We start from the raw sequence: 144,179 nt of genomic DNA on the forward strand, positions 1-144,179 counted from the left end.
CTCTAGGGATCTTAGATTGGATGCAACTTATTTCACGGCTACATTTAAAGCTCAAGGGCAAAAACAAACTAGAAGACTCCTCCAAACATTCATCATGAAGAGGAAGGACCAATTTCTCATAAAGCAAATAATCAATCTGCAACCCAAATTCCAGGAGGATTTTCATCGTCTACATGTCCTTCTATCATAGAGGCAATTGATTTGGATGAAACCTTAACCCACCTAGTCCTTCACTTGCTTGGTGAAATTTTAGTTTTTCACCCACAGGCTCCCCAACTTGTGAAGGTCACTTTGTTGTTGTGAAGCAACTCAGAGTGATGCATCCATAATTCAGGGATACAGTGTACGCGGCCAAGATATACAAGGTCGTGTTACATGGAAAATCCCCCATACAGATGGTACTAGAAAAAGGTATTGCCATGATCATTCAGTACCGAGGCATGATCCTTGCCAAAGGTCTTGTATACCATAGTGTTAAGCCAATGCTTATCTTCAAAATGTGGAGCAATGGCAAACCTAAAGCAGTGGATACAAGCCTTGCCACCATGATAGGAGCAAACCAGCTATAAGAGAGTTCCAATATATCTTTGGAACTTTGGAGCAATTGATTGAGAGCGTCTTGCCAATCACGAATGCCCTCTTACAAACGTTGAAGTTTTTTGCACAGCCACAACCTTCTACACAATGATATACATGCTTCCAATACATTGATATACTTTGGCACACAAGGTGCATATATCTGCATCACTAATTGGGGATCAACAAGCACTATCGCAAACATCAAGGAGACATTCCCTTGCTTGTTACAGCTATCCCCAGAAGCAAGAGGACAACAAGAGAGAGATTATCCATGGATAGCTCCTCAAAACATTACAAGCGTTCCTCATTTCACTAAAGCTTCTATTGTACATATCTCGTGTTGGACATTTAAACGCTTGATTTTGTGTATCCCATAGCCTTTTGAACGTGAGAAACAAGTTTTTTTTTGTGCAATGTGTTGCACCATATCACCAAAGGAAAAGAAAGCAATCCCTTACGTAGGCCACCATGGAATTATCGCTTTGTATGAAGAAAGTTCACAATGTTGGCTACAATATTGTAACTTACTCTAGCCTACAGTAATTCGATGATTGACTGATCAACGAATCATAAGTTTTGTGCCATTGTTTCAATTGTGTAATGTCTTTTCAAGCTGGTCTTCAAAAAAGTTCAAAGCGTAAGCTTTAAATTATTTCAAGTTCAGTTTTAAAAACATTTTTGGACCAGTTTTTGAAAAATTTAAAGATTTAAAGGGCATGCGTATTTTATGTCGCTAACATGTGTCTCTTGCTATGTACATATATGAATCATAAGTTTTGTGCCATTGTTTCAATTGTGTAATGTCTTTTCAAGTTGGTCTTTAAAAAAGTTAAAAGCGTAAGCTTTAAATTATTTCAAGTTCAGTTTTAAAAACATTTTTGGACCAGTTTTTGAAAAATTTAAAGATTTAAAGGGCATGCGTATTTTATGTCACTAACATGTGTCTCTTGCTATGTACATATAGAAAACGTATCTCAATATGATGACAGATCACCTCAGGACGATGACATACCACCTGAGCATGATGACACACCACCTCAACACGATCAAAATGCAAATAAGGATCCGTATCTCAACCATGAATTAGCATCAGAAATCTACAAAGAGGAGGAGATTTCTGTTGCTAAGGCGACTTAAGAGGTTTGGCAAGGTCCCAATAGGATAGACCACGATGGACAATTGTTGAGCTACAAGGAATGCAAAAAGTTGCATCGAAACCATTTCGTGCGGCACACTCTTCAGAGCCACTAGCAGCACAAAGGGACCCCCTCTTTTAAAGATATCTAACCTACAACACATGATATTGGCGAAGCATATGGACGCGAGATTCTTACAAGTATACATGCAAAATCCAAACAACGACCAGATAGCTACTTACTTTGTGCAGCAATTCTTCTGTTATTACATTTTGGGGCTTGAAGTAGATTGGAATAATCGACCTAGCACGAGAGGGGTTAGCAAGGGGCACCCAGCAGAATGAGTTCATGCTTAGAAGGCAAATCAAGGAGAGCCTCCATGCGAATGCTGGATTAGCAAAAACTAGCAAGATATAAGGCAAAGTTTGATCCCTTGGAAGAGGATATATTGGAAGCAAGGACAAGCGAGTCCAAAGGAACATACAAGTTTCGCCTATCACAGATCATGGGAGATTACAACCAGGACCTAAGCTAGATCTTTTTGATGCAAAGACCTTTTTTGTAACTGCTCTTTGTTGTAAAGGCCCGCTCTTTGTGGAGATGTCTGACACCCAAGGGCTTTACCTGATTAAAGGTATGTTGTATTTCTCACCCACAAATAGCTCTGCAATCATTACAAAAATGGCAATGGGGCTCTTAACCATCATACACAAAAGTGTTAGTCATTACAAAGAAATACAGTGCTTATACATCATCTAGAGCATCAATCACATGTACCATATCATCCACTTCCTCCACATTTGAATAGTTTGGATCCACGTCTTATAAATCTCACTCAATTTCATAATCAGAGTGGGCTTCACCTGCAATTGCTTCATGGGTCTGAAAACATTCAAAGCTTTGCTCTATAGCTTGTGCAATTATCTTTGCTACACACTTGCTAGCTTGTGCATTAGTCGCATATTGCAAAAGAAGTACACTAAGTCTGCAACCCATTCAAGAGTCAATCGATTTCTTTTTTTAGTGTGCACAAAAGCAAAGATGACCAATTTCGCTCATAGCTTCCACTAGAGGCGGCCACCGACAAAACCGTGATAGCCACGTGCTGTAGCTTCACTTTCTCCCCTCCATATTGCTTCAACCAAACATGTGCACTCAATGTCTTAATCACATCTATGTGCCATGGATCCCCAAACATTCCTTCTATGTTGGTGTAGGTTGTCTTCTGCGTGTAAACTACCTTGCCATCTGTATCACACTTCCTTGAACTATTGATGACCTCATTATTAGAAGATTGATTGGGAATTTGAAACTTTGGATTCAACACAAAGCCTACCCCATGTAAATGATAGCGTAATTGATCCAATGTTTCTCAACATAGGACACCATTCAAAAGATTGAGCAAAGATAAGATCAGCCAGAGAGTAGGTATACAAGACACATCACTAGCATAGGTATATTGAGTGATCAACCAATAGAGCTTCGTTGCCTCTTTAGATAGGGTTTTGGGCCCCTATCTAGAGTTATGAGATACCAAGATCAGAGATGTCTTGGCCTCTATCCATTGGAGATTCAACAATATCAAGCAAGGTTATTGAGAGAGGCTCACACACAGAAAGACACAACTACACACACATCACAATGTTCTTTCATCCAAAAAGATTAGGCAGAGATAAGATACACAACACATTACTAGCAAAGGTATACTGAGTGATCAACCAACAAAGCTCAAGAGATCTAGGAGACCCAGGATGAGGCGATGCTCCCATCAACAGAGGAGATTGCAATGGAGGATAGATCTCTATTGGCGAGACATTGGAGACCCTGTGCAGACTCTCACCATGGAGGATATCAACACGATCATGCAACGACCGATGCGAGCCATCTCCGGCTTTTGATACACGTATCCATCATTCTGTATTTGTTCTCTAAGATAAACATCCACTTTTTGTATTTGTGTTTCAAGGTCTTGATACCCACTTTTACAACTCTAGAGGTGTTTTTGTTTAATTAGTTTTTTCCTTTCTTTTATTCAGACCTTGTATCAAATTCACCGTGATGTAACTCTTTGGTCTCATAGGTCAATATGGCTTTCAAAAGACGTTAATATAACATTTCATTTCATTTCCTCCCAAACACAACTCACATACTTTCTTAAGAGGACCATGGCAACACCACCACCTCCGACCATTCAAAGAGAAGTGACTCTACAGCAGGTTGAGGGGGTCCGAACTCGCAAACGTCCATGTACTCATGGACGTAGGACATCTCGCTTACACCAGAGAGAGAGATCCAAGAGCATTACTATAAATCTATGGAGGAGAGACGCATCCGAGCTTTTGCATCCAACCGTCATCCTCCACAAATTATTCACCCTACCCGCCCATGCATTATGTATTATACCCTGATTATGGAATTGGATGCAACTAGAGATAGGATGCACTTCTTCTCATGATTGGACGTACCCCAACATATAGGACTGCATCTTTTCCTCAGCTTTGGAGCACAACCCCCACCCTTGTATCACTTCCCTCCTCCCCCAATCTGTACACAAGATAGGTACTTTACTTTTGTACCTTTGATCCTTTACGGATACACAGAGGACACCCACCTCATGTACTTTGATTTATCTTATAAGCAGATTTTGACCTTTTTATAAACATTAAAAATCTCTCTCTCTCTCTCTCTCTCTCTCTCTCTCTCTCTCTCTCTCTCTCTCTGTGCGCGCGCGCACATATGCAAGGCATGTAACATTGAAGATGCAAATATACAATAGTGGTTTTGAGATTTTTAAACTCACGCTCTCTCACTTGTAATGTGTAGCTTGAAAGCTTCACTCACACCAAAAGTGAAGCTCACAAAGTGATTGCTACTTTAAATCTCTCCTCACGCATAGAGTATTAGAGTGCTATCTGAAATTTGGAGGTGATCACAAGAAGGGGAGGGGCTTATTTATAGGCTGGAGACCTCTCATTAAGATTATTGAAAATCCTAATTTACAAGCTAATAAATCAGGATTATGATTTTTTCTGAATATCAAAACACTACGGGACTTCTTTGTTTGCTTGAGTCATGGATGTGGACGCAAAAGAGAGCATTATTGATGGTAGATAAGGTGAAAGTAGAGTTTTAAGGAAGGAGAGACAGAGAGAGAACCAGAGCATTAATAGAGTAAGATGTGTAGAATCAAAGCTTACTTTGCAATCCCCCAAAAAAAAATTCATAGTTCCAATCCCCTCCCGCCCCTCCCTCCTCCCCCAAAACAAGAAAGATTGCTTATAAATTGAGACTGCCATTTTGAGTGAAAGACTAGATAAGAATCAAGCGCACTGCCCAAGAGGGAGGTCAAGAGGCACTTAAATACAACCAACTCAACTCTACAGCCATATTTTATGTTTTATTTAACCATATTCCTCAAGCAACTTAACACAATTGTAAAGAACCATTCACAATTGTAAAGAACCATTCAGCTTCTACTTTGAAGTTACTGCAAACTTTACAACCAATTAGCAGGCAATAAATACATTGCCTTTTGCAACTGCGAACTTCGAAAGGACGCAAGCATGTACTCTAACTTTAAAGTAATACAAAATTGTAAAACCAAGGCCCCAAACTCGAGACTTACTGGGTATTCTCAGTAATTTTGTACTCTCCTGTTTGTCTCGGAAGTATACTCAATGCCTTTTGAACTACATAAACACCCCTCACCTGCCCTTTATGTGCTCAATCAAAAAGGACACAGCTTAGCCAACTTTCCCATGCTGCCCACTCGATGTGAAGAGTTGGAGAGTCCATCCACATTACTTACCAAATTCTGATAAATCAACAAATGGAAGAGCCTTACCCTGAATCCGGAACTATCTGCTGCATAGCGGATGTGCGTCGCACTTGCTCATGAAGATATTTACCTCATAAATGCCTCCGCACACTCTTTAGTCCAATAAAGATCAAAATTGAGGGTGCTCCATCAGCCAAAACAGGAAAATGGAAAAACCTAGTTGGATCATCTACACACTGCTCTTCACATTACCACCTTTTACTGCAATTCTCTTCCTTTGATGGTGTTCAGCAACTTTATATTTGATTACCTCCATAAACAATTCAGCATCTAGCTCTGCTTTCTTGCTTCCATAAACTGCCCCCTGAACACTCGCCATTGTTTTCGCTATCTCCCGCCCTGAAAATCCTTCCATTTTGGCGGCAGCTTCCTGTATAATGTCGTCAGTAATGCCCACAAGCTCAATCCTATCCGGCTCACCCCAAATGCGTGATGTCCAGTCCTTCTCTGTCCCAGCTTGCACTATGTACTTATCCAAATAAAGTTTTAATAGCTTCACCCGCTCCTCTTCTCCAGGGAGAGGAAACTCAATCACTTCATCAATTCTGTCTGTGACCGCCACATCCAGGTCACTTGGACGATTGGTTGCTAGCACTAGAACAACATCCCTTGATTGATCCCCTGTTCGATAGAGAAGAGCATTCAATGCACTCCGCTGAGCCTCACTTGTTGACTTATTACTTCGCCTGTAAAATGCAAACAGACAGCCTCATCAGAGGGGCATACAAATGTTTAAAAAAACACATGCAAGGACCACGCAGAACACTCGTCTGCTCCCATGTGCAACCCAAGAACATACGGCCCATCCTAAGAAGCTCCTGTTCTGTCTTCTAGTCACCCCTTGCAGAAATTAGCTCATATCCCCAACATTCAGCTTTTCTCTTGCAAAAAGTCCGGGCTGACTCAAGCCCCACATTGTCAAGGCTTTACTTTGATGCAACACAATTCAATATATCATCTACACACGTGATGTGACTTACTTGCAAAGAAAAGCATCTGCTTCATCAATAAAGAGAAGCAGCCCTTTCTTCGACCTGCCTGCCCAAGTGAAAAGCTCATGAATCTTAGTCACAGCCTGAGATCCGAGGGGTGCGACATCACCACCAGTCATAAGAGCATATTCCAAACCCTGAAAAAGTGAGAAAACAAAAACATCAAAGACAAATCAAACTTTCAACAGCAAAACACTCCAAGTCTATCTACAGGCACATACCGATTTCCTAGCAAGTTCTTTTGCTGCCATGGTTTTCCCAGTACCAGGTGGACCATAGAAGAGCATGTTGCGGAAAGGAGCTTCATGTAGTTTGGTGTTCGCAGTAGCCATAGCCAGTTGCTGGATTCTCTTGTGCAAAGGTGGATGCAATACCACACCCCCAAAGCCATCTCCCTCTTTCATTTTTTGTGCACCCTCACTTGCACTCGTCCTCTTGAATAAAGAAGCAATGCTGCTTTGAGAAAGCCAGCGTGACCAAGGATACTTTCCTCTTGATGATTCTCTAATTAATGAAGGCTGCCCAAGAATTCGCTCGACATAACCCCACATCACGCGGGAACCTTCCCTATCCACAAACAAGTTCAGAAAATTGAACATTGGCACTAAAAGGATGTACAGACAAGCAAAAAGAAGAAAAACTGTGATTCATTACTGTTACAAGACTAACCTAGTCATGTATACACCCCCAGCCAAAGCAGTTACGGCACCTACAGAAATGAGCAATTTGTCCCGGTCTGTAATAAGATCCTTCAGTCCACCTGCACCAACCCATCAATCAGGCCTGTAATCACAGACTCATGTTTTTGCCTTTGTTACACCACACACAAAACGGCAATGCATTACAGATTCAGTTGCACTTTAAATTCATAGTGCTGGTTCTTTGTGACTAAGCGTACGTTGTATTAAACAGACAACTCATAAGAGCAGCTTCAGCTATCCGTGCTCTTGTGAATATATAATAGACTTGGCATAATGTAGAATGACAGTTTTTTTCCATTTTATTTGCAAGTAGGATTCATACAACTAATTCTCAATACTTGAAACTCTCCATTCCCCACTTTCCTTTTCGTCTCAAGGCCACACTGGTTACTCCAACACGTAAGTGCAGAAGGTGGCATGTGATCCTGTGAGTTGGTTTCCAAGCGTCCCCTTCTCCCTAGGCACCCTCTCTAACCCACTTTTACTAGCATCCTCTCCAAACCCCCCCCCCCCCCCCCCCCCCCCCCCCCCCGGCACTCCTTTCCCATAGCTCATTAGTGCCTTACTGTGCACTTCACCTCACAAGCACCCCTGCACGCACATGCCATGATGCCTGTCTGCAAACTTCTAGGGCATCCATTAAGTATGCAGAGGGCTGGTTTTCTCTGAATCAAGGGAAGAAAGAAAAATTTTATTAAAGACCGAGCTCGGCCCATGATGAGACGAATCAATGTACATACGTGTCATCCCAAGAAAGGAAAAGGTGAACTGGAAGTAAAGACTATAGCTAAATCTAACTGATAAACTGGTAATCTGGGGTGTACAATGAGAGGTGCCCATGATGCTGGATGGAGGGAGGATGGAACTCTACTGCTAGGGCCTCAGAATGCAGGACTAAATGCAAAGGGTATACAAGTATGATATGTTCTCTAGTGCCATCCTGTACTATACTGGGGGTGTAGTATGGTATACATAAGAGATAGGGGTGTCAGCAGCTCCCTGAAGACTATGTTTGGGTCTGGTCTAAGCTGAGCCAGGTGCTCTGCAGTCTCCTGCTAGACTGTTCTCTAATCTATGTCATCTCTCGCTGGTAGAGACGCAGTGCCTGAAATCAAGGTGCTCTCTGTCTCTGCCCTCTAGAGGGTAACTCCTTGTGTGGGTGTCCCCACCCAGTATTATCTGGGCATGTAAAGAGATCTCTTTATGCCGCTGAATCTTCAGTATAAACCTCCCTAGCATTCACTAGTCTGCCAACTTTGATGGAGGGTGCTACTCTCTAAAGAAGATGGGAAATCTCTCTGAACTTTGAAGGCCCTACAGCTACATACATAGTGCTACTCATCCTTCATGTCATGTGCTCATCTAACCCTATGTACATGTGGACAAGCTAACTCCTATTTTGGGGTTTAGGACAGCCTAGGAAGGGTTCTGGTACCCTCATGAGTCTGTATGAAGGACGTGCATGTCCAAGATTTTAGAGTAGTTGCATGCCCTCTAATTGCACATAAGCACAGCCAGTGTCTGCTAGGTGTAGGCACTAGGGAGTGTTCTCATAGTCTAGCATTAGTACCTGGCCTAGGTAGTTTAGCAGCATGTGAAGCACCTCTTATTAATAGTGCCAATTACTAATAAATGACCTCAACATTATTATTTAAACCAAGTCCTGGGTTTTCCTTGCCCTACCTCACCTGCATACCCCATAAAGGTGAACCCCAAGGTCACCATTGCCACATCAGGCAATACCATGCATGGGGTACTATGCCCTTAGGACCTCAGTAACCTATCCCTAGCATTTCCATCTCCTCTGTCTCTTGATGTTTTTCCATCAAGCAACCAGCCCTAGCGTTTTCAGCCAAGTACAGCAGATCAGCCAGCAACAGCAGATCTCAGCCCTGGCATAGCAGGTCAGCCAGTATTTTTAGATCCCAGCCTATACACAGCAGATCAACCAGTGTTTTTTAGTTTTCAGTCATCCTCATCGTCCACCATCAGCACCCTCGGCATCGGCATTAGCAGATCAGCCCATAGCCTCGTCAGTTTGCATTTTCAGCCCTTAGCCTCACAGATCAGGCATCTACTGCAAGATCCTATCAGCATCTCAACATCTAGCAATAGAGAGGGGGGCCCTTGGAGGGGGATTTAGGACCCCATCTAGTGTTAGTCTTCTTTCCCCCTCTATCACTCACATAACTTTCACTCACAATATCTCTCTCTTCTCTCTCTACTCTATTGCACAATCCCTCATGAACTTTATAAAAGGAACCTTGCGTACGCATTGAGCACTCATCCTGAGTTATCACCTTAAATCACTTCCGCTTAACATTACAATTCACCTCCCCCCGCTGCTCACCAATCACCTCCTTTTTGCATTGTTTGCATACTCTCTCGTCTCTAGAAATCTGAAATGCTTTGCCAATCTCTATCTCAAGGCGATGTGACGAAACCTTGAGCTGGCCAATCACCACCCTAGGCCCACGTAGTAAGAAGACCTCCATGTATCGGGGTCTCTCTATGAATCCATCCTCCGAAATACTCATGAAGCCAAATCAGCTTCACGTCCTTCATCAATTGGATGTGACTAATAATATATGGTGTGCTATCGAGGATAATGAAAGATCAGATTCGAGCATTGATACGCTTCCGTAACTTGGCTCCCACAGGATCCTATGGCTTTTGGAAGTTGCCCGCAACAAGGCCTCCAAGCTCGTAAGAGTTAAAGACTACCATCATGGTCGCTTTCCAAATGGCATAGTTCTTGCCATTTAATTGCCGATCCGAGGGAAAGGTAGGGAGGGTAGGTATCTTGATTGGTTCTTCACCTACGCCGGAGTAGAAATGTGACCAATCTACCCACTCCCTGCCGACGGGTCTCCAACACCAGGTGCTACCTCAGGTCGTACTTCTTCATCACAAATCGACCATGTCAGAATCATCACTCCTCTCCATCATGTGAGAGAACTTGGGCATGTGACAAGGCTAGGTCGAGGTAGAGGAAGGGAAACCGTCAAATCTGCCCGCTACAACCAAAATCAGCAAAAACGCAAAAAAAAACAGCAAACCGTCTCTTTTCGTTGCGAAAAATCAACACCAAAACTCGCACAGATCACCGATGTGATTCCAAAGCATGCCGTGGCTATGATACCATGTCAAAGGTGCAATGGGTGAATCGGAAGGCAATCTTGTTTGCAACCGCGAGCAAACCTTGTCTTGGGACCGGGCAACGAATGGATCTCGGATCTATTATGATAGATCTCCTCGTAGACGAACTCCTACCGCCTACCACCCACCGAACACGGGTGCACACACCGCAAGGGAACCCGCCCTATAAAAAGGGGAGCGCCAAAGAGAGGAAGAGAGATCAATGCCAAAATGTGTGTGTGTGTGTGTGTGTGTGTGTGAGAGAGAGAGAGAGAGAGCAAGAGAGAGCGAGAGAGAGAGAGAGAGAGAGAGAGAGAGATAAAATGAAATGTTATATTGACGTCTTCAAAAGGCCAAAGTGACCTCTGAGACCAAAAAGTTACAATGTGGTGGATCTGATACAAAGTCAGAGTGACAAAATGACAAAATAAAATACTATGGAATCCTAGACTGTTGGGTGTGGACTAAGCAGCTAAAACAGCTAGCTCGGATAGCTAGATCACAGGAGATCCAGCATTGGTCGCTGGCGGATCTCATCAATCTCCTCCATGGTCAGTAGTCTAACCGGGCATCGTGCATGTCGAGCCAAAGTGACCCGGATCTGTCAAATCTGCTCGCTACAACCAAAATCAGCAAAAACGCAGAAAAAACAGCAAACCATCTCTTTTCGTCGCGCCAAAACTCGCACAGATCACCGATGTGATTCCAAAGCATGCCATGGCTATAATACCATGTCAAAGGTGCAATGGGTGAATCGGAAGGCAATCTCCTTTGCAACCGCGAGCAAACCTTGTCTTGGGACCGGGCAACGAATGGATCTCGGATCTATTATGATAGATCTCCTCGTAGACGAACTCCTTACCGCCTACCACCCACCGAACACGGATGCACACACCCAAGGGAACCCGCCCTGTAAACAGGGGAGCGCCAAAGAGAGGAAGAGAGATCAATGCCAAAATGTGTGTGTGTGTGTGTGTGTGTGTGTGTGTGAGAGAGAGAGAGAGAGAGAGAGAGAGAGAGAGAGAGAGAGAGAGAAAATGAAATGAAATGTTATATTAACGTCTTCAAAAGGCCAAAGTGACTTATGAGACCAGAAAGTTACAATGTGGTGGATCTGATACAAAGTCAGAGTAACAAGATGACAAAATGACAAAATAAAATACTATGGAATCCTAGACTACTGGGTGTGGACTAAGCAACTAAAACACCTAGCTGGGATAGCTAGATCACACGAGATCCAGCATCGGTTCACAGGCGGATCTCATCAATCTCCTCCATGGTCAGTAGTCTGACCGAGCATCGTGCATGTCGAGCCAAAGTGACCCGTATCCTCTGATGCAGCCTCTGTCGATGTTGGGTAGTCCTCCGCAGTCGTGGGCGTCTGGATCTCCCCAGCTCAGTCGCTCGGTCGATCAGTATGCCTCTGGTGTAAAGCGACGAGCTCTGCTGTGGTATTAGCTTCTCCGGGTGTCCAGTGGCAGCTCTAAAGAAGTCTGTGATCTCTCTCTGAGACTGGCTAGTCTTTCCTCTCATCCAGCTCTCTCTGTGTCTGCGCAGCTCGAGCAAAAACAAACCCAAGGATCTCTGATCCTCGTACCGCATGACTCTAGAGAATGGTCCAAAGCCCTCTCTGAACAAGCAATGGAAGCGGCCTCGTATCTCGTAGTTAGATGGGGTAGTGGCATGTGTAGTGCAGCTCTGTCTCAGGCTCGATGTCACAAGGGGGCATGTCCTGGCCTCTGCTGGTACTCCGCTGTATCTCCCAGTCTCGATTGACAGCTCGTGTGAAGATGTGCTTATCTGGCCAATAGCACATCGTATCCCATGAGACAGGTGAGTGTCCATGTATCTGGGCCTCGTCACAAAACCATCCTCCGTAAGCTGGAGGAGATGCTCTCTGTAGAAAGGCATCTTCGTGCCTAGCTCCTGTACTGGCTGTATCCATGTCCTCTTGGTGTCTAGCTAAGTCAAGTCCTGGCGAATGAGCCTGGTGACCTCGGATTGTGTAAGAGTCAAAGAGGGCGCATCCAATGAGTACTGGAAAGGAGGCAATCTGTCTATGCTGAACCCATGCGCCTGAAACCATGACGTCATCTCCCCGTACCAGCATGCTGTATCTCCCTGCATGGCTAACTGTCGAGAGGACTCAAGTGCAAGGCGTGCATATCTGTCTCTGGGAGGTTCCCACATGCGGTGTATGAAGGAGACAGATCTGGTGAGCGCCTCAACCACCAGTGGGGAGGCAGCTAGCTCTGCTCGTATAATAGCACGTGGTACTGAAGTCTTGGCCCTAATGAGCCGTGAGATCATCGAGACGAGAGGCTTCTCCATGTCCCCCCATCCATCACTGCGGCCTGTCCTCCCGTGATGGTCTAGTGAAGGTCCCTAAATCTCAGCTCCATAGAGCAATACAGAAGCCACCGAAGTGTCAAAGAGCCAGAGCTTCGTCCGAGGCTCCTGAAACTGAACCTGTGAACACTCCTTTCCAATTTACCCAATGCTGCATGGGCTCTGGTCAATCTAGTCTCTGCTGCCCTCCTCAATGAAAATGCTGGCCCACTAAAAACCACTCCAAGGTAAGTGTAAGCATCTGTAGACTCCACCTTCTCCTGGCTGTATGTGAAGGCGGGCGCTGACCTCCTGATCCACTGTGGGGTGGTATTAAATACCATGACCTTGGTTTTATGAAGGTTTACGGACAAACCACTTTCTTGGGCAAACCTATGCAAAGCATCCAGGTGACGTTGCATCCCCTCCAGAAAGTCAGAGATCAAAACAATATCATCAGCATATAACAATAGTGGAATCCATGTCCCTGCCAGTTGTGCACCTCTATCACCATCTCTCTCAATGTAGTCAGAAACCTCATCTACATAAATACCAAATAGAGTAGGAGAGAGCGGGCAGCCCTGCTTCACCCCAATAGTGGAGTAAACCGGTGTGGATAGACCCTCTGGGGTGCGTACATGCCCCACTACTGACCTGTATAATGCCATGACCCCCCAAATGAGCTTTGTGGGTACTCCCATCTGCTGAAATCTGCGCATCAATCTAGCTTTGAGCACTGCGTCAAACGCTTTACGAAAATCCACAAAGCTGCAATAGATCCGTCTCCCACGCAATCTGCCCTCCTCAATGATGGCTCTGAGTGTCAAGATATGGTCAAGAGTAGAAAAACCCCTCCTGAAACCTGCCTGCCCGCCGGCTGCGCGCATCCCCTCCCTCTCTGCCCATCTACTCAGCTGCTGCTCAAGAATAGATGCGTACAACCGTGCCAATGTGTGTCCAATCATGATAGTGCGATAGTTCCCAGGCTCCATAGGGTCTCCCGACTTGAAGATAGGTACAATAGTAGATAGGCTCCAGGTATCACGAAAGCCCTCACACATGGCACGGTTAAACATAATTGCTAGAAGCTCTGCTAGTAAATCTCTAGCATGCATGAAATGCTCAGCCACTAAGCCATCATGATCATATGCTCTCCCAGTCCTCATCCTGTCAATGGCCTTCCTCACCATCTCAACGGTGAAAAAAACACATGTATGTGGGCATGGATCGGGGGGGTTAGGAAGGGGGGGCTGCTCAGGAACTGTGTACAAAGATGATGCATACTGGCCCCAGGCCTCTGTAGAGGTGATGGCGGGGGGGGGGAGTGCTCATGAAAGAGCATCCACGCCTCACGTGAGTCTTGACTCAAGAATAGCTGGTATAGATCCTGCTCTAGGCGAGCCAAAAATGCCCTCTTCTTCCGCCGCACTAGGCGTCGGAAGTCAATCTGTGACTGCCTATGAGTGATGCCCCCCAAAAGCACCTCCCTCTGAAGTCTAGCTCTAGTGTCCCGGCATTCCTCATCATACCAACTGTTTTGGGGCATTCTCCCCGAACGGCATCTCTACCCAGGCTGGGTATGTGGGTATGCCTCTGTTGCTGCATCATGTAGTGTCTGTGTCAGTATAGTAGTAAGCTCCTCCAGAGGTCTCCCTGGCTCCTTTGTGCACAGGCGTCTGTAGATCCCATCTATGTATACAAAGTCCATCTCCCACGTGAAGGTGTAGCGAGTAGGGGCTGCTGTCCGTAGCCTGTGTGCTACACTAAACTGAAAAGAAATGGTCAACGATACAAGAGCATGATTAACTGCCACACCAATAGGTCTCGGTCCAACCGTGAGGTTCTGGATACTAGAGATGAGGCTCGGTTGTGCCATGACATAGTCCACTGTGCTGGCTCCATGTCTGTGTGGGAAGCATGTGAAGCCTCCCGAAGCAGGAAACCTCTATAGGCCATTCAAGATGGCCAGTCCATGTGCGGTGCCCTTGTCTATCAGGTGTCGTCCATACTCAGTATATTCCGCATCGTGTGATAGTCTAGACAGGCCCGTCTCTACAACATCTAGCTCTCTCAGCATCTCCTTTGAAGTATCATAAAACACTGTCTGGTGATGGGCAGTCCTAGCATTGAAGTCCCCTAGAATGATAATGTCACCATCTCTAGAGAACTCCCATATGTCATCATCCAAAATAGAAAAGGGGGACTGTCCTCTGGGTGATGCATAGACAGACGTACTCGGGGGAAAGTAGCAAATAGCAATGTAGAGATATCTGTCTGTCTCTGCTTTCAATCTCACCCACATGTACCTAGCCTGCTCATCCCTACGGGCTATATGTATCAATGGCTGCAAATCCTCTCTAAATAACATTGCCACTCCCCCCGAGCCCCGTCCTCTGTGCTCTGAGCGTGTCTCCTCTCTGTAAGCTGTCTCCCATTTGTATCCACTGATGTGAGGCATGGATTGCCCAGGGGCCTGGTGTCTCTCAGAGTAAAAGATGATGTCTCTTCCAGTAAAGCTATCCTCAAAAGCACCCACATCAAGACGCATGGATCCATTACAGTTCCAAGCCGCTACTTTGAGTGTGGTCCCATAAGTCTCGCACCGTCATGTGGAGCGTCGCTCCAGTATTACTACTCTTCCATCTCGGTAAAAGGCAATTTTGCCTTTTCCCCTTGCCGCTCTAATCTCCGGCAGTACTTCCTGCATATGAGCAATCTGCGAGAGGGTAAGATCATCCCCGAGAAAAATGCTCGTCTCTTTAAGAGTTGGCCTTTTCTTCAAGAACGACTTCTTCGCTTCCATGGAGGGAAAGCAAAGGATGAGTGCCTTTTCTTTTGAGGTTTCCCCACTGCTTCAATTTTTCTTTATGTTGCCCACTCTCCAAGCTCTTGTGTGCATCGGCTCATGAACCCCCATCAAGGCCATGAGTTCTTTTACCTCTTCGTCCACATTGCCTTTGTCTTTAAGACCGCAAATTCTCACACGTAAAGCGCGCACACGTCTTCTTTACTCCTCCTCTAGTGTCTGATTAACGATAGTGGGTGTGGGCGTGGACATTATCTCCTTGCCTTTCCCTTTCTTGGCCACCTCGATCCATTTCTCGGCTTCATCTGCCTTTTGCCGAGTTTTTGTAAGAACATCCACCCAAGAAGTCGTCATCTCTTTGTGTTGCTCTTCTCCCTCTTTGATGGCCCGTACTTGCTCCTTGATCGTGTTGATTTCTTCGATTACTGAGGGTTGCAATTCGCCCTTTTCCGATGTGTTGCTTGATTGTGCTTCGGCGAGATCTTTCTTGAGTGACGCAATCTCTTCGTCCTGAGTCGTCACTCGGTCTTCCAGACCGTTTATCTTGCTTTCTTGGATCAGGACGCGTCCTTCGAGCATTTTTATTGTGCCCAATAGATTGCGGTTCATCTTGGTAATAGTCTCCGTAATTTCCTCTTTGCACTTTTGAATGGCATCCTCTAGGGGGTCGGTTTTATCGCTCAGCTTCCTCATGCTTAATCGCCGTCCGGAAAAGAGCCACTAAGCGCACATATGCATCCACACTATGCATACATTGTCTCCCGCATCAAGCATACATCCGCATCAAATATTCCACGGCGGGTAAAGGTACAACCACAGCCCATTGCGGGCGTCTGCCTTAAAGCCAAAATAATGGAGGGGCCTTGCGCCCACTGTCCTGAACCCAAACCTGTCTAACGCTGCATTGCATACACCACAAATCCGAACCTGTCCAAGCTGTCCCACACAACCAACGCAACCCTGGGTCTGCTCCTGTTCTAGCACCTGTAGGAGAATGGAACTTTCTGATTTTTCTTTTTGCTTTTCGGTGGGTAGTGCTTTTCGCAGTGAAAACTAAAGCATTTTAATTTGTGCTTTAGCGTTTGCTTTAGGCGGTGGAAGCCACGGGCGAGGGTAGGTTCAAGGGTGAGGGGCGAGGAGATAGGGCGAGGGCGAGGGCCAAGACATAGGGGCATGGGCGAGAGGGGGGGGAGAGAGAGAGAGAGAGAGCATATTGAGCTCCAAGAGACCCTAACCCCGCGCCTTTGAAACCCTGCGCCTGGCTGTCGAATCCCTAGGGAGTCCACTCCACCCCTGTTGCTCTTGCCCCGTCTCGCTATTGCCCCGTCTCGCTAAAGCCCGCCCCTGTCGCTCTTTGTGCCACCGCCCCCACCTCGCTGAAGCCCTTCTATGTTGTGCCCCACCCCTTTCACCTCTTCGCGTTGCTTTCCCCGCCTCCCTGTTGCATGCTTGTTGCATTCACTCTTACTCCCGTCTACACTAACCGCACTTGCCCACTTGCCTGCCGCCCAACCTATCCTTGCTAACCTACCTGACTTGTCCACCTTGCCCTAGAACCTGCCCACCTAACGCATCCTTCTTCCACACTGCCCTACCTCGTGCCAACACCCTGCTCCCTGCTCCCTGCCCGATGGCCCACCTGTCCGCCATTGCCTAACTGCCGCCTCCTTGCCGAGGCTTGCCAACCCCCACTTTCTTGCACACCCCACCTACCTGGCGACCTCTCTTTCCACCCCCTTCCCACTCCGCCATTTGGGTTTAAGTTCGGTATTAGCTCCTTCGACTCTCTCTCTCTCTCTCTCTCTCTCTCTCTCTCTCTCTCTCTCTCTCTCTCTCTCTCTCTCTCTCTTTTTTGAAAAAATCAGGGCTGTATATTACCGAGTACAAGATAATCCCCAACAAATGCCAAAATAGCCTATCACGTGGGGTGTACAAGCTGAATGTAAGGTTGAGAGCCACTATAGTGACAACTCGACTAGAATAATCTCATGGTGGTCTATATGATGAGTGGAGGAGAAACCACTGAGGAGGCGCATAATGCCATGTAATCTGTCCACCTGTAAGTGTGAAGAAGAGTGGAGATCGTGCCCAACGCCGAAGGAAATCAAATCGACGAGCCTTAGCTGCTCTAGATGTACCTGAGGAAGAATCCCACTGCCAAATGAGGGTGTGAATGATGTCCAGCCAAATGGCAGTGAGGATATCCGGAAGGAGTTGGGGTGCCGCACTGAGAATATGAAGACAACGAGCTCTCCAAACATTCCAGAGTGCAATGCTAGTGATGACTGAGAAGATTTCATCACATGTCTGAGGATCCCCCTGCCAAGCAATCTGTGGTAACATAGCCAAAGTCCCTCGTCGGTAACCAGTCGTGGTAAGCATAAGAGTTGGATCTGTGTCTGAGCCCTCGTAGAAAAGATGCGGTCCAGGCATCGGCATCAACCAGGAAATAGATCCCCAAGTGAGAAATCCATGCTGAACATCAGCTCTACTAAGTAAAAAGCAAATTGCTAGCCAAACTGCATGAGAAGACGAGCATGACCAAAGGCAGTGCGCAGGTGACTCAGGTAGGCACAAAGAACAGCGAGTACATAACAGATCGTGACCCATAGAAGCTAACCAAGTCCCAACTGGAAGTCCTGTATGTGCAATCATCCACAGGAAAAAGGAAATACGACGAGCCACATGTAAATCCCAGATAGCTGACCAAAACTGCTGTAGATAGGCATGGGAGAGACCTGAATGTAACCAGAAACACATACGAGTGGGCTGCTCTGGGTGCTGTCTCATCAATGCAAATCGTGCAATTCTGACTGTGTACTCAAAGAATGATACATGTGCACCGGTGGGGTTAGAGTGAGGCCAATGCCACTCTCCTGGGTCCCAATAAACCTGAGATAGGGCACGACCCTCCCACACCCAAAGCCTCCAAAGTGCAGCATCAGCGGAAGCGAAACGGGGGTCAACACAACGACGCTTCCCATGGGAGCCAACTACTCGTATGGCCTCCCAGCGAGCATCGGGGTAGACAAGACGCGGAGAGGTAGTAGCATATGTCAGCCTAGCATGCATCCCCGAAGAGTAGTCATTATCAACTGTGAACAGCATGGTGTCGAAACGAACTAATAAGAGAGTGCTCTGAGTAAAGAGGCCTTCCCAGCCACAATGTGGAGGCATCTGAACTGTGCCTCGCATGACTGCGTCCCAGTGTGAAGGAATGGCGGAGCCAATCTCAAGCAGTCTGTCTGTTACCCCGCGACCAATGTCATAATGTTCTACCACAAAATCTGCATCCAGCATACGTGTCTCATGAAACAACCGCATAGAGGCAGCAGGGCCAGTGTCCCAAGCAGCCCAGTCAATGTGAGTCCTCTCTCCAAGCTGACGGGGTGGATTAACCGAAGAATAAAGAACTGCATCATTCCAAATGAGAGGCTGGCGCTCAATCTCCTCACGGCATGAGGGAGGTGAGCGTTGGATAGCGCATCGCATGGATACCCAAATCTGAAGGAGCGATCGGATGAAGGGTGAGAGAGTGCTGGTGCACAAGGGGGCATCCGTAAAGAGAAAACGATACCCTGTTTGCCAAGTATGGCCATCTCTAGTGCCGAGGCGCGGAGTCACTGTGGAAAGAGCGGCCTAAAGAAGCATCTTCCAAGGTTCTTGGCCGGGAAAAAGACCCCGAACAATAAGCTTGGTAAGAAGGGCGCGGCTCTGTAATTTCTCATCAATAATGCCAAGGCCACCCTCTGATCTAGGACGAATAATCGTGGACCAGCGAACTCGAGCACGAGTATCAGTAGTGCCATCTGTGCCACTCCATAAAAAGTTCCACACGAGTCTGCGGAGCTGAGCTATCACACCAGAATGTAGCATCCAACAGGAGGCCGTATACCATACTGTAGCCAGAATGACCTGGTTGGCGACCAATGCACGGCCAGCCAACGACAGATGACGTGAAGACCAATGACAAAGCTTCCTGCGAATAGACTATAGCACAGGTGCAAACTGCTGCTGTGAGGAAACGTCAAATCCAACCTGAAAGCCCAGATATTTGCATGTCTGACCTGGCTGTAGCCATGTGAAACCATCAGTTACCCCCCAAGTAGGTATGTCATCACTGCCAACCAATAACCCATAGGATTTATGCCAGTTAATGCGTGCACCACTGGCAATGCAAAAAACCTCCAGGGCTCCCTGCATGGCATCAAGAGCTGCTAGCAAATAGCGCAACATCAGCATAGTGTCATCAGCAAACTCCTGATCGATAAGGTCCGGAGCTGAAGGTACTGTCATGGTCAAGCCACGAAATGCATGACTCTGAGCACGAAGAAAGTCTGACATAGTCTCTCCCACAAACAGATACAAATATGCTGCTAAAGGGCATCCCTGACGGACAGATCGAGAGAGCTCAAAACTGCGACTGACCCGACCACCAATAGTAATAGCACTGCTGGCAGTTCTGAAGAGAGCGGAAATGCCTCAGATCCATCTCGAAGGGAAACCCATCCTGGCTAATGATCCTTCGAGAAACTCCCACTCAACACGATCGTATGCTTTCTCGAAGTCAAGGATGAAAAAAGCGAGAGGTTCAGAAGATGATCTGGCCCACTCTACTGCCGCATAAAAAGTGAAGATATTATCCAGTATGCATCGATCCATAACAAAGCCTGTCTGAGAAGTGTGAATAATATATGGTAAGAACGGTCGCAAGCGATGGCTGATCAGTAACGCTAATATTTTATAGACCGAGGGGAGGAGAGTAATAGGTCTCCACTGGCGAAGCTGAGTGGTATCACCCCCTTTCGCAATAAGAGATATGAGACCTGAACAAAGATCTAGATGCATATAGCCTGATGCAAAGATATCCTGACAACCATGAAGCAGTGGTATATGCAATACATCCCAATCGGTTAAAAAGAAAGCTCTAGTGAGGCCGTCCTCGCCTGGACAGGAAGATGGATATAGACTCTCGATAGCATCATGAAGCTCTGCAAGTGTGAATGGGGCGAACAAGATCTCTGCCATAGTGTCTGTACAACGATGGCGAGTGTGATGCCAGATCTACTCACGGGCAAGTAAAACCTCAGTAGTGCATACATCAGCAGTGAACAATGCCGCAAAATAATCTGCAAACATATCAAGAATAATATCAGGATGCATATGAAGTGTTCCTTGAGCATCGCACAAAGTCCTGAGGGTGGTGCCAGGAGGGCGCTCTTTATGCGCAGTGAAGAAGTCCTTATTCATTCGATCAGCTTTGGCTATCCAATGAGATACTGAAGCATGATGAGTGAACTCAGACCTAGCCTCCTGTACACTACGAATTTCCTGTGTGAGTTCTGTCTATCTAGCAGCGAGATAAGCATCCTGAGGCCACTCCTCAAGCAAGCGCTGTGTGGAACCAAGAGGAATGTGGAGGTCAGACTCACGTACTCTCAACTGACGATGAATACTAGCAATCTGATCACGGCAGTAAATACTAGACTGAGTAATGCAATGGGCAAGGAACTCTACAGGGGGACCACAATAAGAAGCACCCGTGGACCACAAGTCGCGAATCTGCTGCTGCAAAACTTCAGTGGTGAGAACACTGTCAGGGATGCGGCAGCCGCGTCTCTGTGCAGTGGATCTAGTGAAAGAGATAAACAATGAGATGGGAAAATGATCTGAGAGGCTGGTCCCTCGCCAAATAGTAGTAAATCCACCTAGAGCTGCTGCCCAAGGGCCAATGTAAAAACGATCAAGTCGCTCTAACAGTCTTCCCTGTTGTCTCAAACCCTCACGAGTAATGAAGTGTAGCAGGGTGGTGACCAAAAGAGGGTATGTGCCAGGCGTCAACACCTTGAATAGCTAGAAGAAATCGATCCCAAGCAGGCTGCTCATCTGGAGAAATGGATGATAGAAGCGATCGCCGATCAGAGTCGCTCTCGACGTTGTTGAAATCGCCTCCAACAACCCAAGAGTCCACAGCAGGTAGAGCAACAACCAAGGACGACCAAAAAGTAGCTCTCTCCCGAGGAGTAGTGGGTGCATATACTGACATAAAGCCAATGGTAGAGTCCCGAATCCGGATAGAAACATAGACTGCTCTGCCAGCGACAAGGGTGCCATGCTGCTGAACTGATGCCAAGTATCGTGGCCCCACTGAAATGCATAAACCGCAACTCTGTCCATGAATGCCTAGAGCAGGCTCCCAAAAAGTGTGAGCGCCCGAGGGCATGAGATTACCAAAGAGAGTGGCAATCTTATGCTCCTGTACTAGTAATATATCCACAGTGCCTACTACATGAGCATGTAAATCTCTGCGAAGTAAAAGCTTGCGTGAACCTCTTACCCGAGAAGTCTGTAAACCATTAGTATTCCAAGAAACTACATGTAAGTCCATAGTCTGCATGGAAGAATTGGTAAAGCATCTGACTAACTGCGCATCTTCTTGGAGGCAGCTGGGCCATCCAAGGGATGAGCTTCTGGCGGGAGGAAAGCAACCCGCAAGCCCTCTCTAAAATATGGCATCTCATTGCACCAACTGCGGACCTCAGCTTGTTTACATTGCATGACCGATGTTGCACCTTTTAACACCCCAAATGCGCATAGACATAGGAAGCACCACATCTGAGGATACATGAATGATCATAGGCAATGAATAGCAAGCATAAACATCACTCCATTCCATTGCACCAATACAGGAAGGGAAGTGTGGAGACAATACATCTGGAGCGGAAGTAGACAACCATAAATTAAGCTGAGCCATAGTTTGTGCATGCACAAAATGCAGAATCTGATCCTCGGTCCATTCCTGAGCTGCATGGAATGGAAGGAAAAAAGAATGGGTAGGCTGAGAGCGACTGCCTATTAAAGTGGGAACACAACCTGGCTTGTGGTGCATAAGGTAGAGCTGCACCTGCAATGGTCCTTCTGAGTCACCGCACATTTCAGCTCGATGAGTGCCCCACGAAAGAGGGCAAGAGTTGAGAAAACTGCGTGGGACGTAAGTATGGGCGGCTGAGGGAGGGGGTGGACTAGAAGGTGGAGGGGGGGGAGTAAGGGCGAGAGGGAGAGGAGGAAAAGGAAGAGGTAGCAACAGTGAATGATCCATCTGCATGGGAATAGGGACCTCAGGAATAGGGGAAGGAGCAGGCAGGGGAATGGCAAGTGAAGGAGGAGCTGGTAGCAGAGGTAAGTAATCCTAGGCTGAAGAAGAAGAATGGCGAGGAGAAGCTCGGGGTAAGGGAGTGGCAAAAACTTGAGAGGGAGCAGGAGAGGTACCACTAGGGGTTGCTTGCCAGGTGGGTTGCTGACGAGGACGGAAGGAATGGTTATGACCTACTGTCTGCCACGCAGTCTCACTAGGAACTGAAGAAGAGGGAGGAACATGGACGGTTGAAGCTGAGGTGCTCGAGTAGTAGTAGTAGGAACCGGCTGTGGCTGCTGACCCACGTGGCTGAGTGTGGGTGCCACGAGCTGTCTGGTGTTATCGCCGATGGCGTGGCTGAGTGGGGCAATCGCGTGCCAAGTGTCCCATCTCGTGACAACGTAAACATTGTCCTGGGCGGCCAGTGACTACCATTCGGCAAGAGTAGTCTCGATCATGCACAGCCACAGTAATTGTATCTGGTAATGAAGTATCCCCAAACACCAAGACCTGAATGCGAGGTGGACCAGATGAGAAGATGCACGATCCTGGAACTACTGTGCCAAAATGAGCAGCAATCATCTGAAGGAGATTTTCATCAATAAAATGGAGAGGCATATCCGGGAAGGAAAGAGTCAGAGGGAATCGGGGAATAAGATGCCGACTGTCAAACCCCTCAGTAGTGAACTCTGGATACCACCTCGTCAAGTATATCATTCTGCGATCAGAGAGTATCGGAGAGCGAGCCAGGAGAGCTGAGGCAGTGGCGGGATCTGAAAGACGTACCATGAATATGCCTCTGCCAAGTAATGTAAGTTCCAAGACCCGTCCTTGAGTAGTGCCCAGTGCAGTCTGACACCAATCACGTATAGAAGAGCGAGGTGGAGACTGTCCAATCATTCGGCCAACCAAGGCATGCTGTGCCAAGTGTTGAATTTTGGAGTCAATGCGTGTCAACAGGTCGCCAGTACAATCCACGTGACAGGCAAGTGGTGATGGAGCGCCGTGTGTGGCACTCAAGACCGGCAAAGCCGCCATGAAGAATGGGCGAGACTGGCGAACGGGAAAAGCAAGACCCAAAGCAAAGCTTGAACTCTTTCACTCTCTCTCTCGTTCTCTCCTTCCCTTGCAGATATTAGAACGATGCACACGGTGAAGGTTTGAAACCGGTGGGGTTGGCAGACTGTTAGGGTTTCGGAGAATTAGGGTTTTTAGGGAATTAGGGTTTCAGGAAATTAGGGTTTGCAGAGATCAGGGTTTTCGAGAAATTAGGGGTTTAGGAAGGGGCTGCAGGTACTCAGAGGCCGGGACGCGTGGGGCTGCAGGCAGTAGGGCGCGAGCAAGAACTTGAGGTGACGGGTTGCAGGCAGGAGCCGCTGCGGCAGCAGGCCGCAAGGATGCGATATGCGGCAGCAGCAGGGTTCGCGCGCAGGGTTGCAGTAGCAGGGTTCGCGCGCGCAGGGTTGCTCCCTGTGGGTCACGCGCAGGGTTTGCCTCTCTCTCTCTCTCTCTCTCTCTCTCTCTCTCTCTCTCTCTCTCTCTCTCTCTCGCGTATTATGGTACCTTCTATAGTTATATCAAAAGACCCACAACGCAAGATAGGTGACTGAATCGAGGTTCTCTCTCAAAGAGGGGCTGTCAGCCGCCTTGTAGGTTGCTCCTATGCTCGTGTCAACATTCGAGAGTGGCTCTCGTGCAATCTAACTAGTCCGGATGAAGGCAAATTAGAGGAAATCATCTTGCTCAGCAGAGATACTTTCATTGCTATCAAAAGAACTTGCCTCAAGGGTCATCGGCCACACTCCTCTCGACTTCGGGGGATAGATTGATATTTCTGCGCTCATGGTAAGAGGATTTTTCATTAGCTTCTTTTGAGGATAGAAGTCAGTCTGCGAAGTTTTTCGTAAAAGAGCTGCCTGCACAGTTTTGGTTGCCAGTGGCAAATGGGTTCTATCTTCGGCATACCTTTTATACGCTCAGTGCAGCTTCAGACATATGTGCCATTCATTAAGGTGGCAGCCACCCCTTCCACGAGGTTTCCAGATTCCATCAATTTTGAGTGGAAAGGAGTGTTGCACTCGCACAAGATTGTGGTTACAGGCAGACCAAACTAGTGCCTTAGATGTCATGAGATGGGGCACTTGGTGAGGGATTGCCCTAGAGGGCGACAACAGAGACACATTGGTCGAAAGAGGAGACAACCCTCACAGCCACATCAAAGCTCTGTACAGCATTAGAACCCCGCACAGAGACAGCAACAGCAGAGTGTTGAGCAACACCAGAGTGTAGACCAAACACAGAGACAGAGACAAGCAGGTAGATAGGGTCAGACACAACCTATCCTTGTTTACAGAAGAGTAGTGAGATAGAGGTTGGCAGAGGCAGAGCAGTCCCCTAGACAGACCTCCAGAGAAGAGGTTACCACACCTGGATCGAGAGGAGGTTCCAGGACATTTGGACAGAGGGATAGAGGAGGATCAACAATCGACGACAGTTTATGAGCAGCCTGAGTTGCCCATGGACAGACATGTCTAGTAGGCTTTGGATCACTTGGAGCTTCAGTTGCAAGTGCCTCTCACAATAGGCCCTGCTCAAGGGGAGCAGGAGGGTAGTGGATCTTTGTAGTTTGTTGAAGATTTTGACCATCAGCAGGCTTCCAGAGAAGAGGTTACCAGACCTGGATCGAGAGGAGGTTCCAGGACATTTGAACAGAGGGATAGAGGAGGATCAACAATCGACGACAGTTTATGAGCAGCCTGAGTTGCCCATGGACAGACATGTCTAGTAGGCTTTGGATCACTTGGAGCTTCAGTTGCAAGTGCCTCTCACAGTAGGCCCTGCTCAAGGGGAGCAGGAGGGTAGTGGATCTTTGTAGTTTGTTGAAGATTTTGACCATCAGCAGGCTTCGCACCTCTAGCTAATGTCCCACTTTCTCAGATCCTCCCAGCTCAGTTCTCTGCTTTTGGCCCTTGGAGATCCCCAGATGTTTCTTTGAGGAGTGGGCCACTATGTCTTGATATGCTTTTCCTACAGTTATCTCAAAGACGTTACATTCTTCTCGGTCCAGAGAGAACACCCATGATGAGATTCAGAGTACAGGGTTTACATGATGATTCCTTTTGGACGAGAGAAACTGTCTACAATACCATACAATAGCAGACAATGGAAGAGCCCAATTACTTTATGGGTATTAGAAACTTTGCAGATTTATTTGAGAGCCAGTTTAGAGAGGCCTTCTTAGGGAAGCTGGTTTGGTCAGAGGATTGTGCATCTTGGTACCTTCCCTTGGCTTTTGAGGTGGACAGGGAGTGGGTCCCCCCTACCTCTCTTACAATTTGGTTGTGTTGTGGGTCTGCATTGGAATGAGCTGAATACTTATGACAACTATTCTAGGTTGGTAGTTAGAGTTAGTTCAGATAACCTTAGAACTTAAGATCATACAAGATTGGAATTGTATTGTAAAACTAGAACTGAATTATAGACGAAACTGGAAATGAGACTCAACATGGAAACAATGAATTTATATATTGGCCCATACTAAGGCAACCACTAGGACACCTTGAGCTCCCCTCTTTCTTTTCTTGGTCGCCTCAGCATCTTCTTTCAAATGTCTGCTAACCTCTTCCGCTGAGCAAGTTGACATTGTATGGCATTTTGAGCACATGAACCAGAGCTACTGTTGTAGCTTGGACTTCCCTGATATTAATCTCTGTTGAACTACTCTCTCGGTCAAATGTGTCCACGACCTACCGAATGATCCCTGCATCAAATTCCATTCGAGTGGCCTCTAACACCACTTCTAGATCCCACACTTTCAAGAGTGCCCTTCGTTTTGGTGAAAGACATATTTCCCAATGTTGTTGTGAGGCACTGAGCAAACCTGCTGCGTCTGCTCCATTTGTTGCTCTATGCATGCCGTAACTTGGTCGAGAGTCTCGTGCATCTGCTCAGAAACCTTCTTGGTCTTTGCCATGGCTGTGTCCTCTAAATAGTCCTGCGAAGATGATGATGCGCCTGTGGTGGTGGAGAAAAAAAAGCACGAAAGCCTTGGAGTGTCAAGCTTTGTAGCAACAGAGGGCGAGGGTATGTCACTTTGTGTAGGCTATGTAGGTGGTGAAGGCACAAAGAGCTCTATAGGAGGAGAAGTGAGTTGCACGATTGGTTGAGAAAGAAGTGCAGCATCTTGAAACCTTCGCATAGTTATCTTTATACGCGCCATGAATTCTCCACGCTCCTGCTCTCTTGGTTTTAGGGCCGCCGTCTGCCAAGTGGAAGCCATGCATTGGTCAAAGCTCACTCATTACCTAGAAGATTCTGCTCTTGATTGTTGATTGCCTGTGACCGTTGACATTGTCAGACTATACTGGGTCTGGCTTCATCTGAGTCTGAACTGGACTTAACTTATCAACTGCTTTCAACAACTCCTAGCATCTCTTCTTAACTGGTCTGATGTGGAACAAGTCAAGTGGTTCACTTTCTGAGTCTGAGTGGTTTTCTGGTGTTGGTGCTACTAGGATTTCCTTTGACCTGGTATAATACAGTTTAATCTTGGCCCCATTATAGACTCCGGGCAACAGTAATCCAGATAAATCTCTTAATCTTACTGTTCCATTAGAGGATACCCAGTCAACCTCATAGGGTCCAGACCATGCTATCTTCAAATTAGGTTTCTTTGGTCCCAGGTTTGACTGATATAGTAGTACAGATCACCTTTCTTGAACTCTCTAACCTTGATTTTTCAATCATGCCGGTGTTTCCTCCTTTGCTGGACAACCTCTTGTTCCAGCATCGCTCGTTGTCTAACTTCATCCAGTTGTAATAACTCATCCAACCTCTACTTCAGATTCTTGTTAAATTCCATTCCATGTTCAACTGCCAGTCTTAGACTTGGGATTGCAAATTGGATCGGAACCACTAGTCCACTGCCTCTATCCCACACATTATTCTGAAGGGTGTCATACCAATAGTGACCTTGTAGGCAGTCATATAAGCCCATAATGTTGTCTGGAGTTTGGCATCCTCCTGATGCAGCTCTTTCTGGACTATTTTGGTTAAAATGGTTTCTATAGTCTTGTTGTTGTTTTTTGCCTGACCATTGCACCTGGGATAATAGAGCGTAGATTTCCGGTGCTTAACTGAAAATATCTCAATCAGTATCTGAATTGTTTTGTTTATGAAGTGCGTACCCTGATCAGAGACAATCTCAATCGGACATCCATATCTGCAAATGATCTCAGATAAGAACACGGCTATGATATGGCAGTATTATCTGGTAGGGCCTTAGCTTCCACCCACTTGCTCACATAGCAGGTAGCCATTATGATATACCTATTCTTTTTAGGAGTAACCTTCTAAAATGGCCCCATAAAGTCTAACCCCCATTTCATAAATACTCCTAGTGCATAAACCTGGAGTCAGAGGTGTCATGTCAGCTGCTGTTGGCCTGCCCATACGCTGACATATGTCACAAGTCTTACAAAATGCTCTGACATCCGCCATCGTAGTCTGGCAACAGAGGCCTGCTTGTAGAATTCTCTAATAAGTGATGTCTTTAACCGGCCTGTACACAGTAGAGGGCGATACTAATTCAATTACTTGTTAACTTTACACAGAGCGCTGAGAAGAAAAGAGAACACAGATGCGTCCAACAACTAGATCGTCACTGTGCACACGAAGACTGACATCGTGTAGGCCCAAAGACTTTTCCCCTTTCGGTATTTCTTTGTTCAATTGAAAATGGACGATCCGAACACTTAGATAAAACTCTCACCAAGCTGTTCAAACCTCTCAAGGGCTGAAATCGTAGGTTTCCGACCTGATTTCGGTAGCATAATGACGCCAAAACCCCTGTAGTACACCTCTAGGACACTTTCCCTTGCATATTGGAAGCTTTCCGGTGAGCTGTAGGTCAATTTCAACGTGCTATAATTCTCTATTTTGCCATTGTCGGGTGCCCAAAACCCTCTACATGCATCCCAAGGCTCCCCTGGTGCTAATTTGCAGTTTAGGTGCGAAACCCTAAACCTGCAGAAAAACACAGCAGGCTGTAATTTGCTGTTTTGGATTGTTTTGAGTGGAGCGAACACGTCTACGCGTGTCCCACGAGCTCCTGCACGTAATGGGACAGTTCCCCGGTAATTTGGACGAGTTTTCACGTGAGAAACTCTCCAAATTCACAATCTTTCGTGATGGAACTGTGCGTACTTGTGGGGGATTAGCAATTAGCTAATCATCCGGTACCTGTTCAGAAGGCTTCTTGCCTTGGCAAACGCGCATAAAACCCCCACAACTATACATGATCATCTTAGTAGCCCAACTAGAGGGACATTACCATATGTGCAAAGGGGGGGGGAGAGAGACGCACGAGAGAAAATCATCGCGCTACATGAGACAAAGGAGAAGGCAAGCTTTCCATTAAAGCTGTGAACCTGCACCCACCACTCACACACAGTCTGTAAATGCACACACTGATCCAAAAATCAGCCTCCCTCTCATTAGGGTGCCCCCTCTTGCTCAGGTGTCCTACAGGTTTCTCTCCTACTGCCAAGTGTCCAGTTTGCCCCTTGGGTTTATTTTCCTAGTTCCCACCAACTTATAAAGTTGTGACTTGTTGAGTGGCCCAAATTCCATTTGACGCACACACGCTTTCATACTCATCGGTATTCAATGCTAACTGGCCCGACCAGTCCCAGACTGCTGACCAACCTAGATTCACGATGTGAGAAACTTGTTCGGCCGCAACCGTTTCGTGCTGGCAATGCAATGTCCACTTGCATCTTTTCAAGGGTTTCGGTGAAAACAAGTAAAAATAAAATAAATAAAAATATGTAGTACATATTTAAAGAAGGCAACATGAAAAATACACCTCCTGGTGACATAACCCACACTTGAAATACTGCAAGCGACCTCGCTTGCATGCCAATAATACATGCTAATGTCTCCTGATAATAGATATATTCTATGATGGGAATCAAAGATATACATGCTTCCAAAAATGTAGCGTTGCACGATTACACAATCCCACCAACCTGGCTACCACACATATATCAAGCATAGAAGTTGAAACCAGCCCGTAGGGCGGTAGGCGTTGGCTTTCACCCGAAATTCTTTACTTTAGACACACACACAAAGCACTTTGCAAAGAAAACCTGCGACGAGAGTTAACACTTGAATACACACACGGCTCGAGAGCTAGAATGCTCCGAGCAGACGCCGACAACCAGTAGGCCCCAAAATTGGCGCCCCTTTCGGTATTTCTTTATTCTTTAGGAGGGTAAATTACAAGGTAAGGTCCCGAAAATCCTTCACGTGTATCCACCTAGATACCATTTGATTTGGCCAAATTTCGGCAACATAACAGCCCCAAAACTTGCGCGAAACCAATTCCCCTGCTGGAACTCGCTTGCACTGTTGTATACCCTCTGATTCCTGTCCAAAAACAGTAAATTCAGCACGCTGTATTTACTGGTTTTTGCCCTGTTTTCAGCCCCAAATAGTCCCCTAACTGTCCTTTGCCAGTGGGGCACGATTCCCAATGGTCCTGGCGTCCGTATGGCTGAAAAACAGTGAATTTACAGCGCATACACAGCGCTGATTTTGCACCTGTACGGTGAGGTTATGACCCTCACCAGTGCCTGCTTTGGAGCAGCAGTTAGCTACCCCTGTTCCTGCTCAAGGAGGCTCTTGCCTCAGCACAAAAGCATGAACCCACACAACTGTACATCAGTCAAATGAGTAGCCCTCTTGTGGGGCATCACATAACTGCACGTAGGGGAGAGAGAGAGCAGTGTGTAGTGTGCAGGGCATCACTCCTAGCACCACACTGTACATGAGAGGGAAAGGAAGCACTCCATAGCTCTTAACCTGTGACAGGCTCTCAATGAAGCATCCCCCCAGCATAAATCGAGCGCCCTCTCTTCTGCCCTTGACCTGTAATGCATCTGTGAACAAATAGATGTAAAAAGGAGAAGATTTCCATGGCTTCCAAAACCTGCGTATCGCTGAAAACGCAGCAAAACAGCCCTGTAAACACGCATCTGATGCCTTCCAATGCTGAAAATGAGCTCCTTGGACCTAGGCAAAGTCATGGGAAGCTCAAAAATGGAGAGAAATGGCTGAAAATCCAAGTTAACAGCCTCCAAAACTGCTCTCAAAAGTCAGTTACGGGTTCTGTTCTCCCAGACTTGGTAAATTGACCACAAAGTGCCACTTGGCCCTCATATATGCAATTTCCCCGCATTGGGCTTCCCGCTTAAAAATCTCTGAACTTGTGCATCAGTTGACTTTGCAGCAGAGTACTAAAATGTTCCCTTGGTCATACCGAAGGTAATGACGCGAACACATTTCACGGCCCAGAATAGCAGTTCCCTAATTTTTAGGAGATGCTTCCGTCGGGCTCCCGCTGGTCTTCTGACCATCTATCCTCATTGGGACCGCATCCAAAAGTGCAATGTGGCCCAACTGTCGGATACTTTCTGTTGGTGATCCCACCTTGACTTTATGCCTTTATTGAGTTCACTTCCTAGTATCCACCAACTTGCTAAGTGCGACGGGGGGGACCTGTATGATCTTGCTCTGAGCCTAGACATCCTCTTACTGTACGAATTCCAGTGCCGACCAACTTCCCGTCTGCGGGTGAAACTACCGTTCACATTGGCCATACAATGTCTGACCATTTGCAACTTCAAAAAGAGGGTCTCAAAAATAAAACAAAAATCATTGGAAGAAACCAACAACTAAGGTTAGCAATTGCCACATCCTCGTGACATACCCCCCTCTTGAAATCGCAAACATCCTCGATTGCATACCATAAATACATGCCACTGATGATCTTGTGTTGTTAGCACTCTTTTATCATCGCATGTATCCGCAAGGAAGACTGTCAAAACATATGTACAAATGACTTAATGAGACTTCATACTTTTGTCAAACTGTACACTGCTGTTGCACTGAATCCATGAGTACATTTGATGTGCTAGCTCTATCATTACCCCTCCTTTGCAAACATTGGGTTGGGGCATACGTAGGCTGTAACCCAAAGGCCTCAAGGTAAAGCTGTAATACATTTGGTGACTCTGACAGTTCATGCTCTTCCATCCACTTTGCATCCATAGGTGGATAGTTCTTGAACTTCACCATAGCATCTTGCAACCTGTCCCTTAACTTTTACGTGTTGCAAAAGGCTCTTGCCTCTGCAAACAAACATAATTCCACAACCTGACGTACCACCCACGACCAAGCAAGCTCAAATTTCAAGATGATTTACCAATGCGTCATAGAATCCAAGCAATCGCCTCAGAGAATCGGCAACCAACATGTCACCTGGCAGACCCACATCACTCCCGCAGGAGATCTAGTGGCCAATCTACCACCGTGAGACCTCTCTCTATCTCATCTTGGTTCATACTTGCAAACCCTAAAACGCAGCAGAAAATCAGCCCTAATTTGACCACTTTTTAGCAGGGCCTACATGCGGAATTTCCTGTTTGTCCTGTGAAGAGGAACCCTCTCCCATAATTCCCTTCCCCTTGTCGGCCATAGTGTAATCCCCGTGTTCTTGCACTGTGTGTCTTTACCCTGAACAATCCAGGCTCACTCTGTGAGGAAAAAGTGATTCAAATCCCGGCAATGGAACCATGAAACCGGCCCGTAGTAGGGGCGGTAGGCGTTGGCTTTCACCCGAAATTCTTTACTTTAGACACACACACAGAGCACTTTGCAAAGAAAACCTGCGACGGGAGTTAACACTTGAATACACACACGGCTCGGAAGCTAGAATGCTCCGAGCAGAGGCCGACAACCAGTAGGCCTCAAAATTGGCGCCCCTTTCGGTATTTCTTTATTCTTTAGGAGGGTAAATTACAAGGTAAGGTCCCGGGAATCCTTCACGTGTATCCACCTAGATACCATTTGATTTGGCCAAATTTCGGCAACATAACAACCTCAAAACTTGCGCGAAACCAATTCCCCTGCTGGAACTCGCTTGCACTGTTGTATACCCTCTGATTCCTGTCCAAAAACAGTAAATTCAGCACGCTGTATTTACTGGTTTTTGCCCTGTTTTCAGCCCCAAACAGTCCCCTAACTGTCCTTTGCCAATGGGGCACGATTCCCAATGGTCCTGGCGTCCGTATGGCTGAAAAACAGTGAATTTACAGCGCATACACAGCGCTGATTTTGCACCTGTACGGTGAGGTTATGACCCTCACCAGTGCCTGCTTTGGAGCAGCAGTTAGCTACCCCTGTTCCTGCTCAAGGAGGCTCTTGCCTCAGCACAAAAGCATGAACCCACACAACTGTACATCAGTCAAATGAGTAGCCCTCTTGTGGGGCATCACATAACTGCACGTAGGGGAGAGAGAGAGCAGTGTGTAGTGTGCAGGGCATCACTCCTAGCACCACATTGTACATGAGAGGGAAAGGAAGCACTCCATAGCTCTTAACCTGTGACAGGCTCTCAATGAAGCATCCCCCCAGCATAAATCGAGCGCCCTCTCTTCTGCCCTTGACCTGTAATGCATCTGTGAACAAATAGATGCAAAAAGGAGAAGATTTCCATGGCTGCCAAAACCTGCGTATCGCTGAAAACGCACCAAAACAGCCCTGTAAACACGCATCTGATACCTTCCAATGCTGAAAATGAGCTCCTTGGACCTAAGCAAAGTCATGGGAAGCTCAAAAATGGAGAGAAATGGCTGAAAATCCAAGTTAACAGCCTCCAAAACTGCTCTCAAAAGTCAGTTACGGGTTCTGTTCTCCCAGACTTGGTAAATTGACCACAAAGTGCCACTTGGCACTCATACATGCAATTTCCCCGCATTGGGCTTCCTGCTTAAAAATCTCTCAACTTGTGCATCAATTGACTTTGCAGCAGAGTACTAAAATGTTCCCTTGGTCATACCGAAGGTAATGACGCGAACACATTTCACGGCCCAGAATAGCAGTTCCCTAATTTTTAGGAGATGCTTCCGTCGGGCTCCCGCTGGTCTTCTGACCATCTATCCTCATTGGGACCGCATCCAAAAGTGCAATGTGGCCCAACTGTCGGATACTTTCTGTTGGTGATCCCACCTTGACTTTATGCCTTTATTGAGTTCACTTCCTAGTATCCACCAACTTGCTAAGTGCGACGGGGGGGACCTGTATGATCTTGCTCTGAGCCTAGACATCCTCTTATTGTACGAATTCCAGTGCCGACCAACTTCCCGTCTGCGGGTGAAACTACCGTTCACATTGGCCATACAATGTCTGACCATTTGCAACTTCAAAAAGAGGGTCTCAAAAATAAAACAAAAATCATTGGAAGAAACCAACAACTAAGGTTAGCAATTGCCACGTCCTCGTGACAGAAGTCTTCTGGTGCACTCTCAAGCACAAACTTCTCTAGCCAAATTCTGTATGGAAAGAGTAGATACAACTGCTTAACTACTCCTTTGAGCATCATGAACCATGCTCTCACCTTGCTCCAAAGAGCTACATCAAGTCATTGTGGGTTCTATCTAAAAGGCTTCAAGATATAGTTGCAATAGCTGAGGTGAATCAACCAATTCAGACTCTTCCACCCATTTAGCATCCAAAAATGGATAGTTCTTGAACTTCACCAAATAGCGTCTTGCAACCCTTCCTCTAACCTTCCTTCCTTATGTACCAATATCTGTTCAAGAACAAGAATATCATCCAATTCTTCCGCTTCGGAAAATTTTTCATCAAGAATATTCTCTGGCACATCACCAACAAAGGACCTTAGAAGGCTGACATGAAAAGCATTATGTATTTTCCAACCTTCTGGTAGCTTCAATCTGTAAGCTACATCACTGATTTTTTCGGAAATCTGAAAAGGACCATAATATCGCATACTGAGCTTTGGAAACAAAAGTTCCTTGCCTTTCCTTTTCCTTAATCTGGCCTTTTTAAAGCGCAAAATGCCCAATCATTAAGTGAAAATACAAGTTCAAGCCGGTGACGATCAGCAACTTTCTTTTGCTTAGCCTGAGTAGCAATCTCTATTTATCTACATGTTTCATCCACGTCTTGCACATACTAGTCTACCTCAAATATCTTGTCCTTCGTTTGCAAAATGGGTGGGACTTTCTTCCCTCTTGTTCCGTGCCCAGCGAGATTGGCCCCAAAGACTGGAGCCCTGTATTTATTTTATATTAATGCTTGAGCAAAGTTACAAGGCCCGAGGGTCCTCTCTACTCTGCTACTCGTCAGCCAGACTGAGCCAGAGAGTAGCCCTAGGTTTCAATTTAAAGGCCCTTAGGGGCTTCTCAAAAGGCAATACATGAAAAGCTTTAAACTCAAAAGCTTCAAGGTCCAAAAGCTAGCACTAATGGCTGCGAGCGTAAATCACGGAATTCGTACAGCTGTCAGCGCAAAATGCAGAGCGTCTATATAGTTGCCACGTCAACGCGAAATCCGCGATCTCTCTCTCTCTTTTTAATTTCTTAGTGTCCCTAGGACACCATCGGACGGGACCCTATAAGTTGGAACAACTTGTAACTAATGTGTCCCTAGGCAGACATGCCACGCCATAATTTTGTTACATCAAACCTATGAGGATTCAAATTTGTCAGAGTTATTTAAGTGAGAGGGGCTAGCGATGGGTGCAGAAGAGCACACGAGCAGAGACAGAGAGAGTGTGAGCGCTGTTGCAAAGAGAGAGAGAGAGCGTACCATTTCTTATTGTGTTTCTTGGGCACACAACTAAAAGCCCTATGTTTTATTATTATGTAAGGGTACAAACTTATGACCATTTAAATGGCCTTTGGGTGTGAACACACCCAAGTATAAAAGAATGAATAAATGAGTAAGAGAGGCTATAAGAGGGCCTTTAGACCCAACAACCTCCCACTTAAAGGTCCGATGTGGTACCATTAAGTAACTCCCACTAAGTGTAAGCAATGCTGATGTTGTGTCTTAGCAAGACACTTAGTGAGAACATCTGCAGGGTTATCCTGTGTCTTGACCTTTGTCAGTGTGACAAGGCCATCATCCAATACCTGTCGTATAAAATGGTACCGCACATCAATGTGTTTGGTACGAGCATGGAACATGGCATTCTTAGCCAAGCATACAGCACTCTGACTATCACAACCAAGCACTGGAGCATATGCAGAAAGACCAAAGTCTCTGACCAACCTGCCAAGCCAAATAGCTTCCTTAGAAGCCTCTGTGGCTGAAATATATTCAACCTCTGTAGTGCTCACTGCCACAATCTTCTGTAACCTTGAACACCATGAAATAGCACCTCCAGCAAGTGTGAATACATACCCACTGGTAGACTTTCTAGTGTCAAGGTCACTTGCCATGTCCGAATCACAGAATCCCCGCAATGATAGTGTACCCTTGCCATAACATATACATGTGTCCAGTGTACCTTTTAAGTACCTGAATATGCTCTTCACTGCCTCCCAATGTGGTTTAACAGGATTAGACATGAACCTGCTAACAACTCCCACTGCATAAGCAATGTCTGGTCGTGTAGCAACCATGGCATACATCAATGAACCACAAGCTGAAGCATAAGGAATGCCTTTCATAGCATGAGCAGCTCTATCATCTTTTGGGTAATCAAGCTTGCTAAGCTTTGTGTGCGTAGGTAAGGGCACACCAAGAGGCTTAGCATCAGCCATATTAAATCTCTCAAGTACTTTCTTGATGTACTTGTCTTGAGAGAGGAATAAAAGACGCTTCTTTCTATCCCTCCTAATACGCATACCCAAAATATGTTCAGTTGCACCCAAATCTTTCATCGAGAAAGCTGAATTCAGCTCCTTTTTCAAAGCATTCAAAGTCTCCTTATGCTTGCCAGCAATCAACATGTCATCCACATATAGGATTAGCACAATAAGACTACCATCAAGAGCCTTTTTAGTGTAAAGACAGTGATCTACTTGATTGCGTTTGAAACCATGATTGAGCATACAAGTATCAAACTTTTTGTACCACTGTCTAGGAGCTTGTTTCAGCCCATACATTGTACAAGGTGCGTTTTAGTTTTCATACCAAATGCTCTTTCCCTAGAATGATAAAGCCCTCAGGCTGCAGCATATACAGCTCCTCATCCAAGTCACCATGTAAGAAAGCAGTGATCACATCCATTTGATCAAGCTCCAAATCCAAGATAGCACATAGAGCAAACAACACACGGAGAGTAGACATCTTCACTACAGGTGAGAAGATTTCCTGGAAGTCAATGCCTTCCTTCTGTGCATAACCCTTGGCAACTAAACGCGCTTTGTATTTGGGTTTGTCATCAACACATTTGATCTTATAAACCCACTTGTTGGGAATAGCTTTCCTACCTTTGGGCAAATGCACAAGCTCCCATGTATTATTTGCATACAGTGATTGCATCTCAGATTTCATAGCAAGCTCCCACTTACTTTTGTCGTCACAAGACTGGTCCTCTTTGTATGTAAGAGGCTCTCCCTCATCAGTCAACAAAACACAATCCAAAGATGGCTAAAACCTCTCTGGTTGACGTCTCTGACGTGTAGATCTCCTCACCCAATGATCTACATTTGCCGGTAAAGGGTCTACATCCTCAGGAATGATTCCGTTATCATTTAGCGGCTGATTCTCAACATTTATACCCTGCTGTAAATCATTTTCAGCCTGTTGGTAATTGTGTTCTACCCCATTTTGTGCATCTATTTGTTGTCCATTCTCTTTTGGCTGTTGCACAAATGGTTGCTGCTCATTTTCAGCATCAATAGGTGAAACCAGCCCGTAGGGCGGTAGGCATTGGCTTTCACCCGAAATTCTTTAATTCAGACACACACACACAAAGCACTTTGCAAAGAGAACCTGCGACGGCTTGAATACACACAGCTCGAAAGCTAGAATGCTCCGAGCAGACACCGACAACCTGTACGCCCCAAAACTGGCGCCCCTTTCAGTATTTCTTTATTCCTTAGGAGGGTAAAGTACAAAGAAGAGTCCTAGGAATCCTTTGACTGTATCCCACTAGATACCGCCTGTTTGGCCAAATTTCGGCAACATAACAGCCCCTAAACTTGAGCGAAGCCAATTCCCCTGTTGGAACTCGCTTCTACTGGAGTATACCCTCTGATTCCTGTCCAAAAACAGTAAATTCAGCACGCTGTATTTACTGGTTTTTGCCCTGTTTTCAGCCCCAAACAGTCCCCTAACTGTCCACTGCCACTGGGGCACGATTCCCAAGTGTCCTGGCGTCCGTATGGCTGAAAGACAGTCAAATTACAGCGCATACACAGCGCTGATTTTGCACCTGTATGGTGAGGTTATGACCCTCACCAGTGTCTGCTTTGGAGTAACAGCTAGCTACCCCTGTTCTTGCTCAAGGAGGCTCTTGCCTCAGCACAAAAGCATGAACCCACACAGCTGTACATCAGTCAAATGAGGAGCCCTCTTGTGGGGCATCACATAGCTGCACGTAGGGGAGAGAGAGAGCAGTGTGTAGTGTGCAGGGCATCACTCCTAGCACCACACTGTACATAATAGGGAAAGGAAGCACTCCATAGCTCTCAACCTGTGACCAATGCTGAAATGAGACCTCTCTCTATCTGCTCTGTCAGTGGCACAAATCTGTAGGAGGTCACTGAGAGTAATGCTTTACAAAACCTCCTATTATACTCCAACAAGCTCTTGCACGAGGCTGAAGTAAGCTGGTGCCAATCTGTCATGACGTCGGCTTCAAATTCATTTGACAGCCAAGCAGATGCAAACATTTGCTTGAAGTAAACCCAAGTGGCGGGTGCCTGTCCTTGCATTAACAATGTCGTCCACCATGTAAGCCCATTGTCCTTTAAGAAAGTGGCAGCTTTCCTGACCTTCGAGGCCTCTGTAAAATTCCCTCCCGCATAAGCTGTATCAAACTGCTGGAGGAAAGTGAGGGCCTTTGTCTTATCCTCGAAACCACTGAAGGTACTGAACTTTACCGTTGCACCACCTTCTTTGTACGCCTTCGGCTTCTCTAGTGCCCCCAAGTTGTCATACGGAATGGTCTACAACATGGGCACTGTAGTAGGCATGATCGGCACGTTTTGGCCATTCCCATTTTGCGTCAAAGGTGCGATATCTGGCTGCTGTCCAGAAAAACCAGCCATGCCAAAATGACCCTGTGGCACCCCAAACTGGCCCTGGTTGCAGTGGAAACCTTGCTGCATGCCAATACTACCATACATGGGGTTTGGCATAATGCCTTACATACCCCCGAACACTGTTCCTAGCATGTACGGCTGACTTCCAGGCGCATAACCAGCCATACTTTGGAACACTGATCCACCCCCGAAATACCCAGGATGTACCGTGGGTGGTGGAAAAACTGAGTGCATTGCCTGGTATCCAGCTCCCTGTCCATTCAAGACAGCATGCTGGCTCTAAAAGGTGGCGGGCTGAACTGGCATAACCTATGGAATAGGCGTTCTAGCCACCTGTTCAAGCACGGGAGGAACCTGCTTTGGAGCCCCCGACTCCGCAACATGCGAGTGTTCCCTTTCCTCCTACGCCACATGAAGTACCTGGGCTTGAGCATCAACAAGCTCCGTACGCGGCGTAGGTTGCCTATTTTACTGTTGCACTGTTGGCGCTTGCAAGAATTCCATAAACCTCGGATTCTGCACCAGCTGCGAAAAGACATTCACCGCGGCAACTAACTGAGTCTTGAACGCATCATCCTCAAGTTGCCCTGTCATAAAGCCCTGTACTACTGGAGGGACATTCACGTTGACAGGAGGTACAGACTAACGTGGCTGTGAGCTCTCGCCAATCTCAAAAACCATAGGATCTCTTGCCTGTCCTTTGAAGAGGAACCCTCTTCCATAATTCCCTTCCCCTTGTCGGCCATAGTGTAATCCCCGCGTTCCCGCACTCTGTGTCTTTACCCTAAACAATCCAGGCTCACTCTTTAAGGAAAAAGTGATTGATATCCCGGTGATGGAACCATGAAACCGGCCCGTAGGGCGGTAGGCGTTGGCTTTCACCCGAAATTTTTTACTTCAGACACACACACAGAGCACTTTGCAAAGAGAAACTGCGACGGGAATTAACACTTGAATACACACAGCTCGAAAGCTAGAATGCTCCGAGCAGACACCGACAACCTGTAGGCCCCAAAATTGGCGCCCCTTTCGGTATTTCTTTATTCCTTAGGAGGGTAAAGTACAAAGAAGAGTCCTAGGAATCCTTTGACTGTATCCCACTAGATACCGCCTGTTTGGCCAAATTTTGGCAACATAACAGCCCCTAAACTTGCGCGAAACCAATTCCCCTGCTGGAACTCGCTTCTATTGGCGTATACCCTCTGATTCTCGTCCAAAAACAGTAAATTCAGCACGCTGTATTTACTGGTTTTTGCCCTGTTTTCAGCCCCAAACAGTCCCCTAACTGTCCACTGCCAGTGGGGCACGATTCCCAAGTGTCCTGGCGTCCGTATGGCTGAAAAACAGTCAAATTACAGCGCATACGCAGCGCTGGTTTTGCACCTGTATAGTGAGGTTATGACCCTCACCAGTGCCTGCTTTGGAGTAGCAGCTAGCTACCCCTGTTCCTGCTCAAGGAGGCTCTTGCCTCAGCACAAAAGTATGAACCCACACAGCTATACATCAGTCAAATAAGGAGCCCTCTTGTGGGGCATTACATAACTGCACGTAGGGGAGAGAGAGAGAGCAGTGTGTAGTGTGTAGGGCATCACTCCTAGCACCACATTGTACATAAGAGGGAAAGGAAGCACTCCGTAGCTCTCAACCTGTGACCAATGCTGAAATGAGGCCTCTCCCAGCTTAAAAATCAGCGCCCCTTTTTCTGCAAGAGGCAAGTGCATGAGAATTTGCCACTTGGCGCATTTTCAAGCATTTTCCCGTTTCGGGTTCGCCGCTTAAAAATATCCTGACCGGTTGCCCAGTTGACTTCGCGGCAGAGTTGTAAAATGTTCCCCTTGTCATACCGGAGGTAATGACGCGAACACATTTCACGGCCCAAAATAGCAGTTCCCTAAATTTTAGGAGATGCTTCTGTTGGGCTCCCATTGGTCTTCTGACCATCTATCCTCATTGGGACCGCATCCAAAAGTGCAATGTGGCCCAAGTATTGGATACTTTCAGTTGGTAGTCACACCTTGATTTAGGCCTTTATTGAGTTCACTTCCTAGTATCCACCAACTTACTAAGTGCGACGGGGGGACCTATATGATCTTGCTCTGAGCCTAAACATCCTCTTACCATACGAATTCCAGTGCCGACCACTTTCCGTCTGCGGGTGAATCTACCGTTCACATTGGCCATACAATGTCCGACCGTTTGCTACTTCAAAAAGAGGGTCTCAAAACAAATAAAATAAACCCCATTGGAAAGAAACAAACAACCAAGGTTAGCATTTGCCACATCTTTGTGACATGGTTAATAACTACCACATCTTCGTGACAATAGGCACCATATTTTCAGCCAAGGAAGGCTTTATGGCTGGCTAGTCATTATGAAATTTGACCCTCTTTTTATCATGGTCTACATGTGTAGCATTTTGGAGCAATTTAGCCTCATTAAATACTACATCTCGGCTGCGTACAACCTTCTTGTAATCAGGTAGCCATACTCTGTAACCCATCTCACCCTCATCTCCATAACCCATGAAGATGCCTCTGATGGATTTCATGTCTAGCTTAGTCCTCTGATCTACAGGCACATGCACAAATGCCTCGCAGCCAAAAACACGCAAATGGTCATATGAAGCAGGTTTGCCAGACCAAACCTCTTCGGGGATGCCATTGTCCAAAGCACGATTTGGACTCCCCAAAATTCTTGCGGAAGATTGGCTGTGGACAACATGCAACGTATCCTCTCACAAATTGTGCGGTTATATCTCTTAGCCACGCCATTAGATGATGGATTATAAGGGGCTGTTAACTCCCTTTTAACACCATGCATCTCACAAAAAACATTAAATTCACGTGATACATACTCTCCCCCATTATCTGTTCTTATGGCCTTTAACTTGAGACCCTTTTATGTGGTCACAAAAGCATGAAATCTTTTAAAAGCGTCAAAAACATCACTCTTGTTTTTAAGTACATACACCCAAGTCTTTCTACTGAAGTTATCAATGAAAGATACAAAATAGCGTGCACCACCATGTGAGCTCACAGGCATAGTGCAAACATCTGAATGTACTAAATCAAGAGCATGCAACTTTTTAGAGACACCATACGAATAAGAGAACTTCACTTGTTTACCATAGATACAATCTTTACAAAATTCAAGGCAAGGACCTTTTACATCAAATCTCCCAAGAAAGGAGAGAACCTGTAGTCCTTTCTCACTCATATGGCCAAGTCTCTGATGCCAAAGAATGAACTTCAGCCATAGCAACAAGCTTGCCAGGTAAGGCCTTGCAATGCAAATAGTATGAACTTCCCCTGTTGTTGCCCTTCAAAATCAACATAGAACCCTTTTGTATTTTCCAAGAGCCACCACCAAAAGTAGTGAAGTAGCCCTTTACATCAAGCTGCCCAACTGATAGCAAACTCTTCTTAATGCCAGGCACATACCTAACATCATGCAAAACAAGTTCTTGGCCATTTTCCAAAGCCAAGTGAATGGTGCCAACACCCTCAATGTCACATGCATAGTTATTACCCAAGTAAACTTTACCCAGGTTACCTGCAGTGTATGTGGCAAAAGACTCCAAAGAAGGAGTTACATGAAATGAGGCACCACTGTCTACTATCCAAGACTGGGACAGCCCATCATGTGTTGAAAGCAAAGCGTCAATAAGATCTGGCTTCGTGATATACATATCACTTGCCATAGCCACAACATCATCAAAGACACTCGAAGCTACGACAAGTGCTTCGTCCACATCAACAATTTCCTCTATGACCACACTAGAGGCCACATTTGCCTTGCCAACATCCTTGGAAGAAGAGGAGGTGTCATCATCACCTTTAGCATCTTTTGCATCCTTCTTCTTCTTACCCTGCTGCTGCTTCTTCCTCTCAAGCTCTTGCTTGTAAAATCTGCAATCAGTCTTTTTATGCCCTTTGCGTCCACATTGATAGCAAGAGATTTTCCCTTGCTCTTACTTCTACTCTTGCCCCTGTTAGCTACATTGTTCCTTTTCTCTGACCTGCCCCTTACATGATAAGTTGTGCCATTGCCTTCACCACTGGCTTTCCTCCTAATCTTCTCATTGAGAATGGAGCCTCTTACACCATCATAGGTTAAAGCAGCATTGTTTTACAATGACACAACAAGCGCTTCCCAATTGTCGGGCAAAGTCATCAAAATGGTTGCAGCCCTGAATCCTGAAGTTGACTCAAAACACCTGTAAACGCATTCAAATGCTCAGATGCAGGCTTTGCCTCATCCAATTCCATGTTTACAAGTTTCCGCATGAGACAAACTTGATTCACACGAGTTTTATTCTCATACGAACTAGTCAACTTCTGTCACATAGCATGTGCAGTGTCAAGACGCTTAATATCAATAAGCACATCATCTGACACAGCCATTTTGATATAAGCAATAGCCTTTTTGTTCAACTGTGCCCAATCTACATCTGACAAGTTTTCAGGTTTTGCTGCGAGCAATGCATCTTCACAATCTTTAAGGAATAGAATGCCTTGCATTCTTTCCTTCCACAAATCAAAGCCAGTGCCATCAAATCTTTTGATTTCCATCAAAGACTTTGACTCACTGCTACTTGTAGATGCATTGGAAGCCATTTCGATGCAAAATAGACCAAAAATTCACTGCTGTAATTTTATAACAGCAAGCTGCAAGTTGCAATTTTAGCCTCTTACAGGCTCCGAGAACACTATAGAAGTGCGAGGAAACGTAGCACTGGGTTACAAACACTTTATCCAAAGTGTACAGCAATAAAAGAGATAAATTTCAGTAGTAAATACTGAAATTTCAGCACATACATGGAGCATACATTCTGTGCATGAATGCTCCCACTTCAACAGTAAAACCAAAGTGCATTTGCAACAACCTCAAACCTGCAAAACTGAGGTAAAAGCTGCTGCAAAATGTATTTTCAGCAATACATAGACTCAATGGGAAGCGTCCACAAGTAAATACATATGTTTATTGTCACATAAACCTCCTGTATATGTGAGAGAGGTCTCAAACTCTGCTCAATTGTACCACAAATTGCAATACATGACACAAAATGTTCAGAATTGCATCACATTTGCAAAAGCCCCAAAAGTTACTGCACAATTTGCTGAAATTTCTGAAAAATCAGCAAAAACCCTCAATTTCTCAACTCGAATCCCCGAGAATTTCTCCTGTAATTACACCTGTAGGCGTAGACTTGAATAATCTTGCACCCCCAAGTTTAAAGTGACAATTTGCTTAAATTTACTAAAATTTCAGCAAATAGGGCAAAACCCTCAATTCTCCGGGTGGATTGGTGTTGCCCAAAGTGTCCCAAATGTACCTGTAACACTTGTGCTTGCTGTAATTAACAGGAAAAACCTGTTTTTGAAGAGAAACAGCCCGAAATGACCTGTTTTCAACCTGTTTTCAGCATATAAGCACTTGTGGGTTGAGGTATTGTCTTCCCTTAGTCCGGGGAGGAGAGAGAAAACACCTGTGCTTGCTGTTTTTAGAGAGAGAAAACTGCACAGGAGAGAGAAAATGAAGATTTCTCGCGAAGGAATGCGCGCGAGAGTAGGGAACTTGGCTCTAATACCAGTTTTAAGTGATAGAGGGGCTAGCGATGGGTGTAGAAGAGCACACGAGCAGAGAGAGAGAGAGTGCGAGCGCTATTGCAGAGAGAGGGAGAGAGCGTACCATTTCTTATTGTGTTTCTTGGGCACACAACTAAAAGCCCTATGTTTTATTATTATGTAAGGGTACAAACTTATGACCATTTAAATGGCCTTTGGGTGTGAACACACCCAAGTATAAAAGAATGAATAAATGAGTAAGAGAGGCTTTAAGAGGGCCCTTAGACCCAACAAGTTAGAGGTCAAAGCGCCTCAATTTCCTTCAGACTCATGCCGATTGTTTCTCACATGACTTACCTGGCGAATTCCCTCTAGAGCGGGGCTAGAGGATCACACCATTGAGTTGATACCGAGGAGTACCCCTCTGAACCGACCACCTTACAAAATTGTTTGCTTGGGCTACTTGTGTAGAAGAAACACGGATCTTGGAGGATGTTTATAGACTTCAGGGCTCTTAATAAGATTACCACCAAGAACAGGCTTCCAATACCTAGGATCAATGATAGACTTTATAAATTACAAAGTTTTGCCTGTTTCAATAGAATCGATATTAAAAGTGGCTATCATCACATCAAGATCACTCCTGGAGATGTATACAAGACGGCATTCACGTTGTCCTTTGGATTGTACGAGTTCTTGGTGATACTGTTTGGCCTCTCAAGCACTCCTCCAATGTTCAATAGGATGGTGGAAAGGATCTTTCAAGAACATAGAGAGTATGTGGACACAACCTTTCAAGAACATAGAGAGTATGTGGGCACATTCTTTGATGACATCTATGTTTTCTCGACGTCCAAAGAAGAGCATGAAGAGAATGGAAAGCATCTGACACAAGTGTTCAGAGCAACTACGAGCTTGTTATTGCGTAAAGGGAATGTTTAACAAATGAGATTCTCTGTGCATTGGCTGGCTTCAACACCAGAGAGCTAACCACCACAAAAACTCAACAAGATGAAGCACCTCTAGGGCTGATTTGATGCATCGAACTGAATCTACTCGATGTGGGAGGCGTATAGCAACCACAGAGAAGATATGGGGCTGATTTGCACACCCAATGTGAAAGGATTCAAGGGCTGAAAGCAGGCTGCAAAAACGCAGATCTGATGTAGTAATCCAACTTGAAAGTGGGCAGCATGAGGCCACCATGGGAGAGATCTAGGGCTGATTTGCACACCCATTGTGAGCCGGAACTATGGCTGGATGCTGGCTGCAAAAACGCAGATCTGGTTTCAAGTTCAAGGGCTGAAAAGGTAGCAGATCTGAGTTTTCATGGCTGCAAGGATGCGACTAACAATGCACAGCAGATGCAGCAGCAAAAGGAGCGTCTTCTTGAGCCAAGAGATGGGCTGAGAAGAGGTTGGTGATGGCTGCGAGGATGTGACTAACAATGCACAGCAGATGCGGCAGCAAAAGGAGCGTCTTCTTGAGCCGAGAGATGCGCTGAGAAGAGGTTGGCGATGGCTGCTCAAGCACCACAGGTATGGCTGCAATGCAGCAAGGGAAAATGCTAGGACTGATGCAGAGATGCTGGAGATGCCCTGTTTTTCTAAATATTGCATTATGAGCAACAACCCATTTCTGTTAGTAAGCTGAGATGGTGAGCTGGTAGATTCTGAACTATTTTTCATGCGCAATTCCACTCATAGCATCAAAGCCATGACAAAGGATCTTCCTAAAGTAAACAATTCTAATAATCTGACAATATTGCTTTTGCTGTGTTGAAATCTTGTGTCATACCAAAAATGAAAAACGTTGCAAGACGACTACTTAGTTTGGTAAACTAATAGAATCTGCACGCTAAAGAGCAAAAACACACACACACACACACATAAGCTTTTCCATACACCTTTGCGTTTGAAGTAAACAAACCAGAGGCAAGCATTAAAAATTGCATTCGAAGTGTACCTCCTATGTGTGCAAAGGTGGTGTTAATGGCTGCCAGCCACTTGTCTTTTTCTAAATTTGCCCGTTCCATGAGCAACCTTTTGTTCACACTTTCGGCAAGCTTGGCTTCATGAGCTCGCCCTTCTGCCTCGGCCATGGCTCGAACTCTAATGGTTTCTCGTTCAATTTCAGCCCTCTCCTTCTCTGTTCGCCGCTGCTGGGCTTGAATTTGTTCTTCGGTTTGGCGCCGCAACTGCTCTTGACGTGCAGCAGCCTCTTCTTGCATTTTTACCAGCTCCCTGTTCCTTCCTCTTTGGCCCTCATGCTCGGTCTGGCACCAAATTTAATATCAAACTTATCCACGTGTGGAGGCACTTTCATTACAAACTGATTAGAAATTACATAAATTAACCATACCTGCATTCGCTTCCTTGCCAAATCATCTTCATAACGGGCCATTTGAGCTTTTGTTTGTGCTTGTTGTTCAATAAGCTTTCTTTGATCTTCATACATTTCTTGTTGCTTTTTCTATAGGGGAAAGCAGTGACCTTGATAAGTGGGAAATCGACAAGATGAGACACCTTTCCAATGAATAGTTATGGGTGGTTGACATGCAGTGTATCAAGTTCATAGTTGATCGACAAAACAACTTAAAACAGACTTCTAAAGACAACGACCAACTGTCAAAGTTACAGAGAATTAACTCAGCTGATGTCCTGCAGCTTTAAAGGTAGTTACAAAAACGATAATGAGCTACTTTGTATTTGTGTTCAGAACTATATCTATACATCTTATTCCTAGATGAATCCAGGATAAGACCATATTTGAGAAACCATGTGCTATTCAGTCAAAACACTAATCATTACATTGGCATCAAGTTATATCATTAACTTATTAAAGCAAGCAACCACATTTGATCCATCAAATCTGGCAACGTCGACTGTCCTTATCCATATCTAAGTTGTTTAACCTGATCTGAAAGAAAAGATCTCACATAGCCATTCCAAGAGTCACTTACGATTTCATTCTGAATTTGATAGGCTGTTAACTCTGCTCTACGTGTTGCTTCCTCTGCCAGACGAGTCTCCTCTTGTTTACGCATCAAGTCAAAAACCTGTTATGTTTGTATTGAGAGAGAAAATTCTGAATTAAATAGTTCACAAAAATGGAAAATTCTTTATTGCACAATGGAATGAAACAGCTCAAATGTTCTTATGTTAGAAATATCTTCAACACTAGAAATATTGCTTGATTCAACCAGATTTTAAATTTGTTGGCAGATCACAGTACAAAAGAATTGCTAAACAGCAAAATGAAGCCCTTAGGTGTGCCATATCTGTTTGAACTATTGCTCTTGCAGTAAAATGAGATTAGAGTAGCCTCTCACATATTCTCTTTTCTTTAGAGGACATATAAGCACCTAAACGACTCACACAACAATTTCACTACTAGCAGTGGCAGCTAAACAGCCGAAGCTCATCACGGCATGCTTCCTCAAGATACAAACCAAAAAAAAGCAGTTGGCAGCAACTGTGGATCAATCACTAAACTTTCTCCACAGCAAGCATTCAAACAGGAGCATGTGATCAAGTAGACAATGGAGTGAAAACACACTCATTTGATCATCATTAAACCAGCAACAGACCGGAAGCGAGCGTGAAGAACTAAGGCCAAGAAGCACCGGAAAAGAGGACCTATCAATGGCAGTTTCACAAATCGCGGTGCAATTTGCAGTGTGAAACGTTGTGCAAAGCGTGGAGCAGTACAGGCTGTTCGTGTGGTAGAGCTTTTGGGCGCCACTTTTAAAGCAATTGAGTTTCGGAGCTTTTGGAGGCCCCAAGTATGTGCTCTCGATTCTAAAAAATACCTTCATTAAGGAGAATCTAAGTGAGATCCTCTCTGCCAGCGACGAAATAACACCTAAAGGAGTGGGCTGTCGTGAGATAACTGACAGGGGCACCCAGTTGTCGGCGAAGAAGGAGGCCTCACGAGCAGTGCAACGCGAAGGCCACAAACGCGGGATTGTGCAGCAAGAAGTATATGATTATTTTTCTATATCATAACTTAAGCACCGTCAACAAGCTGGAGCTGCAGCTTGTTCGTTACGCGAGCAGTGATGAGAATTGTTCTTCAATGGCCTTGGGGGAGTCATTCTCATGTGTGTGTGCATTTGCAAAGTTTGGACGAGTGCTCCTCGTGGAAATTATAGCAAAGAAGATCAATGATAAAGAAATACCACAAGGGACGCCTAGTTAGAAGCACATGCATTTGGGAGTGAGACTTGGCCACTGTGTGTCTCATCTCAAGTGTGAATGTTCAATTGATTTAAGGGCTTGCAATTGTTTTAGTTGTACTAAAGTCAGTTCCAATTGTTATTTTCCATTGGCAATTGTGCCCCCATGACTATAGTGGTATCAAAACATCAGCTTTTTGCTATTCTGACAAGCAACTTCAGTCCTACATCAATCACAATTGGAGCTATAGACTTTGAAGAGGCAGCTTTCTATGCAATCAAAGAGAGGGAGCAATGGAAAAATCAAAAGATTTTTGCAGAAGAATTTATATATGATAGCAGATAAAGAGAAGCAAAGAGACTATGTGAATCGTTTTTTACAGGTTTGGCTAGCTTTGACCAAGGGTTGACCGGTCGTTGATCGACCCGGAAATGAATGGAGAAGCATATGTAAGTGTTGCTAGATTAGCTTTATCTAAAAGAAATATAATTCTAAATGAATTATTGGAATATAAGTGAGAGGGTTTTCTTGCTTAAGGCATCCGAGTACGGAGATTTTTAGTGCGTCATTGTAACAAACTACTGACGTGTCAAAGCCTAAAGAATGGAGCCAACTTACAGATGCCGGCCGAGGGGCGTAAACCCTAAGAAGAACAAGTAACAGAAGAAGTGTCACAAAGTGATGACGTGGTTGCCCGAGAGCAGAAAACCCTAACCCTAATTTCTGCCAAAAACCCTAATTCTGGAAACCCTAACCCTAAAACCTGCAAACCCTAATTCTGGAAACCCTTACCCTAAAACTGCAGAAACCCTAACCCTAACCCTAAGGGCAGCATGACAGATTTCCGAAAATTGCGCTAGCATGATGACGTGGCAAGCTGTACGGATTTCCGTAAATTATGTTGGCAGCTTTTTGGCTTTGCTTTTGGACCAGAAGCTTTTGAGTTTTAAAGGCTTGTTACTATAACTGCTTTTCAGGCCAAGGGCCTTTAAATATGAGACTAGGGCTCATTCTCTAGCATGCTTCCTAGAGAAGGTGTAGAGTCTCGAGTACCGGCTTGTACTGTGTTGATGCAATATAAAGAAATACCGAAAGGGGCGCCAAGGTTTGGGGCCAATACTCTTTGGGGTGGAATTCCGCCACTCCGTGTCGCGTGTCGTCTCTCTCTCTCAATTCAATTGTTATTGAAGTGCTAAAAGTCTGTTCAGTCTGTTCTTTTCTATTGGCACGTGGTGCCCGCCTTGTGACAGTGGTATCAGAGCATCAGGCGTGTGCTTTTCTGAAAGCAATACCGGTCCTACAAAAGAGCAGACAGATCACAGCATCAGGCGTGTGCTTCTCTGAAAGCATACCGGTCCCACAAAAGAGCAGACAGAGCTTTATTCGAGGCATCTTCGCCCTCCAACCCGGACTTACTAGCCACTCCCACCCTTACTTCATCGCGCCCGAACTTCACCGCTCATGTCTTACAGGGCATAAGCCATTAAGATCAATTGCAAAAGAAGGATCCAAGATTTGTTTCGAGTCACTGTTTTTCTCAAAGGCAGTGCCATGCAGATAGATGTTGATAGCTACCAAGCAGCATACTCCAAGTACTTGGCAAGCTTTTCAAGAAAATTTTTGCCCGAAGTTGTATGGTTTCTGACATCTTCCTTCGGAGTGCAACTTCTGGCAGAGTGGGGTATCCTAAAATGCTTGCCATGAAACCCTAGCAGATTACAACTTGAAATTTCTCGATATCTCCCGGTAGATGTCTCTTCACGAGCAGATGACCTTGGAGTTTTAGTGCGACTGCTATCTTGGGACTACCATCGCCGCCAAAACAACACTGTTTGTCTAAGAGCTGACAGACCATGCTGTGCTCGGCTACGACCTCATGGAAGGAACCTAACCCTAATTTTTGGTGCAGGTTTCAAGATGGAAAGTCAGTCGACTTTTCGAGCTCAACTGATGTCGAGATTGCTTTTTAAGTTTGAGTTCTGTTTGATCTTGTTTGGTGATCCTGTTTGGAATTTGTTTGAAATGGATGGTATCTGTTTTGAACCTATTTTGGTGCCGATTTGAATATTGTTCGACTCTGGTTTGATACTGGTTTCAAATGATTGGTGATTTTACTCCCGGGTGGAGAAGTGAGAAATGATGTTTGAGAATGCTTGTTCATACTCATGGCCCGGACCCTTGTGGTTATTTGCGAGGGAGTATTGAATGATTGAAAAGTGTTGTTTTTACTCATGGCCCGGACCCTTGTGGTTATTTGCAGGGGGAGTATTAAATGTTTGAAAAGTGCTATTTTTACTCATGGCCCGGACCCTTGTGGTTATTTGCGGGGAGAGTATTGAATGATTGAAAAGTGCTGTTTTTTTTTACTCATGGCCCGGACCCTTGTGGTTCTTTAAGGGGGGAGTATTGTTGTTGTTACTCATGGCCCGGACCTGGATGGTTATACAAGAGGAGTACTAAGAAGTCTGAGCAGTAGTTACCCTCAGCACCTCCAAACGGCCCGAACCTTTTTAGGTTATGCGGGAGGAGTGATGAGGGAGTCGTTGAATATCTCCCGGCCCGAACCTTGTTAGGTTATGCGGGAGGAGTGTTCATCGGCAACTTTATGTTTCTATGTCTTGTAACATGCATATGTGAGCATTTGTGTTGCATTGTGATGTGCCAACCACTGAATATTCCTAATTGGATGAGATTGCCTGGGTATGTAATTTTAGAGCATCAAGACATCCGTGGAAGATCAATATGGTCTGGGTGTGATGGCTAATTTTACTACGCCGGAATATCAAGAGTTCCGATATGGACGAAATGGAGAAGCTAACTCCTTGATCAAAACAGCCGAAAGGAGAAGCTAACTCCTTGATCAAAAGAGCAAAAAGGAGAAGCTAACTCCTTGATCAAAACAGCCGAAAGGAGAAGCTAACTCCTTAATAAAAAGAGCAAATTGATTGTCCCTCGGAATGACCCTCGGAAATTTTTGAGCTAACTTGAGTTGTTTTGTAGATATGCTGTAATTGCGGACGATTACTCTCTTTCAAGAAGGGAAGTTGTAACAAACTGCTGATGTGTCAAAGCCTAAAGAAATACTGAAAGGGGCGCCAAGGTTTGGGGCCAATACTCTTTGGGGTGGAATTCCGCCACTCCGTATCGCGTGTCGTCTCTCTCAATTCAATTGTTATTGAAGTGCTAAAAGTCTGTTCACTTTGTTCTTTTCTATTGGCACGTGGTGCCCGCCTTGTGACAGTCATTCAGAGAAATGATGGGGGCACTGTGAACTAGAATATCTATAAGCAACCAAGAACGGGTACTTCTGATGTCACACTGGATGGGTGACAGAGAGCATCGAGAAGAAGTATTCGACCATCCGAAACAAACATCTCTAATGCATCATGGGAGGGGTGACAGAGAGCATCGCGAAGGAGTTGTTCCGTAAGTTCGGTGAGTAAGGACTAAGTGATGGGTATTCCTCATGCGTCACATGGTGGGTGACTGGAGTGGAGCAATCGAAAAAATGGAATGTTCCATAATAGGTATTCCGAACGGAGATAGAACTGTGCACAAGAGATGAGACAAGCACTTGAATGAAGATGGGTTAAGAATGAGCTTTGAGGAAACGCAATTGCTTTTTGAAAAAGCGACTTGCTTTTCGGGAAAGCAGACACTTTCCCCTAAAATAGTCCATGTTCACATTGCATTTGTGCATGAGACTGCATCCACAGATGTGTGGGTTGTGATTGTGTAGCATTGTTTTCAGCTTATAAGTTTTTAGTGAGTTTTTAGCACGTTCATACCATTTTTTGAAGTGCCCGGCCACCCACTTATTATTAGATTAAAAAGCAACAAAAACCAAGGTGCCCCTGGGGCAGTCTCTCTCTCTTTTAAGCAAAAAAAAAGTGATCTCTCTCTCTCTCTCTCTCTCTCTCTCTCTCTCTCTCTCTCTCTCTCTCTCTCTCTCTCTCTCTCTGCCCTAATTATACTAGGCAAACCCACTCTATTCCTACCGGTTGCAAGAGACTATAAAAGCACCCTCTCTCTCACTCTCGGGCATCAAAAAGCCAATGCCAATGTTCAGCCCATGCTGCTCCAAAATTCAGTCAAGTATTGGATGCCCTCCTGGTACTTGTTCTAATCTGTTGCCCCAAGCTCTCATATGTTGGATTTTGAGAGTGGATAGGGCAGTACTAAAACTCCATGACTCCACATTAAAGAGATTTTTATGTAATAAAATTAACCTAAGTGACTATTCACATGCTAAGTGACTTTATGAATGTCACAAAGTGATGGCATGGCTGCCCAAAACCCTAATTCTGCTGAAATCCTAACCCTAAAATCCGAAATCCTAATTCTGCTGAATCCCTAACAGTAAAATCAGAAACCCTAATTCTGAATGAAACCCTAACCCTAAAATCAGAAACCCTAACTCTGCCCTAACCCTAACCCTAACCCTGATTTGCTGACGTGGCGGGCTCACAGGTGGCCTACTGTACGGACACTAGCATGATTTACGGAAAGCTGGGCAGATTTTGGCTTTTGCTTTTACTCAGCGCAAGAGATGTGAGAGAGAGAGAGAGAGAGAGAGAGAGAGAGAGAGAAGCTTTTGCTTTTATTTTATAAAAGCATAGAAGAATGAGAGAGAGAAAAAGCTTCTGCTTTATGTTTTGATTGGACAGCTTTTTGGAACTTGCTTTATTTTATAAGCAAGAGAGAGAAAGAGCCTTTGCTTTATTTATGGGCTTTTGATTTTCAGCTTTTGGGGCTCTGCTTCCGGCATCCCTTGTAACTTTAAATATGTGAGCAAGCCTCTCACAACTCAGAGCATCTGGACGCAGAGTCTGAGTGTGAGCACCTGCCCGCACTATTGTACTTTGAACTCAGATTAATATAAAAAGAAATACCGAAAGGGGCGCCAGTCTTTGGGGCCAATATCTCTAGGCACGGAACTCCGCCGGGCCAGTGTCGAATAAATTGTGAACTTTGAACTGTTTTGAAGTGGTTATTTGGTGATGTCGTGGTAGATTCTTGACTTGGAGTGTCCAAGTTTGTTACAGTGGTATCAGAGCACGGCCGATTTCTCTTCTAGGGGAAATCCGATCCCAATTTATTTTTTTCTGCGGCACCTATGGCTTCAGGCAAAGATCAGTCGACTCCCTCTGCATCCGGAGATGCGGGAAGGGATCGCAGCGAAGAATCCTGCAAGGAGTATGGCCCACCTCGGCCTACTCAGGCGGAGCGTCGAGAGATGGAGATTGATCGGCGATGCAAGAAAGATGATGCTCAATTTTGCCAAGGACACGAAAATGGCAAAATAGATGAGCAAGACCTCTTTGGAGGAAGTGCACGCGTAGTGGCGGCAGACCACAGAACCACCCAAGAAACCTCCTACTCCCAAGATGTACACAGAGCAAGAATTAGAAGAGGTGGTTGATGACGCGCAAAACAAAGCTAAAAAGCACGGCAAAAAGCAGAAGAAAGGCACTGACTTCCCGGGCTATTTGGGTCGTCAATCGACATTTGAAAAGGTAAAGAAACCGAAGAAGCGTGTTCGATTTGAAGAAGTACCCAGTTCTTCTTCTTCTTCTTCTTCTGATAGTTCTTCTAGCTCATCTGACTCGAGCGAATAAGACCGAAAAGGCAAGAAAAGCGAAGCAAAAAGCAACGCTTCGGAAAGGGCAAGAAAAAGGCAAAGAAGTCTAAATTTCGCCCCGCGAGTGACAGTTCTACAAAGGACCCATCTACAGACAGTTCAGACTCTGACGACAACAACTTTTATGCAAAGAAGAAGAATTTTTACAAAGCCAACCAGTATGACTTTCTGGAAGACAAAAGCAAGAAAGTCCGAGAGTGTAAGGAAGGTGGACAGTCAATTAAATTTGATACGTTTTTTGGTTATAGAGATGCTTCGAATGCTTTTGTCTTTTGTACAGCAGTTTGACATCGCTTTCGCGGGAGGGCGTTACTCAGAGCACTCTAAGATTCGAAGAGCTGACTCTTACTTTAAGGGGAATGCTCGAACTTGGTGGTCCACGCTTCTATTAAGCAAGACTGCGCTAGTTGAATGGCTGAAATTCAAGAGGCTTTTTATTTCTTCTTGATTGACTCGAGAGTATGAACGTGATATAAGAACTGCTTGGAACCATTTTTGAATGACCAAGAAGGATACAGTGGACGCTTATTGCGAGAGATTTTGGAGCTCTTTTCTATCCGCCTCTTCTTTTAAGAAGATCTCGTTCAAGGAACACATTGAGCGGTTTACCTTGGGTCTTCCTACAGAGATCCGAGATCACTGCTTGGAACAGAAGTCAGCTTCCATTCAGGAGTTGAGGAGTCATGCGAAACGGGGTTTTGTCATTCACTCTAGCAGTCGTGACCTACCCCACAGATGAGATCATGACACAAAGAGTCGAACAGACTTCGAAAAAACTGAAAGTAGAAAGAGAAAGAGCAACCCAGAACAAAAAGATAAGGATGCACGACCCAAGCTTACTCCTCAAGAGAGGGCTCTCTACATAAAGGAGGGGAATTGCTTTGAATACGGGGAAACTGGGCATATCTCCGCGAAGTGCCCTAGCAAGGCACCGAATGAACAGAATGAAGAAAGGCCAGAAAGTTCTAGAGCAGCTGAGAGACATGGCAGAAAAGGCAGATAAAAAGCAGAACTGGTACCACATTGTGTGGGGCTTGAACCGAATCAAATGAATGGAAGTACAAACTTTGCCGCTTTTGGGGGAAAGTGAAAGATCAGGAAGCTCTTTTGAAGGAGCCAAGGCCAACTTCTTTTCACTTGGAATTGGCGGCTCGATTTGGAATTACGTCCGATAGGCTGAGGCCACAGGCGGAGGTAGTTCGAGTGGCACCCGGACAGGATGTTGCCATTACACCGAGCATTGGCAAACTTCGTTTGCAATGACAGGAGTGTTTAGGGGACGAGGAGTTTTACGTGTTTGTCTTGGAAGGTTGTGACGTTCTACTCGAAATCCCTTGGTACCACAACAACAACGCCGTGATTGACTACCGAGCCAAGAAAGCGACTTTGACAAATGAAGGGCTCAGAGATTGTACTTGATGAACTTCACTTTCTTTACTCACTTTTTTTTGGGAGAGAACTGCACGATGGATAAAGGTCGAATATGTTAAAAGAACGCCAAGATTTTCTCCAAACTCATGCCGATTGCTTTTCAGAGGGCCTGTCAGGCGAGTTACCACCCGCTCGTCCTGAGGATTATACTATTGATATGATACCGGCCACCTTACCGTGTGAGCCGAGCCCAGAACGAAGAGATTATGAACCAAGTGAAAGACCTCTTGGAAAAGGGTCTTGTCCAGCCTAGTACTTCACAATATTGCTCTCCAGTGTTGTTGGTTTTGAAGAAAGACGGATCTTGGAGAATGTGCATCGATTATAGAGCTCTCAACAAAATCACCATCAAGAACAGATTTCCGATCGATGATATACTCGAGATTACAGGGATCCTCGTGTTTTAGTAGGATTGATCTGAAGAGTGGATATCATCAAATCCGAATCACGCCGGGAGACGTCTACAAGACAGCCTTTCGGACGACTTTTGGGTTATTTGAGTTTTTGGTGATGCCTTTTGGCTTAACCAATGCTCCTGCAACATTTAACCGGATGATGGACAAGATTTTTCGAGAGTACAGGCTATTTGTTGGCACTTTCTTTGACGATATCATTGTTTTCTCCAAGAACGAGGCAGAATATACAGATCATCTGCTTCAAGTCTTTCGGGCATTACGAGATCACAAGTTAGTGATTAATGCAAAGAAAAGTGAATTTTTCCTACCAGAGATAGACTTTTTGGGACACATTGTCTCAGCAGCAGGAGTGCAGATGGATCCGGCCAAGACAGAGACTATCCGTGATTGGCCCAATTTGAAGAATGTCCAGGAAGTTAGAAGCTTCTTGGGGCTGTGTTCGTACTACAGGCGGTTCATTCAAAAGTTTGCAGAGGTTGCTTCCCCTTTGCATATCTTGACACAGAAAGGAGTCCCTTTCTCGTGGGGACCCACAGAGGTGACTGCCTTTCAGACTTTGAAAAAGAAATTGACTACGGGACCAGTTTTGACTTTGCCGGACTTGCAGAAGTCGTTTGTAGTATATTGTGATACTTGTGGTCGTAGTCTGGATGCTGTCTTAATGCAAGAAGGCCAATGTCATTGCCTACGAGAGCGGATTGTTCTCAAGGCAGCATTGACAGCACAGATTTGTGAGAAAGAGCTTTTAGCGGCTATCCATGCTCTTATTCAATGGCGACATTACCTACTCGGAGCCGATTTTACGGTTTTCAGAGATGATACGAGTTTACGCTACTTCTTGTCATGGACGCAGCTATCGGAAAAAGCAAATGCGGTGGGCAAACTTCTTGTCACGATTTACTTCCGAATTGTCCATGTGCAGGTACAGAAGAAATTGGTGGCAAATACTTTGTTCCGAAAGCCGTTGGTTCTGGCTATTTCCGCGATACATCATAGGAACTTCGAGGATATGGTCGGTCAGTACGCCACATAACAGATTTTGCAGATGTATTCAGTTGAATATAGAAAGGGGAGATAGTAGCGGATTATTCCATTCGGCATGGCTACTTGATGAAGAAAACCATGTTGTGCGTTACACAGCCGTTGAAGGAAAAAGGTTCTAACCGAATGCCACTGTCCGCCTTTTACGGGTTGCCGATGCATTGCTACCACCTTGAAAGAGGTAGAGAGATACTTTTTTTTTTTTTTTTTGGCCGAGACTCAAGAAGGATATGGACGAGTTTGTGCGCAGTTGCTTGGTATGCTCGAAGGTCAAGTTTGACAGGCATAAAGCACAAGGATTGTTACAGCCTTTTACCCATACCCACCCGCCCTGGGAAAGTATTGCAATGGATTTCATCTCCCAAGAACACAGCGTGGGCACGATTGTTTATTGCCCAGGTCTTCAGATTACATGGCATGCCTGAGACGATTGTCTCCGACAAGACCCCAGGTTCACGAGTTTGTTTTGGACGGCTATTTGGGAAAACATAGGCATGCGGTTGCAGTTCCCGTTCCACCCGTAGACTGACAGGCAATCAGAGATTGCTAATTCAGTGAAACACGTTTGACTCTTTGATGGGGAAGATGCCATTTGAGATTTTTGAATTTGCTACGAAGGTTCTACCCTTCCTTAGCACAAAAGATAATATTTTTCTTTGAAGCCGACCACTTCACGAGAGACTTAGTCCGGAAGGCTTTGCAAATTTTTGGGAAAGACAGAAAAAGGCAGCAGATCGCCATTGTTGCGATTTGAAATTAAAGGAGAAGAATTGGGTGCTCTTACATAATGGGAAGGCATGAACGAGAAAGAAAACAAAAGGGAAAGGAGCGGCTTCTTTGTAAGCTTAGCATGACATAGTGTGGACCTTTCCAGGTTTTCCGAAAAGATAAACAATATCTCCTTTGGACTGAAGCTGCCAGAATACTTGGAGGATTCACAATGTTTTTTTTTAATGTGAGTCTCTTAAAGCCTTTTGAAGGCGATGTGACCGATGATGGGAAGCTAGAGGTGCAACCGGAATTGGACAAAAACGAACAGATACTCGTTCCAGAGCAAAAATTAGCACAGAAAGAAAGAAAGAAGGTAAAGCGAATTGACGGTTCTTGGTTAAATTCAAGACCTACTTTGCATTGGATGTGAAGCGAATGGAGGAGGAAGACCTAGCAGATATTCCTCGGAATGTGAATCTTCACCTTGAAGCTTTTGGTTTAGCATAGTCTACTCCAAATGGAACCCAGAATTCAGCTTGGCCCCAGATATGGTGCAGTGGGTTTGCACAAGAGGGGAGTTACTCCGCTCCTTTGTCAACACATGCCTCGAATTTTTGAATACTAGAGTCACTGATGTCTCTTTGAGCTTCAGGGATACTGAGAGCTGACAGTATTCTGTTGGATGACTTTATGAAATGGAATTCCGAAAAATATGAAACTGACGTGTTCTTGACTTGTTTAAGTGCAGGAACTGACAGACAAAATGATTGCAGCATTTTGGTCTAAATGATCTCGATTAGACATGGTTGCAATAGGGGTTAGTCACTTGGGCATCTATGAGGTCCCGACTGGATCTAGATGCGATTGCTAACTACATTGCCGATAATCATGGTCTAAGATCCGAATGAATGTTGAATGTCATGTGATGTCCTGTGATGTCTAGTGATGTCCAGTGATGTGTGATGTGACTGCCGATTGGTACATGTACTAGATGTGTGTTCCTAGTACGTAGGTACTAACAGTCAATGTCTGCTAAGACGGTTTATGGCCTCTGTCTGTTTTGCAAGCATATTTGAGGGCGATTACAATGCTTTCAAGAGGGGGGTATGTCACAAAGTGATGACGTGGCTGCCCAAAACCCTAATTTTGATGAAACCCTAACCCTAAAATCCGAAACCCTAATTTTGTTGAACCCCTAACCCTAAAATCAAAAACCCTAATTTTGCCTGGAACCCTAACCCTAAAATCAAAAACCCTAATTATGTCCTAACCCTAACCCTGATTTGCTGACGTGGCGGGCTCACAGGTGGCCTGCTGTACGGACACCAGCGTGATTTACGGAAAGCTGGGCAGATTTTGGCTTTTGCTTTTACTCAACGCAAGAGATGAGAGAGAGAGAGAGAGAGAGAGAGAGAGAGAGAGAGAGAGAGAGAGAGAGAGAGAGAGAGAGAGAGAGAGAAGCTTTTGCTTTTATTTTATAAAAGCATAGAAGAATGAGAGAAAAAGCTTTTGCTTTATGTTAAAAGCTTTTGATTGGACAGCTTTTTGGAACTTGCTTTATTTTATAAGCAAGAGAGAGAAAGAGCCTTTGCTTTATTTATGGGCTTTTGATTTTCAGCTTTTGGGACTCTGCTTCTGGCATCCCTTGTAACTCTTAATATGTGAGCAGGCCTCTCACAACTTAGAGCATCTGGACGCAGAGTCTGGTGTGAGCACCTGCCCACACTCTTGTACTTTGAACTCGGATTAATATAAAAAGAAATACCGAAAGGGGCGCCAATCTTTGGGGCCAATATCTCTAGGCACGAAACTCCGTCGGGCCAGTGTCGAATAAATTGTGAACTGTGAACTGTTTTGAAGTGGTTATTTGGAGTTGTCGTGATAGATTCTTGACTTGGAGTGTCCAAGTCTGTTACAATGAATGCCTATATGACTTTATGATTGTACTATGCAAGTGAGGGTCTACAACCATTGACCTGCCAAATAATGCATGTCCTTCTAGAGGCTCATAGCAATGCGCACGTGACATCCCCCCTGTTAAAGGTGAGACACAACTGCCGAACTTCTTCTTGTGGATGTTTTCTATACTTCTAACCTTCAATGCTTCTGATGCTTGTGGATGCATAAACGGATAAGAACTCCAAACTTACGGATACTACGAATATAGACACTACTACGATGTAAAACCGACAAGCCAAGTTAATAAGCAGCCTTACTACTGTCGCAAAACATCAGCATTGATACTACCTCTTCCTTGCTAGCAAGTACTACCACTCGAAAAGTCCCGTCATGAAAACACTGCCGGAGAAGATGAAAGATAAGGGTGCTTGGAGGTATTTCCAATGGTTCCATGTTGATGGATGCGAATGCAGAAGAGGGTCACGGATGATTTCCCCAAAACCTTTCATATCCGCATACGAGGCAAGCGGATCCTGTTACTCAAGATCTGGATCTTCGTGTATTCGATGTTGATTTTCGTTCATGATGAGGTTATGCCTTAAGGGTATCCGAGACATAGCGATGAAGACGGAAGCGCACTCGATACGCGATAGACTAAGGGTGGGAGTGGCTAATATCTGTAGACAACAGCTGTTAGTCCGGGGCAGGCCCACAAGGATGCAACATTTCTTTGATATAGAGAGAGAGAGAGAAAAAAAATCCGGGCTAGGATCCTTGGGTTCTTGGTTCTTCTTGGATTCTTGATTCTTTCCTCGAGTTTGTGAAGTCGAAGCACGTCCAGAGCTCTGATACCAATTTTAGATGCAACAGAAAGGTTTAAGGATTTTAGCTGAAACCTAATCCTCCGCACAAACACAAGGTTACTTTTACTTCACTTGAGAGAAACTGAACAAAACAAAATGAGAGAGAGAGAGAGAGAGAGAGAGAGAGAGAGAGAGAGAGAGAGCATGTCAGGTCCCAACCACCCTCAAGGGCCTCCTTGCTCTGTTGCCAGAGCAAGTACTTGCTTTAGATTACTTGCACAAATGCTACAATGTTGAATGTTAAATGCTTCATGCTGATGGGGATCTCGAACTGAACGTTGACGCTAAGAAACTGCAAAATGCTAGGCTATATCTAATGCTCATGCTGAGGAACTACAAACGCTAGGGTTGAATATTGAGATCTGCAAACGCAAGCTCATGCAAAATGCTAGAGGGAAACTGAAAACGCTAGGGATGCTAGGTTACTGTGGGCGCTGTTGGTACTAATTCTGATATGTTGCCAGGGAGAGCCCCATTGTTACGTCCCCAGACATCAGGATGGGCGATTGCAGTATGTCCGGCCAGTGTGTCACGGGGGACGGGCACCATGTGCCAACAAAAAAGAACAGACTAAACAGACTTTTAGCACTTCAATAACAATTGAACTCAAAGAGAGAGAGCACACGCGACACGGAGTGGCGGAATTCCATCCCAGAGAGTACTAGCCCCAAACCGTGGCGCCCCTTTCATTATTTCTTTATATTGCTTGAACAAGGCCCGCGGTAGAATGCAAGAGTGAGAGCCCACAATTCATATTTAAAGGCCCTTGGCCATTCAAAAGCAATTACATGAAAAGCTTCAAGTTCTAAAAGCATTTGTTGTTCAAAAGCCAGAAATCCGTACAAGCTGCCACGTGGCAGTTATCAGCGCAATTCGCGAAAAACTACCACATCAGCATGTCACCGCAAATTGTGGAAATCCGTACTGCTCTGCCACGTCATCAACTGGCTATGCGTTCAGTTTTTTGTGTGTGTGTGTGTGGATGTGGGTTGCTTTACTTTAGGCCCCATTGGACGGGAACCATAAGTTGGTTGGAACTTCTTCAGCTGTTGCTTCTCTTAGGGTTTAGGCTCCTCGGCCAGGAACTGCAGGTTGGCTCCATTCTTCAATGGCTTGACACGTCATGTAAGGTGCAGCGGAATGAATATTCAACTTTGCTCAAGATGAGTGCTCCGAACTGTGCTCAAGGTTCCTTTTACTTAAGGAAGGGAGAGCCTTCAGTTCTTTAATGAGAGAGTGCAATGGACACAAACAAAATGAATGGACACTGTGCATGAAGGTGCATGAGACTGAGAGATAGAGAAGAGAATACGACACCAGAGACGTTGTAAACCCTCCTCTGAAGGCCCCACTCTCTATGGCGAGAGCAGTCTACTTATGATTGCACAAATCTCTACAATGCTTGGACTTGCCAACGATGAGGACGACGACAAGACGGGCTGAAAACTGAAATCACTAAGAGCTGAAATCTGCAAATCTTTATTGCTGAATTCTGACTCTGTGTCGGTGACGATGCGACGACGACGCGCTGAAAACGCAGATGCTGAAATCTGCGTTTTTCGGGCTGAATCTGTAAACCTTGCGGAATCTGACCGTGCGGCGAGGATCTACGGCGGGAAGGTGAGATTTGCGAGGTTCGGGACTTGTTGTGCGATGTCTAAGTGCTGAAAACTGAAAACGCTGGTGCTTGTGTTGGTTCCGTCGCGGTAGATCTTCAAAACGCTGAAATGCTTGGCAGATGCAAAAACGCTAGGGCTGAAAATGGTCCTGCTCCAGTGAATCTGCTATCGCTGGGGCTTCTGCTTCTTGCCATCGCCAAGAATCTGCAAGATCCAAAAACGCTGGCTGATCTGGTCCAAAACGCTAGGTTTATGCTGTAGAGGAAAAACGCTAGGCCTCTTGGGGGTCCTGTTGAGAAGTTGCCTGTTGAGCAAGGTGCTCCTGCTGCCTCTTCTCCAAAAAGTGGTAGCTCTGGTTTGCTTATATATTATCTTAGCAAAATTGCCCTACCTACTTTCCAACAAAAGTCATTAAAAAATAATATGTGAAAAATGTCAAAAATAGGTCTATGCACTGTAAAAATGCTACTGATGGGATATGATTGAAATCTGATGATCATGTTGTGTGCAACCGGAGGATATGCATCTACTCTAAGTGTCTGGTCATGCACGGTCTGCGAATAGACTCACAAAAGTGCCAGATCACTTCCTATTCTAGACTGACTTGACTGAACTGAACCCTGGTCATGCTATAGCTTGTCCACGGACACATAGGGTTGGATGTGTCACGTGACACGTCAACAATTTGTGACATCCCCCCTTCTTGAAAGAAAGTAATCATCCGCGATTACAGCATATCTACAAAACAACTCAAGTTAGCTCAAAAATTTCCGAGGGTCATTTCGAGGGACATTCTCAGGGACAATCCAAGGGACAATCGTTTTTCTCATTCCACATTGGAGCTCTTGATATCCTGGGTCGTTGGCTTCGCACAAAAATTTCATCCAATAAGGAATCTCATTCTAGATTGGAGCTCTTGATATCTTAGGTCGTTGGCTTCCCAGAAAAACTTCATCAGATAAGGAATATTTTCAATGATTGGCACATCACAATGCAACACAAATGGTCACATATGCATGTTACAAGACACAACAAACCACGCCGCTAAGCACTCCCCCGAGACAGACAGTCTGCGGTATGAAGCTACTCAACGACTACCTCGTCACTCCCCCCACAAATAACCTAAAAAGGTCCGAGCCATGAGTTCAGAGGACTGGTACAACCAAACACTCCCCAGACCGCAATCTGCGTCACTTGGAGGTTCAAGCATACAACCAAACGCTCCCCAGACATCCCGTCTGCGTCGTTCCGAGGTTTTCCGGCATATAACGAAGTGCTCCCCAGACATCCCATCTACATCGTTCCGAGGTTTTCGAGCATACAATGAAATGCTCCCTAGACATCCCATCTACGTTGTTCCAAGATTCAAGACAATACCAAAACAGCATTTCCCACTACAGAGTAAAATCACCGATCAATGAAACCCAAGGCCTCAATTCAAATCGGCACCAAGACAGTTTAGAACAGATACCATCCATTTCAAACAATACTTTCTCAAACAAAGTTCAAAAGTATCTAACTACAAAACAACTAGAAATTCATTCAGGTTTTTGTTCGGACAGCCGAACTTTGAGGACGATTGGCTTGTGCTTCTGCATCATCTGAATCAGGGTAATGGTTTGGTTCCGAAGTGGAGAGTCGCATCATTCTCGTCATGCCAAGGCATGCCCAAGAGATTGTCGCAATTGCCCAACTTCATAATGTGGAAGTCGTTTTTTCCATGATAATCTCGGAAGTCACTGGAAGAGCACCAATGAGCGGTACCACTTTTTGAGTTTGCTTCGTGGCTAGCTGGGCTTCAATTTCTCCACCCTCTGCATCATAATCAAAGTGCATCTACTTCAAGAATTCTCATGCAAGAGTTTGATTTCGAGATACGCTACCGTAAGGGTGATGCCAATATGGTAGCCGATGTCCTTAGTAGGATCTATGAGGTAAATACTCTTTCGTTCGCCAAGATTTTGACTAACTTCTCTCTTTCTCTCAAAGGGCATTGCCAAAACGATCGTCACTTTGGTGCAATCTGGCAACGAGTCCAAGACGGAATACGTAGCCCGAAAAGCTATGGCGGTCCGAACACCCCTAAGCTGGCTATGGAGAGAAAGGTAGGGGAGAAGTATTCCATTCATAATAGATTACTTTTCAAGCAAGGCAAAGTGTGTGCTTGTTGATGAGGATATCCACAAGCAAATTTTGTTGGAGTGTCATGATGCACCAAGTGCAGGACATCCTTGCATACACCGTACTTTGACCTTGGTTGGCCCGTATTTTTATTGGCCACACATGAAAGCTTTTGCTGAAAGTATGTGCGGGACTGCGCGCAATGTCAGCTCAGCTAAACGACAAAAACGCGTTGGGTTATTACATCCTTTGCAAATTCCCGATACCAAATGGACAAGCATTTTTATGGATTTTGTAGTTGGATTGCCCCGAACCGAACGTGGGCACGATGCCATTATCGATCGACTCACAAAGATGGCACGATTTATTCCTACACGTTCCACCATAAAGAGCCATGAGTTAGCCCAGCTCTTTGTGAAACATTTATACAAACTAAATGGTTTGCCAGAAATCAAAAACCTGTCTGTGTATGTCGTCCTCAGATCACTCTGAAACTGATGGACAAACCGAACGCACAAATCAAACCATGGAGGACATGCTACGAGCATAGTCTCTCTCGACGTCAATCTGATTGAGAACCTTATCTCCCACAAATTGAGTTTGCTTATAAGCACTCAGCTATTGGCTATAGCCTGTTTATGCTTATGTATGGCTATGAGCCGAAACCACCAAATGCCACCGGATTCAAGGGGATCAAGGTGCGATCGGTAGCCGATTTCTTACACGATATGCAAGAAATGCTCCAAATCACAAAAGAAAGCACAAAGATGGCACAAGATCGTGCCACTTTTTACATTAACCAACATCGACAACCCCGCAAACTCTAGGAGGGCATGTGGGTGTACCTTAGGGTACTAAAGGATTCCAAAATGATCCAAATTGGTTCATGCTCGAAATTGTCTTCTCGTTATTGTGGTCTGTTTCATATCAAAAAGAAGATAAGTGGGGTTTCGTATAAGTTGGACCTGCCTCAAGGCATTGTTGTACATCTCGTGTTCTACCTAAGCCGTCTAAAAGAACCGCTAGGGCAGGATGACTTAGTGATTCCTCCTGAGCAAGTCCCGAACTTCGAACACACCACCCGTTATGTTCCACTTGAACACGAATCGGTTCTCAATCAAAGGGTCCACAGGTCTCGCAAGACTTCGTACCCTCAATATTTGATCAAGTGGAAGCATCGTCATGAATCCCAAGCCACTTCGGAATCAGTTAGATCGTTAAGAAATCGCTTTCCCGGTTTCATTACCGAGGATATTCCTGAGGACAACAATAAAAAACAAGAGGGGAAGTGTTACGTCTCCAGACATCAGGATGGGCGTCTGCAGTATGTCCGGCCAGTGTGAACTTGGCCCATAGGTTATGACGTCCTATAAATAGGACTTGGGTCTCATTTGTGAGACATCTTGTGTAATCACCACACTTGGACTCTAGGCCCTTGGTGTAAGGTGTAGCGGAAGTGAATGTTGAACTTTGCTCAAGATGAGTGCTCCGAACTGTGCTCAAGGTTCCTTTTACTTACGGAAGGGAGAGCCTTCCGTTCCTTTAGTGAGAGAGTGCAATGGACACAAACAAAGTGGTGAACATTGTGAATGAAGGTACTGAGACTGAGAGATAGAGAGAGAAGAATACGACACTAGAATGTTGTCAAAACCCTCCTCCAAAGGCCCCACTCTCTATGGCGAGAGCGGTCTACTATTGATTGCACAAATCTCTACAATGCTTTGGACTTGCCGACGATGTCGACGACGATGAGGACGACGACGAGAAGGGCTGAAATCTGAAAACGCTAATGGCTGAAATCTGCAAATCTTGTATCTGCTGAATTCTGACTCTATGTCGGTGATGACAGCGATGACATCAATGCAACGACGACGTGCTGAAAACGCAGATGCTGAAATCTGCATCAGCATCTGCGTTTTCCGGGCTGAAACTGCAAACTGCGCTGGATTTGACCGAACGCGAGGATCTGCTGCGGGATGGTGAGATTTGCGAGGTTTGGAACTTCTTCTGCGATGTCTAACTGCTGAAAACTGAAAACGCTGATGCTTCTTGGTGTTCCGTCGCAGTGAATCTGCAAAAAGCTATGCTGATGCAAAAACACTAGGGCTGGAAACTGTCTTGCTATGGAAATCTGCTAGCACTAGGACTGATCTGCTGTATTGTTGTGGAATCTGCTAACGCTAGGGCTGATTTGCTATCTTGCTGTCGCCGGGGCTGATCTGCTATGCAAAAACGCCAAGCTGCTATAGGGGAAAACGTTAGGCTTCTGCTGTAGTAAAAATGCTAGGTTTGTTGATCGGGGTCTTGCTGAGAAGTTGCTTGTTGAACAGAGTGTTCCTGCTGCCTCTTCTGCCAGAAATGCTAGCGCTAGGGTTTCTTTATGTACTTGCTTTCTAAAATTGCCCTACCCAGTTTCCAACAAAAGTCACTTAACAATAATACGTGAAAAATGTCAAAAATAGGGAAAATAGGTCTATGCACTGTAAAAATGCTCCTGATGGGTTCTGACTGAAAAAATCTGATGATCACTGTGTGCAACCAGAGGATATGCATCTAATCGAAGTGCCTGGACATGCACAGTCTGCGAACAGACTCACAAAAGTGCCAGAACACTTCCTAATCTAGGCTGATTGAACTGAACTGAACCCATGTCATGAAGTAGCTTGTCCACGTACACATAGGGTTAGATGTGTACGTGACACTTGGCAACTCTACCTGCACACCCACATTGGTGTGGGCTTGGTAGTATGAGACACCGGCCCTTGTGGCAGAGGCTTGCCCACTTGGCTACAGGCTCCCAGGCTCAGAGGTGCGCCCGTATTAGCTCTATGGCTGGGAGGTGAGCATGTCTGCTTCCTACGTGTGTCTAGGTGTGAGTTTGGCTTGTGTCATGTCATGTGTGCAGGATGGATCCGGCTAATGACTAACACCCAGGCTCTTATATGTAGGATTTTGAGAGTGGATCAAGCAGTATTGAAACTCCATGACTCCACATGATAGAGGCTTTTCTGTAATAAACTATCCTAAGTGGCTCTTCACATGCTAAGTGACTTTATAAATGCCTATATGACTTTATGATTGTACTATGCAAGTGAGGGCCTGCAACTATTGACCTGCCTAACCATGCATGTCCTAGAGGCTCACAAAGTGCCAGGCTAGATCCTAAGCTACACTAACTACGATCGATGCTCACTTGTAGCAGTGGCTTGTCCACGCGGCTCAAGTGCAATGCGCACATGACAAAATTGTCATGGTTGTGACGTGTTCTTTGTCTTTGTATTACCTTCTTTACTTGATTCTTTTGCAAATACAAAGACGTACCAGATAAGAGACCCCTATTCTCGAACGGATGTGTCTCTTCGCCCAATAGTCGCACCTATTCAGCAAATAGCCATGCCTCTTCAACAAATGGCTACATCTTTACGCCGAAGGGTCACGACTCTACAGCAGAAGGACATGACTATTGGCCTAGAGTCATGTCTCTTGACCTATGGTCGTGTCTTTTCATCGTGTCTCCTCAGTTTCTATATAAGAACACCCTTATAGCACATTTCAATCAATCAACACACATTCAATCTCTTGAGTCTTTGTCTCTAGTTCTAGTTCAGTTTCAGTTTTTATCTAAGTTCACTTATAAATAAACACACACAGTAAGCGTGTTCTTCACATAGTTATGAATAAACACACACAATAAGCTTGTTCTTCACAGTGGTATCAGAGCAAATTTTTTTCCAAGGACCCTAAGGTTGAGCCTCTCACCCTCACCGCTACCCTCTTCCCACTCTCTCTGAGTTGTATGGAAGCGAACATTCGATGGTACGCAGGCAGACAAATTGTTAGATGAGGTAATTCTACTTCTGCTATTTGTTACATATACATAAAACAGATATCAGAAGGCATGGCGTACCCGCATAGTGTGTTGCCATTTCCTGTTGGTGCCTCCGTGCGTACCCCATCCTCCAGTGGTAACTCTCCAAATCTGCCCTCGCAGCCCTTCCCGCGAACGGGCATATAACTGGTAGCATGCCCTTGCTCGCACCTCTCCCCAAAATTGACGCGCTGCTAGTGTAATAAACTTGGACACTCCAAGTCAAGATTCTACCGCGACACAGCAAAGATTCACTTCAAAACAGTTCACAATTCACACTTGATTCGACACGGCCCGGTGTAGTTCCGTGCCTAGAGATATTGGCCCCAAAGACTGGCACCCCTTTCGATACTTCTTTTTGTATTAATCTGTGTTCAAAGTACAAGAGAGTGAGAGGGTGCTCACTCTCAGATTCTGCGTCCAAATGCTCTGAGAAGTGAGGCCCTGCCCACTTATTTATAGGTTACAAGGGATGCCCAAAAGCAGTACGTGAAAAGCCTTCAAAAATAAAAGCTGCCAATTTTCTCAACCAGCGCAAAATCAAGAATTCCGTACGTTTTGCCACATCATCAGCTCCGCAAAAAGCGGGATTTTCGTACACTGTGCCACGTCACCCTGTCAGCGCGTTTTACAGCGGAAATTCCGAAAGTCCATACGATAGCATGTCAGCTCTTTTTGTGGGTGTGTGTGCCGAGGTCTGTTGCCACTCTATCCAAGGCCATGCCACATCACCCATTTGTGACATACCCCCCTCTTGAGAGCATTGTAATCGCCCTCTATTACGCCTGCAAAACAGACAAAGGCCATAAACTGTCTTAGTAGACACTGATTGTCAGTACCGACACACTAGGAACAACACATTTAGCACATGTACCAATCGACAGTCACATCACATGACAAATCACATTCAAAAATCATTCCAAATCTCAGACCATGATTAATCGGCAACGTATTTAGCAATCGCATCTAGATCCAGTCGGAACCTCACAGATAAGGATTAACTAATCCATATTGCAATCATGTCTATAGATTTTTATGAGACCGAAATGTTGCAGTCATTTCGTCTATCAGTTCCTGCACTCAAACAAGTCAAGTACAAATAACTCAGTATCATTTTCATTTTCGGGAATTCCAATTCATAAAGTCATACAGCAGAATACTATCAGCTCAGCAGTATCCCTGAAACCCAAAGGGACATCAGTGACTCTATATCAAATCAAAGTATCGGGGCAATCTATCAACAAAGGAGTGGAGTGACTCCCCTCTTGTGCATACCCGCTGCACTAGATTCGCCCATGCTGAAATCCGGGTTCTATCGGAGTAGACTATGCTAAACCGAATGCTTCAAGGTAAAGTTCCACAATCTGAGGAGTATCTACTAGGTCCTCCTCCTCCATCCACTTCGCATCCAATGCAGGATAGTTCTTGAATTTAACCAAGAACCGCCTCATCACTTTACCTTTAATCTTTTTATCTTTATGTGCCGATATCTGTTCTGGAACGAGTGTCTCCTCACTTTTTTCCACTTCGGGTTGCTCATCTAGCTCCCCATCATCGAGCACATCGCCTTTTAAAGGCTTCAAGAGACTCACATGAAAAGCATTGTGAATTCTCCAAGTATCGGGCAGCTTCAGTCTAAAGGAGACATCGTTTATCTTTTCTTTTATCTGGAAAGGTCCATACTATCTCATGCTAAGCTTTGGAAAAAGCCGCTCCTTTCCCTTTTTCTTTCTCAAGCGTGCCTTCTCAAAACGTAAGAGCACCCAATTGTTCCCCTTTAATTTCAAATTGCGACGGTGTCGATCTGCTGCCTTTTTGTGTCTTTCCTGAGATTTCTCTAAAGTCTCCCGGACCTTGGCAAAAGCAGTGTCCCAAGTCCCTCGTGTACTGGTTAGCTTCAAAAATCTTGTCTTTCGTGCTTAAGAAAGGTGGAACCTTTGGAGCACCTTCAATAATCTCAAATGGCGCCTTGCCCATCGAAGAGTGAATCGTGTTATTGTAGGCAAATTCCACCAAAGGTAAAAACCTTTCCCATTGAGTCTTCTAATCCGAAATGTAAGACTTCAATAAATCCAGTACGACTCAATTTGCAATCTCAGATTGCCCATCTGTCTGCGGGTGGAAAGATGACGAGAACTGCAACCATGTACCAATGTTCTCCCAAATAGCCTTCAGAACAAACTCATGAATCGGGGATCTCTGTCAAAGTCTATTGTCTCAGGCATGCCATGTAATCTGAATATCTGGGCAATGAACTGTCTCGCTAAATGATCCGGCTTGACTGTTTTCTTTATTGGAATGAAATGAGTCTACTTGCTAAATCTATCAATAACAGTCCAGATACCATCGTGCTCACTCTATGTCTTCGGGAGATCAAAAATGAAATCCATAGCAATACTTTCCCAGGGGCGGGTGGGAATGGCTAAAGGCTATAACAATCCCTATGCTTTGTGTCTATCAAACTTGACCTTCTGGCATACCAAGCAATTGCGTACAAAATTGTCTACGTTCTTCTTGAGTCTCGGCCAAAAGACGTATCGCTCCACACCTTTCAAGGTGGTATCAATGCCACAGTGACCCGTAAATGGTGGACAGTGGCACTCGGTTAGAACCTTTTCCCTCAATAGCTGTGTAACGCACAACATCGTTTTCTTCATCAAGTAGTCATCCCGAATGGAATATCCCGCTACTACCTCCCCATTCTGTATTCAACCGAATACATCTGCAAAATCTGGATCTGTGGCATATTGCTCGACCATATCCTCGAAGCTTCTACGATGTATCGCGGAAATAGCCAAGACCAACGGCTTTCGAGACAAAGCATCTGCCACCAAGTTCTTCTGTCCCTGCACATGGACAATCTAGAAGTGAAACTGTGACAAGATGTTAGCGCACCACATCTGCTTTTTCGATAGCTGCTTCTGTGACAAGAAGTAGCGTAAATTCTGATGATCAGTGAAGATCGTAAAATCGACCCCGAGTAGGTAATGTTGCCACTGAGTAAGAGCATGAATAACCACCAAAATCTCTTTCGCATATATATGTGTTGTCAATTCCGGCCTTGAAAACAATCGGCTCTCATAGGCAATGACATGGCCTTCTTGCATTAAGACCGCACCCAGACTACGACCACTAGCATCACAATATACTTCGAATGACTTCTCTGTGGGTACCCATAAGAAAGGGACTCCTTTCTGTGTCAAGATATGCAAAGGGGAAGCAACCTCTACAAACTTTCTAATGAACCGCCGGTAGTAAGAACATAAGCCCAAGAAGCTTCTAACTTCATGGGCATTCTTCAAATTGGGCCAATCACGTATAGTCTCAATCTTGGCCGGGTCCATCTGCACTCCTGCTGCTAAAACGACATGTCCCAAAAAGTGTATCTCTGATAAGAAAAATTCACTCTTCTTTGCATTGATCACCAACTTGTGATCTCGCAATGCATGAAAGACCTGTAGCAGATGTTCTGTATGTTCTGCCTCATCCTTGGAGAAGACAATAATGTCATCAAAGAAAGTGCCAACAAAAGATCTGTACTCTCTGAAAATCATGTCCATCATTCGGTTAAAGGTCGCTAGAGCATTGGATAGGCCAAAAGGCATCACCAAAAATTCAAATAAACGGAAGGTCGATGTCTTATAGACATCTCCCAGCGCGATTTGGATCTAATGATATTTTCTCTTCAAATCAATCCTGCTGAAACAAGAGGATCCCTGTAGTCGGTCAAGAATATCATCGATCCTCGGAATCGGAGATCTGTTCTTGATGGTGATTTTATTGAGAGCTCTATAATCAATGCACATTCTCCAAGATCCGTCTTTCTTCAAAACAAACAACGCCAGAGAGCAGTAAGGTGAAGTACTCGCTTGGATAAGACCCTTTTCCAAGAGGTCTTTCACTTGGTTCATAATCTCTTCATTCTGGGCTCGGCTTACACGGTAAGGTGGCCGGTTCGGTAAGTGTGCTTCCAGGTATCAGGACGAGATAGTGGCAACTCACCTGGCAGGACCTCAGAAAAGCAATCGGCATGAGTGTGGAGAAAATCTTGGCGTTCTTTTTCGAGGTCAAAACATATTCGACCTTCAATCATCATTCAGTTCTCTCCAGAAAATTGAGCAAAGAAATTGAATTTCATCAAGTACAATCTCTGTCCCCTTCTTTTGTCAAAGTCGCTTTCTCAGCCCGATAGTCAACCACGGCATGGTTCTTATGGTACCAAGGGATTTCAAGGAGGACGTCACAACCTCCCAAGGGTATTACGCAGAAGTCCTCGTGCCCTAAACACCCTTGACATTGCAAACGAAGTTTGCCAATGATCGGTGTAATGGCAACATCTCGTCCGAGTGCCGCTAGAACTACCTCCGCGTGTGGCCTCAGCCTGTCGGGCATAATTCCAAATCGAGCCGCCAATTCAAGTGAAAAGAAGTTGGCCTTGGCTCCTCCATCAAAGAAAATGAGGGCTTCCTGATCTTTCACTTTGCCCTAAGTGCGGCAAAGTTTTGTACTTTTGTTCATCTGATTCGGTTCGGGCCCCATGCAATGTGGTACCAATTCTGTTTTGTTTCCATCTGCATTTTCTGCCACGTTCCTCTGTTGCTCTAGAACTCTCTGGCATGTCTTTAGTCTGTTTTTGTTGTGCCTTTTTGGGGCACTTTGCGGAGATGTGTCCAAATTTCCTGCAACCAAAACACGTCCCCTCTTTGAGATAGATAGCCCTTTCTCTAAGGGTTTGTCGGGGACATGGATCTTTCTTTTCTTTGTCCTAGGAACTCTTTCTCTTTCTACTTTCATTATTAGAATCTGTTGGGTTCTCTGAGTCACGATCTCGTCAGTGGGGTAAGTCAAATTTTCCGAATGTATCGCAAAACCCTGTTTCGCATGACCCATTAATTCTTGAATAGAATTTAATTTTTTTTTGTTCCAAGCAGTAGTCTCGGATCTCTGTAGGAAGTCCACAGCAAAACCGTTCAATCTGTTCCTTAAACGAGCCTTCTTAAATGAAGAGGTTGGTAGAAAAGAGTTCCAAAATCTCTCGCAATAAGTGTCCAGAGAATCTCCCTTGGTCATCCGAAGATGATTCCAAGTGGTTCGTATATCTCGTTCGTACTCTCAAGTCAGCCAAGAAGAACTAAAGAGCCTTTTGAATTTCAGCCATTTAACTAGAGCTTCCTTCCTCAGAAGAAGAGTGGACCACCATGTTCGAGCATTTCCCTTGAAGAAAGATGTAGCCCTCCTAATCTTGGAGTGCTCTAAGTAATGTCCTCCAGAGAAAGCTATATCAAACTGTTCTACGAAATCCTAAAAAGGATTCAAATTTAATCAACTGTCCACCTTCTTAAATTCCTTTGTTTTCTTGCTCTTGTCTTCGAGAAAGTCATATTGGTTGGCTCTGTAGAACACAGTAGAAGTGCTTCTTTTCAAGAGTGCTTGTCCATGTCTTTCTGCGAGTACAAGTTCCACTTTTTTGCACTCATCTATCTTTTCGGCTTTTCTCCCTACCTAAGAGGAGAAGCAATGGCCACACCCCATCTCGAGTAAATCTTATCAATCGGGTAATTCTTCAGGTGTTTCACCAACCTTGGGTCCCTAGAGCACTTAATCAATCTGTTCATATGCCAATTTGTAGTTGAAATTGTACTCCGTTCTGGCAAACTTGTCGGGAGAAAATTTGCCTAAATCTTCATTCTTTTCTTCAGTTCTCGTGCCGAATCTTCAAATTTTCTTTGCCTTCCCACTGAGAGGTGTCAGATTCTCCACAAGAACCCATGTGTAATCTGGGATTCTTTACGACTTTATGCCCTGTAAGAGGGAGCGATGAAGACGAGAGCGCGCATCGGTGTATGACGGGTGGGAGTGGCTAATAAGTCCGGGGTTGGGACGCGAAGATTCCTTCCCAAAAGCTATGTGCACTGCAAAAAAGGATCGGATCCTCCGTAGAAGAAGAATCTTTCTGTGCTCTGATACCACTTTAACAAACTTAGACACTCCACGTCAAAATTCTACCGCGGCACAGCAGAGATTCACTTCAAAACAGTTCACAATTGACACTTGATTCAACACGGCCCAACGTAGTTCCGTGCCTACTGATATTGGCCCCAAAAACTGGCGCCCCTTTCAGTATTTCTTTTTGTATTAATCTGTGTTCAAAGTACAAGAGAGTGGGAGGGCGCTCACTCTCAGACTCTACGTCTAGATGCTTTGAGAAGTGAGGCCCTGCCCACTTATTTATAGGTTACAAGGGATGCCCAAAAGCACAGCTCCAAAAGCAGTAAGTGAAAAGCCTTCAAAAATAAAGCAACTTATTTCCAAAAGCTGCCAATTTTTTCAGCCAGCGCAAAATCAGGATTTCCATACGTTTTGCCACGTCATCAGATTTTCATACACTGTGCCACGTCACCCTATCAACGCGTTTTACGGCGGAAATTCTGAAAGTCCGTACGGCAGCCTGTCAACTCTTTTTGCGGGTGTGTGTGCCAGGGTTTGTTGCCACTCTGTCCAGGGCCATGCCACATCACCCATTTGTGACAGCTAGGCTGCGGGTTGCAATATGGATGCACTACTGAATCACTGCGGGATGCTGAAACGCTGGCTGCCTCTTCTCATAAAACCTTTCGCTGGCTGCTTTTGACGCTTTGCTGACTTTTTACGTCAAACAAAATAAACCAGCAGCGTACAGTTTTTTTTACGCTAATCAATTGCCCTCAATTTTAAAAGTGGCTGCCCAGCCCCAAATTCTTTAAACTTCATGTGAACTCACCCCTTCAAAAATTCTCTCAATTTACATAAAAATGCCTGCAAGTCAACGATCCCAAATTTGCACGCTGCTCTTCCTCCAAGCACTGGATTTCTGGGCCTTCTTTCTGCGCATGCCACATGGCCGACGGAGAATTCAACGCACCCATCCCATTTCTCTCGTACATAGACGAGATTCTCGAAGAAGTTCTGCCGGAAGTTCTACCGGAACACGCCGTGATCATTATACCTGACACTCTCGAACCCGAAGTAATCGTGATTCCCAATACCCCGGAGCCAGAACCCGTTCCGGTCACTGTTCATGTTCCCGGAGTACCCGTTCCAGAACCTGTTCCTGCAACAGCACCTACTCCTGCACAGGTTCCAGTTCCATTACTAGTTCCATTACTTGGTCTATGTAACCCACCGTCATGCCGCTCCAAAAACAGTTCCTACTCCCGAAGTATCAGTTCGTGAGCTTGTTCCAAGTTATCAGTTACTTTCTCTAGGCAATCAGCATGGCTCGATCACAAGACGGTAACAACTCTATTCCACCCGAGGACCCGATAGCAATGGCAGCACTTTCCACGAGCCTCGCATCACTTCACACTCGCTTGGAGCAGTTGCACATGCAAACCTCTGAACTGACCAAATCGGAGGTTTTACAGCCCAAATTTTCTCACCCAAAGCATGGTTTCTCAAAGACAACTAGACACAAAGTACCTTTGTGCCAGCAGCAAAAGTCTCAATATGAATATTCTTGGAAATGCTACAATCCTAAGCAACCTACTTCTTATGGAATCATCAGCAACAAAAGAAGCAGCATGAAGCTTCCAAAGGAACTCATCTTAAAAAGAAATCAACAATATCAAGATGGGCTTACTTAGTGACACATATATCCGACCCTAGTCAAGTACTCGGTCGTGAATGCTGCGACGCTGGACAAGTTCCCCCTCGCGAGCCATGCCGGTAGTAAAGTTGAAGATTTATTGATCCTTTCCTTGTGCAAGAGGATCCTACGGAGGTCTAAGAGGCAACAACTCCCTCAACCTCCCCCTTCTCAATTGGAAGCCTTAATAACCGTTGACACAGTTGAAGATTCAGAAGATTCCGGTTCTTGTGTGACAACCAACCAGCACATCCCTTCTTTGGCCATGTTCCAACCAGAAAAAGTCGCCTCGTCAGTAAAACAAAGTCTTTGTCCCTAAACAGATACCAGATGTTGTGGTGAATGATAATTCTTCAAACTTGAAGACTCCATTTCTTACCTTCAGCGATGCAAAGGATAAATCAAATGCAGATTCTTGCAGCATGACTTTAGTCGCTGCAATTGAATCTTTGGACGCAACTTGTTCCACAGATAAACCTTACAAGTGGATATACATCCAAATACTATTGTGTCCCAATCTACGAGATCCCTTCAAACGTGGGACTTAACACAAAGAGCTTTGGATACAGAAGCACTACAACAATATATTTCCTTCTCCCGGAGTTTCTACAACTACCATGAGTTTTATTTTAATTGGGAGGGAATGTCACGATTGTGACTTATTCTTTGTCTTTGTATTACCTTCTTCACTTAATTCTTTTGCAGATACGAAGACGTACCAGATCAGAGACCCCTCTTCTCGAATGGATGTGTCTCTTTGCCCAAGAGTCGCACTTATTCGGCGAATAGCCATGCCTCTTCAACGAATGGCTACACCTTTACGCCAAAGGGTCACGACTCTACAGCAGAAGGACACAACTATTGGCCTAGAGTCATGTCTCTTGACCTATTGTCATGTCTTTTCATCGTGTCTCTTCAGTTTCTATATAAGAACACTCTTGTAACACAATTCAATCAATCAACACACATTCAGTCTCTTGAGTTTTGTCTCAAGTTCTAGTTCACTTTCAGTTTTTCTCAAGTTCAGTTATGAATAAACACACATAGTAAGAGTGTTCTTCACAAAATTTCCACTTGGATTTTGCAAGAAAAAATACTTTGCATATGCTAGGGATAAAGGTTTTTTTAGAACAACTTGGTTTTGGGCATGATTACTTGGACCTTGGATAAAAAGGCTTTGTATTTTTTGGACACCCCAATTTAGGCATTACTTGTAAGGCATTGTTTGGGTTTTGGGCACCATTAGCTACCCAAAATTAGGATCTTGGCAATATGAAAAGCCTTTTAGCTTTTGGACTTGGAATCTTTGGCCACCCATTGTACGGCAATGTGAAAATTAGGAAATCAAAGGATCACAATAGCGTGAACAGCAAGCACCATTTGGCGTGAGTGCTTTTGGGGCTTGCATTGCGCTATACAGTGCTTCAATGATGACGACCATGAAGAGAAAAGTAATCAAAAATCCTGGGCGATATTGTTTCGCATAAGCTTCAGCAAGTTCCACTTAAGTCAAATTCCGACTGCCACAGAACTGGATTTCGTGTTGATACATGTGGGAGAAACAATGGAGATGGTCACTAGCATGTATGCATAAGGAGAGGTATCACACCTTGGTGAAGCGGCATGCTTACATTGAATGGGAAGGGAGGGTGAGGAGCCAAGGCCAAGAAGCACCAGAAGAGAGAATTGTTGCCAGCGAATTGGGGCAAGATTTGTGGTGTGAAAAGCGATGCAAAGGCTATTGGAGTCGAGACACCAGAGGTAGCTATGTCGTTTCCTTCTAGGGATTAAGAGACATAGAGATACTCTCCACTCCGCACACACACCAATAGAGGGAGACAAATAGCTCATGAACAAGAGCTACCCTAGTTTCATCCATTGCCATTTAAAGAGGAGTCACACTACCGCAGACAAAGATTTTCGAGCCCATAGACCACCCGGCCCACCACCCGGCCAAAAGCGTACATCAAGGTACCATCCGAGAGAGATTTCACTATGATATGAGCACACCAGACAAAGGGAGATAGAGCGGGCTTTGTTAGACCTGGCTTCAATTCTAAGGGGACTCTTCACTGCCTACCCACCCATATTATACTCCCAGTTTGGAACCGGATAGAGCTAACTAGCCCTTTGCATATCAAGCTCGTATCCCCCTTTGCATATAGTTGCACACCCATTAGAGTTAGCGCTCCATCCCCGTCATCCCTCACAAACATGCACATTCCATGCCATTCCACTCATTTTGTAGCATAATCATTTTGAGCACTTTTGTCCTTTTTTCTGGATACACACATGCACATTCCATGCCATTCCACTCATTTTGTAGCATAATCATTTTGAGCACTTTTGTCCTTTTTTCTGGATACACACATGCACACTCCATGGCATTCCATTTTATATGTAGCAGGATAATTTTCAACACTTTTGTCCTTTTTTTTGAATACGCAGAGGAGAGTAAATCTCTCTCTCTCTCTCTCTCTCTCTCTCTCTCTCTCTCTCTCTCTCTCTCTCTCTCTCTGTGCATACCTTCTTAGCATGGGTGGAGGAGTTGATCTCACGGAGGACACGGGCACCTCGTTCAAGGGCTTCAGGATCAAAGCCAGACTTGGAACTTTCCAAAGAATCAGAGGAATTTTTAGTAGGGTCTTCAGGGGAGTCTGGAGCTGGTGATGGAGGTACGGACGGAGGGGACCTGCTGGAGAGGAAGGGGAAGTAGAAGGAAGACGAACCCTCCGCTGAGGCTGAAGCATTTTGGCGATGAAGAAGCACGTAAGAACCCGCGGCCACGACCGCCGCCATGGTTGAATTGGAGCTTAGCTTCGCCATAGCTGATGGAGTGCTTAGGCAGCGGGATTTATTTTGATCTACGCTGGGATAGTTAACTGTAGTTAACTCACACTTTCTCTCTCTCTCTCAAGTGTCGTGGCCTGCTAAGGAAAGGCCTTAGTGTTGGGCTAGCTTGGGCACGATGCCCAAGGGTGTGTGTGCGCGGGCGCTTGCAGACAAAGGCGTGCGGAAACCTGCTAGGAGCCGTCTGCAGTTGCAGTTGCAGAGAGTAAGCACGCCACGTTTTTTGACGATGGGAGGCTGAACTCTGGAGTCGCGAGGGCCCGAGGCGGAACGCAGAGGACGCCCTGGGGCTTGTCAGAGCTCAGCATGAGCATGCGCGCCATCGCTCGCCTTGTTCTCCACATGTAAGGAAGTCAAACCTGCTACATTAGCACGTGCGAGCTTGACGTGTGCTCAGGAGTTTCAACACCTCGGTTTTGTGCAATCTGTCCAGGCGTTGACCCATCGTCTTGAGGCTGGTGCACTTCACTAAATGCAGCCATACTCCTTGCGAGCTTGACGTGTGCTCAGGAGTTTCAGCACCTCGATTTTCTCCAACCTGTCTAGACGTCGACGCGTCATCTTGAGGCTCCTGCACTTCAATAAATGCAGCCATACACCTGCAGAGTCCAGACCCTCGATTGCCTGAGAGAGAGAGAGAGAGAGAGAGAGAGAGAGAGAGAGAGAGAGAGGTCGAGATTGTGTAGTGACTTATTGGCAACTTGGTTGTGTACCTCCACCTTACCTTCCTCTTGCAAACCTTCGATTACCTCAAAGAGAGAGCTCTCCATAGCTGCCGCCCCTCTGTCCCGCCAGCGCCGTGAATATACATATTGAGTTGTTGCATATAAAAGAAAGAGAGAATTAGGGGGGATTTCTGAACTGTGCCCCTTTTGAGAGACGGGAAGGGTCATATTGGGTTGGGGCTCGTCTCCCCGAAAGCTTGGAAATTGAAGGAATGTAAACCAGATTCGTCAAAAATCCTTCCCCTTCTTCGGACCTACTCGCCTGTGTGCGCGCGTGTGTGTGTGAGAGAGGAAGAGATCGTCTGAGATGATTTAGACTTTCCTAGATTTTGCCAAGAGGAAATTCTAAAAAAGTAGGCTCCCTTTTCGGCTTTCTACACTATTTTTCTCAATTTCTGGGTAGGATTTCTCCCTGTCCTCTTGAAAGTTGAAGCCGCTTGACGACATTTTTGAAATTGAAACCGGCACGATATTAAGAGAGGCACAATTTCCCACAGACACTGGTTGTGCAGGTGCTCATCGAATCACAAAGGCACTTAGACTTCATTTACCCTTGCATCGAAACTCTTCATATTTTTTGAAATTCCTTCCTTCCGAATGGTCGAGAAAAATCAATTTTTCAAGCGCACAATTTTTATTTCCTTGACTATCCCAAGAGGAGATTTTTAAAAAAACACGATCTTCTAAGGGTTTTTACCCTACTTTTCTCTATTTTGGGGGGGAAATTCTCCTTTTCCCCTTGCATTCGATTGGCATTTTCATAATTTGAACCAGTTCAAGACTAACGCCAAGGAGAGGGAAACATTCCACTCCGAATAGAAAAAAAAACGTGTAAAAGCCCAAAAAATTAACTTGATTTTCAAAAATTTCCTCTCGGCAAATCCAAGGGAAGGAATTTTCTATGTTTCGAAAAGCACTTTTCCCCAAAAGCTGTCATGCCCTCAATCGGCATTTTTGAAATTGAAATTGGCACACTGTCAAGATGCAAAAACTTTCGCTCCAAAATAGAGAAAAATAGTGTATAGACCATAAAAATTAACTTGATTCTCTAAAACTTCCTCTTGACAAATCCAAGGAGAGTAATTTTTGTATGTTTGAAAAAATGCTTTTTTCCAAACACTATCGTGCCCTCAACCGGCAATTTTGAGATTGAAACCGGCACGTTATTAAGACGAGACACAATTTTCCACGAGCACTGGTTTTTGGAAATCCTTTTCCCTCCAAGTGCTCGGGCAAAATCATTTCCTCGAGCATGCAAATTTCTTTTCACTGACTTTGCCAAGAGAAAATTTTAGGCTCGTCCATTCACTGTTTCTATGGTGTTCAACGCATGAGCATAGTGGGAACTCTAGACCACCAACACAGACTTGTCCACTGGTTTATTAATCTTTTTGAATTTGATGTTCTCTTGCATGTGTCCAAATGTGTCAAATCCAGTTTTTAGATCCGATAGTAGGTTAGCTTTAAGACTTAGTGAACCTTGAGAAAGAGAAGGGAGTTTGTAGTATATAAGTGGTCTTGATAGTAGGTTAGCTTTAAGACTTAGTGAACCTTGAGAAAGAAAAGGGAGTTTGTAGTATATAAGTGGTCTTGCTCCTTCAAAAATTAGTTCAAAAACATCTCTCTCCCTTATTGATCCTAAGATCCTTGTGAATGTGTGAAGTATTGTTTCTATGAACTTATTTATCCTTTAGCTAAAGGATGTTCTTTACCCTTTGCTTCTTTTGAACACATCAAGTGATAATTGTGTGAACATTATTTACCATCCTCTCTTCATATGGCTGCCTCTTCCTCCTCGCGAAATCCACTCGATGGACATTACGATGGCTACGATGACAATGTCGAACCCATGTGCGATGAATCTAGTGATGATCGCTCGATGGAGTTTGAAAATGGTGACTCAATAGCTTGCTAACTTATAGAAAATGCTTGATGTACACTTGGCAATAATGCAATTTTCCTTTCTGTTTGTATAGCGTTACACAAGATAGTGCATTGTGATACAGCTGCATCATTCTTGGGACCAATAGTAGCCGGCCTAAGGTTGATGTTTCTTCTTCTCTTGGCATTGGGGTCCAAATCCCTCAAGCGTGTGGATCAAATTGGTTCAATAGCACGTACACTTTTCAAGACGTGCGAGGCGACAACGGAACTAAGTAAGGCTTGCTTGCAATGCATAGATATTCTACTATTGTACCCAACCCTTACGAGTTTTGTTTTCTGTTGTGGCACCCAAATCTTTTCTGGGGGGGGGGCACCGCCTGCAGCTACAAAAAAAGAGAGTGTTGCGGAGGGTGCCAAACTAGATGGACATATTGCTACTGAGTCTTACTATGAGAATGTAATTCCTACTGGTTCATCCTCTCCTATGCCTTATATTCCCACTAAGATCCCTCTATTGTGCATTTTTGAAATCACTGAAACTTGCCCCCGTTTTGCATTCGAGGGGTGCATACTTAACCAATATGGAACCTACAAACAAAGCCCAGAAGTCGCTAAGTATATGCGTTACCTTAAGGCAGACCTAGTTGACCCACTCAACACTGACACCATCACTTGTGTTGTTAGCGATCAATTTATTAAGCAATTCATTGACACCCTTACTGTAGGAGACTTTGTCCACATTGAGAATGTACCTGTAAAAAAAAAAACCTAAGTCAGATGGTTGCACATCTCCTTATGTACTATTCTTCAACAATTTCACGGTCATAGAAAAGACAACGCCTTTTGAAGTGAGCCTTAGTTTCTACCCAGAGAGCAAAGTGTGTCAATTTTTGGATGAGGTATAGTCCTTGCATGCACAAGGCGGGTGTACACACTTTGGAACTGTAGATTTTGTTGTTACATAGGGCCATGGTAGCACTTCAAAAGCTGGTCTTTTCCAAGGTGATCTTGTTGTTGCAGATGGGCCAGCAGACTGAGGATCGTGCCACTGTAAGGCTTACTTATCTTTGCCCTTCTATAGATTTGCAGCTTTCTAATATTTTCCCTCTCTTGCCGTCACAGCTTAGCTTCGTGAATGCACGGGAAGATGATTACCACGCTATTTTTCGTGCTCTTGAGACCTATGTGCATCCTATGTTTATTGCACGAAACATAGGTTCCTTCACAGATTGAAGCAATACACTCTCAGTCTTGGATATTACTATCCTAGCACATGTCAAAAGTTCTCGTCTCAAGTATCGTTTGGAGGAAGCATATAAGGCCCATATTCTTGATGTTGGTCACAATCAAGAAGTAAGTATTGATCTTGCTTTTTCTTTTTCACCATAATAACTCAAGAAAGCTCTAACTCGTCAAGTGTCTATACATAGGTGACTGACACACTGCACTTTGTGAATGTGAACTCAATTTTGGTGGAACATTTTTGCGATCAATGCAAATCTACTAACATTCATCACCAACAAGGGCAGACTTTTGCTCTATTTGCTCAAAATCTACAACTATTGTTTTGGTGCCCAAGCTTGAAGGAAAGATTTTGGCCAACAAAGCTTCCCCAATTGATGTTTCATTAGCGGGTGACATAGTCGACAAAGTATTGCATCTTGACAAAAACTTTGTTGACTTATATGCTTCTGATGTGCTGGATGCACGTGAGCTACTAGCCTCCCTTGTCCGAACTGGCAAATTCACCGTCAACAAGTTAGGCCTCACCACATCTTTTGTCGAAGAGACAAAGTAGCGCTCCTCTACAACATTGAAGCTCCATCACCTCCACGCAGAAAAACACTCTTTGTATTATATTGCTTTCATTCATTGCTCATCTTGTAAATTCCCATCTCTCTCTCTCTCTCTCTCTCTCTCTCTCTCTCTCTCTCTCTCTCTCTCTCTCTCTCTCTCTCTTTCACTCTCTCTCTCTCACAGTGTGTGCGTGTTTCATTTACTTCTCTTCCTTCCACCCCATAGCCCAAGGGGGGGGGGGGAAACTACACATACATGGGTTCCTCAACCAACCATAATGCATCTTTTGAACAACTCATTCAGAATGATATTGATAGTGCTTTCCTTGCTAATCACCCACGGAATAATAATGTTTTCTCCGTGCTCAAAAAAATAATAAAGTCGCGCTCGTCATTACAAAAAATCACCAACATCATGATAGACGCAGTGAGAGTATCATTGGAGCAAACGCCAATGATCACACCTTCTCTAGCGCATTTGGCTTCCACTAGACATGATTCCTCCATTTTGACCCAAGTATTAAATAGCCATACATCATCTATTGGTGTTGTGCTTGATATTATCCCTGTGTTTTTCTTTAGATTTAGTATTGCATGTAATGTCCATATTTACGGTGTGCCAATAACTTCACTCAAAAACACAACATTCAATAGTGGAGCCGATCCAACGGCATTGCACAAAATCATCATTGTTGATAGAAGTGGTTACCTATTTTTTTACTTGGGGGACAATCGATGCTCACACAAACGTAAGCATCGTACCTGGGACAAAAATGAGATGGAATCATTGAAAGCTTTGCTTCTCTAGCAACCGAATGAACTCCCTATCTCCATTGTGAGGCAACTTGCTTGCTTGGGTGATAGAACCATCCTAGAAATAGGTGCAATAACATCAAAAATTTAAAAAAATTTACACCCCACAGCTCCCTTCAACATAAACATTGAACAAGCCTCCCCACCAGAAAAGGCTATACAACAATACATAGAAACAGCGAACGATGTTCCTATATATCAATGTTATAAATGTGGACGTTTAATGTTTTTTTCACAATTAGCTCAAAAAGGGGGTAGGTCGGCACTTGGGAGGTCTAGAAACAATGAGATACACGAAAACTATGTTTGCACTTCATGCGGCCGTAAAAGACAAGAACATGGTGCACTACTCACCCAATTGAATTCCATAGGATTTAACCTCCCCTTGGCTATAGTAGAGAAGCTAAATCATTTAGAAAGCCGCCTTGTAAGTCCTAGGCTACCTTTCGCCAAAATTAGGAAGCTTATATACGATGGTCAATTTGGGTTGCGAGGTAGCGTTGTTAATGTTTTGGCATCCTTGGAGAAAACACAACAAATATTGCCAAGGTTTATTCATGATGAAGCCTCGATACTAGTGGGTATTAAGCGTCGTCTACAGTACAATCATTGCTACCTTTTGGGATTGTTTGGCCATTGCTTACAATGAAAGCCACTGCTCAAGTATTGCAAATATCTTTTTACAAGAACGAACAAATTACTCTGAACAACGAGTGGCTAAGCGATTTCCATAGTCTTCATTGTCCTTTGCCTGATGATTTTGCCGACAACAATCAACCATCAGAAGAAGATGATCTAGCTACAGATGTCATGCTCCATGGAATTGAGCCATCACAACAAGTAGTGGATCACAACGACAAAATCTTCTTTGTAGCTCCTGCCGAGGGAAATAGTCATTTGAGTATTTTCAAAGATGAATACTTTGAAGAACTTAGTTTCCCTACTATTTTCTATGGTGAGCCCCGTAAATACATTACACTTGCTAAGCATAAATACCATACACTTGCTACGCATAAATATCAACATGTGGCTCAATGGGAGCTTATGCACAGTGAAAGAAGATTCTACTAAATTTAGAGAATATTTTTTTCAAAACAGTCAAAGTAATGACTCAAAAAATCTTGGGGTCCATTTGGATCCGTATGCGCAAAGGCAAGCTAAACCACAACACACTAGCGGCCGCACAAGTTGTTGGAGATACTAACATTGATAAGGTTTTGTCTTCCCAACTTGGATATCGTGACTTTGAGGCATTGCGAACATCACCTGACTACAAGGAAAAACAAAAAGAAAACGTCTTCGCTATGATTAGACAACTTGGACCGCCAACATTCTTCATCACATTTTCTACGGCTAAGAAACATTGGAAGCCTTTGATTATAGCACTTACTAAGCTCAACCCCATCATGCGTGCAAGAACACAAACAAAAGGGTCATACGTACGAGATTTGGTCCGAGCCGACCCTGTAACAACAACCCGCTTTTACTTGAACCGATTCAATGGGATGAAGAAATTACTAGCCAAAGATATAACCATATTAGGAAAACTCAAAAAGATTACTTTTTTGTAACCGAGTTTCAGAGCCGAGGTAGCCAGCATGATCATGGGCTACTATGGATAGAAAATGCTCCTATCTATGGGAAAGATCCCAATGAAGATGTTGTGGATTTCATTGATAAGTACATAACAACTGACTCCATGCTTCTTCCTGTAGATTTACAAGACATTCAAACACACAAGCATAGGAAGCCTTGCTTCAAAAAATGCAAGGGATGCCGCTTTGACTTTCCTCGCTACCTGATGCCTTTCACTATGATTTTAGAACCCTGCCGTTCTCCACATAACAATATCCAATACAAAAGAAAGAAACACAAACAAATCAAAGATAATCTACTACTACTAGATTATAAAGCAAATATTACATTCGAATAGTGGCTCCTATCTATGGACCTTCGATTTGAGGATTACATCAAAGCTATACATCCACAATCTCATGCCCAACACTTTTGTTGAAAAAAAATATCAAAGATATTTACACAAATAGTTCAATCCAACCATTTCAAAGCTATGGGATGCAAATTCATATATACAATACATTTTAAATGCACATGGAGCAGCTACCTATTGCACCTCATATATAACAAAATTTGATAACACACTCATCAAAGCAATCAAAGAATAATTTGACTCTTGCATTGAAAACAATGCAGCTACATTTGATAGACTTTGAAAAATAGGAAACACAATACTAAACACACAACAAATAAGCTCACATCAAGCAGTATATATTGCACTTTCCCTACCTCTCTAGAGTGCAACTCGAGAATTTATGTTCATAAATACCCTCCCCATGAGAGAACAATGCTTCTCAAGCGAAAACACCTCCTGCAAAACATAGACCCGACTAGCACAAAATACTGTTATGAGACAAGCATAGACAAATACTGTACACGTCCTGCCCAGCTCAATGCTATATCATTGGCATAATTTGCCTCCACATACAATACAACAAGCAACACATATAAAAAACTTACCAAACCAAACATTATACGATATATGTAAAATATAATGCCGCAAAGAATCCAGATAAGTATTATAGAGAACAATGTCTTCTATTTCTACCATGGATAAATAGGAAAGATGTATACAATCAAAATAAACCTATCATTGATACAAATGAATCTAAATATAACAAAACCACAATAGTGAAAGACAACCTTAACACCAACTCATTAGGCACCAGTTCACCTTCGACATCTACAACACTATCTAATATTTCCTCCCATATTCATGTTGACATCACACAAGACCTAAATACCCAACACCACCAACTGCTTACGCACACTATACCAACCATAAAAATTTCCCAGCCACTCTCCTCATACACCGAAAAAGTGTACAAGAAGAATGACTAGGACTATGCGCCCAGAATCCTAAGGCAGACGCTTTTGTCACTAGTTTCCTCTGGACTACGAGAGGTTAGAGTTTCCCTTGAGAGACACATTTCGTTAACTTGATATGGGTGTGACAGCAACCAAGTACCTCTGTTCAGAGGCCCAGGTACTGCGGGACTTGCTTTGGTCTTCCCTTTGGAGTTCCCTCCTCCAGGTAACTTATCGCTCACCTCACTAAACTGCCTTTGTAACAACCTGACAATTTTTAGTGTTGTAGATTGGTTATGCCATTTCCCTCTTCAATAAGGGAAGGGGCGGGGGGGGGGGGGGGGGGGGGGGGTGCTAATAAAAAGAGGAAAATGGTATAACCTTTCTATCACCCAAGTGTGGTAGATTGCTTATGCCATTTCCCTCTTGAATAACAGGTCTTGAGTTCAACTCTCCTCGTTGGATAGATCTTCAAGGTCTCTTGGGATAGTTTCCTACGACGTTAAAATACTCTTCTTCTCGGGGGGGGGGGTTGAGTGCGCGTGCTGATAAAAAGAGGAAAGTAGTATAACCTTTCTATCACCCAAGTGTGGTAGATCGGTTATGCCATTTCCCTCTTGAATAACAGGTCTTGAGTTCAACTCTCCTCGTCGGATAGATCTTTAAGGTCTCCTAGGATAGTTTCCTACGACGTTAAAATACTCTTCTTCTTCTTCTTCTGTGTGTGTGTGTGTGTGTGTGTGTGTGTGTGTGTGTGTGTGTGAGAGAGAGAGAGAGAGAGAGAGAGAGAGAGAGAGAGAGAGAGAGAGAGAGAGAGAGAGGATGAAAATGAGATTAGTTACCCATCTCCCTCTTAAGACTTGTTGGACGAGGTGTTTACATGGGAGGCACTAGCTTGATTTTGGAATTCTTGATCGCTAAACACAACCATTTGGTACGTCAATTTCATGTTCAAATGCTTGTTGGTGTCAAAAAGTTGCGGTGAACAATTCCATGCACCACAGATTCTGCAGAGTCCAAGCTCCATATTTTATAGCACGTTGCTTCTTCATCACTTCAGCACACTACATCAACAGGCAATGCTTGTAGTGCTTGGCCTCAAGAACTACCATGCTCTCTCTGTCTCTCTCTCTCTCTCTCTCTCTCTCTCTCTCTCTCTCTCTCTCACTCACACACACACACACACACACACATCAAGGAGGGGCATTCCATGGGAGTTCAATCTAGCTTCAATACCAGGGATAGCTTTCGTAAGACCTCCCTGAACTTTGGCATCTCAAGGCCTGGTCTGATGCCCTTTGAAGTTTATATCAATCAAAAGGATGATGAAGAGAAGATGAAGGAGATTGGCTGCATAGGACCTTCTTATGCAAACAACAAAGGATGTAATGTTCTCATTTATGGAGTTGGTCAAGGATACCATATTTGGGACAACAATTGCACTCGAGGCAAACCCAACCAAAATGGTTTACACGTCCTTAGACTTTTTAGGAGTTTCTCATCTCAAAGCAAATGTCTTTCCTGGTTGCATCCAGTTTATGGACCATCAAGCTTTTCAATTTACTCTTTGAAGCACAAGGAGTGGTTCAAAACTTTTTCACGTGTTGCTTGCTGCCACTATATGTGCACCAGGAGAATTTGAACTCGCCTTCTTCTACACTTTGTATGTTGTGTGGTTTGAGGTTGAACATGATGCTCAAAGATATTTTTAAGTGTCTCGAGAAGAGGATAGTAGTGAGGGAAGGAATAGTAAGAGATATACGATCTATTTGTAAAATGTCCCCTTGAAAAGGTCAACTCTTAAACAAGTGTAGAGTGATGGATGTGTCCTCTAGGCTACTACTATGTCGTACCTTTTGGGCCTCCCAGGCTAGCTGAGTATGATAAGTTGATTGATTTTTATGAGGTGCACCTCAGAGGAGGTGCTTCAATATCATGAATAGCTTTGTAAGACCTTCTGTGGTAGCTCAAGGTCTTATTTGATGCCCTTTGAAGTTTAGATCAACGAGAAGGATGATGAAGAGAAGAAGAAGGAGATTGGTTGATCTTTCTTTGGAGAAGTTATAGTTGGAGAAGGTTGAAGAGTGTAGGCACAAGCCTAGGTCATCCTCTTTTGAAAGCGACTCATAGCCCACATCAAGAAGATGCATTGGTTGAGAAGGAGCAAAGGGGGGAGTGTTACAAGGGCAAGTATGAGGGGATGGAGATCCAAAATTGAATTTGAAGATGGTTGGAGTCATCGATCGAACATCGACATGGGTGGTTGTGAGTGATTGTCCCCTCAAGCTCGTTGTTGAGAGTATTGTCATTCAGGTAGCATCATGATTGGGTTGATCCCTCTTGGTGGAAATGCCCGACGCTATTATTTGCTAGAGGAGTGTTACCATATACATGTGGTAATGATGTGTGTGAACACACTTAGGACTACCGGGGCATTTTTTCCCTCACTAGGAGTTTTTTTCCCCCATGCATTGTATATATACCCATCACTCTAGGGCTATCTTATCTTTCCATTGCACACTAAGTAAAACACTCTCTGTTGTGTGCCTTGAGATTCCTTTATCTTCTCCAAGCTGTATGTGTTTTCCTACAACCCTAATTCCAACAATTGGTATCAAAGCAGGTTGCATCCTCCTGGACTTAGTAGCCAGTAGCTCCATCACACGCCTACTCACTTTCTCTGATTTTTGTGAGCTTTGGCGAGCGTTCGCAGGTCGATAAATTTTTTGGGTAAGCTCAAAGAGCTTGGTCTGCTCAGAATTTTGCTTTGGGCTCATTTCGATCTCCGTTTCGACTATAGGCAGTACTCCACATGCTATTTTGTCATTTTGTGTAAAATTTCTGTCAGTGTCGTTGTTTGCATAAAGGTCCCTTACAATCTTCTACGGTTTGTGCTATATAGCATGTGCTGTTGCCGCTTCGTTTCTCCTTGTTTTGGGCAGTTTTCACATCAGGTGCAAGCATTTGTCATGGCCGACAACAACACAAATGTGTTCAAGATGTTTGCTGATGAGGACAGATTGGATGGGGACAGTTACCCTATGTGGGCTTACATGATGCAACATGTTCTTGTGTCAAAGGGTGTTTGGAATATTGTGCAGGGCATTGATGTATGTCCTGGTTCTGAGGATGTAGGCGATGTTGAGGATGTTGCAGGTCTTACTGCAATGATTGCTGTTGTTAGAGTTGTTTTGCCTATGGCAGAACAAGCTTGTTGGGATGTAAGAGATGCACAGACTCATGCATTGATTGTATTGTCTGTGAAGTGCACTATTACTCCTCACATTTGTTCCATGAAATCTGCAAAATAGGCTTGGGATATTCTGGCTGATCTTTATGCAAGTCGCAATGAGGCAAAAATTGCATTGCTGCATAAAGAGCTGGAGTCAAAGATTATGCATTAGGAAGATGATATGGACAATTTTCTTGTTGGTGTCAAGGATATCAATGAGCAACTTATTTTTGTAGGTGAAGTCATTTCAGACAGTTCCCTTGTGCAGACTATTCTTGCTGCCTTACCAGATTCTTACCTGACTTTTGTTAGTACTTGGAGACTTATGACCCAAGGAAATCCTGAAGTTGTCAAGTTTGATGCGTTATGCACATTGCTATTGCAAGAGTCACTTTCCAGAAAAAATAGGACTAGACAGCGTGCAGTTGAACATGCCTTTATTGTTGCTCAAAGAAAAAATGGCAACATATTCTCAGCAATAGATCGACCAATAGCTTGAGCAAATGTAACCAAGTCACCTAAGTCAGTAGGCACCGTTGGTGAAGGCACTCCAGAGACTACATGTGGAGTGGGTATTGGCATTGGGCTTGGCGCATAGGAAGCCCTTGGGTTCCACGTTGGGTACGATGTTGTGCCATGTGGCGGCCCAAAGTTCATATGTGTGGCCCTAGGCATAGCAGACGTCGGATGTGACATGCTAATGCTAGCTGGTATCGTCCCATGGAAATAAGAGCTTGGGTGTTGTGGTTGTGGAGCATAGGTAGTTGAAACAATGGGAGGGGTAGGGACTACATGAGTACGAGGACCTATATACGATTGGTACACACTTGTAGGTACTATTGCAGGCATTGAGCTACCATGTAGTGGTGCTTTACTAACAAATGAGGTCCATGGCGTGTTTCTTGGCATGCCCATCGTTGGGGTAGGCATGGTAGCGGTGGTGTCATCAAGGGAAAGATGAGCTAGACTTAGAAAGGTAAAGCTTATCATTTGTGGCCTCCGATTGCACCGAGACCCCTGGAGAAACAACATATGGGGGATCCATTAGACTTACCGAGGGAGTCTCCATTTGCGATAAGGTCGGTTGTTTAACCTTTCCTATATCCAAGAATCTCATGAGACCCGTCAAAGGCATGTTTATCCCCCTGTTCTGTCTCTCTAACTCAATGACCCTATGGATGACCTCACAAATTCTTTGTTGTTGATCCTCCACAGTAGTAGAACCCATTGTGGATTGTAGGACATCTAACCAACCCACGTGATAGGTGTGACATGTGTATAGGTCGGTTAGAGTTTTTGTTTGTAGTTCATACTCCTAGTTCTCATTTAAGAACGCTCCATCTAAGCTTGAGGTGCTAGGGGTGTCCTTTTAGATAGATGCAATGTTGCTTTCTAGGGGTTGGCCCTTAGCGGTTTCTAAGTCAGGAGGGCTTGATTGCTCTCCTAGCAAGGATATTGACATAGGGGATTTTTCTTTTAACTCTCTTCGTTGCTACGCCTTGCGTAAGCTCTCGATTTCCTTTGCCCTAGCCGCAATGATATATCGCTCAACTTCTTGCACTTCGGCAAGGCTTCTACCATCGGGTAATATGACCTCGGAGGGGAATAGCTCTGAAGAGTCAGGAGGTGCAATGAATGAAGTATTCACGTGCACATTCTCTAAGGGCATAGGGTCTACGTTGGTCATGAATGGAGAATTTACTTCCCCACCCCCCTCATTTACATCATTAGCTCCATGTTCAGAGCGAGTGGCTCTACTAAAGGTTTCCTTCAAGCGGCTAAGCATGCTCGGCCCAGACCGCGGGCCCATGGCATGCATGTCTTGGCTTGAGCTGTCAGGATTAGGCATTGGGAAACCCTCCATGACGTCGTAGTCAGAGGAAGAGTCACTAGCCGCTATGTTTGGGTCTTGGTTTGTACTACCTTGAGTCCCCGCCGAGGGCCCGGAACCTAAGGTAGGTGGATAATGAGAACTTACGTAATTCAAAATTCTCTCTAGTTGCTTCGTCTCTAGCACACGACCAGAGTGCAGATGCATGTGCCTTTGGCACCCTACGAGCGTCGGCGAATAACCTCGAAGGTTAACCGCTTACTTTTTTAGACCCTTTTCTACTCGTTTTTTTAAAAATGTTTTTTAATGATCGATTTTTTTATTAAAGTGTGTGATAGCTCAAAACAAGCGTATCACTCAGAGGGCTGCGGTGTGCTTTACAGCACAACGTTCGATCACCTGAAGTTCCGATGGTCCTAAAAAAAGACGATTTTTAGGTATGTGTGAAGCTAAAATACGTAATTTTAAAGGGCGACTGAGGCCTGAGCCTGAGCGTGAGCTTGAGCTTGGGTCTGGGAGATATTCTCGATCCCGATCCTACCTTCTTTTTTTTTTTTTTTGAGATAAGGTCGCCGCGGCCGGCGCGCGAGCACACACACACTCTACCTACCTACTTACAACACACCTACTGTTACACACTAACACACTTCATTAGCTCTCACATATCTACTTCCTACTTATTGTACTTTACTTTACACAGAACTAACAACCTTAATACTAACACCTTATCACAGAGAGAAAACATAGTACCTTTGAAAACTTCATTAACAAAGAAATACACAGTAGCAAAAACAAACTCCTTCTTCTCAACACACACACACCTTCCTTCCTTACCTTTCCTACAATTGAAATTACACCACAAAAGAAGCACAGAGTGCCATTCAAGCTTAGCGTATGGCATTCCCCGGCAGCGGCGCCAAAAATGTGCACGTATGTCACACGTGTCAATGCAAGGAACTTGCCAATACACCGTGTGCGAGCCACAAATGGCTCCAAGCACACAACAAGCCTAAACTAGTAAGCTCAAAGATGGCGATGGTGTGTCACTCACCGCTCTACGCTTGCTGTCGTGGAGGATTCTTTGTCGCGAAGAAGAGGGAGACGCCGCTACGCCGCGCTTAACCGCCTCGCCGCCGTCGTGCCGCTGTAATGCTCGATCGCACACACACACACACACACTCTCTCTCTCTCACTCACGCGCACACACACACACACACACACACACACACACACACACACACACAAGGAGATGAAGAAGAAGAAGATGGAGATGGAGCAAGAGCACTCTTCAATTGCACAAATGAGAGAATGAATGAATTTTAGGTTTAGTTGACTTTTATATGAGCTCACCCCATTCACATTTGGGTGCCCATGCTTAGCCAACTAATCCCTTGAATGTTCTAGTTAGAATGCGCCTCTCATCGATGATCACTCTTACCCTTTTCCTATTGGACCGACAAGCCTGGTACCTGACTCTACCAAATAAATAATACAGTGTCATCGTAGGTGATAGGAATGTGCGTGAGGGTTAACAACCACCTAAGGAACAAATCTGGAGAGCCCATGAACTGATGAGCTCCATTCAATACAATGGGGAAACAACACTAATAGACAAAGATGGGGCTACACTCACAGTGAGATCAACCAAGAAATCATAAATGAAGCTCTTCACTTGTAGCAAGGAACCCACAACCTATTGCGCAAAACCAAGGCAATATATAACGACAAAGACAAACTGAAGTAGAGGGACCACAAGTTGACCTATCAAGATCTAATCTACTCCAAGACAGAGCTACCTCTGCGGTGAATATCCCAACACTTCAAAGTGCAAAAGCCACCTAGATACACTAAACCAATGTTGCATAGGGTAGTGGTCATGGCCATGGGACTGGCAGAAAGAAGGGTGGTCAACTGTGACTTGGGATGATTGATGAACTACCACCTGTAGAAACACAATTGGAGCTAATTCATAAAACCAAAAGAGCGGTGAAGCAAGTGGCAGGACCATCTACAATACAACCCTCAAAGACAAAACAAACTTGACAAAGCTCAAAAAAACCTAAATCTGACAGTAAAGAGACAGAATCGAATATGCCGCTAAGCGATAAATTTAAATCAAAGGACAAAGATACTCTCTCAAAATATCAATCTTCAAAGGAGGAAGAGGAGGAGGAATATACACTCAAACGAAAGTGTCTAAAGGTGTGGTTGAACAAGACTATCGAAACAACACCCATTACACAAACATAGGCTCACGCCCAAAGAGAAAAACTCTGTCAACAGAGAAATGAATAAAAGAGAAACCTTGGAGCTGAAGTAGACAATGAAAGAGAGGATGAGGAGAACCAGCCACTAGAACACCAAAAGGTTGAAGCTCTTGGAAAGCTCAAACAACACAAAAGAAAGGAAGCAACATAAAATTGGAATATTGCCAGTGACTTGCGACAACGAATTGAGAACGAACTCAAATGCAAGACGGAACAAAGGGAAAGAGAAGAAGCCAAGCGGCACACGTCGATGATCATGAATCATCTGATGAGTCTACTAAAGCAGAGGGGGCATACAAAACTGACATGGCAGCAGGAAATACAAAGGAGGAAGGTGGCGTAGAGCATTTTAAAATTCACACAAAAAATACACCATCAACAATAGATGCAACTGCACCTTCTCCTACTCAAGAATCACATGACCAGGTAGCTAAGAATGAAGAGGAGAGCACACAACCAATGTGCCAAAGCAAACAACAGATGAAGTGTTCTAACAACACATACAACTCAAAAGAAGAAAGATAAAGACCCCAAGATCAAACAAACTCCAATTGATCCTGAAGCACAACATGATATAGATAAGATAGCAAAAGAAACAAACATAGAAAAATTTGGCAGCTCTCTCACCAACCTCAAGAAACACAACAAAGGCCCAGGTTGCCTCGCTCAAAGGTAGTGCTAGATGAAGGAACACAATTGATCAAGTCCTTTGATATTGACGCACATTGGAACAAATCAAGCTACAATTTTAATGTCAAAGAGCACTCTACAACCTGCATGACTTGGAGCTGGAGGATACCAAGAAAGAGGAAGCTAATGCAATTAAGGAAAATCTAAAACTACAACAAAAGATCAAAGGATTACAAACAGTGCAAACCCAACTCTAGTCGGAACTGTAAAGAGAACAAGAAAATGCTGCATATTACTACAAGGAAGTTCAAGCTTTCAATGAGGTAAATACAAATTTGCAGGTAGAGCAACAACACCTAGAAGAAGAGTTAGCCAAAGAAAAGAAAAAGAATGCTAAACTTGGAGAATCATATGCATGGTGAGCAAAACACTTACATAGCTCTTAGCCATGCAAGACATACCAACAGCGGCAAGTACATCAGCACAACCACCTTTGATGACACAAGAGCTCAAGGATCTAAAGGTTACCCTAGCTCAAGAGCTATTTGATAGGCAAATCCTAACATCAGGGCATAGAGCAATACATAAAGCCAAAGCTGAGGAGATGGAACATCTCCAACAACAATTGGCCAAAGCAAAGGAAAACTTGGCTGCTCAAATTGCAACACATCACATTACAACAGAAAGATCTAGCCATTAAGGCCATGCATGCCCAACCAGCTCATGTAGAAGTCTCTTAGATAATAGAACAAGGACAAATGGCACATGATTTTTCACATACCAAGATGCCCAATATTAGCACATAAACAGCATTGCTTGAGTTTGAAGATCTAGCCGATATACAAGTTCCCAAAACTGCCAGAGAAGAAATTCAATGGTGGATCTTGGAAGTGCATGATCCTGGGGATGGTTATGGAGTGAGCTTTGGAGTGAGCTTTTTTTTTTTTTTTTTTTGAGGGCCGCCACCACTACCTCCCATTTCCGCCCCTTAGCACCCATTGCCACCAACACCTAAGTCCACCACTAGTGGTTAGTGGTGCTAGCTTACTGCCACCATGAGCCACCCCTAATCCTACCACCATCGCCCATTGTTGCCCCTCCGACCAGTGTAGCAACCAAGTATCTCCTCTCTCTCTCTCTCTAAAGTGCCAAGGCACTAGCAATTTTTCTAGTGCCTTGGGTCTCTTTGTATCAAACCCCCTCTCCCTCTTTCCCTCTCATGATCCCTCTAGACCATCTGTGTGTGTGTGTGTGTGTGTGTGTGTGTGTGTGTGTGTGCATGTTGCCCTCTCCAACGCCCTATCTTTCTCTCCGTTTGCCCCTCCCTCTTTCCTCTCTCTCTCTCTCTCTCTCTCTCTCTCTCTCTCTCTCTCTCTCTCTCTCTCTCTCTCTCTCTCTCTCTCTGGCCCCTCCCCTCTTTCCCTTACTCATTCTCTTCGCCCCCCAGCTCTCTCTCCCCATCCCCCCCTTCCCCCCCCCCCTTCTCTCTCTCTCTCTCTCTCTCTCTCTCTCTCTCTCTCTCTCTCTTTCTCTCTCTTATTCTCTTCGCCCCCCAGCTCTCTCTCCCCCTGCCCCCCCTGCCCCCCCCCCCCCCCCTTCTCTCTCTCTCTCTCTCTCTCTCTCTCTGTGGCCCCTCCCCTTTCCCCTCTTTCCCTTGCTCATTCTCTTCGCCCCCCAGCTCTCTCTCCCCATCCCCCCCCCCCCCCCTCTCTCTCTCTCTCTCTCTCTCTCTCTCTCACACACACACACACACACACACACACACACACACACACACACACACACACACACACACACATGCTTGAGCCTATCCCCTTGTCAGTGATACACACTATCGTAGCCATTTCTCTTAGCTCCCACTCCCTTGGATGTGAGACGGCGGGACGTTGGGGCAATGGAGAAGAATAAAATTGATTGTGCACATTATGTTCACTGCAAGTTCGAGAGTTCGAGTTCCACACACTACTAGAATGCTCAACTTTTGGTTACATCCGAACTTGCTTCCCTCACATTTTCAGCGATGACTTAGACTTACACACTTTCCTCTCCCAGCCACAATGTGGGCTCTCCATTGCGACTCTCATCACCACAATTTTGAAGCATCGAGTATCACTCATCAACCACACACATACTACATCACATGTAACATTGGTCCTATGGGTCCTAATTGACCTCCAAGTGATATAGAATGTCTCTCTCTCTCTCTCTCTCTCTCTCTCTCTCTCTCTCTCTCTCTCTCTCCCTATCTATCTATCTCACACACACACATCGATGACGAGTTTGATGATTGGGTCAAATCGTGCCTTGAGCTTGTTAATGCAAGCTTTAAGATTGTGATTCTCTTCCATGTCCCAATTGAGTCGCGTTTGGAGGTGTTCAATTCAGCCAAGCTTGCCTCGAGCTGCCATGACAACCACAAAGTTTGACCGTGTCCTCACAGGGTTTTTGGGGTTGTAGTCTTCTCTTTGGTTGTCATATCGTCCACGATGGGGCTGGGCCGGCTTACAACATAAATGCACTGGCTATAGTGTATGAGTGTGTAGACCAATGATGGAACGATGGAGAGGCCAATGATGGAACGATGGAGAGGAGGGTGCTCGCTAGGGCGAGAGAGAGAGAGAGAGAGAGAGAGAGAGAGAGAGAGAGAGAGAGAGAGAGAGAGAGAGAGAGAGAGAGAGAGAGAGAGAGAGAGAGAGAGAGAGAGAGAGAGAGGAGAGGGAGAGGGGGGGTGGGGGGGGGGGGGGGGGGGGGGGCAAAAAGAAAAGAGGGGAGGGGATTGTGTGAGAGAGAGAGAGAGAGTTGTCTTTTTTTTTTTCATATAAGGAGGAAAAAGAGATTAAGCCCAAAAAGAAAAAAAAGCTCTCCCTCTCACAATCCCCCCCTCCCCCCGCCCCCCCCCCCCTGGGCCTCTCTCTCTCTCTCTCTCTCTCTCTCTCTCTAAACCCCCTATCAGAGTTAAAAAAACCCAGGGTAAAGTATTTTTAACCGACTGAAATTATAGATCTCACCTATATTTTGAGTTGTCCTTTAAGAAACTCGAGAAATTCACAAGTTTTAGTGTAAATACCAGCAAAACCATTAATTTTTTACCTAAAAATTGAGAGAATTTCAAGTTTGCCCTTATTTTCTTCGGTTAGGGAAAATGTATTTTTATATTGCGGTCCCCCTTCACCCCCCCCCCCCCCCCCCCCCCTTCCCCTCTCTCTCTCTCTCTCTCTCTCTCTCTCTCTTTGTGTGTGTGTGTGCCTCCCCTCTCTTTCTCTCTCCCCATCTCCTCTTCTCCCTGTTGTGAGCGAGTAGTGCGTGTACGGAGTGTGTGCAAGAGAGGGGGAAGAAGAGAATGGGGAAGGGGATGAAGCACAGTGCACAACAGGGAGTTTGGGTTAGTGGAGAGGAAAGTGAGAGAGTAGTCAACTCTCTCCCTTTCTCTCCCTATATTCATTTAGGTGAAAGTATAAACAGGGGAGGTTTCCCATGGCCACCTGGCCTACACCCCAACAACCTCCCACTTGAAGGTCACGGTGGCCAACAGTGGCATTAGTATAGTTAGTCTATACAAAGTTGATGAAGCATTGCCGAGGCTTCATCCTACACCCATAAGTTCTATACAATGTGTGAATCGCTCCGAGGCTAGTCTCTTTGTGAGAGCATCTGCGGGGTTGTCGTCAATGTGAACCTTGACAAGCTCGATACGCTTGCCAGCCAATGCATCTCGTATGACATGGTATCTGACCTCTATGTGTTTCGACTTTGAGTGAAACACCGGATTCTTTACCAAAGCAATGGCACTCTGACTATCACAATGTAGTACTGGAACCTTGTGAATGCCCAAATTTCCCACTAGACGAGCCAACCATATGGCTTCCTTGCTGGCATCAGATGCAGCAACATATTCTGCCTCAGTGGTAGATGAAGACGTGCAATCTTGGAGACACGATCTCCAAGAGATAGCTCTTCAACAAACATGAACACATAGCCAGATGTGGATCTTCTACGATCCATGCAACCCGCATAATCCGCATCCGTGTAACCTACAATAGATGCATCACTGTTTCCGAAGCGTAAACACTTGCTAGCTGTACCTTTCAAATATCTGAGGATTTTCTTCACTGCTTCCCAATGCTTCTTGCCAGGGTTTGCCATGTACCTACTAACCACTCCCACTGCATGTGCAATGTCTGGTCTTGTGGCTACCATAGCGTACATCAAACTACCAACTGCTGAAGAAGATGGTACTTTCACCATTTCCTCTTTCTCAGCCACTATCTTGGGAGAGTCTTCCTTGCTAAGTTTGGAGTTTGCTTGCATTGGGGTACTCAATGACTTCCCCCCCTGCATACTAAAACGTTGCAAGACTTTGTGAATGTACTTTTCTTGAGATAATTCAAGAATTCCACGTTGCTTGTCTCTCTTGATGTGCATACCAAGAAACTGATTGGCATCTCCCAATTCCTTCATGGAAAACTGAGTGCTTAGTATCTTTTTCAACTGATTGCTTTCATCAATTGATTTGCCTGCGATAAGCATGTCATCTACATACAAGATCAAGATGATTAAAGAACCATCGTTCAATCTTTTTGTGTATAAGCAGTGATCCTCTTGACTTCTTATGTAACCTTGAGACTGCATGAATTTGTCGAATTTTTGATACCATTGCCTTGAACCTTGCTTGAGGCCATAGAGTGCCTTTTAAGTCTACAAACCAATTCTGTCCTCGTTGGTTTTTGGGTTTCACATACGAAGCCCTCTGGTTGTTTCATGTAGACATCTTCATCTAGATCGCCGTGAAGAAATGCTGTGTTCACATCCATTTGGACAAGTTCCATGTCCTGGATAGCAACCAAGCCAAGCACGGTGCGAAGTGTAGTCATCTTGACTACTGGAGAGAAAATCTCATCAAAATCCACACCTTTTTGCTGCTTGAAACCCTTGGCAACTAGACGAGCCTTGTATCTAGGCTCGGGATCTTCTGCTGTATACTTCTTCTTGTATACCCACTTGCAAGGTAAAGCATTTTTGCCTTTTGGTAATTCAACCAAATCCCATGTCTCATTAGCCACAATCGAATTGTATTCTGATTGTACAACCTGCTCCCACTTAACGCTATCATCCATTTGTATGGCTTCTTTTAGCAGGTTGGCTCTCCACTGTCAGTGACCAAAATGTGGTGTATACCCGGTTCAAACCGCTCGGGTGCATGTGATACTCTCTCAGAGCGTCTCAGTGCCTGACTGCTGGACTCTTCTCTCTCCGGAGCAATAGTAGTATCTTGCACTTGAGGAGTAGGTGCAACACTACTGAACTGAGTTGGTTTGGAGGCTACATCCTCAAAACGAACACGTCGGTACTCAACATCTTTGATGGGCTTCTTGTGCATTATTGATTCATTGAAAATCACATGTGAGCTACGAATGACTTTATTTGATTGTGGGTGCCAGAGACGATATCCCATCTCTCCGTTTGCACCATAGCCTATAAAAATGCATTTGTGTGATTTGGGATCTAACTTTCGACGAAGTTCTTTGGGCACATGTGCATATGCCTCACATCCAAATACACGTAAATGCTCATAGCTTGGCTCCATAATTGCTCTGGAATTTTGGAATCCAAAGGAGAACTAGGTGACCTGTTGATGATGTGCACTGCTGTCAGAACAACTTCCCCCCTAAACTCTGGAGTAAGCTTCTCCATAGACATCATAGAGACAACTCGCTCTTGAATCGTATGCTTCATTCTTTCAACTATCCCATTTTGTGCAGGTGTGTATGGAGCAATAAATTGCCGCCGAATGCCTCTTCTATTGCAAAAATCCTTGAACTCTATGGAGACGTATTCTCCACCATTGTCCGTGTGAAAAGCTTTGAGCTTTTTTCCTGATTGGTTCTCAACCATGGCGAGGAATTTTTGGAATGTCGAAAAGACTTCTTCCTTACGCTTAAGGAGATACACCCACACCTTTCTGGTAGAATCATCTATGAACGTGAGAAAGTAGTTCGCCCCCCCTAGAGTTTTATGTGGCATTGGACCACACAAATCACTGTGCACCAAGTCCAGAGGTTCGCCTAATTTCTTGTTCAATGGCGAAGATGTCAATCTAGTCTCTTTGCCATATAGACAATGCTCACACCATGGAAAGTCCGTGTAATCTAACACAGGTAAGTAGCCAAAGCGCTGAAGTGTTTTCATTCCCTTTTGGTTGCCCTAGCCGGCTATGGCATAACTCAGGAGACGGCAGCTCGACAACATAGATAGAGTGTTCGTTGACACTCGAAACAAACAAAGAGTACAGGGATCCGTTTTTATTACCTTTCATCATGATAAGGTTGTTCTTGTGGATCATCCAAGAACGATTACCAAAAACTGTAGTGTAGCCAAGATCATTCAATTGCCCTAAAGAAAGCAAGCTTTTCGTAAGCTTGGGCACATGTCTGACATTCTGCAGCACAAAATTAGTGCCATTATGCATCTGAAGTTTCACATCACCAATGCCAATAATGTCAAGCTCATAGGAATCACCAAGCTTGACTATTCCATGCATGGATGCATAACAGGAAAACCACTCTCTATGTGGTGTGACATGAAAACTTGCACCGGAATCAAGGATCCAATTATGTGCATAACCCTCATCCTGTGCAACCAAAGCATCTGTAGTGAGATTTGAAGTGAAAATGAGAACATCTGAGGCATCTGCTGTCACCTCGGCATGAATCTTTGTGGGCATAATGAGCATCACTGGAGGAGGAGCATCCTCTACTACAGTGATAGGTATGGGAGACTCAACAATATTGAGCTCCTCAATCTTTACTATACTTTTGCCTTTGCCAGAATTATCCTTTTGCATGTTTTTCTGATCTCTTAGGAAACTGCGACAATCATTTTTGTAATGACCCTTCTTGTGGCAATAGTAACGCTCGACATTTCTGGCATTGCGGTCTTTACTTTGGTTCCTGTGTCTGCTAGGACTACGAGGATTTTGCTCTCTACTTTTGCTTTTGTATTTGTTCCTATCATGGCCTCTTGGCTTTGTTGAATTGCCAGCAATATATGCATCTCCATGACTAGCATTATCGAGAGATTTACGACGAATCTCCTCAGTGAGCAGCGCATCTGTGACAACATTGAACTCTAACTTGCCATTCGGAGCTGAATTGCTAATGGCTGTGTAAAAGATATCCCATGAACTGGGTAGAGAGCATAACAAGAAGATAGACTTGAGTTCATCGTCAAACTCCTTAAAGCCCTAAGATGTCAGCTGACTAAACAAGGAGTTGAACTCATTTAGTGACCGGAAACTGTGCTACCTTCTTTCATGTTGAGCTTCATAAGCTTTTTCATGAGAAAAACTTTGTTGGATACACTTTTGCTCTCCCATGCTGAACATAAGCTATCCCAAAGTTCCTTGGTTGTTTTCTTCCCTATGATAGTGAAGAAGACTGACTCGGCTAGATGTAGACGTATCATAGCCATGGCTTTTGCATCCAAAAGCTCCCATTGAGCTTGTGTATAATCATCATCCTCTGCACGCTCTTTCAACGGTTCTGAGAGGCCTTTGTTTATCAAAACATCTTTCATGCGCTCTTTCCACATGGTGAAGTTGCTGCCATCGAACTTCCGAATGAAATACTCCTCCTTTTCTGAAGAAGAAGCCATCGCTGATAAGAGGGTTTGAGAGGTGCCAAACTATGGGGAGAAGCTGTAGAAATTTGGGCAGAGTAACCTTTGTATCGGGAGTAAAATCTCAACCGAAATAGACTCAAAAGTGCCAACAATGAAAGTCACGACTCGCGGGAAGGAAATCCGGCAGAGTCTCCTTTGTATGAGGAGTCAAAACTCAACTCAAAATGCATATAAATGTGCCAACTGCACTAACTGGGCATCTGCTGCACAAAACCATTGCTATATGAGTGCCAACTTGACGTCAAAAGCATAAATAACCGTCCAGATACATATCCTATGGCGAGGGTACCGTAAAGGGGAACTCCAACTACCTGTATCACCGAAAGTGTCTCAACATTCGAGCACACCCCATCTCAAAGAAAACCTCACGCTATCGACCCTCCAAAGGCTAATGCAGACACAAATGGACTAGCCGCAGTCTCAAAAAGGGCTCTTCTGGTCCGAGTCTCAGAAACGGCTGGGAAAAACTACCAAAATAGCCAAAAATGGCTCCACACGTAGTACAGTGGGCAGTGTCCGCAACTCAACGTACATGAGTAAAACCGCGCTCAAATAGGCGCCAAGAACTGCTGCATGCAGTGAAAGTGATCCCTGCGGGGATATATGCTCCCAAAAGAGCTTAGTAGCACTAAGTGTGCTCACAACAAAATGCATCTGTCAACGCATGTGTCCGCAGAGAATCTGCTGTCGAAATGACTGCCAGATCGCCTGTGAAACCGCTGTGTCTGGTAACCTGGAGAATCTGTGAGTGAATGGGCTGAAAACCCCCCTGTAACCTGTAACCTGCGTTTCGGTGTTGCTATGTGCCGATTTCTACCGCCGGGCAGAAATATGCTAGTCGGATAGCCGCCAAAGGTGTCGTATCCGTAAACTGTGTCGTACAGTGCGATCGATGCGCTTGATGCCGATGCCGGGTGTCACTCCTCTATGACAGAGGTACCTCACCCGCGCATGTCGCAAGCACGGTCGTCGATCGCGGGAACGCGCTCGTCTGGGGAAACGCCCGGTGTTTGGGTCGGATGTCGGAGATCCGCCGCAATGAGAAGTGTCGAGCCGGTGCGCATGAGCGGTGTCGATGTTGATGTCGCCTTCCGCCGCCGGGCGGAAGTGGCTAGCCGAGTAGCCGTAAAACGCCAATGCTCAAAGCCGATATCGAGCGGTCAATGCCGAGTTGGATCGGTATCGATCGCAGATCTTGCTCGATCTATCAAGATTGCTCTCAAGCTTGTCGAACTCTGTTGCTTGTGCTCGCTCGCAAGCACGGTGTCAAGCTCGCTTTTTTTTGGTTCAAGCTCTCTCTCTCTCTCTCTCTCTCTCTGTCTCTCTCTCTCGGGGTTAGATGTTGAGGATGTCGAATGGGTAGTCGGGGCTGTCTAAAGATTTTGGTGGTCTCGTGGGAGCGATCCCTTGCACACACTTAAGTGTGCAAGCAAAGTTTTAAAAAAAAAAATTGCATTCTCTGTCGAATGCTCTCTGTTTGACGAGCGTGCAGAGAGGAGGACGAGCGGTGTGTGTGTGAGTAAATGCAGGGACTACGACCTGTGCTCTCTCGGCCTCTTCTCTTTCCCCTGCTCGCTAATTCCAGCGCTGCTCGTTGGGCACTGAGTGTGTGTGTGTGTGTACTCGGATTCGGACTGCCGGTTATGGCTGAGCTCTCTCCCGTTCTTCAAGCTCCTGCTATGGCTACCTCTCGCCGTGCAAGCTCCGCGATTTGCAACCGCCACCGTTGCTGTTCCCACCTGAGCTCTGATACCAATTGTTGTGAGCGAGTAGTGCGTGTACGGAGTGTGTGCAAGAGAGGGGGAAGAAGAGAATGGGGAAGGGGATGAAGCACAGTGCACAGCTGGGAGTTTGGGTTAGTGGAGAGGAAAGTGAGAGAGTAGTCAACTCTCTCCCTTTCTCTCCATATATTCCTTTTGGTGAAAGTATAAACATGGGCGGTTTCCCACGGCCACCTGGCCTACACCCCAACACTCCCCTCCCCCCCAACCCTCTCTCTCTCTCTCTCTCTCTCTCTCTCTCTCTCTCTCTCTCTCTCTACCCCACCATTTTTGTCCCTTTTGTCCCAGAGCATTGTTCGGGAAAAATCATTTTTCCAAACATACAAAATTCCTTTCCTTGAATTTTCCAAGAGGAAATTTTAGAAAATTAGATTACTTTTTCAGTTTTTTACACTATTTTTCTCTATTTTGGGGTGGAATTTCTCCTTTTCCCCTTGCCCTCAACCGGCATTTTGGAAATTGAAAACAGCACGATATTAAGCTGACACATTTTTCCCGAACACTGTCCCAGAGTGAGAGAAAGAGAGAGAGAGAGAGGGAGAGAGTGAATGAGTGATTGTGAGAGAGGTAGAGTGAGCAAGAGAGAAGAAGAAGAAGAAGAAGATAATTTTAACGTCATAGGAAACTATCCCAAGAGACCTTAAAGATCTATCCGGTGACGAGGGTTTGGGGGAGAGAGAGAGAGAGAGAGAGAGAGAGAGAGAGAGAGAGAGAGAGAGAGAGAGAGAGAGAGAGAGAGAGGGGGGGGGGGGGGGACGGAGGATATGGGGAGAGAAAGATGGGGGGAAAAAGAAAGGGGAAGAAGGGGCCGGAGAGAGTGGCATGGAGAGAGAGAGAGAGAGAGAGAGAGAGAGAGAGAGAGAGAGAGAGAGGACGGAGGATATGGGGGGAGAAAGATTGGGTGACAAAGAAAGGGGAAGAAGGGGCGGAGAGAGTGGCATGGAGAGAGAGAGAGAGAGAGAGAGAGAGAGAGAGAGAGAGAGAGAGAGAGAGAGAGAGAGAGAGGGGGGGGGGGGAGAGAGGGAAATTGGGAGGGGCGATGGGGGGAGAGAGAGGGGGGGGGGAGGGTGGAGAGGGCAAGCAAGGAGAAGGAGAAGGAGAAGGAGAGAGAGAGAGAGAGAGAGAGAGAGAGAGAGAGAGAGAGAGAGAGAGAGAGAGAGAGAGAGGTTATGTAATGATAGGGAAAGAGAGAGGAAGAAGAGTCAAATCTTGAGGAAGGAAGGGTGATTGCTGGAGGAGGAGGGAGAGCGGCTAGAGGAGTAGATGGAGAGAGGAGGTAGAGGAGAGGGAGGATGTTGGAGGAGGAGCAAGGGAAGAGGAGGAAGCACATGGGCGGCAAGAGGAGGAAGGGGAGGTAGAGAGGGTGGCCCTCCAAAAAAAAAAAAAGCTCGTTCTAAAGCTCGCTCCGTTGAGCTCGCTCGAAGACCTAACTCCACGATCCTTCACACAAAGAATATTTACAATATGAAGTCAAGGTGTTAGAATCAACAACTCATCTCATGATTACACCTCATGAAGTTGTGAAGAATCTTGGGCATGAAATGATTGCACTTCCACTAATGTGACAGGAATCTCTCTTACGGAAAAGGAAAATGCTACCTTCCCTAGAGCCCAACCACAAGGGGAATTATAGGAATGTTTCTGTAACTGCTACCCAAGTTCAAACCATCGTTGATAACCAACCTCTATGAACAAAAAAATGGTTTGAAAAGCGCCCGAAAGATGAAACGTATTACAAAAATGCCCCACAGTATCTCATGATCGACCTAACCTACAGTCCTATTAACAGAAGGCAATTTCTATTTATGGAAAAGCGAAATACCCACGATGATCAACTACCCAGTGATAACAAAGCCAACTAATAATTTTCTCCCCTCAGAGAAATACATGGTTCGCACACTCAATGGAGTTATCAGTCATATGAAGGAGGTTCCAGATCTTGCATGCCAGATGCTTGTAAAAATTGCCAAAATGCTAGTCACATGCATCACAGTGTTTGATGATATTGAGGTAGCGGAGCATCCCTGGAAAGTCTTTGTGGAAGGAACCAGAGGGTTATGTTGGAATCTAGAAATTGAAGTTCCAAGCAAAAACATCATCATGGGATTGTATGCACGAGTCATATCTTTGCCTTCTCACTACATGCAAACTTTTGAAAAGGCATGCATGACAGGATTCTTTGAAATTGACTCATCAATATTCAACCCCATGACAAAGGAACTGCCTGCTTGAAAAATCACCTACCAGAGCACTCTCACCAATAACCCATTCAAGGATCTGGAAACAAAGATAGAGATCAAAGAAAGGACAGAGAAGTTCAGGCAACTCACTCAAACACTAGAAAAAAGAACACTGGACTACTAAAGACTTCATCCACTAGCCTAGCAAGCCCAAGCACATAGAGGCAATCAGATGCAGCTTGCATGAGAACGTGCAACAAATGGGAAGGGGGGAATGTTTGGAGGATGCAGCGGATGCACACCTAAAGAACCGGCTACAAGCCACACTTCATTGTACTCTATCTTTTTTCCAAAGAATCCTTGTAATTAGAAAGTAATGATTCTTGAAGTGTATTCATCTAGCCCATTATTCTATATTTCCCACTTAGAACGTACAAGCCTCGTGAATTGGCCGGCCAACAATGGCCGTGGGAAAGGGTCCCAAGACTTTGGGTGAAAACCCTTAGTTTCAAAAGTAACATTATCATTATCCAGAGGGAGCTTTTGGATGTCGACTGTGAGCTGCAATTTTGCTACATCCTGTAATCAACCTTTCTCTTTGTCTAGTAATCAAAAATTGATTCCAATTAGTGCTTTGTGTTCCTCGTCTCTTGCTCTTGAATCTAAGTGGAATCATTCTCAGTTTTGTTGTGGTTTGTGACAACCTGTTTGTGAGCTAAATGTGTGGATTTGAGTGTTAAAAAGGTTCTTTTTTGATGTTTTGACCTTGAAAGAGTGTTTCTATGACATAGAGCTACCTTTCTGAATAGTTCTGTTGCAATTTTTTGCACATTTTAAGAGATTGATTGTGATTTTGGTACCTCCTCTGATGACCACAAAAATTGGTAGGATTGTGCCCTTAGGTGTTGTAATACTCCCCTTTAAGTTTCACTGCATTTCGACATTGTTTGGATGTCAAAAAGGTGTGATGATCTAGAGCGGCGAGACTAGACATAAGTAGATTTCTGGACTAGAGAGAGATAGATTTTCTAGAGTAGTCGGTTTGCTTCTTAAGATTGACAACCTCAAAGAGTCTCTGTGCCCCATCCCAAGTTGCTTCCCTTGACATATGTAAGTGCCATATAGCTATGCTGCAGGCATCTGTCGCGCGGAGACCTGCTAACATGCGTATTTTTGGTTGTTTGGTATACGCTTTGGTGCCACAAATGCATCACAAAAAATTGGATGATAAGGATGTCAAATGTATTTTTGTTAAATATAATGCTGAAAGCAAAGGTTACATGTTGTATCATTCACAAACAAAGCGTATCTAGCCCTTTCTATCATGTACTAGAGACTATAATGTAAGCTCACAAGACATTTATGACACTTTGTTGCCTCTTTTTAGTGGTGGAAGTTCGATTGTAAATTCCAATGAGGTAAATGTACAACTTATGGGGGTTTTAAAAAATGTTACAAATCAACCTTTTACTGATGCAGATGTACATGATGTACTTGATGAGGAAAGGACTAAAAATGAGCAGGCTAGAGGTATGCCGAAATGGTTGGTGCATACTTTGTATGACAATAAATTAGATGCACCTTTGTTTAGTCGTACTCATTCAGGTTCGCGTCATGCATCTTATGCATCAAATTGTTTTGCTTTGGCTATGTCTACTTTATGTGATGTGATGGGACCTCTATCTTTTGATGAGGCATAGTGCCAATGTCACTCTTTACCAAACTGTCGTTGGCTACCTTAGTTATGTGATGTTGAGGAACCACTATCTTTTGATGAGACATAGTGCAAATGTCACTCTTTACCAAACTACTGTTGGCTTCCTTATTTATGTATGCAACACGAGGTTGGATATTTAGTTTGCACTCTCATAGGGCATTGGAAGTTGCAAGGAACCCAATTTTTCATGCTCGTACAAAGCACATTGAGGTGCATTATCACTATGTCAAGGAGAGGCTCTCAGAAGGACAGATCAGCTTGGCTTCTGTGCCAACATAGGAAAACCTTGCAGATCTTTTCACAAAGGCATTGTCTTGTTAGAAGTTCAAAGCTTTTTGCAAAGATTTGGTCTTACTCCCCTTTGTGGATTCATCATGTCCTCATAGGGCATGGCACTTCCCTATACTCTATGTGCCAGCTCTTGTTCATTACTCACTCCTAGGGGGATTTTTAACTATATACATGTGGTAGTGATGTGTGTGAACACACTTAGGACCGTTGGGGTATTTTTTCCCTTACTAGGAGGTTTTCCCCCTTGTGCATTGTATATATGCCCATCACACTAGGGCTATCTATCTTTCCATTGCACACTAAGTAATACACTCTCTATCGTGTGCCTTCGCCTTCTCCAAGCTATGTGTGTTTTCTTGCAACCCTAACTCCAACACTAATTTCAAGGATTTGAGATGCTTTATGACACATATTTCCCATGCTCAAGCCCTAACCCTAAGGCCAACCAGTGGAAGTAACTCCAAATACAAAACATTATCATCAACTAGCTTACAAACACTAAGTAGAAGGTAGGGCATGACTTTCACATGGTTCAGAGACCAAACGCAAAAAATAGGAAAAAAATCGTGATTTTTTCCTGGCAAAGTCATGTTGCAACCAATAGTGGAATTTGATGTTGCATAAATAACATCCTACCTGAGCAAGATCCATTCCAAGGCTATTACACCTAGTGTGATAGTGCAAAGCCCTCCAAGCAAAGCTGAGCAAAGTGATTGAATTGACCTATCCCATGGCCAAATGATCAAAATTAGCACACAGGTGAAGGGATAATCTCTAAGCAATGCAAGCAGCAAACCCACCCAGTCTAATGGCACACAGAGGCCTAATGTGAAAATAAAGAAGAAAATCATGATTTTTTCCAACAGACTATTATCATCAAGTTCAAAGATAAAGCAACCTTGGGTATAGGATTAAAGAAGCATATGGAACATCCCTATGAAGACAAAATGAAAAAAAAAACGCATCTACATCAACCATGGAGCCAAACACTAGAAGCAAATGACTGAAACCTTGACTGCAACTAAACCTCTTATCCAAATCACGGCAAATCAAATTCGAAACAAATAGAAGTAGTGAACATCAATCCATGTATTTAGCACTTTAAAAAACTCATCGAGCATAGGTCTCAGCAAAAAATGTGATTTTTTTGGTCTTGTATGAAAATTGCAAATTTTCAGCTCTTGAGATTTTGCATCATTTATACATGAGTTTTGAACAACTGGGACATTAATAAGCTAGTCAACTGCATGGTAAATGAAAATACATCCCTTCAATCTCTAATTAATTTTTGAGCTATGACAATTGTCCACAGAAGTTATGAAGCTTGAAGCTAAAAGCAGTAAGAAGAGATTGAGGCGCAAGAAGAAGCTTGAGCAAATTCCACCATTCACTTTGCTCAAAGAATCACTAAAGGAGGCCTCTATTTACATTGAGAGGGAAAGGCTCTAGCTCAAAGGAACAATGGTCTATGAAGAAGCAACATACAGGGACACAAAAAATAATGTGGTCACCATCCCCATGATCCCTCGAGAGGCCCACAACTTGGCGAACAAGCGGCCCGTTGAAGAAGCCTTGGAAAAGACTGACTTTCTCAAGTATTTCCACTTGCCCCTATGTGGAGTCAACATCCAAAGAGCCCACGAGCTCTACACCAGCATCACAAAGGAGGGGAAAACTGAAATATCCACCCTTGACAATGACAAAGTCCAAGTTAAGATCACATCCGAACGCATTTCAGAAGCCCTAAAATTATTAGACGAAGGGAAAATTATGAAAGGAAGAAAGGAAATGGGGACTGGAATGTTTGCAAAAAAGGGGGATGTTGCTACCTTTGTAGATATGGCATGTTGGGAAGCGGAGCTACCCACCTGCAAGTTCATGCAATTCTTCCATATCGACGACAAACGGCCAGGAAGGTATACCATACCTAATCATACTGTAGCAACAACCTACAACTGGGCCTACTAGCAAAACACACCAAGCCACTCCCAATACCTGATTGAGTTCTTGACAAAGAAAAAGAAACATTTCAAGCTCGCATACCTATCAGTTCTAGAAGTATCATATATCAGGCTATTGGAGCAGCTCAAGACCTCCCAAAATCTCCTACTTAGAATGAATGGATTTGGCTTCAAGAAGAAGAGAGCAAGGAGGACTAACAAAATCTAGTTCAACTTAGACCATTGTTAGAACATGCTAAAAAAGGAAAGCATATGATTCAGATTCCTTTGAAGTAGAGCAAGAAGACAGGAAGGGCAAAAAACCCATGCCAATGCCAAAACAAGGAAAAGAAGAGAAAGCTCAAAAGCAAGCCCAAGAGGAAAACTAGCAAAAGAGTTTAAAACGAGACGAGTACATGAGGGTGACATTGCAAAAAAGTGTGCAAGGTTCACACCAAAAACCCATCGGCAACCCCTGTCACTATAGAGAAGTTAGAAACAATGTGGGCACAAATGGAGCGAGAAAAGCTAGCCAAGGAAGAATCTCAAAAGGCCGTAGAGGAGACAAAGAGAATAGAGGAGAGGTTAGAGTCGGACAACTCCACCAAAAGTTCCTACTTTGGCTCTAGCAACAAATCTCAGGGAGAGTTTGGGTTTGAAATCGCACATACTAGAGAATCTCAATCCAAAACCTCACAAGGTCAAGGCACACAAGGCAATAGAATAGCTGCCCCAAGCCACAAGATCCACTTGTAGTCACATAATAAATACGGCAACAGTGCCAATATCCAGTGCCTCAATACATCAATGGAGCATGGTCAACCCCTACTATGAGACCTTGCAATGGGTGGCTGCAGATTTGTACAATGTGGATGTACAAGAGCACATACAAGATAAAACTGTTGTCGCAACATTACAAAGTGAGCTAACCAAAGTCTATGTTGAGCTTCATACGCTCAGGAGTGAACAAGAGGAACTAATAATAAAGGATGAGATAGCTCATCAAGAAGCACAGGAATCAAAAAAATTAGCTACTCCCGCAAAAGCAGAAGTTGGCTTAAGCTCATGAAGAAATTGTAGCCACCAAAAGAGTTATCGTAGTCCACCAAGAGATTCAAATTGTTTGATGTCCATAAACTTAACCTTAACTGGGGGTATATGGTTCATCAACCCAAACCGTATGGGAAAATATGAATAAGGTGGCTTTCCTTTTGTGTCATCGATTGTTGCATGAGTCTCATATGGGTAACATGATGTGATAAGGTGCTAGTCCATATTATGGTACTGAACTTGATGCATTGGTTTGAGGTCAAATACTTCCACAAACACATGATCCCGTGAAACCAAGATACACTTTGTTTGCGGATGATATAACCTGTAACCTTTGCTTTCAACATGATAACCAAAAAAAAAACATTTGATAGCCTTATCATCCAATTTTTTGCACCACGTTTGTGGCACCAAAGCATACACCAAATATCCAAAAACACGCATGTGCTCAATAGAAGGATTTCTATCATGCCATGCTTCATGTGGAGTCATAGAGTGCAAAGCTTTTGTAGGACACCTGTTAAGTACATAAGTGGCACACATAATAGCCTCAAGCCAAAAAAAATGTGGTAAAGCTTGACTTTTGACCATACATCTTGCCATTTTCGTAAGAGACCCGTTTTTCCTCTCAATAACACCATTTTACTAAGGTGGATACGGAACTGTACATTGCTATTTTATTCCACGACTAGCCAGAGATGCATTAAATTCATGAGACATATGGTCCCCCCCCCCATCAGAACATAGGGTGCCCATAGTTCATTTTGAGACATTTACAATCATAGCCACAAATTTCTTGAAGCACAAAAACACTTTGGACTTCTCCTTAAGTGGATACACCCATGCATGCCTAGCGTAATCATCAACGAAAGTCACAAAGTAAAGGTAATTGCCTAAGGACGGTGTTTGCATGGACCCACAAACATCACCATGCACAAGGTGCAACCCGCATGTGGCCCTAATTGAACCATGCTTTGGAAACTTTGAATGTTGCATCTTACCTAAAATATAGCCTTCACTAACATGTTTGACAAGTGCTTCAAAAGGGGGCAAAGAAGCAACCATATCAGATTTCTACAAACGCAACAAACTGGCAAAATTCAGATGCCCAAAACGTGCATGCCAAAGTTTTGCATAGAATAGCCTTAGAATCCACAACTGTGGTTGCAAAATTTTACCCACACTTGTCGTACAAAGTAAGCTTATACATCCCACGACATAAAATGCCAGATGCAACAATTTCATCCAAAATTGAGATCATGTAATGTACATATTTCATCCACAAATTTGACTACAAGACCAAGTCTAGCAAGTGCATATACAGACAAAAGATTCTTCTTGATCCTAGGTACATACAATGCATCAACAAGTGTCAAAGAACTATCATTTGCAGTAGTAATCACAATCTTTTCAACTCCCTAAACCGGATAACAAGCATTTTTGGCACAAGTGATTGGATTCCCATGAGGGACAAACTCAAGAGAGTAAATAATTCACAATGTGAGGTATATGGGCTTTGTAGCATCGCTGTCAAAATACAACACATGTGAATCTGTAGAAACTAACATGCATGCATCATGGACAAAAGGATCATAAGTGCACTCTACACTAAAAGCCCATTCTACATCAACATCAACATCACAGTCTTCTTTCATAGAAGACTCTCAACAATAGCTGCATTTGTACCAACATTTGTAGTGGAACCAACCTCTTTCAACTTAGGACACCGCTTGATCAAGTGATCATTATCTTTACAATAATGGCAACACGTCTTCTTTTTCCCCTTTTCACTAGAATTACTAGACAAATTGATGCCAACAGAAGCATTAGGAACATGTGATTTTCCACTCGTAAAAGAAACATGAGAAGTGGCTACATTGTTGTTACCACCTTTTCTTTGAGCAGCAATAAAGGCATGTTCAATTGCACGCTGTCTAGTCCTGTGTTTTCTAAAAAGTGACTCTTGCAACAACAATGTGCATAATGCATCAAACTTGACAACTTTTGGATTTCCTTGGGTCATAAGTCTCCAAGTACTAGCAAAAGTATCTTCCTGAAACATTGATGTTGGTAAGTTCTTGAATTTAAATCTCCAATTTATTTTTCCAAGTTTTCAAACAATACAATTTTCCCAGTTTCCTAACCTAGATTCTGATACCATGTGAGAGGTCCCCACCCCGTTACCATTAGGAAAAGCTTGGAGTCAAATTTGGGCCTCGTAAGAAATGCCATGTCATTGTAGAGAGAGATAATAGAAAATTCATGTTAACCCATTTTCATACTCGTTTTCTAAAATTTGGATATCTTATTCATGCAAGGTATGTTTATTAAAAAACCCAAAAAGTATTCCAGTCATGATAACACTTCACTGTATTGAATTCAATGCCGAATATCTCAATCTTCTGCATTTTTGAAAACTAAGCTCTGTTTCCTCACCTCATTCTTCCCCCCATTCCCTCCTACGTTCTCTCTCGCGCGCGCGATATTCAAATTGCCATTCTTCAATCGCCTCCACCTCCTTCTGCACACAGTTTTGATCAGTCATGTCTCAGTCGACACTTGTAGCTTCTCCACGAAGAGCTTCTATGAGGAATAGGAGAGATGTATATCACATGCACATAGAGCTCTCACAAAAGTATGAACCCCTTTGCAAGGAAAACAAACAGAAGACGCTTTCTGAAGCTTTGAAGAAGAACTTAAGATCACAGGACATGAAAAATGTGGACCTTTGGCTGGACGGTAGAATGTATTCAAAGTATCCTGTCACAAACCACCATAGCTTGTATGGCTACACTAAGCAGTTGGCTACAAGAAATGACGTTCTGCAACAAGAGAGAGATATTGTATACAGCGAGATTGTCCGCTTACACCAAAAAGTCGTGCAATGTGCTCAACAGGTTGAAGGCGGCAAGGAGACCATCAAGGAGCTTACAGAACAACTTAGAGAAAAAAAACAGTGCTAGGTCTTCGCCAAAGAGAAAGAAAACTAAGAGACATCGAGGACTTGAAAGTTGGCTCGGGAGGAATTAAAAAAAGAGTGCAAGCCATCAAGTGAGTGCAACTATCCTTCTTAGGTTTACATTCATAAACTCTCACATCTCTTACTGCTAACATGATTGCACAGATCTTTGCTTCACCATGACAAGGAAATGGAGCATACCACAACCACCTCCTCGACCCATTACGGACTCATATTGAATCGCAAAAACGTAGCTGGCCTCTTGGATGATAAGCGCTATGGTAAGATCATTGCTAAACAGCTTGACAGCCTTTTAAAGGAGAACCAACTCCCTGCGGGGGACGTTCAATTTTGGATGAAGCTGGTATATCCAATAAGGGATATGCTGCCATTTTCAAGTATGTAGCATCATTCGCAGTGGTGTTCCACTAGAAAAGGGTTTTGCATCATTTGCAGTGCTGTTCCACTAGAAAAGGGTTTTGATTCTTAACTCCTCTTACTCAGGTCTGTGCAAAGACAGGTCAAAAAGTTCCGCATCAAGCACACACTTCTTCCAAACCCTTTCTCTATTCAAAAAACAAGACGGGAAGTCAATGAGGAGGTGCTTCAAAAGCTAGGAAGTCCTTTCCACATTGAATCAACATACAGATTGCCAAAAGGAGAAGAAATGGTCTGTGACAATTATAATAATATTTTTTGGGATATCATCGTGCTGCAATCATACATTGTGCAGTTGATCGATGTCACTGCTGAAGAGTGCAACGACATCCTGAAGTTTGTCATCAAGCTAGATGAGTGCGAGCTTGTAAAGGAAACAAAGGTTGAGTGAGTTGCAATAACACTTATGAATAGAGCTTTGGATGCAAGCATTAGACCAGATGATCCTCAAAACTTTAATGTGCAATCTGAGCACAACATTTTCCTTGTTGCAACATTCAAGGTTCGTAGAAGTTATGTTTAAGATAATTTATCGTTATGTTTCAGTTGAATGCTTTTAAATGTGCATTGTAAAAAGTTCAAAATTATCCTTTCAGGTGCCCACTGAGAACTTTGTTATATATTGAATTGGGTTTTTCATCAAACAAACATAGCAAAAACAATAAGCAAACAGAGAAATGTGAAAGAAATTGGACGTGGAGGGCATGGGATCCTACAATGTTGAGTGGCGCATGGCTGGAGACCTAAAAACCTTGAAATGCTTGTACAACATTTCCAAAGGAGCAACAAGCAAAAGCCCTTGCTTGTATTGCATGGGAGGGGTTCACATCCTTGACAAACCATTTTGGAGGAGAGCTCCGGATAGGCATCTACGCGACCCTAACTTTCAACCCATTTTGGATATCCCACTATCTAGAGTACACGTATGCACAATGCATGCACTTTGTAGGATAATAAAAAACGAATATTTCTCTACATCTGTTTTGCTTGGACCACTTGACCTCTCTCTGCAAAGCAAAGGGCAATCTCAGCCTTAAAGATGGCCTTCTTAGAAATGGGTTTGCATTTAGGACATGTTAAAATAGAGCAGGATGAGAAGAGATCAAAAAATGTCCGGGATGTTCCAAAGAAGCTGTCAATTGGTGGTGTGAAAGCTCGACTCTTCCTTTTTGTGCCCATAACTAGACTACAATGCAAAAGACAAAGTGCACAAGAAAGACAAGCATTAAGATACAACAGGTGGAAAAATTTGCACAATGCTGTAGTTGACCATGCAAACAATGGTGCAGCAAGGACTCGCAAAGCGAAGGTATGGAAAACTTTGGATGCAATATTTAGGTTCTGCAAATTGAATTCATGGGCTGATGGTGACTATACAAATTTCCAAGAAGCCGTGGAGACCTACCACAAAACATTCATAAGTGCGTGGACAAATCAACATATTACTCACTACATGGTATTGTAATTTGTTTGAAGACATGATAATATTTTGAAATGCGAATACTCATCGCTATAATGTCTGAAACCACACGCCTTGGTTTGCAAGGCAATATGACAGCTTGGGTGTTTGGTCTACACAGGGCATGGAAAAAACCCACTATCAAGCTCGCACTGGTTATTTCAATCACACTTGACATGGATGTGGTGCGGACAAAGCAAATAGCTTAGAGGAGCTATACCAATGGACATATCAAAAACTAATGCACATGTCACATCACAAGGAACAAGTCAAACAAAGTCAGATTGGCCATGTGATGAGATTAGCCAAAAAACAACAAAGAAAGGAGATATGGGAGTTATTGTCTGCGGCTAGGCAACATGCGGATTGGTGGCTACAAAAACAACACATCGGAAGGGTTTGGATAATATCGTTGCAAGTTATGCCATAACTTTCAGCCACAGTAAGATCCAAATAGCAAACTTAATGTATCTAGAAGAATCGATGTAATTTCAACTTTTCATATTGTGAATGATGGTTGCAACAAAAAAAGTACATTGCAAGACATTGTTACATAATCGATCTAACTTTGATGCATAAAACAAATACATTTTATTTATTTCTAGTCATTTGGAAATGATGCAAAATATTATGACCTCTTGCCCTTATCTGAAGGACCCTCTTCCTCGTGCCTTGATCTCTTTGAATGACGCGTTTCGTCATCAACATCCGTGGCAAGCACGTTGAGGTCAAGCAATTGGGTCTCCTTAGTTGCATCAACCTGCAGGGCCTCTTCTATAAGTTGAATGATTGGCTACTTTTGTTTCAACAGATTATGTTTTCCATATAGTGGCAACTGGCGTGTGTCTGTGATTTCACAAGCTAGACCATATGCAACATGTATAAAAAAGTAGCGACTGTGCAGGCCATACATGCCAAGCCCTACACAAAAAATTGAGACTGCTACTTGCTTGTCTAGCAGCATCACCTTGTTTGCGTTCCATCTCATGGCCGTGCCTCCTAGATATCTTGAGAGTGTTTTCAATACAAAAGGGGGAAATTCAGCCTTGTCTTTGGAGAAGCTGGAATGGAAGCAGAGAAAATTTGGAGCGTTCAATTTCTTTAAGTACTGACCAAGAGAGGAATTCTTTCCTAAGTCTCCTTTACCTCGTCCACGGGGACAATGAATGAACTTATTATCATAGACTATGAGCTATGAAATAAAGGCCAAGTGTTGGTATATACACATGAAACTCTCGTACAGGGAAGAAAAAAAATATTTATACAGGAGAATACCTTCTGATTTTCTTCTTTTTCGAGTAACACAGCATTCCATAAGTCAAGTGTAATCTCGTTTGTAGAGGATGAGGACGGAGTCAATGTCGTTGATGGAGCACTTCTCCTTATCTCTGTGATTCCAAGACTTTCATATACCACTCCGGTGGAAGCATCACGGCACATGAGGGTGCATCCTTGTATATCATTGCTAGTTCCTTTGTTGGTTCGATAAACTCACCCGCTGTTACATGAGCATCCATGGTAGAATGCTTGTCATCGACAAGGTCGATTATACTGCCATCCTCTTGTAGATTTTGAGTGACTATAGCAAGGAAAATATTCCTCTCTCAAGTCAAACAATTCCATGATGTCATTGAGAATCACATACTGATGATCACCAATGGGGATGGTAGGGAGCACATATGTTGCAAAGCTCCCTCTGGCAACTGAACACCTTCTGAAACACACAAAGCACCACTAGGTGGTTGCACCAACTCGACTGAATGGTGACTATTTTTGGCCTCCTCTGCTGTGTCTCGGTGATCATCCATATTAAAATTAAAAAAGAGTATAAACCCAACATAGTAAAATGCAGCTCGACACTTTCAATTATGTACGGGACATCTGATGTCATTCTTGCAAGACTGCAGTGGCAACTTGAGGCTGCTTTTGTAGAAAATATATTTCTTTAAACGAGCAAAACTAATATCCTTCATATGAACATATCGACAACCCCCAAACTCAAATGTGCCGCTGATCGTTTGTTGATCTTATGTCTAATAAAACTCTGCAAGGAAATGTGACGCAGAAGCCAAAAAATCTTATAATGAGAAGGCAAGATTGAAAATAGGCTTGAATTCCTGCTCCCACTGCTGAAGCCCAATTCTATTGGGAAAATGGTGCAGCTTATCTTTGGGTGCCTCGTTAGAGCAAGGCAGCTCCTCCTCTATCTCGATCTGAAAGGGATCCATTTATGGAGAGAGGTAAGAAAACTTGGGCTGTTGGTTAGGGTGAAGGTAGGAAGGCACTGGCTAACACTAAAGAGTATGAAGAGGGGACTGACTGGCCTCCTATATATAGACTCCTTAGGAACTCGACTAGGTCATTTCAGCCACCCTTATGATTGCATTAGAAAAGGTGCAATGAATGTTGAACAAAGAACGAGGCAAGCTCCATTATCCCTATGACATGTGTCCTTTATGCGGTGAGTATCATAGCTATATAAAGCACCTTGATTGCACACTCCAGAACTCGCTCACATCTACACAACACAATGATGGAGGACAAGAAGAGAGTAAAGGCGAAGCTTTCCCAAAAGATGATGACAAAAATGAAGGAGGTAGAGAAAACGATAGCTGAGGCAAAAGCTCTTCGAAAGGAGCTGAAGAAGAAAAACCAAAAAGCAAAGGTTCAGGAAAATAACACCGTAAAGACTGAGGACAAGAAACCACCAACGATAAAGGAGAAAAAAGAATAATTGAAATGGACAAACAAGATCGTGCTTTCTTGATGTTGTAATGGAATCCTTGAAGATAATGCAAATGTCTTCATATATTCTTCCTTTGTCTCTCCCTCTTTGTTTCTTTTTTTGATTAATGATCGTGAAGAAAGAGATTTTATCAAAATGTGTCGCACCATAGTACGAGTGGTAGGTTTATGTCACACAGTCGGTGACCTCCTTGCGTTGTGCATTGACAAAAAAATGTCCCGCCACAACGCGATAAGGAGCTCTCTCCACGATATGGGTGGTCCCTGTTGCATTGTGATGCGACATCCAAATGTCACGCCACAACGCGATAGGAAGGTGTGTCCACGATATGGGTGGTCCCTATCGTGTTGTGACGCGACATCCAAATGTCGTGCCACAACGCGATAGGGAGGCATGTCCATGATATGTGGTCCCTATCGTGTTGTGATGTAACATCCAAATGTCAGACCACAATGCGATAGAGAGGCATCACCACAACATGGTTAGTCTCTATCGCGCTGTGGCGCGTCTTTAAAAGTGTCACGCCACAACACCATAAGGAGGTCTGGCTGCGGTACACTCCTCTTACTCGCGTTGTGCCGCGGTATTTTTCCTTGTCGCGACACAATGCGAGGAGGGGGTTTGGTCGAACAAGGCATATCCCATATCGCGTTGTGCCGCGACAACCACATAGTCGGCCTCATGTCCCAGTCGACATGCAGTATGCCACGTGTTGTTCATGTGGTGATGCACTCTTTCCAATGATGATGAGTGACTCAATTAATTATGGCCGTCACACGTTTGGTAATGATGATGATTTTCCTTGACAATTATATAACGTTTCCATTTTTGTATACCCCACTACTGTTTGACGACTGTTCTCACCTCTCAGAATCAGCTTTTGTGAGGTAACCTTCTCATTGCTCAATCTTCTTCTTATTCCTCTCCACAATGCTTTCCAGAGTAAACACTTGTTTCCATGGCTCACATAATGCAGAACGCAAGGAAGGTTTACCCGCAAGACAACCAATCTTCATCCTCAAGAGTTGCAAGAAAAACCCTGCCTAGTCTTCGGGCAACCATGCGTAGTCAGAGGTACGAGCAAAATCGAAGCATTCTGCTTGAGCTGCACAAACTCTAGAGGCATATTTCTCTTGCTATTCCTAAGTTACCCTTTCAAAGAGTAGTTCGCCAAATTTGTGAGAGTGCAAATTTGGATTTTTGGTGGACCAAAAGTGCAATGGGTTGCCTCTACGAGGTAGCCGAGGACTTTTTGATCGAACTGTTCCAAGACAGCTACGTCCTTACAGTGCATGCCAACAGAGTGACAATGATGCCCCGGGATATCAATTCTTTGAGACTGTTACGATTTAGGTACGGCAAGACACTTGTGCTGGTCCATCTATCTGACAGGAGAATGGACAACATTTTCACAATCCCTCCAATAACCAAAGTGAAGGAGACGGATGTGAGCACCACACATCACACATACAACACACGTTTGAATGTGGAGTGGACCCAAGAGCCTGTTGGAATTAGGGTTGCAGAGAAACGCACACAGCTTGGAGAAGACAAAGGAAGCTCAAGGCACACAATAGAGAGTGTATTACTTAGTGTGCAATGGAAAGATAGATAGCCCTAGAGTGATGGGCGTATATACAATGCACGGGGGAAAAAATCTCCTAAAGAGGGAAAAAATGCCCCGGCGGTCCTAGTGTGTTCACACACATCACTACCACATGTATATGGTAAAAAACCCCTGGAGTGATGCGGTGAGAGAGAGTTGGCACATGAGTAAAGGGAAGTGCCATGCCCTGAGGACATGATCAGTCCACAAAGGGGACTAAGCCCATAGCTTTGCGGAAAGCTTCAAGCTTCTCACGAGACAATGCCTTTGTGAAAAGATCTGCAAGGTTGTCCTGTGTTGGCACATAAGCCAAGCTGATCTCTCCTGCTGAGAGCCTCTCCCTGACATAGTGGTAATGCACCTCAATGTGCTTTGTGCAAGCATGAAAAACTGGGTTCCTTGCAACTGCCAATGCGCCCTGACTGTCAGTGTAGATAGTGTTGGCAGTGTCCTGTCCAACACCCAAATCAGCCATAAGGTGTCTGAGCCATACACACTCAACCGTAACTATGAAGACTGCCCTGTACTCAGCCTCACAACTCGAAGTGGCCACAATAGGTTTCTCTTGCTCAAACCATGATATACATGAACTGCCAAGCATGAAACAAAAACCACTTGTGGACACTTGCGTGTCAAAACAACTAGCCCAATCTGAGTCCGAAAAAGCATGTAAGTCTAGCGGCAATGATCCCCCTTTGGGATAAAACAAGCCAAGGTGTAAAGTGCCACTAAGATAGCGGAAAATCCTTTTGACAGCCTGCCAATGCTTAGACCCTAGGCTATGCATGAATCTGCTGACCTGTGAGACTGCAAACTCAATATCTGGCCTCGTGTTGCATAATAAATGAGGTAGCCAACAACAGTTTGGTAAAGAGTGACATCAGTAGGATCGCCATCATCATGTAGACTCAACTTCAAACCTGTTTCCATGGGAGTGGCAATAGGCTTGCAATCCTCAAGTCCAAACTTACATAGCAATGTCTCTATGTAAATTTTCTGACACAAGGCAATACCACCATCACACTGCTTAAACTGTATACCCAAGTAATGATGCAACATTCCCAAATATTTCTGATTGTTTGTTCTGTCCGGGCATTATAGTAAGCACGGAACACCCGATCCCATTCCGACCTCGATATGTGAAAAGCGTTTTCGGCCATATGTACTGATAGTTTTCGGGAGATGTATCTTGAAAGTAGCATTCAAATCAGTCTTAAATTCAGCAATATGTCTCTCATTTGGTCCAGTGATTAGCAAATCATCAACATAAAGAACCACAATGAGAAGTACATCACCCTCACGCTTTACATACAATGTGCTTTCTGTTGGACTGTTACGAAAGCCTCGTTTAACCAAATGAGTGCCAGCTTTCTCATACCAAGCACGAGGAGATTGCTTCAACCCATACAAAGCCTTCTTACATTTGCACACTTTGTCCTCTTGTCCTTTTATGACAAAACCACGAGGCTACGTTACATAAACTTCCTCAAATATGTCACCATTCAAGAAAGCAGTAACAATGTCTGATTGATGTACAACCCAACCAAAATGAGCTGCTAATGCACATAGAAAACGCACAGTAGTCATATGACAAGTGGGAGCAAAAGTCTCTTCATAATCTATGCATTTTTGTTGTGCATAACCCTTTGCAACAAGTCGAGCCTTATGGTGATCGATCTCACCATCCGGCTTGCGTTTCAACTTGTAAACCCACTTCGTACCAATGGCCTTTTTGCCAAGAGGCAAATCACATAAAGTCCATGTGTCATTCTCTATTAGTGCATCATATTCTGATTGCATGGCAGCCATCCAATTTTCTGAATTCTGTGCTTCATCTAAAGATAGAGGCTCCTCAACATCATGTAAACTAGACACAGCCAAAGCATAACAATCTGATGCATAAGATGCATGGCGAGAGCCTGAACGAGTACGACTAGACAAAGGTGCATCCAATTTACTGTCACACAAAGTGTGCACCAGCCATTTTGGCATACCTCTAGCCTACTCATTTTCAGCCCTTTCCTCATCAAGTACATCATGTACATCTGCATCAGTCATAGGCTGATCTGTAACATTTTCAGAAACCCCTCTGGGCTGTACATTTGCCTCATTGGAAATTACATTTGTATTTCCACCACTGAAAAGAGGCAACAAAGTGTCATAAATGTCCTATGAGCTTACATTACTGTCTCTAGTTGTGAGGCATATACTCACGTTCCAAAGGAATTTAGGAACAAACTTGAGCCAAAGAGTAGAAAGTGCATCTTTCTACGCTATGGTAATTCTGGTGAGATGGGGTACAGACTTTGGGATCCCGAATCCAGAAAGGTTGTCCGCAGCAATGATGTTCACTTTAATGAATCCAAATATCATTCTAAACCAGAGAGCGTTGAGGAGATTAGAAGAGTTGTCTTCCAAGAAGATGGACCTACACGTGCAAGACAAAATGTCAGGGCTCAAGAGGAGCAAGGACAGGATAGAGTGGAACCACAAGTTGTGGCTGAGCCTGAGCCACCTATTGTGCGTAGATCTGGACGTGTCACGCGACCTCCTGATAGGTTTGTTCCATCTATGAACTATGTCATGTTGACTGATTGCAATGAGCCTTCATGTTACAAGGAAGCAGTGCAAATGAAGGACTCCGGGAATTGGCAATTGGCCATGTAGTTAGAGATGATAGCTCTGCATAAAAACCAAACATGGAAGCTAGTTAAATTACCACAAGGCAAAAAGGCTCTACCTTGTAAATGGGTTTACAGGTATAAGATCACTGTGCATGATAGTCAGCCAAAGTACAAAGCAAGGCTTGTTGCCAAGGGCTTTAAGCAAGAACAAGGCATTGACTTTGATGAAGTCTTCTCTCCGATGGTCAAGATGACTACATTGAGATGCTTCCTTGCATTGGTTGCCATATTAGATTTGGTGTTGCACCAAATGGATGTCAAGACAGCGTTCTTGCATGGTGATTTAGATGTGGAAATTCACATGCATCAGCCAGAAGGGTTTGTTGAGAAAGGCAAGGAAGATTTGGTATGCCAGTTGTTAAAGAGTCTTTATGGCTTAAAACAATCACCGAGGGCATGGTACCATAAGTTCCACAAGTTTATGCTTTCTCAAGGCTACAAACGTAGTGAGTTCGATCACTGTCTATATACAAAGAAGGCTAAGGATGGCAGTTGGCTGATCCTTATTTTGTATGTGGATGACATGTTGATTGCTTGCAAGCACTTGGAAGAAATTTCAGCTTTGAAGTCAAAGATGGCAAAATCGTATGACATGAAAGACATGGGTGAGGCAAGTCATATACTTGGTATGCGCATTGAGAGAGACAGATCAAAGAAGTTGATTTGGTTATCTCAAACAGAGTATATTGACAAGGTTTTGCAACGTTTCAATATGGAGAAGGGAAAGGCATTGAGTGTTCCATTGCCACCATATGTGAAACTTAGCAAACAAGATTGTCCTGTGTCTGAGGAAGAAAAGGCTGAAATGGATAAGATTCCATATGCATCTGCAGTGGGTAGTTTGATGTATGCAATGATTGCTACTCGCCCAGACATTGCATTTGCAGTGGGAGTAGTAAGTCGATACATGTCAAACCCAGGCAAGAAACATTGGGAGGCAGTGAAAGGAATATTGAGATACCTGAAAGCTACAAAGAGTATGCGTATATGCTATGGGAGTCAGGAGCTAAGTGTAAAGGGTTTTACAGACTCAGATTATGCAGGTGACTTAGACAACCGAAGGTCTACGTCAGTGTATGTCTTTACATTGGCTGGTGGAGCAGTATCATGGCGTTCTAGATTACAAGATTGTGTTACTCAGTCTACTATAGAGGCTGAATATGTTGCAGCATCAGAGGCATGCAAAGAATCAATTTGGCTTAATCGACTAGTAACAGATTTGGGAATCAAAGAAGAGATGCCTGTGTTATATTGTGATAGTCAAAGTGCTATACAATCGGCTCGCAATCCAGTTTATCACTCAAAGACAAAGCATGTGGATGTGAAGTATCATTTGATCAGGGACATGCTCGAGGATAAGCAAGTTCAGCTTTTCAAAGTTCACACCACAGAAAATCCTATTGATGTACTTACAAAAGGACTTCCCTCAGAGAGCTTTGCGCATTTTTGCAAGCAGTTAGGTGTAGGGTAGTACATCACTTCTCTACATCTCTTGTATATTAGCTTGTATAGTAGCTTCTCTCACACTTAAAGTACCACATTGGACTTTAAGTGGGAGGTTGTTGGGGTATAAAGCCCAATGTGGTCGCCCAGGTCACTGGGCGGGCCGCCAGGTATGTACACATATTCTTTAGTAAAAACCTAATAAGAACTCACTATGCTCTACACATTACAGTAGAGCGAGTTCACCATATCGTCGTGCTCTTCTTCTCGCACTCTCTCTCGCATCGCACTTCCGCTCGTACTCCTTCACATGAAAACTTCGGACTTCGCCTTAAGCGGAAATACCCATGCAAGCCTGGAGTAATCATCAATGAAAGTCACGAAGTACAGGTAATTGCCCAAGGAAGGAGTTTGCATGGGCCCACAAACATCACTATGCACAAGCTGCAACCTGCATGTGGCCAGAACTGAACCATCCTTTGGAAACTTAGAACGCTGCATCTTACCCAAAATACAACCTTCACAAACATGTGTGACAGGTGCTTCAAGAGGCGGCAAAGAAGCAACCATATCAGATTTTTGCAAACGCAGCAAACTGACAAAATTCAGATGACCAAAACGTGCATGCCAAAGTTTTGCATCTGAAATAGCCCTTGAATATGCAACAGCATTTGCAAAATTTTGTCCACACTTGTCATACAAAGTGAGCTTATACAGCCCACGACACAAAAGGCCAGATGCAACAATTTCATCACCAAAACTGAGATCATGAACTGTACATCTGTCGTCCACAAATTTGACTACAAGTCCAAGTCTAGCAAGTGCGGATACAGACAAGAGATTCTTCTTGATCCCCGGTACATAAAGTGCATCAACAAGTGTGAAAGAACTACCATTAGCAGCAGTAAGCACAATCTTTCCAACTCCCTAAAGTGGATAAGAGGCATTGTTGGCACAAGTGACTGAATTCCCATGAGGGACAGACTCGAGAGAGGTAAACAATTCACAATGTGAGGTAATGTGATTTGTAGCACCACTGTCGAAATACCACACATGTGAATCTGTAGCAACGGACAAGCATGCATCATGGACTGCAGGATTGTAAGTGCACTCTGCGCTAAAAGCCCATTCTGCATCAATATCAGTATTACAATCTCTTTTCACAGAAGACTCAACAAAGGCTGCATTTGTAGTGGAACCAGCATTTGCAGTGGAACCACCCTCTTTCTTCTTAGCCTCTTTGGCCTTCAACTTAGGATACGACTTGATCAAGTGATCATTAGCTTTACAATAATGGCAACACATCTTCTTTTTGCCCTTATCATAAGAATTTCCTGACAAATTGCTGCCATCAGAAGCATTAGGAACAAAATCTTTTCCACTCGTCAACATAACCATAATAAGTGGCTGCATTACTGTTACCACCCTTTCTTTGAGAAGCAATAAAAGCCTGTTCAACTGCACACTGCCTAGTCCTGTTTTTTCTAGAAAGTGACTCTTGCAACAGCAATGTGCATAATGCATCAAACTTGACAACTTCAGGATTTCCTTGGGTCATCAGTCTCCAAGTACTAGCAAAAGTCTGGTAGGAATCTGGTAAGACATTAAGAACAGTCTGTACAAGGGAACTGTCTGAAATGACTTCACTTGCAGAAATATGTTGCTCATTGATATCCTTGACACTAGCAAGGAAAGTGTCCATATCATCTTCCTCATGCATAATCTTCGACTCCAGCTCTTTACGCAGCAAAGCAATTTTAGCCTCTTTGCGGCTTGCATAAAGACCTGCTAGAATATCCCAAGCCTGTTTTGCAGATTTTGCTGAACGGATGTGAGGAACAATGGTACGCTTCACAGACAACGCAATCAATGCATGAGCTTGCGCATCCTTTACATCCCAACGAGCTTGTTCTACTGTAGGAAAAACAACTCTAACAACAGCAATCCTTGCAGCAAGACCTGCAACATCCTCAACATCGCCTACATCCTCATAACCAGGACGTACATCAATGCCCTGCACAATGTTCCAGACGCCCTTTGACACAAGAACATGTTGCATCATATAAGCCATTAATGCAGCATTAATGTTTACATTCAAAACATACTACCTTTTGTATGTTGCACTGGATTTTTTTTTTTGGAGGCAAGCTGAGGTCGACCTCATTCTCCAAGTCCTCACGCACTTGTCGTAGTGTCACATTGCCTCAAATGCTAAGAACAGTTAGCAGATGAGGTCCACACCATACCTCAAGCATTCTCAAAGGATTGTTAAGGTCATCAGTTAAATCTTGGTCCAAAGCTACCAGATGACCATTCAATCGATGCCGCCTTATGTAGTGGAAGGAAGCTATGAAATTTTGAGAAGCTATCATGCACTTACACACAATAGACTTCTTATTTAGCTTGCATAAGACGCCATCAAAATCATGGACATCCCAAGATTCATCTAAAAAATCAAGGCATTTCTTTGTCTTGCAGAGTAGCATAGTTCCTGTCTTCCTAATCTCTTCATCATCGAAAAAGTCGATGAACACATGCATGGGCATGAAGATTGAACCACGTACCAGTCGACTAGCAATATTTGGTCTTAAGCACTTTTGTATTTCTTGATGAAGCTTTAGTCTGAAACACTCAGAGGTTTCAGATGAAGGGACTGGCCACTCTGGACTATCCTTCAAAAGGAATCGGGAGATAGTCTAGAGTGCCAAAGCCAAGTGCAGAATGTGAAGCATTATAAAAGTGGTCAAAGAAAAAAACCCCCCTTTCACCCAACACTCTTCGCATGCTGGTGTTATAGAGTAGCTCTCCCACAGTTGCATGGAATGCATAAGAAATGCCAATAATGCAATCCACCAGTTTTCTTTGTCGAAAGGATATATATCTGCAACTGGCATGTTAAACACACAATACATGAGTGATAAGTAAAATCTATTGTGGATGTAAGAAAACTTACAATTTGGTCGGTTTGTTGGAAATCCTATCGACGTTTTCATAGATGCAACTCTGAGTGCATATATGTGTGTTCAATAAGAACCTCTTTGACTGTGTTGCACGTTTGTGACAAGCGAAAGTTTTTCATCCTACCTTTATAACTGTTCACAAACTCGTTGCTCGTGCCCTTTCTCTTCCTCGTCTGCAGGAGAGCCCAACTTCCAACTGTAATGGTGGTGGAAAGCCATCGACCCTTGGCCAAATCAAAGCTATTGAAAATTTCAACGAACTTAATACTTGCGGATGGTCGTTGAGGTCTTCTGTTCTCCATTAGTGATTCATCTATGTATGGCAAGATGCACAGTACATATGTGAGAGAGGAAGTGAGGGGGAGTGTTTCTGAGCACAAACAAAATACAGTCAAATGCGAGCAAAATAGTTAGTTGAGCACAAATGAATGAGAATGAGCGGGAATACTATGAAGTCTCTCCTATTGAAAAAGTGCGCACAACTGTATTGAGTGTGAGTTATGGTACATTTGTCCTATATTCGGTCCTGACAAGGAAGATTCGAGAAAATCACAACATATATTATTGCTCAGGTTTTTTATGCAACTAAAAATTGTTTTTTGAAAATGCTAAAATTTGAGAAAAAAACAAGGAAAATCCGAGCGACCGTTACGGTAGCCTGCCATCCATTGGTTGCGTTGCATTCTCTCTCTAGCGCTTAAAGGATCAAATTTGTCATAGAACACCAACTTATTTCCAATAGCCTACTTCCTACAATAGGAAGCGTCAAGATGGTGCTCTTGAATTAACCAACAATTTGTAGCTGCTTTTCTGACCTCTTCCTAGAAGAGAGTGATTTTCTTTGCAGACTTTATGACTTTCACATTCCAGGAGTGAATAAGTAAGTTGTCTATTAAGGGGAGAGTGGGACAAATTCCTCCATGTCTGAAGAACCATACCTCGTTGTTTGCTGCTCTTCTCTGCCACATTCAATTGAGAGGCAAATAGCTCCGAGGTAAGAAAGCCCTTTGGATTCCAATCCTCAAGCACCTCAAAGACGTTATCTAGATTGATAGGGGATTCTTGATGATTTGGATGGTTCTCCTTGTTGTTGAAGTTGATCCGTGCCAATGTTTTTACTCGCTTGCAAATCACTGAGAATTGTTGTTAGCCCTGATCAATTGACTTGAGGGATACAATTTTTGATGTGGCTTCATGGAAGGTTTGATCACGAGGAAATGCTTTTGGGGGGTGTCCTTATTATGATTGCTCATCTTGCCAGACTTGGGTACTTCATCATCATTGCTACTCTCACCTTCTCCTTGCTTTGCAGCTTCAACGTCCATGTTGGATACTTTTGATTCTTTGAGTGAGGTCATTTGTGCCTATTCAACTTTATCCTCTTTGACTTCCCTAGAACTATTGTCTCTAGCAAAGTGGCCAAACCCATTGCACTTAAAACATCCTCCAAAAAATGTATCAAATCTAAGAGGGATCACATTCAAATGTTAATCCCAATGAAGGTTATCTTTTTTTTTGTTGTTGCAAAACTTACATTTGTGAGTACTTGTATTAAAAAGTCACCAACAACTCTGCAAATCAGCCTCAAGCTCAGGCCGAGCCTTGAGGGATAGAGGGTAACAATCGAACTTAGTTACAAGGACCTCGAGGCATACAATTGCAAACATTCCAAACTTTTACAAAGCACGGCTCGATTGGATGGAGAGGGTTGCCCTAAGCCAATCATCCAAGTTATTCCTTTTACTTACCACATAAATTATCTCCTTGCTTTCTTGAACAATCTCTGAGAAGCTAGCCACAAAGAGGTCGCTATCAAAGATACGATAGTTCCTGGCCATCCAGATATCTCTAAAGAAGCAGTATCTGACAACTTGAGTACAGATTAAAAGTGGAACTTCAAAATTGTTTGCCACCAAGGAACAAATACCTCTTGAAAAACCCTATCTTCCACATCCTTTGTATTCATTTGCACATCTTTCTTGCAAGGCCTCTAATAGCTGGGAATTCCATGAAAAGGTGGCCGAGGTCTTCGCTAGTTAATCTGCACCCTGAACACCTATCAGTCTTGATACCACGTGTTGGAATCTTGACGCATGTCGGGAAGGCCCCCCAAAGTACCTTCCACAAAAATATCTTCATAGATTGAGGCCACTGTGGATTCTAAATGTTCTTTGTGACCTCTACCCATCAAGCCTCCGACCATTGCTTCTTCCACTGCTTGTTTAAAGGGGAGAACCAATCATCTTCATGAATTGACACTTGATAAATGGCCTTGGTATGGGGCTTAGAGAATCGGTTACTCATGGGCCATTTCCAAGCTTTCCACTCAAAAGTACATTCACAGGTCGACATCAAGACACTGTCCAAGCCTTCAACAACCCTGTTCACCAGTAGCTTCTAAATGTTGCTGAGTTTAAACTGGCCAACCACCTAGTCAGAGGATTTCTAGCACTTGTTATTTCTATCCCAAAAGTGACTCAAACGTTGAAGTCCTTCTTGCAGTTTCTCTCCAAAAGGGATTCAGGACAATTGCATCAGCTTTAGACAACCATGGGGACTAGTGGGAGATGGAGTTCTGGAAATATCTAGTTAATTCACCCTATTCCAGTGCCCCTGTTTCTCTATTGCATTTTCGCACCAGCTCTCCTGTGATGCCACTCGGTCTTAAGCTAGCCCACCCCGGGGCTAAAAGCTTGTTGTGCACCTCAATCCATTTCCATTGACCACCTTTAGAGCAGACTTTTGCCTTATCAATCATATCCTAGTCATGATTGTTGGGGTATAAAGCCCAATGTGGTCGCCCAGGTAAGTGGGCGGGCCGCCAGGTATGTACACATATTCTTTTGTAAAAACCTAATAAGAACTCACTATGCTCTACACATTACAGTAGAGCAAGTTCACCATATCGTGGTGCTCTTCTTCTCGCACTCTCTCTCTCCCGTCGCACTTCCGCTCGTACTCCTTCAACTGGTATCAGAGCTCAAATCGAGGCTCGGGGCAGCACTGCAGGAGGCTAGAGTCACCAGCTCAGATTGGAGTGAAATTCGACAGGTGAAGACACGGCCCCAAATCTCGTGGGTGAGCTCGAAGGGCTCGGTTTTCTCAGAATTTCATTCTGAGGTCATTTCGGCCACCGTTCGTCTTTGACAAAGGTCTGCGCAGGCCATTTTTAACTACGTGGTCTCAGCGAGTGCAGATCCGCGACTCTGCAAATTTGGGGTTTTCGGCCTACGACTGCAGGTGCTGAGGATATCGACACTCCCAGAGTGTTGATTTGTGGCTGTCTACACATCGAAGGACGGCTCACAGTTCTTGGAGACGTGTCACATACGACACAGGCGTATCTACACACAGACTGTAGGCGACATCCACTAGTTCATCAGGTAGCTTGTGTTTGCTGCTTGATATTCCAGATTTCATCCTGACATTGCAGGTACTTCCACATGGGATGTATTGTCAAAGATGATGTATGTCTGTTGAGGGTTTGCTGGCTGTGAGTCACGCAGCAAACAACCGCCGCAGCGGTTACAACATATAGTGGGAAATTTGTGGATGTATGACTTTGTGGGAAGTCTATGTACTGTTAGATTTACTGCAGTCTTTGTTGAGGGTCGAGTGAGGTTTTATTGAGCTGGGGGATTCTCGAATGTTGAGATCCTTTCGGTGATACAGGTCTTGGAGCGATCCCTCAAGCACCCTTAGATAGGCAGCTAGGATGTATTGACTGTGTTGGGATTGCATCTTTGCTTTACTGCCGTTGAGGCATTGTCACAATCTATGCTTACAGGACAGTGACAGGACAGTGAGAGACAGCCCAGGTGCAGGACAGGTTTACCCGCAGCTTACAGTGTCGGAGAGACAATGTTTTCTGGTCTGTTTTTGAGTACACCAGAGCCAGTTTACAAAGGAGACTCTACCGAAATTTATGCAAAATCTGAAGCTTTCTTGGTTCATTTGACAGGTTGATATTGGTTCAGAGGTCAGTTTACAGCGGAAACTCTGCCGAATTTTTCCCAGGAAAGTAAACCACTGTGAAGCGTAGCTATGGCTGGATCACAGGACACTGCTCTTTACAATATCAAGAAGCTGGATGGAACCAATTTCCCATTGTGGAAGAAGAAGATTTGGCACGTGTTGGTACAAAAGAAGCAGATAAAACCTATAAAGCTCAATGGGATAAAACCAGAAGATATGGACGAAGATGAATGGAGCGAAATGGATGAATTAGCACTTTCTACCATTATGCTGACTTTGGCAGAAAGCGTTTACTTCAATGTAGCAGATGAGATGTCAGCTTATCAAGCATGGTTAAAGCTGAGTGATCTTTATGAGAAGCAGAGTGCAGCTTCACAGGTATACTGGCTTAAGAAGCTTGTTGACTTGAAGATGAAAGAAGGGACACCTATGTCCAATCATCTGAATGAATTCAACACAATCTATAGTCAGTTGTCAGCTCAAGGTGTCAAGTTTGATGAACCTGTTAGAGCTATGTTCGTGTTGATCACATTGCCGGAATGTTGGGACACTTTTTGCACAACTTTGAGTAATTCTGCACCTCCAGATGGTTTGAACATAGCAGGTGTAGAAGGAAGTCTGCTTACTGAAGAAACCAATAGAAAGACAATGGACAAAGGCAAAGGAACAGCCTTAGTTGTCAGGGGAAGGACCAAAGAAAAGTACAAAGGTGGAAAGAGGAATCAGTCTCGTAGCAAGTCCCGCAGTGCTAAAGGCAAGAGTGACATAGAATGCTACCATTGTGGCAAGAAGGGTCACATGAAAAGAGACTGCAGAGAATGGAAAGCAGAAAAAGGCAAAGAGAAAGCTGAAGACCATGGTGAGAAGAACAAGTCCTCAGTGAAGATTCAAGAAATAAATGTGATAAGCACTAGTGCAGAGGATGACAGTCTAGTGTCAGGAGACATCTACTTCTTGAAGAATACAATGGACTCAGCTCTTCTTACAGCATCTGATGGAAATGCACTGAGTGAATGGATTATAGACTCAGGGGCATCACTTCATGTGTCTCCAAACAAGGAGTGGTTTACCTCTTATGTGACCACTAAAGATCATGTTCGGCTAGGCAATGGGCAGACATGTGAGATCTTAGGTGTTGGAGACGTTCAATTGAAGTTTCAGAATGGCTCTTCTTTCACGCTGAAGAATGTGAGACATGCTCCCGCAATTACAAAGAGCTTGATCAGCACAGGTTTACTTGATGATGCTGGCTACGTCAGCACTTTTGGATAGAACATGTGGAAGATATCCAAGGGTTCTATGACAGTAGCACATGGAGTAAAGTCTGGAGGACATTACATGATTTATGTATCAAATGTCTCTAAAAATGTAATCAATGTAACCGAGCAGCCGAACGTTTCTTTGTGGCATAGCCGGTTAGGACATATGTCCAAGAAGGGAATGGAAATCTTGTCTCGTTCTGGTTATTTGCCTGGCTTTTCATTTAATGATTTTGAATTCTGTGAACATTGTCTGTCTGGTAAGCAAACACAGCAGCCACATAAGCATAGAAGCAGTAGAAAAGATACACAGTTGGCACTTGTTCATAGTGATTTGTGTGGACCTATGCCTAACCTATCTCTAGGGGGAGCTTCTTACTTTATGACATTTATAGATGATTACTCGAGGAAAGTATGGGTTTACTTGCTCAAGCACAAGGATGAAGCGTTTAGTGTTTTCAAAACGTTTGTGACACTTGTGGAGAATCAGAGTGGCAAGAAGCTTAAATGCTTACGCACTGACAATGGTGGAGAGTATGTTTCAAAGGCCTTTCAGGACTTTTGTGAGTCAAAAGGTATAAAACGTGAACTTGCTGCTCCTTACAATCCTCCTCAAAATGGTGTTGCTCAGAGGATGAATAGGACCATACAAGAGAAGGTTAGAAGTATGTTGTCTAATGCACAGCTGCCAAATGGGTTTTGGGCTGAAGCTGTATCAACAACTGTTCATCTTGTAAATAGATCTCCTAGCAAGGTTTTGCAGAAGGATTCAGTGCCAGAGATGGTATGGTTAGGCAAAATGCCCTCATACAAGCATCTCAGAGTCTTTGGCTGTGAGGCATATACTCACGTTCCAAAGGAATTTAGGAACAAACTTGAGCCAAAGAGTAGAAAGTGCATCTTTCTAGGCTATGGTAATTCTGGTGAGATGGGGTACAGACTTTGGGATCCCGAATCCAGAAAGGTTGTCCGCATCAATGATGTTCACTTTAATGAATCCAAATATCATTCTAAACCAGAGAGCGTTGAGGAGATTAGAAGAGTTCTCTTCCAAGAAGATGGACCTACACGTGCAAGACAAAATGTCAGGGCTCAAGAGGAGCAAGGACAGGATAGAGTGGAACCACAGGTTGTGGCTGAGCCTGAGCCACCTATTGTGCGTAGATCTGGACGTATCACGCGACCTCCGGATAGGTTTGTTCCATCTATGAACTATGTCATGTTGACTGATTGCAATGAGCCAACATGTTACAAGGAAGCAGTGCAAATGAAGGACTCCGGGAATTGGCAATTGGCCATGCAGTCAGAGATGAAAGCTCTGTATAAAAACCAGACATGGAGGCTAATTAAATTACCACGGGGCAAAAAGACTCTACCTTGTAAATGGGTTTACAGGTATAAGATCACCGCTCATGATAGTCAGCCAAAGTACAAAGCAAGGCTTGTTGCCAAGGGCTTTAAGCAAGAACAAGGCATTGACTTTGATGAAGTCTTCTCTCCGGTGGTCAAGATGACTACATTGAGATGATTTCTTGCATTGGTTGCCATATTAGATTTGGTGTTGCACCAAATGGATGTCAAGACAGCGTTCTTGCATGGTGATTTAGATGTGGAAATTTACATGCATCAGCCAGAAGGGTTTGTTGAGAAAGGCAAGGAAGATTTGGTATGCCAGTTGTTAAAGAGTCTTTATGGCTTAAAACAATCACCGAGGGCATGGTACCATAAGTTCCACAAGTTTATGCTTTCTCAAGGCTACAAACGTAGTGAGTTCGATCACTGTCTATATACAAAGAAGGCTAAGGATGGCAGTTGGCTGATCCTTATTTTGTATGTGGATGACATGTTGATTGCTTGCAAGCACTTGGAAGAAATTTCAGCTTTGAAGTCAAAGATGGCAAAATCGTATGACATGAAAGACATGGGTGAGGCAAGTCATATACTTGGTATGCGCATTGAGAGAGACAGATCAAAGAAGTTGATTTGGTTATCTCAAACAGAGTATATTGACAAGGTTTTGCAACGTTTCAATATGGAGAAGGGAAAGGCATTGAGTGTTCCATTGCCACCATATGTGAAACTTAGCAAACAAGATTGTCCTGTGTCACACAAAGTGTGCACCAGCCATTTTGGCATACCTCTAGCCTACTCATTTTCAGCCCTTTCCTCATCAAGTACATCATGTACATCTGCATCAGTCATAGGCTGATCTGTAACATTTTCAGAAACCCCTCTGGGCTGTACATTTGCCTCATTGGAAATTACATTTGTATTTCCACCACTGAAAAGAGGCAACAAAGTGTCATAAATGTCCTATGAGCTTACATTACTGTCTCTAGTTGTGAGGCATATACTCACGTTCCAAAGGAATTTAGGAACAAACTTGAGCCAAAGAGTAGAAAGTGCATCTTTCTACGCTATGGTAATTCTGGTGAGATGGGGTACAGACTTTGGGATCCCGAATCCAGAAAGGTTGTCCGCAGCAATGATGTTCACTTTAATGAATCCAAATATCATTCTAAACCAGAGAGCGTTGAGGAGATTAGAAGAGTTGTCTTCCAAGAAGATGGACCTACACGTGCAAGACAAAATGTCAGGGCTCAAGAGGAGCAAGGACAGGATAGAGTGGAACCACAAGTTGTGGCTGAGCCTGAGCCACCTATTGTGCGTAGATCTGGACGTGTCACGCGACCTCCTGATAGGTTTGTTCCATCTATGAACTATGTCATGTTGACTGATTGCAATGAGCCTTCATGTTACAAGGAAGCAGTGCAAATGAAGGACTCCGGGAATTGGCAATTGGCCATGTAGTTAGAGATGATAGCTCTGCATAAAAACCAAACATGGAAGCTAGTTAAATTACCACAAGGCAAAAAGGCTCTACCTTGTAAATGGGTTTACAGGTATAAGATCACTGTGCATGATAGTCAGCCAAAGTACAAAGCAAGGCTTGTTGCCAAGGGCTTTAAGCAAGAACAAGGCATTGACTTTGATGAAGTCTTCTCTCCGATGGTCAAGATGACTACATTGAGATGCTTCCTTGCATTGGTTGCCATATTAGATTTGGTGTTGCACCAAATGGATGTCAAGACAGCGTTCTTGCATGGTGATTTAGATGTGGAAATTCACATGCATCAGCCAGAAGGGTTTGTTGAGAAAGGCAAGGAAGATTTGGTATGCCAGTTGTTAAAGAGTCTTTATGGCTTAAAACAATCACCGAGGGCATGGTACCATAAGTTCCACAAGTTTATGCTTTCTCAAGGCTACAAACGTAGTGAGTTCGATCACTGTCTATATACAAAGAAGGCTAAGGATGGCAGTTGGCTGATCCTTATTTTGTATGTGGATGACATGTTGATTGCTTGCAAGCACTTGGAAGAAATTTCAGCTTTGAAGTCAAAGATGGCAAAATCGTATGACATGAAAGACATGGGTGAGGCAAGTCATATACTTGGTATGCGCATTGAGAGAGACAGATCAAAGAAGTTGATTTGGTTATCTCAAACAGAGTATATTGACAAGGTTTTGCAACGTTTCAATATGGAGAAGGGAAAGGCATTGAGTGTTCCATTGCCACCATATGTGAAACTTAGCAAACAAGATTGTCCTGTGTCTGAGGAAGAAAAGGCTGAAATGGATAAGATTCCATATGCATCTGCAGTGGGTAGTTTGATGTATGCAATGATTGCTACTCGCCCAGACATTGCATTTGCAGTGGGAGTAGTAAGTGGATACATGTCAAACCCAGGCAAGAAACATTGGGAGGCAGTGAAAGGAATATTGAGATACCTGAAAGCTACAAAGAGTATGCGTATATGCTATGGGAGTCGGGAGCTAAGTGTAAAGGGTTTTACAGACTCAGATTATGCAGGTGACTTAGACAACGGAAGGTCTACGTCAAGGTATGTCTTTACATTGGTTGGTGGAGGAGTATTATGGCGTTCTAGATTACAAGATTGTGTTACTCAGTCTACTACAGAGGCTGAATATGTTGCAGCATTAGAGGCATGCAAAGAATCAATTTGGCTTAATCGACTAGTCACAGATTTGGGAATCAAGGAAGAGATGCATGTGTTATATTGTGATAGTCAAAGTGCTATACAATTGGCTCGCAATCCAGTTTATCACTCAAAGACAAAGCATGTGGATGTGAAGTATCATTTCATTAGGGAAATGCTCAAGGATAAGCAACTTCAGCTTGTCAAAGTTCACACCACAGAAAATCCTGTTGATCTACTTACAAAAGGACTTCCCTCAGAGAGCTTTGCGCATTTTCGCAAGCAGTTAGGTGTAGGGTAGTACATGACTTCTCTACATCTCTTGTATATTAGCTTGTATAGTAGCTTTTCTCACACTTAAAATACCACATTGGACTTTAAGTGGGAGGTTTTTGGGGTATAAAGCCCAATGTGTTAGCCCAGGTAAGTGGGCGGGCCGCCAGGTATGTACACATATTCTGTTGTAAAAAGCTAATAAGAACTCACTATGCTCTACACATTACAGTAGAGCGAGTTCACCATATCGTCATGCTCTTCTTCTCGCACTCTCTCTCTCGCGTCGCACTTCCGCTCGTACTCCTTCAATGATAGCCCAAGACTGGTCTTGATTTGCAGTTGAGACCACAAACTTAGCACACAAGGCCTCAACATAAACAACAGGGTTGAGAATTCCGAGGCCACCTTGAGCCAACGGTAGAGCTATACCTTTCCACTTTGCCGATTTCCACGACGCAAAGGCTTTAATGTTGCTCCTCCATAGGAATCTTTTAACTGGTTTCAAAAACTCCTTCCAATTATACTTGGCTATTTTGAGGGGAAGGCTGGTGAAGGCACTATAAGGAAGCATAAATGAGTTGGTCACCCTAACCCGACTCTGGAAGGGAAGCAACACGTACTCCCACCTTCCCATTTTCCTTCGAATCTTCTCAAGGAACCACTAGAACCTTTGCTTGTGAGTAACGTCCACCCGTAAGGCGGCTCCCAGATGCCTAAAGATCCTACCCTTAGAAACAATCTCCCCAAACCAGACCGATGGGTCAAATGAGTCATTTTTTGTCAAGGAGATCCGTCTAGACTTCTCGATACTACATTTTGACCGAGAAGCCACAAAAAATGTCTACAAAATCTGAAGAGCCTTCTTGAGCACCTGAGGGCAAGCCTTCAAGAAGAGAAGGGAGTTGTTCGCAAACATCTTGGCCAGGAGTTGTGTTCGTGTGCACTTCTTGCCGCACTGTCGAACCAAGGGACTTGCCGATACATCGTGTGCGAGCCACAAATGGCTCCAAGCACACAACAAGACTAATCTAGCAAGCTCAAAAGAGGGCAATGGTGTGTCACTCACCGCTCTATGCTCCTGCCGTGGAGGATTCCTCGCCGCGATGAAGAAGAAGCTGCAGTCGTGCCGCGCTCAACCGCTTCGCCACCGTCGTGCCTTCGTAATGCTCGATCGCACACACACTCTCCCTCTCTCTCTCTCTCACATACACACACACACGAGGAGGTGAAGAAGAAGAAGATGGAGATGGAGATGGAGCAAGAGCACTCTTCTATTGCACAAATGAGATGTCACGGCTAGGGACTTGCTACGCACCGTGTGCGAGCCACAAAGGCTCCTAGCACACAGTCATACAACAGACAAGCTCACAAGGAAGAATGGTGTGTCACTCACCTTCCTGCGTAGTTGCGAATGAAGGATTCCCGTGCCGCGAAGAAGAGGGAGACACCGCTACGCCGGGCTGAACCGCCTCGCCGCTGTCGTGCCGCCGCAACGCTCGATCACACACACACTCTCACACTCTCTCTCACACGTACACACACACACACACAAGGAGATGGTGAAGGAGAAGGTGGAGATGGAGCAAGAGCGGCTTCTATTGCACAATGAGAGAATGAGTAAAAATTAGGTTTAGTGGCTTTTATATGAGCTCACCCCATTCACACTTGGGCGCCCATACTTAGCCAACTAACTCCTTGAATATTCCAGCTAGAGTGCGCCTATCATCGGCGATCACCCTTACCCTGTTCCTATTGGTCCGACAAGCCCGGTATCTGACTCTAAACAATACAACGTTTATAGATCATAGGGTGTCCGTGTGCCGTGAGGGTTAACATGCTCCCCTTCCTGATGTAGATTCCGTCCTCGGAAGCTATCCAGTTGAAGCTTGTTCGTCGAGATGGAAGAGCAGTCGACATGGATGTGCGTAGCCTTCTTTAATCACTGCAAAATCAAACAACATTGCCATAGTAATTGCATTCTCATATACAATTAAAAATCATATGCAATAGAGAGACAAATTGATTGGTTAGATATTCAGACAATTTGTCAGCAATAAACATTAAATTGCAATATAATCAAATGCATAAACAGATGTAAAGGTAAAAAATTAAACAAGTCCGGGGTCGCTAATTTAACGGTCAAAAGGCACTAGAGCTCGACTATTAATACCATGGGTAACTTCTCAATTTTCTCTCGTCAATTAAGTTGTTTAATCGCGAGAGCCAAGTATTTGATGTTCGAGGGCTGACTAGAGGCTATACCTAGAAGACCTTGTAGTTAAGCTACGATAAAAGGAATTTCTCATGAAATCATCGCCTGACTGATTACCTTTTCTTTGACCCCCCCAAAGTCTTTTCACATTGATTCAATTTTGATGTGTGTGCTTATTTTGTATGCCTTGGGTTTTTTGCTTTTCAAGGAAAAGCCCCCACTCTGGGAACCTCTAGGGCTCTAGTACCATAGGCGATACATGTGAGTGAAGTACCAATTTAAGCAGGGATTTCTCTTCCAGCTTAAAATTTTACATCGTGGCACTTTGATTTTTTGTTTGTTCATTTTCAGCATTTGAATTTTGTAACTTTGGGGGGTCATATAACACTGTTACCCTCCCCAGGCTCATCACATTAGTAAACTCCCTTTATAATACTTAAGCTAAAGGTCAATAGGGTTAAGCCCACTAGAAAGCCCTAGTACATTTCACACAATGCTGCCTAAATCGGATTAAGAACCTAAGTAACCATTGCGTATTAGGAAGGCATTCCCCATGGTATTAAGAGAAGATTTCTAATACCTAGCTTGGTCAAACTAGCTTAGTCAGACTGCTTGATTTTCAAAGCTAGACAAGTGATTATGACAAAACATTACATTGAATTAAATGTTTGATACTAAGCAAATGCGCTGAATATTATGCTACCAATCACAATCAAAGCAGACAAACATGGATGCAAAAAGATAAGGGCAATGTTAATGGACATAAAACACCTGTTTGTGTTGATGGTCGCGCTTGATTTGAAGTGTGAACGAGAGAAAGGTTCCATGAAGGTCCAAATCCTATCAATAGCAACACGCTCCTGTACACACTAGGAAACAAAAGGAATACCTCCAGGGGGCACATTAGTGGGAAAAGGTACCAACACTTATTGAACACAACAAAAAACATAAGGAACCCTAACCTAATTATTTGCACTCCCCCTAAAGAGTCAAGGGAATAGGATATTGTAGAGGTTGGGGGGAAACCCTAAGGCTAAACCCCTATCCTCGTCGTCGAGATAAACAAAGTCATCATCCATGAGACCATATGTGCCATCCGTGTAGTCATGTAAATTTTCTTCTTCATCATAGGTGCCCATGTTTACTAAGAAGGTCACTAGACGCCTATAGTCATCTTGGTCAAAAGGGTAGGCTTGTGCAATGGGAGAAACGCTCTCTACTAAGTATGGATCAGACGTGGTCAAGAGATGTATCAGCCATTCTAACTCCTCAAAATTCCTCTCACATGCTAGCGTACCTATCAAATCCCATTCACATGCAAGCACTGGAAAGACCATGTGAAACATTTGTGAAAAGTAACGAGGGTACCTCTCACCCAAGGCAGGAGTGGATGACTCTAGCGTACTAGCCATATCTGTACACGCAAATAGATGATGGTTAGAGTGCAAATATTACAAGGGTCGTGTTCTTGTGCATAATTTGTTTTTATTATTTTGTGTTATGGCTCTTGCTCTTTTACTTTTTTATCTTGTTTTTGTGAGTATAAGGCTTTATATATACATTCCCTAAGATTGGAGATTGAGAGGTCAGGGAGGAAGGTTGAGAGGGAAGCAAGTGAATGACGGATGTCAGCAAACACTCCCCCCTTCCTTGGGTAGATCATACTTTTTGGAATGATGTCGTCACCTTTTGAAACCAATTGTTCCAAGTTGTTATGGGTAAAGGCTTTAACCAATAGTTTTCGATCACCCTATGTGTTTCATCTAGTTGCAAGGGTGGTAAGGTACTCTCCCATGATTTTATTTGCAACATTGTTGGAGGTGGTGAATCTACAACGGGAGGTGCAAACTCTTTCTTGCTTGTATGGATATGTACAATGGTAGGTGGAGGTTGTGTCGAAGCTTCTATTTCCGTATAGGAACTACATGAAGAGCAAGAAGCTTCATTTGCTTTTCCTGTTCCTGAGCTAGGTGGAACAAATCATTCTTTCTTTGGTACCCAAACTAGCTCTGGAGCAGGTGTGTCGCATTCCGTGATTTTTTCCTTTCCACGATTTCCATTTTGTTTTGGAGCCACAGGATTTGGTTTACATGGGCCAGGTGAGAGGTAAGAGTACAATTTACGTTTGGGCACCCAGATTTGATCATTTCCTTTATAGTATCCTTGGGCTTTTAATAGTCGTTTAGGAATCCAGCGCCACGTTTTCTTATAGTTCTTGGAGCGAGTGGGACGTTTCTTATGAGGCTTCTGTTTTTTAGCATCAGCCATGGTTACTAAAGAAGCTTTAGGGACCCATAGGCACTATTTAACTCAATAGGGTATCGTAGAGGTGTGTCAGAGTCCAACCAATCCTCTTCGATTTCCACGTGGAATGCATTTGTGACTCCAAGGTTAGCCTCTCGTTTTTGTCTTATACATTGTTGTCGCTCCTTAGCCTCAGCTTGAGCTTGTATATTCTTTAACTCGGTTTGTGCTTTGGCGGCCTTCTTTTGATGAATGGCCCGTAGTTCTTCTTGGCTTAAAGGATCATAATATCTTTTGAATTTACTCCCATTGAGGAATCCAATGGTTTCAACTCCATCAAGAGTTTCCACACGAAGGGTACCTTGTGGGGTAATTTCACATACTCTATATGGTCCTTTACCAGCATATTTCAACTTTTTCTTCTCTTTACGTACTCCATACATAAGGACTTTATCACCAACTTTGATGTCCTTGTCCTTCACATGGTGATCAAACCACTTCTTTCTCCTATCCTTTTCCACAAGAGCATTTTGCACAGCCAACTGTCTCTCTTCGTCCAGTTTTTCTAAGATATACAAACGCTCGGTTAAGGGGTTACCATTCCATCCTTCTTGCAAAGCTACCCTAAGACTAGGAATGACAAACTCCCAAGGCATAACCGCTTCTTGGCCGTATACCATTTTGAATGGCGTACAATTAATAGCCACTTTATCAGCAGTACGATAAGCCCATAGAGCAGATGTCAACTTCAAATCCCAATCAGTGCGATGAGCTTCTACCGTCTTGGTTAAAATAGAGATTAGAGTCTTGTTGGTGCTCTCGGCTTGTCCATTAGCTGACGGGTAATAAGGTGTAGACTTATGGTGGGATATCATAAAGGTCGTGGTAAGCTCTCTTATTACCTCATTTATAAAATGGGTACCATTATCACTAACAATTTCAAAAGGGAAACCAGATCTTGTGATAATGTTCTCAAAAAGAAACTTAGCTGTTGTCCTCGCGTCAGCTTTTTGTGAAGCCTTAGCTTCAGCCCACTTTGTTACATAGTCCGTAGCAACTAGAAGATATCGAGATTGAGTGTTGCAAGCTGCGGGACTAATTGGACCTACAAAGTCTAAGCCCCATTTTTCAAATGGTTGGGTTACTTGAATAGGATGTAAGGGAATTCTGTCTTTGCGCTGTGTGGTCTTGTAACGTTGGCACTCATCGCACCCTTTTGTAAAAAGTGATGCATCCTTAAATAAAGTTGGCCACCAATAGCCTGATTGCAGCACCTTTCTAGCAATCAGGTCTCCTGAAAAATGTCCTCCTGCTATGCCCATATGTGCTTCTTGCAAGATATACAAATATTCATCCTCGCGGGCACAACGCCTAAGAATATCGTCCTTGCCTAGTCTATACAGAGTTCCGGCAATCAAACAATAGGGTTCACATTCTTTTACTAGCCTTCGAGCGATATCCTTACGAAGTTCCTTGGGTGGAAAACCATTAACTAAAAAGTTAACAATGTTCTCACTCCATTCAGGCATAGTCTCAACTATGAATAGGGAAGTATCGGGTAATTCATCATCAACTCCAGTAGGGGCTTCACCATTGGGTATGCGAGACAAATGATCACCCATGACGTGCCTTTTACCGGGTCTCACTACAATATTGAAATCAAAATCCAGAAGAATTAACAACCATCGTGTGATTCTTCCTGTGGAGCATGGCTTGTTTACCAGATACAACAACACTTGATGATCCACATAAAATACAAACTTGTTTGCTAGAAGGTAGTAGCGAAATTTCTTTACTGCATAAACCATTGCTAAACCTTCTCGCTCTGTAGTGGTGTAGTTCCTTTCAACATCGTTCAATTGACGGCTTGCAAAGCTAATGGGATAGTCCAATTTATGTTCTCCTAGTTGAGTGAGAACACACCCAATAGCAAAGTTTGATGCATCAATATGCACATGGAAAATGACATGCCAGTTAGGTGTCCTTAAAATCGGAGCACTTGCTAGTGTTTTCTTCAATTGTTCATAGGCCTGGTCACACTCTTCAGTCCATTTAAATTCAATGAGAAGCTTGTACAAAGGACGTGCTATCTCAACGAAAAATAAAATAAACCGTCGATAATAACCCACGTGTCCCATGAACCTTTGAACTCCCTTGTAATTGGTTGGTGGTGGTAACTCTAGAATCACTTTAATTTTGCTCTCATCGGTTGAGATACCATTCTTAGATACTATATGCCCTAAAATAACTCCATGCTTGACCCAAAATTGGCATTTGAACGGGTTCAATGAGATACGATATAACCTACACTTTTCAAACACCTTCCGCAAACATGATAGATGTTCTTTCCAAGAAGAGTAAACACAAAGGTCGTCTAAGAAAGCTTCACAAAACTCTCTCAAATATTCTTTAAAAGCAGTGTTTATTAATCGTTGGAATGTAGCAGGGGCATTTGTTAAGCCAAAAGCCATCACACGAAATGCAAACACGCCAAATTCTGTGATGAAGGCAGTTTTAGCTTGGTCCTCTAGCGCTATCGTGATTTGGTTGTAGCCTGAGTACCCATCTAGAAAGCTATAAGCTTCCTTGCCTGCAACTCTTTCGAGTACATGTTCGGAATATGGTAGGGGATAATGGTCTCTTCTAGTAGCTGCAT

At 44.1% G+C, this 144,179-nt stretch overlaps 1 protein-coding gene across 2 annotated transcripts; it reads right to left on the reverse strand.

Annotated features, from left to right (window-relative positions):
• Window positions 1-5,147: 5,147 nt before the first annotated feature.
• Window positions 5,148-78,657, reverse strand: LOC147454224 (uncharacterized). Of its 2 annotated transcripts, XM_086516231.1 has the most exons (10): window positions 78,244-78,657; window positions 47,268-47,363; window positions 46,667-46,777; window positions 46,271-46,580; window positions 7,215-7,305; window positions 6,767-7,112; window positions 6,534-6,682; window positions 5,727-6,239; window positions 5,624-5,645; window positions 5,148-5,529 (listed from the first exon to the last, which is right to left on the reverse strand). In XM_086516231.1, exons 1-10 carry the CDS (start codon window positions 78,541-78,543, stop codon window positions 5,443-5,445), a joined length of 2,025 nt encoding a protein of 674 aa, XP_086372357.1. In that variant the 5' UTR covers window positions 78,544-78,657; the 3' UTR covers window positions 5,148-5,442. The 2 variants fall into 2 exon arrangements, with proteins under 2 accessions (XP_086372357.1, XP_086372356.1); XM_086516230.1 differs by having other exon boundaries at window positions 5,148-6,239; window positions 78,244-78,648.
• Window positions 78,658-144,179: the final 65,522 nt, after the last annotated feature.

This window comes from Adiantum capillus-veneris, chromosome 7 (genome assembly GCF_014529385.1).
Source record: "Adiantum capillus-veneris isolate H3 chromosome 7, ASM1452938v2, whole genome shotgun sequence".
NCBI lineage: Eukaryota > Viridiplantae > Streptophyta > Polypodiopsida > Polypodiales > Pteridaceae > Adiantum > Adiantum capillus-veneris.

Excerpts from the sequence above, each read along its gene's own strand:
- LOC147454224 (XM_086516231.1), bottom strand. The coding sequence starts at position 78,543 with ATGGCGAAGCTAAGCTCCAATTCAACCATGGCGGCGGTCGTGGCCGCG. Across the intron at positions 5,646-5,726 it reads GGTAATGTGAAGAGCAGTGT|AGTGTGCGGAGGCATTTATG; the intron begins GTAGATGATCCA and ends ATTGGACTAAAG. Across the intron at positions 5,530-5,623 it reads TGTGCGGAGGCATTTATGAG|AATTTGGTAAGTAATGTGGA; the intron begins GTAAATATCTTC and ends TTGATTTATCAG.